At 46.0% G+C, this 144,179-nt stretch overlaps 2 protein-coding genes, 1 non-coding gene and 1 pseudogene across 4 annotated transcripts in view; 3 read left to right on the plus strand and 1 right to left on the minus strand.

The window, feature by feature from the left end:
* Positions 1 to 9,114: 9,114 nt before the first annotated feature.
* LOC120931159 (protein FAM169B-like) lies at positions 9,115 to 63,671 on the plus strand. 2 transcript variants are annotated; one of them, XM_040342348.1, is made up of 9 exons: positions 9,115 to 9,175; positions 14,817 to 14,876; positions 21,915 to 22,051; positions 31,281 to 31,380; positions 33,199 to 33,284; positions 41,745 to 41,922; positions 51,141 to 51,320; positions 60,703 to 60,827; positions 63,347 to 63,671. In XM_040342348.1, exons 2-9 carry the CDS (start codon positions 14,864 to 14,866, stop codon positions 63,626 to 63,628), a joined length of 1,101 nt encoding a protein of 366 aa, XP_040198282.1. In that variant the 5' UTR covers positions 9,115 to 9,175; positions 14,817 to 14,863; the 3' UTR covers positions 63,629 to 63,671. The 2 variants fall into 2 exon arrangements, with proteins under 2 accessions (XP_040198282.1, XP_040198283.1); XM_040342349.1 differs by having other exon boundaries at positions 9,118 to 9,185.
* On the plus strand, positions 49,550 to 49,708 carry LOC120933903. Its single transcript, XR_005748157.1, has one exon. It is a non-coding gene; the product is annotated as a U1 spliceosomal RNA (small nuclear RNA).
* A 30,727-nt stretch (positions 63,672 to 94,398) lies between the features above and the next one.
* Positions 94,399 to 144,179, minus strand: part of LOC120931160 (insulin-like growth factor 1 receptor) — a 51,968-nt gene continuing 2,187 nt past the window's right edge. Inside the window, exons 2-6 of the mRNA XM_040342351.1 lie at positions 125,047 to 125,598; positions 117,613 to 117,922; positions 108,295 to 108,434; positions 98,731 to 98,875; positions 94,399 to 94,628 (exon numbers count right to left, since the gene is read on the minus strand). Coding sequence (XP_040198285.1) covers positions 94,406 to 94,628; positions 98,731 to 98,875; positions 108,295 to 108,434; positions 117,613 to 117,922; positions 125,047 to 125,598 — 1,370 coding nt within the window. The 3' untranslated portion in view covers positions 94,399 to 94,405. The remainder of the gene's footprint in view (positions 94,629 to 98,730; positions 98,876 to 108,294; positions 108,435 to 117,612; positions 117,923 to 125,046; positions 125,599 to 144,179) is intronic.
* Positions 96,270 to 96,408, plus strand: LOC120934010 (annotated as a pseudogene).

The following is a 144,179-nucleotide window of genomic DNA, read 5'->3' on the forward strand; positions in this document are numbered from 1 at the left end:
GGTCCGGGGGTTAAGTGGTTAAATGTAACCATATTGCTACACTTGGAAGTGCCTCTCTTCTCTTTTATACTCGGGAGCAAAGTCCTTTCTTGTATTAGGAGAGGTATGGATTCCAGAGAGAGAGATATCATCGGTACAAATCATTAGTAAGACCTCATCTGGCATATGCAGTTCAGTTTTGGGCTCCAGTTCTCAAAAAGGATATCGGGGAACTGGAGAAAGTGCAGAGAAGGGCAACCAAATTGATAAGAGGCATGGAGGAGCTCAGCTATGAGGAAAGATTAGAGGAACTGAATTTATTCACTCCTGAGAAGAGGAGAATAAGGGGGGATATGATCACCATGTACAAATATATAAGAGGTCCATACAGTGAACTTGGTGTTGAGTTATTCACTTTACGGTCAACACTGAGGACAAGGGGGCACTCTTTACGTCTAGAGGAAAAGAGATTTCACCTCCAAATACGGAAAGGTTTTTTCACAGTAAGAGCTGTGAAAATGTGGAACAGACTCCCTCCAGAGGTGGTTCTGGCCAGCTCAGTAGATTGCTTTAAGAAAGGCCTGGATACTTTCCTAAATGTACATAAAATAACTGAGTACTAAGATTTGTAGGTAAAGTTGATCCAGGGTAAATCCGATTTCCTCTCGGGGGATCAGGAAGGAATTTTTTCCCCTGCTGTAGCAAATTGGATCATGCTCTGCTGGGGTTTTTTGCCTTCCTCTGGATCAACTGTGGGTATGGAGTTGGGTGTATAGGATTGTACTGTGTTTTTTATTTTGTTTGTTTATTTTTTGTGGTTGAACTGGATGGACTTGTGTCTTTTTTCAACCTGACTAACTATGTAACTATGATGACGCTACTTGTATATCAAGTCAAAATGTATGTAAAAATTTTGCTTGTCTTGCAAAACGCTTTCAAACCAAGTTACTCTCAAACCAAGGTTTTACTGTATCGCAAGCAAGTTAAATGGAACTAAAAAGTAATCAAAGTCAAAATGTGTGTCAAAAATGCACCACAATTACTCTAAAAAGAACAACATGGAGAAGATGTAAAGTGATTAATGAATACCGACCATTATAGGTAAAATACTGCATTTGTCATAATAGATATCAGACAAAGGGGGCGCCGGGGGTTGACATATCTTTTAATATTGTTTTAGACTATGTGGGTGGAAGATCTGATTTGGGCTCAAGTTGTCTCAACGCCGCTGGGATAATCTTTTGCAAAGCTTGTCCCAGTTTTTCTGTTGTTAATGTTTTGCTTAATTGGGGCACATGAATAAACACGGCTCTGCCATCTCCGTGGTACAGAGAGACGTAGTACGCATTTTCACAGAGGTATCTAAAAAAACAAAAATATAGTAATTAATATAATGATGTATAGGTTTGATGCAAATGCAGTGAGTAAACACACAAATCATAGCATTTTATTACATAAGTTTTGTTTTTTTTGTTCTTCCCACCTTTTTGTTTTCAGTTGGAATTAGGTAATCCCAAGCGGAGTCGGCTCAGAGAGTCGCATATGCCATCCTTAGCAAACATGAGGCTTAGTTCACAAAGCTTAACACAAGGATAAGGATCTTTATTTTAGCCACTTGACTGTAATTTTTTAATCCCTTTGGACTCGACTGAAAATAACTGTCACTTTTTTTTTTTTTTTTTTAAAGGCATATTAGCTTTGTGCTTTATTCATGTGCATTTTTACCCCCCACTATACAGTATAGTATTTCTAATAATAATGTATATATCTAAGGCAAATATCCTGAAATATAAGGATATAATGATTTATAATGTTTTATTTATTTTTCTTGTCAAAAATATATTTATTGATTACACAATAAGTACATACATTGGTTATTTATGCAAGGATACAGATAATGACGTTTACATAAAGTTTTTTTTTTTTTTAAATAAATAATGCATAACATAGAATATTTAAAGAGAATTAATTAGATCTTCACTAACTAGATAGCCAGTGAGTAGTATTGTGTACATGACTACCGTGCCTTAGGCCCCATACACACGAGAGGATTTATCCGCGGATACGGTCCAGCGGACCGTATCCGCGGATAAATCCTCTCAAGGATTTCAGCAGATTTCTATGCGATGGCGTGTACACACCATCGCATTGAAATCCGCGCCGAAATCCTCTGGCGATGACGTGTCGCGCCGTCGCCGCGATTATGACGAGGCGACGGGCGCGACGCTGTCATATAAGGAATTCCACGCATGCGTCAAATCATTACGACGCGTGCGGGGAATCCCTTTGGACGGATGGATCCGGTGAGTCTGTACAGACGAGCGGATCCATCCGTTGGGATGGACTTCAGCAGATGGATTTTTTCAGCATGTCAGCGAATATCCGATCTGCTGGAAATCCATCCCAGGGGAGATTTATCCGCGGAAAAAGATCCGCTGGCGTGTACACACCATAGGATCTATCCGCTGAAACCCATTTGCTGGGATTTATCTGCGGATGGATTCTATGGTGTGTACGGGGCCTTAGGCTCCATTCACACCTAGGCGTATTGTCGCCTGTAGCGCGACGCTATTGCAGCCTGCAATACGCTGAAGGGGTGATTTAGGCTCCATTCACATCTAGGCGGACGAAATCGCGGCGTTTTGTGGCCGCAAATCGCGGTACAAATAGCGGCGTTTTGTACCACGATTTGCGGCAACAAAACGCCGGTATTGTCCGCCTAGATGTGCCCCGGATTGACCCCCCTCTATGGAGATGCTTCCCATCTCCTAGCCGAACGCCGAAAGACGCCTGAAAAAAAGGTCCGGGACCTTTTTTCAGGCGGCAGGCGTCCGGCGTGGAGATGTAAACCATCTCCATAGAGGGAAATGTGTTTCCAGCCCTCTGGCGGCGGCAGCGGCGTAGCGCTACAGGTGTAAAAACGCCTAGATGTGAATGCGGGCTTAACATTGTCGGCTATGAAGATAACGCGTACGAAACGCCGTACGCCTGAAGCTCAAAACAAGTCCCGGACCTTTTTTTCAGGTGGCGTTCGGCATAGCCGACAATGTTGATCACCCGTCCGGCGTATGTTAGGCTTAAAAAACGCAGCGTTTTGTCGCGGCAAATTGCGGGACAAAACGCTGCAATTTGTCGCGGTAACATACGCCGCGTTCAGGTGTGAATGCAGCCTTAAAGTATAATTAAACTACCGTCATATTAACTACATGAGTTGTGACCTAACAACTTAAACTTACTTAGCCAGATTTAGGTAGAGTTACGCCGGCGTATCAGTAGATACGCCGTCGTAACTCTGAATCTGCGCCGTCGTACATTTAAGTGTATTCTCAAATTGAGATACACTTAAATGTAGCTAAGATACGACCGCCGGCGCCGTTGTATCTTAGCTGTCTATTTACGCCGGCCGCTAGGGGCGTGTACGCGGATTTACGCCTAGAATGCGTAAATCAGCAAGATACGCCTATTCACGAACGTACGCTTGCCCATCGCAGTAAAGATACCCCATTTACGTAAGGCGTTTTCAGGCCTAAAGATATTCCACCAAAAAGATGGCGCAGCCAATGTTAAGTATGGACGTCAGAACCGCGTCAAATGTTTAAATTTTTACGTCGTTTGCATAAGTCGTCCGTGAATGGGGCTGGGCGTAATTTACGTTCACGTCAAAACCAATGAGTCTTTGCGGCGTAATTTGGAGCATGCGCACTGGGATACGTCCATGGACGGCGCATGCGCTCAAAACGTAATTTACGTGGGGTCATGCTTTATTTACATAAAACACGCCCACCTCTTCACAATTTGAATTAGGCCGCTTACGCCAGCACATTTACGATACGCCGCCGTAACTTAGGACGCAAGTGCTTAGGACGGCGGCGTAGCGTATATGAGATACGCTACGCCTGCCTAACGTTAGGCACTTCTTCCTGAATCCAGCTAACTGTCGTTAAGAACAATGGGCCAGATTCACAGAACAGATACGCCGTCGTATCTCCTGTTCTATCTATGCAGCTGATTCATAGAATCAGTTCCGCATAGTTAGCCCTAAGATCCGACAGGTGTAATTGACTTACACCGTCGGATCTTAGGATGCAGTACCTCGGCCGCCGCTGGGTGGAGTTTGCGTCGTATTCCAGCGTCGGGTATGCAAATTAGCAGTTACGGCGATCCATGAAGGTTTTTCCCGTCGTTACGTCGGCGCAAGTCTTAGTTTCCCGTCGCAAAGTTAGGGCTGCTATTAACATGGTGTAAAATTACTCCACTATGTTAAAGTATGCCCGTCGTTCCCGTGTCGCTTTTGAATTTTTTTTTCCCGGCGTAAGTACGTTACGCACGTCGCGATTCACAAACACGTCGCACCGCCGTAATTTCGCGCAAAGCACATCGGGAAAATTGCGAACGGAGCATGCCCAGTACGTCCGGCGCGGGAGCGCGCCTAATTTAAATGGTACCCGCCCCATTTGAATTGGGCGGGCTTGCGCCGGACATGTTTACGATACACCGCCGCAAGTTTACAGGTAAGTGCTTTGTGGATCGGGCACTAACACTGAAAACTTGCGGCGGTCTTGCATACAAACGATCGTAATAAAAAATGCTGGAGCAAAGTGCGGTCACATACGACGGCACTATAAAGGGAAAGTTCTATTTGAATGGCGCCACCCTTCGGGCTGATTATGCAAATTTCCCTTCTCATGACTTGCTTCTGAGCATGCATGTTTTTTTCCCCGTCATTAAAGCCTACACACAACCGTTTTTCACAACGAGAAAAAGGACAACATGAAAAACAACGAGAAAAAATAGAGCAGGTTCTAAGGGCCAGATTCACGTAGAATCGCGGCGGCGTAACTTATCCTAGATAAGTTACACCGCCGCAATTTTTCATCGCAAGTGCCTGATTCACCAAGCACTTGCGATGAAAATCTACGCCCGCGGCCTCCGGCGCAAGGCAGGCCAATTCAAAGTGGCGGCTGGTGCTCAAAATTTTTGGGGGGGCTCAAACGAAAAAAAATAAAAAAATTGCAGCCTCACTGTACCCATCAAATGCAGCCACTGTGCCATAAATTGTCACCACTGTGCCATGCCATCAAATGCAGTCACTGTGCCATGCTATCAAACGCAGCCACTGTGCCATCATTTGTCACCACTGTTCCATGCCATCAAACACAGCCACTGTGCCATCAATTGTCACCACTGTGCCATGCTATCAAACGCAGCCACTGTGCCATCAATTGTCACCACTGTGCCATGCCATCAAACGCAGCCACTGTGCCATCAATTGTCACCACTGTGCCATGCCATCAAACGCAGCCACTGTGCCATCAATTGTCACCACTGTGCCATGCCATCAAGCGCAGCCACTGTGCCATCAATTGTCACCACTGTGCCATGCCATCAAACACAGCCACTGTGCCATCAATTGTGACCACTGTGCCATGCCATCAAACGCAGCTACTGTGCCCATCAATTGTCGCCACTGTGCCCTTTAATTGTCACCACTGTGCCCTTTAATTGTCGCCACTGTGCCAATTGATGCAACTGTGCCCTTTAATTGTTGCCACTGTGCCCATTGATGCCACTGTGCCCTTTAATTGTCGCCACTGTGCCCATTGTCGCCACTGTGCCCATTGTCGCCGCTGTGCCCTGTAAAATGCCTCTCCCCCCCCCCGCCCGGCACTTACCTTTCTGGGGGTCAGCCATCCTCCTTCCACGTCCCTCGATGTTTTTTCCCGCCCTCAATGACGCTTCAGCCAATCGGGTTACCACTAACCAAACCGGTGAACCTGATTGGCTGAGACGCCTGTCAGTCTTATCCAAGGAACGCACGGGGGATAAGCATTCGGAAGCCGACTACAGCCTGAGGGCTGTACTCGGAAAGCCTATCAGAACCGCTGGCTCTGAGGAAACCCAGTCTTCGGTAATGTCCATGGGTTCCAGACTTCAGGCAGTCATTGCCAGTAAAGGATTCTCAACAAAATATAAAAAATTAACCATTTTATTTATGATTATATTTATTTGTCCAATTACATTTGAGCCCCTGAAAATGGGAGGAGCGTGTATACAAATGGTTGCAGGTTCTAAAATGTAAACTTGATATTTATGATCCACCCCTGAATTAAAGCTGAAAGTCTGAACTTCAAATTAATTTGGATTGTTTCATTTACCGTATTTATCGTGCTATAACGCGCCCCGGTGTATAGCTCTCACCCCCGAACTTGAAGGAAAATTCCTGGAAAAAAAAAAAATACTTACAGTTCGGATGCCCCTCGCCGGTCCAGCGTCCTTCTGCGGCCATTGTGGTGTCCTCCCCGCTCGATCCCAGCTTCCCGCGCTGTGTTTGAACTACTGCACCGGCATATACCGAGCGCAGTACACTCGGGTATAGTGGGGCAGGCTCGGCTCCTCTCGCGTAAAGGACGCACAGGACGTGACCGCGAGAGGAGCCGAGCCTGCCTGACTATACCCGAGTGTACTGCGCTCGGTATATGCCGGTGCAGTAGTTTAAACACAGCGCGGGAAGCGGGTATCAGCGTATATCGCGCACCCACGATTTTGCCCTGATTCTGCCAGAGTTCTGACAGTGGTTAGGTCAGCCCTCAAAATTTACACTCGCCTGCTCACATTTTGCGAGTAAATTTTGAGGGCTGGCGAGTGTGGGCTGCCTGGGAGCAGGGGGGGCGAGCAAGGAGAGGAGAGGAGAGGAGAGTCGCCGCTGCTGTCGCCGCTACCACCACTGCCTGGTTGTTCAAAGCACGGGGAACATAACAGCTTTCAATTCAATAGCTGTGTTCCCCGCCGCGAGCCGTCATATATAGCCCCTCCCCCTTGTCTGGGCACTTTGATAGACAGATCACCCGTCCCAGGATTGGACAAGGGGGCGGGGCTATATATGACGGCTCGCGGCGGGGAACACAGCTATTGAATTGAAAGCTGTTATGTTCCCCGCGCTTTAAACAACCAGGCAGCGGCGGCTCCGGGTCATCTCCTCTCCTCTCCTCTCTCTTACCCAGCACAGGTAGGCTGCAATATAGGGACACTGGCTGCAATATAGGGACCCGTGGCTGCACTGGGGACACATGCTGCATTGGTAGACATGGGCAGGCTGCATTTTGGGCACGGATAAAGTTGTTGTTAATATTTATATTTATAACTTAATTCTGCATAAAACATTTAAGTGTCATTTCATAAGATAATTTATGAGGGCGTGTCTAGGGGCGGGATTATGGGGCGGGACATGGTAGGGGTTGGGCCGGGCAACTGGTGGCGAGTACGCATTGAGGCCTGGCTAGTAGCTCAGGACTTGAAATTTTGAGCCCTGGGTTAGGTATTTGCATAACCCGGAGCAGACACTGACATAGTGATTCAGGAGTCAGAAGTTAGTCGTAAGTGATGCAGAGTTCAGGGGTCAGCAGTATGTGACATAGAGGTCATGGGTCAGCAGTAAGTGACACAGGGTTCAGAGATCAGCAGTGATACAGAGTTAAGTTGTAAGTGACACTGAGTTCAGGGATCAGCAGTAAGTGATGTGGAGTTCAGGGGTCAGCAGTAAGTGATGTGGAGTTCAGGGGTCAGCGGTAAGTGACGCAGAGTTCAGGGGTCAGTAATACATAATGTAGAGTTCAGCATCAGTTAAAACTCAGAGGTCAGCAGTAATTGAGGTAGAGTTCAGGGGTCAGTAGTAAGTGATGTAGAGTTCCAGGGTCAGTAGTAAGCGACGTAGAGTTCAGGGGTCAGTAGCACAGAGTTCAGGAAAGACTCATAGGTCAGTAGTGACACAGAGGTCAAGTGTCATTAGTAAGTGACACAGAGGTCAGGGGTCAGTAGTAAATGATGCAGAGTTCAGGGGGCAGTAGTAAGTGACGTAGAGTTCAGGGGTCAGTAATGACTTAAAGGTCAGTAGTAAGTGACATAGAGTTCAGGGGTCAGCAGTAAGTGATGTAGAGTTCAAGGTTTAGCAGTAAGTGACACAGAGGTCAGTAGAAGATGATACAGAGGTCAAGGGTCAGTAGTAACGTAGAGTTCACAGGTCAGGAGCAAGTGATGCAGAGTTCAGGGGTCCGTAATAAATGGCATAAATTTCAGGGGTCAGTAGTAGGTGACGTAGAGTTCAGGGGTCAGTAGTAGGTGACACAGAGGTTAGTAATAAGTGGCAGAGAGTTCAGGGGTCAGTAGTAAGTGATGTCAAGTTTAGGGGTCAGTAATGATTCAGAGGTCAGCAGTAACACAGAGGGCAGTGGTCAGCAGCAAGTAATGTAGAGTTCAGGGGTCAGGAGCAAGTGATGCAGAGTTCAGGGGTCAGTAGTAAGTGATGTAGAGTTCAAGGTTTAGCAGTAAGTGACACAGAGGTCAGTAGAAGATGATACAGAGGTCAAGGGTCAGTAGTAACGTAGAGTTCACAGGTCAGGAGCAAGTGATGCAGAGTTCAGGGGTCAGTAATAAATGGCATAAATTTCAGGGGTCAGTAGTAGGTGACGTAGAGTTCAGGGGTCAGTAATAAATGGCATAAATTTCAGGGGTCAGTAGTAGGTGACGTAGAGTTCAGGGGTCAGTAGTAGGTGACGTAGAGTTCAGGGGTCAGTAGTAAGTGATGTCAAGTTTAGGGGTCAGTAATGATTCAGAGGTCAGCAGCAAGTAATGTAGAGTTCAGGGGTTAGTAGTGAGTGACGCAGAGGTCAAGGGTCAGTAGTGATGCAGAGTTCAGGGGTCAGTAGTAAGCAACGGTAAAGTTCAGCGGTCAGTAGTAAATGACGCAGAGTTCAGTAATAAGTGATGCAGAGTTCAGGGGTCAGTCATACGTGATGTAAAGTTCAGGGGTCAGTAGTAAGTGATGCAGAGGTCAAGAGTCAGTAATAAGGGACGTAGCGTTCAGCAGTAAGCAACGGTAAAGTTCAGGGGTCAGTAGTAAATGACGCAGAGTTCAGAGGTCAGTTATAACAAGTGATGTAAAGTTCAGGGGTCAGTGACCTTTGAGCAGGTGCCCCAACGAGCAATAACTGACAGAGCCCTCCCCCTCAGAGGAAGGCGGGAACACACAACCTCTTAGCCTGACCAGGGACATTTTCCACGCGTTTACCGGGGATTCGCGGCAGCCAATAGCAATTCAGGGCTGTGTACATTTAGCCAGGCTGCGGGGAGGGGCGAGGTGACAGCACGCAGTAGACTCCGCCCCCCCGGAAGTGGCGATCCCTATGGCGAGGTTCCCCAGGTACATCGAGGTATCGGAGTGAGGAGTTCCGATATCTGTGTCCGGGTGGCACTTCTTCCTGTGTGGGTGTGTGTGCCCCAGGGTCAGGCGGCCCCGTGTGACCCGGGACTTGTAGTTCCACAACAGGTGGATGAATGACGCCTGAGCTAGCTGTATGTCCCGGGTGTACACAACGCATGCGCGGCACCTGTCACTGTAGTCCTCCTGTGCTGTGTCCCCCTCCTTCCCTGACATGGGACCCCCGAGAAGGATCCTTCCCAGAATTCCACTTCACTTTAACCCTGTCACTGCCAGAGCCGGTTTCGCACACACGCAATGCACATTTTAGGCCTGAAGATTAGAGAGCCCCCCCAAGTATATATATATATATATATCTTATCTGTATATCTTCTATGAAAGCAGACCCCCGGAGATTAACATGGCGGTTGTTTCCATTTTAAATGTTTTTTCTATTTTTTATGTTGCAATATTTTCAAAGTTCATGAAATGCAAAATTTCAGTAAAAAATACCGTATAAAAGTTCTTATTAAGCCACAAACTACCCGATTTTATGGTAAATTATAAAAGACGAGGCCACGCCGAATAAATAAATACCCAACATGCCAAGGCTTAACCCCTCCTCCCCCCCCGACCTGCGGAAGATTTACCCCCTTTCATGACCAGGCCGTTTTGTGCGATACTGCACTGCTTTGCTTTAGACTGACAATTGCGCGCTCATGCAACGCTGTATACAAATACAAACAAAATTTACGTCCTTTTTTTCCCACAAATAGAGCTTTCTTTTGGTGGTATTTGATCACCTCTGCGGTTTTTATTTTTTTGCGCTATAAACAAAAAATGGCCGACAATAATGAAAAATAAAAATATATATATTTGTTACTTTCTGCTATAAAACACATCCAATAAAACATCAATTTAGACCAAAGTGTATTCTGCTACATATTTTTGGTAAAAAAAAAAAAATCACAATAAGTGTATATTGATTAGTTTACAAACTGGGATATTTTTATTTTTTAATATTAACAGCGGCGATCAGCGACTTATAGCAAAGCCTGTGAAATTGCGGCAGACAATCAGACACTAAGGGGCAGATCCACAAAGCGAGTACGCCGGCGTATCTACTGATACGCTGGCGTACTTTCAAATTTCCTGCGTCGTATCTTTAGTTTGAATCCTCAAACCAAGATACGACGGCATCTGGGTTCGATCCGACAGGCGTACGGCTTCGAACACCTTGGGATCTTAGATGCAATACTTCAGCGTCCGCTGGGTGGAGTTCTCGTCGTTTTCCGCGTCGAGTATGCAAATTAGCTATTTCTGACGATCCACGAACGTACGCGCGGCCGTCGCATTCTCTTACGTCGTCTCTAGTCGGCTTTTTCGGGCGTATAGTTAAAGCTGGTGTTTTGCGGCATATAGTTAGACTTGCCATGTTAAGTATGGCCGTCGTTCCCACGTTTATTTTGAATTTTTTTTTTGCGTAAGTCGTCCGTGAATCGGGATGGACGTAATTCACGTCTAAGTTAAAAAAAATTACGTCCTTGCGACGTCATTTAGCGCAATGCACGGCGGGAAATTTAGGTATGGCGCATGCGCAGTTCATTCGGCGCGGGGACGCGCTTCATTTAAATGAAACACGCCTCCTAATAGCCGATTTGAATTCTGCGCCTGAGATACACTACGCCGCCGTAACTTACGGCGCAAATTCTTTATGGATTCGATTTAAAGCCAGGTAAGGTACGGCGGCGTAGCGTATCTCGGATACGATGCGCCGGGGCAGATCTTTGTGGATCTGCCCCTAACTGACACTTTGTGGGAAATCGGTGACACCAATACAGTGATCAGTGCTAAAAACATGCACTGTCACTGTACTAATGACACTGGCTGGGAAAGGGTTAATCATCAAGGGTGATTAAAGGAGTTGTAAACCCTATGCATTAAGGTGAAAAACCTTCTGCGCTGAAGCAGCCCCCCTTTTTTCTTACCTGAACCCGATCCTTCCAGCGACGAGAACAAGCCCAGCAGCTCCAGACGCTGTCTCGGGTCCTCATTGGACAGAATAATAGCAGCGGGAGCCATTGGCTGCTGCTGCTGTCAATCAAACCCAGTGGGGGGGCGGGGCCAAGTCCTGCTGTCTGTGTCAATGGACGCAGCAGCAGCAGGACTCAGGAGCACGCCCGCATGAGTGCACCCAGCTAGGGGGCACCCCAGCACTGCTATAATTATACACAGCAGATGCCGATCGATGGATAACTGCCGGCACCCGCCGATCGCCAGAAAAGCACACGGGACGGAGCTCTGCCCAGGCCAGTGATGGCGAACCTTGGCACCCCAGATGTTTTGGAACTACATTTCCCATGATGCTCCACTACACTGCAGAGTGCATGAGCATCATGGGAAATGTAGTTCCAAAACATCTGGGGTGTCAAGGTTCACCATCACTGGCCTATGTAAACAAGGCAGAGCTCTGTCCTGTCAGTGGGGAAGTTTTGGATTTTCTTTCCCCGCAAAGAAGGGAATAAAATCCATACCTTCCCTTAGTAAAAGCACCGCACTGTACACAAAACCACTGGCTAGGCACACAGTCAACCCTTTGACCGCCCTTGTTGTTTGACCTCTTCCCAGCCAGTGTCGTTAGTACAGTGACAGTGCATATTTTTAGCACTGATCACTGCATTGGTGTCGCTGGTTCCCAAAAAGTGTCAGCTAGTGTCCGATCTTCTGCCGCAATGTTGCAGTCCCGCTATAAGTTGCTGATCCCCACCTTTGCTAGTAAAAAAAAAAATTCTAGTATACAGTATCTCACAAAAGTAAGTACACCCCTCACATTTTTGTGAGTATTTCCTTCTATCTTTTCATGTGACAACACTGAAGAAATGACACTTTGCTACAATGTTGTGTAGTGAGTGTACAGCTTGTATAACAGTGTACATTTTCTGCCCCCTCAAAATAGCTCAACACACAGCCATTAATGTCTAAACTACTGGCAACAAAAGTAAGTACACCCCTAAGTGAAAATGTCCAAATTGGGCCCAAAGTGTCAATATTTTGTGTGGCCACCATTATTTTCCAGCACTGCCTTGGGCATGGAGTTCACCAGAGCTTCACAGGTTGGAGTCCTCTTCCCCTCCTCCATGACGACATCACAGAGCTGATGGATGTTAGAGACCTTGCGCTCCTCCACCTCCCGTTTGAGGATGTCCCACAGATGATCAATAGGGTTTAGGTCTGGAGACATGCTTGGCCAGTCCATCACCTTTACCCTCAGCTTCTTTAGCGAGGCAGTGGTGGTCTTGGAGGTGTGTTTGGGGTCGTTATCATGTTGGAATACTGCCCTGCGGCCCAGTCTCTGAAGGGAGGGGATCATGCTCTGCTTCAGTATGTTACAGTACATGTTGGCATTCATGGTTCCCTCAATGATCTGTAGCTCCCCAGTGCCGGCAGCACTCATGCCGCCCCAGACCATGACACCCCCACCACCATGCTTGACTTTCTCCTCCTCTCCTGGTTGCCGCCACACACGCTTGTCACCATCTGACACCAAATACCTTTATCTTGGTCTCATCAGACCGCAGGACGTGGTTCCAGTAATCCATGTCCTTAGTCTGCTTGTCTTCAGCAAACTGTATGCAGGCTTTCTTGTGCATCATCTTTAGAAGAGGCTTCCTTCTGGGACGACAGCCATGCAGACCAATTTGATGCAATGTGCAGCGTATGGTCTGAGCACTGACAGGCTGAACCCCTTCAACCTCTGCAGCAATGCTGGCAGCACTCATACGTCTATTTCCCAAAGACAACCTCTGGATATGACGCTGAGCACGTGACCTCAACTTCTTTGGTTGACCATGGCGAGGCCTGTTCTGAGTGGAACCTGTCCTGTTAAACTGCTGTATTGTCTTGGCCACCGTGCTGCAGCTCAGTTTCAGGGTCTTGGAAATCTTCTTATAGCCTAGGCCAGGGATATGCAATTAGCGGACCTCCAGCTGTTGCAAAACTACAAGTTCCATCATGCCTCTGCCTGTGGGTGTCATGCTTGTGGCTGTCAGAGTCTTGCTATGCCTCATGGGACTTGTAGTTCAGCAACAGCTGGAGGTCCGCTAATTGTATATCCCTGGTCTAGGCCATCTTCATGTAGAGCATCAAAACTTTTTTTTCAGATCCTCAGAGAGTTGTTTGCCATGAGTTGCCATGTTGAACTTCCAGAGACCAGAATGAGAGAGTGAGAGCGATAACATCGAATTTTAACACACCTGCTCCCCATTCACACGTGAAACCTTGTAACACTAATGAGTCACATGACACCGGGGAGGAAAAATGGCTAATTGGGCTCAATTTGGGCATTTTCACTTAGGGGTGTACTCACTTTTGTTGCCAGCGGTTTAGACATTAATGGCTGTGTGTTGAGTTATTTTGAGGGGACAGCAAATGTACACTGTTATACAAGCTGTACACTCACTACACAACATTGTAGCAAAGTGTCATTTCTTCAGTGTTGTCACACGAAAAGATAGAAGAAAATATTTACATAAATGTGAGGGGTGTACTTACTTTTGTGAGATACTGCATATACACTATATTGTAAAGTATTGGGACGCCTGCCTTTACATGAACTTTAATGGCCTCCCAGTCTTAGTCCGTAGGGTTCAATATTGAGTTGGCCCACCCTTTGCAGCTATAACAGCTTCAACTCTTCTGGGAAGGCCGTCCACAAGGTTTAGGAGTGTGTCTATGGGAATGTTTGACCATTCTTCAGAAGCGCATTTGTGAGGTCAGGCACTGATGTTGTACAAGAAGGCCTGGCTCACAGTCTCCACTCTAATTCATCCCAGAGGTCGGGATGAAGTCAGGACTCAGGAAGTCAAGTTCCTCCACCCCAAACTCGCTCATCCATGTCTTTATGGACCTTGCTTTGTGCACTGGTGCGCAGTTATGTTGGAACAGGAAGGGGCTGTCCCCAAACTGTTCCCACAAAGTTGGGAGCATGAAATTGTCCAAACTGTCTTGGTATGCCGACGCCTTAAGAGTTCCCTTCACTGGAACTAAGGGGCCAACCCAACCCCTGAAAAACAACCCCCCACACCATAATCCCCCCTCCACCAAATGATTTGGACCAGTACACAAAGCGAAGTCAATAAAGATGGAGATGAGCAAGTTTGGGGTAGAGGAACTTGACTGGTCTGCACAGAGTCCTGACCTCAACCCAATAGAACACCTTTGGGGTGAATTAGTGCGGAGACTGTGAGCCAGGACTTCTCATCCAACATCAGTGCCTGACCTCACAAATACGCTTCTGGAAGAATGGTCAAACATTCCCATAGACACCCTCCTAAACCTTGTGGACAGCTTTCCTAGAAGAGTTGAGGCTGTTATAGCTGCAAGGGGTGGGCCAACTCAATATTGAACCCTACCGACTAAGACTGGGATTACATTAAAGTTTATGTGCGCTTAAAGGCGGGTGTCCCAATACTTTTGACAATCATGCATATTGCGGTCGGCAAGTGGTTAGCCTTCAAGCCTAATAGGTAGTAACCCTTACAATGTTCTACTATGGGAGCTTACACCCTGCATAATATTTAAATCTGCTTGTAGATCAGTACAGATCTGTGCTTTCTAAACTTTATTTTTATTTTTATTACACCAGGTGTTTTGAAGACCGTCGGCAGCATTTAATCCAATGTCCCCGTCACAATGAAGCTCGCAGGTACGTTCCGATGACATTGTTTTTTTATCAATCATTAAATAACATGCATCAAATACATTTAATGCACATATAATCTAATAGGATGAGCAGTCTGGCGACAGGTTCTCTTTAACCCTTTTGCTGCCAGAGCTGTTTTTTTTTTTTTTTTGCACATATGCTTTAAAAAAAAATTTTTTTAGGCCTGAAGATTACATAAAGCATTACTGTATATACTCAAGTATAAGCCGAGGCACCTAATTTTACCACAAAAAAAATGGGAAAACATATTGACTCGAGGATAAGCCTAGGGTGTCCATCTGCATGCCTCACTGTGCCCATGCCTCACTGTGTCCATGCCTCACTGTGCCCATGTGTATGCCTCACTGTGCCCATGCCTCACTGTGCCCATGTGTATGCATCACTGTGCCCATGCCTCACTGTGTCCATGTGTATGCATCACTGTGCCCATGCCTCACTGTGCCCATGTGTATGCATCACTGTGCCCATGCCTCACTGTGCCCATGTGTATGCATCACTGTGCCCATGCCTCACTGTGTCCATGTGCATGCCTCACTGTGCCCATGCCTCACTGTGCCCATGTGCATGCCTCACTGTGCTCATGTGTATGCCTCACTGTACCCATGCCTCACTGTGCCCATGTGTATGCCTCACTGTGCCCATGCCTCACTGTGCCCAGTGCATGCTATAAATTCTGCAGGGTGCCCAAACTTTTGCAGATGCCATTTTGTTGTTTTCTGTCATTTTGAAAGTGTAAGCCTAGGTTCACACTGCTGCGAATTCAAAATCGCGGTAAAATGCGCGATTTCGCGGCTGCGATTTTGCCGCAAAAAGTAGTACAGGAACTACTTTTTGAAATCGCAGATGTGGCGTCGCACTGATTAGGACAGTGCCGTTGCCGACAATTGCCGCCGATTTGAGATGCGATTTGACATGTCAAATCGCATCTCAAATCGTTCCAAATCGTACCCAGTGTGAACCAGGGCTAAATGATGGAAATAAAATCTGACTTTTTTTGACATATTAGAAGAATGTCTAATCTGTAATTTGATGCCTTTTGGAGATTTTTCCATCTTTCCTTGGCTTTGTTATGCACATTAATACAAATTTTTACCTGGGGTGCCCAAACTTTCGATCCCCACTGTATGTGGGCAGGGCAGCCATCACAAATTTTGGGGCCCCTTACACAGCTTTAGACAGGGCCCACCTGTAGCAGAGAACCGGGGGGGGGGGGGGGGCCTCCTCTCTCCTGCCGCGAAAGTTTCATCTCTTCTCTTCCCTCTCCTGCCACGAGATGATAGCGGGATGGGGGTGTTGGTGCTGACGAACAAAACAAAGTCGAGTCAAGTCTTCTTTTCTCTCTCCTGCCGTGAGTTGTTAAAGTCAGACGGGAAAAAAAGGGGGGGGGGGGTTGGCGTTCCCATGCCGCGAGTTGCTAAAGGTGGGGGGGTCAAATGGAAAAAAAAACGGGGGGACCATCAGGCTCCTTGCAGGTGTAATGCCTGTACCCCCCTGATGATGGCCCTGTATGTGGGGGTGGGGGGGGGGGGGGATTTTATGTGCTTGGGTGTAAATGACATTTTTTACAATTTAACCTCTTGGCGCCAAGCGCACGCAAATATGCGGCCTTCTGGTGGGCGGGTGGGCCCATCTTGGCGCAGAGCGGTTGCATTTTTGCATGCAAAAGTGGAAATAGAGCTGTGCCAAGAGTGCGCGGTCGTGCGACGTGGCTCCCAAACAAAATTGGCGTCCTTTTTTTTCCCCACAAATAGAGATTTCTTTTGGTGGTATTTGATCACCTCTGCGGTTTTTATTTTTTGCGCTATAAACAAAAATAGAGCGACAATTTTGAAAAAAAATAATATTTTTAACTTTTTGCTATAATAAATATCCCCCAAAAACATATATAAACATTTATTTTTTCCTCAGTTTAGGCCGATACGTATTCTTCTACCTATTTTTGGTAAAAAAAAAATCGCAATAATCGTTTATCGGTTGGTTTGCGCAAAATTTATAGCGTTTACAAAATAGGGGATAGTTTTATTGCATTTTTCATACATTTTTTTTCTTTTTACTACTAATGGCGGCGATCAGTGATTTTTTTTTTTTTCGTGACTGCAACATTATGGCGGACACTTCGGACAATTTTGACACATTTTTGGGACCATTGTCATTTTCACAGCAAAAAATGCATTGTTTACTGTGAAATGACAGTTGCAGTTTGGGAGTTAACCACAAGGGGGCGCTGGAGGGGTTATGTATGACCTAATACGTGTTTCTAACTGTAGGGGGGTGTGGCTGTAGGTGTGACATCATCAACTGTGTATCCCCATAAAAGGATCACACGATCGATGACGGAGCCACAGTGAAGAACTGGGAAGCTGTGTTTACACACAGCTGTCCCCGTTCTTTAGCTCCGGGGACCGATCGCGGGACTCCAGCGGCGATCGGGTCCCGGAGCTTCGGACCGTGTCGCTGGCGTGCACCTGCGAACCACGGCTGGGTACTAGCACAGGACGTACCTATACGTGCATGTGCCATTCTGCCGACGTAAATATGCAGGAGGCGGTCCTTAAGTGGTTAAAGGGGTTGTAAAGGTACATTTTTTTTCCCTAAATATCTTCCTTTCCCTTAGTGCAGTCCTCCTTCACTTACCTCATCCTTCCATTTTGCTTTTAAATGTCCTTATTTCTTCTGAGAAATCCTCACTTCCTGTTCTTCTGTCTGTAACTCCACACAGTAATGCAAGGCTTTCTCCCTGGTGTGGAGTGTCGCGCTCGCCCCCTCCCTTGGACTACAGGAGAGTCAGGGCGCTCTCTACGTTGCAGATAGAGAAAGGAGCTGTGTGTTAGTGGGTGTCCTGACTCTCCTGTAGTCCAAGGGACGGGGCGAGCACGACACTCCACACCAGGGAGAAAGCCTTGCATTACTGTGTGGAGTTACAGACAGAAGAACAGGAAGTGAGGATTTCTCAGAAGAAATAAGGACATTTAAAAGAAAAATGGAAGGATGAGGTAAGTGAAGGAGGACTGCACTAAGGTAAAGGAAGCTATTTAGGGAAAAAAAAATTACCTTTACAACCCCTTTAAGTGCCACAAACTGTTAGAAATCGCGTCTTGCTGGTGCTGCGGATCCCAGAATGGGGTAGAGAGATCTGTGGTTTGGTAAACCCAATCACCGGATCTCTATACCTCGGGGTGTTTCCTTTTTTTGAGGGATGAAATAACTTTCTGCAGTAAGAAAATGGCCCCAGCGTCTCATTAGTTTTAGGACGGATCGGCACTTTAATCTCACACTGGATTTGCTGCTTTTTTATCCAGTTTCTGGGTGTAAATACATTCCTTACGGGAGAGTCAGCTGAGAGAGATAGAAGGAATCTGATACCCAGATGAGGCACTTCGATTTCCAAGGGAACGCTCTATGAGACGCATGGGAGGGGGCTGGCGGGGGGGCCGGGGGTGGGTTGTTTACCAGTTCTCAACTGTATAAGATGGGCTCGGTAATGTCTGGAATCCCCTGACTCACAAGGCATCTAAATTTATCCTCCGTGCAGTTCTGCCGTGCCCTACATACTGATATCCTATATATACACATACTATACTCTGTTTAGCTACAGCATGCTTGCTATGGATATAAAGTAGGCGAGTAAAAACCAGCGAGACAACACTCAGCAGATTTCATTTTTAACCACTTCAGCCCCAGAAGATTTCTCCCCCTTTAAAGTGGTTTTAAACCCACTTTAACCACTTAAGACCCGGACCAAAATGCAGCTAAAGGACCTTGCCCCTTTTTGCGATTCGGCACTGCGTCGCTTTAACTGACAATTGCGCGGTCGTGCGACGTGGTTTTCCAAACAAAATTGGCAGTCTTTTTTTCCCACAAATAGAGCTTTCTTTTGGTGGTATTTGATCACCTCTGTGGTTTTTATTTTTTGCGCTATAAACAAAAATAGAGCGACAATTTTGAACAAAATATTTTTTACTTTTTTTCTATAATAAATATCCCCAAAAAATATCTAAAAAAAAATTTTTTTCCCCAGTTTAGGCCGATACGTATTCTTCTACCTATTTTCGGTAAAAAAAAACAGCAATAAGCGTTTCTCGATTGGTTTGTGCAAAATTTATAGGCCCAGATTCTGAAAGGACTTACGACGGCGCAGCGCCATGTACGCCGTCGTAAGTCCTAATCCGACCCGTCGTATCTATGCGTCTGATTCTTAGAATCAGTTACGCATAGCTATCCATTAGATCCGACAGGCGTAAGTCTCTTACGCCGTCAGATCTTAACTGCATTTTTTTTTGACCGCTAGGTGGCGCTTCCGTCGAATTCCGCGTCGAGTATGCAAATTAGCTAGATACGCGAATTCCCGAATGTACGCGCGGCCGATGCAGTAAAGTTACGACATTTACGTTAGGCTTTTCTTGGCGTATAGTTGCCCCTGCTATATGAGGCGCAGCCAATGTTAAGTATGGCTGTCGTTCCAGCGTCGAAATTTTAAAAAGTTACGTCGTTTGCGTAAGTCGTCCGTGAATGGGGCTGGACGTCATTTACGTTCACGTCGAAACCAATGACGTCCTTGCGGCGTACTTTGGAGCAATGCACACTGGGAAATTCCACGGACAGCGCATGCAATCACGTCGGGTCACAGTAGTTTTACATAAAACGCGCCCCCCTGATCCAAATTTGAATTAGGCGGGCTTACGCCGGCCGATTTACGCTACGCCGCCGCAACTTATGGAGCAAGTGCTTTGAGAATACAGCCCTTGCCCGTGTAAGTTGCGGAGGCGTAACGTAAAGCGGATACGTTACGCCCGCACAAAATTACACCGCTGGACGAGAATCTGGGCCATAGTGTTTACAAAATAGGGGATAGTTTTATTGCATTTTTATCAATATTTTTTTTTTTACTACTAATGGTGGCGATCAGCGTTTTTTTTTTTTTTTGTGACCGCGACATTATGGCGGACACATCGGACAATTTTGACACATTTTTGGGACCATTGTCATTTTCACAGCAAAAAATGCTATACAAATGCATTGTTTATTGTGAAAATGACAATTGCAGTTTACCACTAGGGGGCGCTGAAGGAGTTAAGTGTGACCTCATGTGTTTCTAACTGTAGAGGGGCGGGGCTGGCTGTGTGACGTCACTGATCGTGCTTCCCTATATCAGGGAACACACGATCAATGACAGCGCCACAGTGAAGAACGGGGAAGCTGTGTTTACACACAGCTCTCCTCGTTCTTCAGCTCCGGGGACCGATCGCGGGACTCCGGCGGCGATCGGGTCACGGAGCTTCGGACCGGGTCGCGGGCGCGCACCCGCGACCCACAGCTGGGCACTTAAAGAGGACGTACAGGTACGTGCTTGTGCCCAGCCGTGCCATTCTGCCGACGTATATGTGCAGGATTTGGTCCTTAAAGTGGAGGTTCACCCTTTAAAAAATTTCTGACATCACATGGAGTCGAACCATCCTATCGACAGAATGCCGTTTTTTTTTTTTTTTTTCTCAGCACATACCTCGTTATCACGATTTTCACCCCCCGGCTATCCCGCGGGACTGGGCGTTCCCAAGCACTGCCTGTGATTGACAGGCTTCCGAACGGCACATACTGCGCGTCACCGGTTGCCGAAAAAACCCGAACGTCGGTGCGGCTTTATAGGGCGATAACGCACCGACGTTCAAGTTCTGTCGGCAACCAGTGATGCGTAGTACGAGGTATGTGCTGAGAAAAAAAAACAAAAAACACCGGCATTCTGTCGGTAGGATGGCTCGACTCCATGTGATGTCAGAATTTTTTTTGAGGGTGAACCTCCACTTTAAGTGGTTAATCTAGGCTTACCTTTAGGTAAAAGTGGTTGTATAGGGTTTACAACCACTTTAATGAATGGGCCCTAACTGACAATTGCGCGGTCGTGAGACGTTGTACCCAAACAAAATTGACGTCCTTTTTTTCACACAAATAGAGCTTTTCTGCTGCGGTTTTTATTTTTTGCGCTATAAACAAAAAAAGGTCGACAATTTGGAAAAAAAAAACACAATATTTTTTACTTTTTGCTATAATAAATATCCCCAATAAAAACATAATAATTTCTTCCTCAGTTTAGGCCGATTACGTATTCTTCTACATATTTTTGGTAAAACAAATCGCAATAGGCGTATATTGATTGGTTTGCGCAAAAGTCATTGCTTCTACAACTTCTCCAAAATAGGGGATACATTTTATGGCATTTTTATTATTTATTTTTTACTAGTAATGGCGGCGATCTGCAATTTTATTGGGACTGCGACATTGCGGCGGACACAATAAGAAACATTTTTGGGACCAGTGACATTTTATACAACGATCAGAGCTACAAATAGCCACTGGTTACTGTATAAATGTCACTGGCAGGATAGGGGGTTAACATTAGGGGTCCTGGTCAAGAAGGGGGTAAATCCTTCCGGGGCTGAAGTGGTTAAACAAAAAAAAAATGTACGTTCAAATAAAAAAAAAAAAAAGCAGGTATAATATCCATTTTATTAATGTAGAAGTAAAGCCTGCTTTGTTATTTTTACCTATTTTTGCCTCCTCAGAAAGCACTAAACTAGTGTGAAACGCGTTGCCATCTCCCGCTCTCCCCCTCTATGTGTGGTGTCTTGTGTGTTATGTAGATCACTTTGTTGCCAATAAAGATGATTTATTGGCAACATCCGGCTGCGGCAGGCGTCAGGCAGTGGCCTGATGTCCGTCAATGCCTTGGCCCCGGCCGTTGCCCGATGTGCCCGCCGCTGCCCGATCCCTGCCGCTGCCTGATGTGCCCACCACCTAGATGGGGTAATTGCCAGTGGGCCAGCAGACAGCGAGGGGGAGGGGGGGTGGAGGTGCCCCAGTATTGGGGGGGGGGGGGGTTATTGGCTGCCACCAGTTGCCACTGCTTGTGTTGCTGAACATCATTGGTGTGAGCTGCTTGTATAAATTTGATAGGCAACAGAAATACTTTGTTCCAGTTTCTCTACAAAGCCCAATGCATCTGACGCTGTCTGTTTTATTTTGCAGAACAATGCCGCCCCATAGACTGTCTGATGTCATCAGATTTGCGGAGTCTTCTGGAGCAATCAAACCAGCACTTCTTACAGATCACCCAACAGCAAAGCGATTTTGTTGAGTTTTTCTTCTGTCCAGATGGAGAGAAGGTGGGTGGGGAAACTATAAATATCAGATGATCTTATAATAGTTTTCAAAATGGATCTGCACTGTCATTTATTAACCGGTTGCCGACCGCCGCATGTACATATACGTCCACAGAATGGCACGTACAGGCATATGGGCGTACCTGTACGTCCCCGCCTTTCCGCAGGTCGGGGGTCCGATCGGGACCCCCCCCCCCGGTACATGCGGCGGTCGGAAACCTGCGGGGAGCGATCCGGGACGAGGGCTGGGCTATTTGTTTCTAGCCGCCCCCTCGCGATCGCTCTCCGGAGCTGAAGAACGGGGAGAGCCGTATGTAAACACGGCTTCCCCGTGCTTCACTGTGGCGGCGCATCGATCGTGTCATCCCCTTTATAGGGTAGACACAATCGATGACGTCAGACCTACAGCCACACCCCCCTACAGTTGTAAACACACACTAGGTGAAGCCTAACCCCTTCAGCGCCCCCTTGTGGTTAACTACCAAACTGCAACTGTCATTTTCACAATAAACAATGCAATTTAAATGCATTTTTTTGCTGTGAAAATGACAATGGTCCCAAAAATGTGTCAAAATTGTCCGAAGTGTCCGCCATAATGTCGCAGTCACGAAAAAAAACGCTGATCGCCGCCATTAGTAGTAAAAAAAAAAAAAATAATAAAAATGCAATAAAAATATCCCCTATTTTGTAAACGCTATAAATTTTGCGCAAACGAATCGATAAACGCTTATTGCGATTTTTTTTTTTTTTACCAAAAATATGTAGAAGAATACGTATCGGCCTAAACTGAGGAAAAAAAATGTTTTATATATGTTTTTGGGGATATTTATTATAGCAAAAAGTAAAAAATATAGAATTTTTTTTCAAAATTGTCGCTCTATTTTTGTTTATAGCGCAAAAAATAAAAACCGCAGAGGTGATAAAATACCACCAAAAGAAAGCTCTATTTGTGGGGAAAAAAAAGGATGTAAATTTTGTTTGGGGGCCACGTCGCATGACCGCGCAATTGTCTGTTAAAGCGACGCAGTGCCGAATCGCAAAACCTGGCTTGGGCATTTAGCTGCCTAAAGGTCCGGGGCTTACCCGGTTAAAGTGTATATAAACTCTAACAATGTATTTCTCTGGATAGCAGCACTCCTAGGATCTTCTAAAAATCATCTTTATTGGCAACAAAGTAATCCATAGAACACCATACGTAGAGGGGGAGAGCAGGAGATGGCAACGCGTTTCTCAGTGCCTCCTCAGGAAGCACTAAACGAGTGTGAAACGCGTTACAATCTCCTATTCTCCCCCTCTACGCGTGGTGTCTTGTGTGTTTTATGTAGATGACTTTGTTGCCAATAAAGATGATTTTTAGAAGATCCTAGGATTGCCGCCATCTGGATTTCTTCCTCAATGTATACAGTGGCGAGCTGCGCCCGCGTCATTGTATTTGATTGACAACAGCACGAGCCAACGGCTGCTATCAATCTATCCAATGAAGAGCTGAAAAGCCCGGGCAAAGATCGAGCACGTTCGCGACGCGGGACTTTCCAGGGCTCAGGTAAGTAAAACAGGGGGGCCGGCAATCATCAGATGTTTTTTTACCTTAAAGCGGAGCTCCGCCGTGCAAAAAATATTAAAAGCCAGCAGCTACAAATACTGCAGTGATCCGGCGATCACTCGTCACTCTGCTGCCCCCACCGCTGAGGGAACCAGGAAGTGAAGCATTGCAACTTCACTGCCCGGTTCCCTACGGCGCATGCGCGAGTCGCGCTGCACCGTGCTCACTGGTCCCAATTGTGTTCTGGGAGACGAGTGTCCCAGTCCGAAGCTCCGTGACCGCGGACCCGATCGCTGCTGGAGACCCGCAATCGGTCCCCGGAGCTGAAGAACGGGGAGAGCTGTATGTAAACACAGCTTCCCCGTTCTTCACTGTGGCGCCGTCATAATAGGGACACACAATCGATGACGTCACACCTACAGCCACACCCCCCTACCGTTAGAAACACAGATGAGGTCACACATAACCCCTTCAGCGCCCCCTTGTGGTTAACTCCCAAACTGTAACTGTCATTTTCACAGTAAACAATGCAATTTAAATGCATTTTTTTGCTGTGAAAATGACAATGGTCCCAAAAATGTGTCAAAATTGTCCGAAGTGTCCGCCATAATGTCGCAGTCATAAAAAAAAATCGCTGATCGCCGCCATTCGTAGTAAAAAAATAAATAGATTAAAATGCAATAAAACTATCCCCTTTTTTGTAAACGCTATACATTTTGCGCAAACCAACCGATAAACGCTTATTGCGATATTTTTTTTTTTTACCAAAAATAGGTAGAAGAATACGTATCGGCCTAAACTGAGGGAAAAAAATAAAGTTTTATATATTTTTGGGGGATATTTATTATAGGAAAAAGTAAAAAATATTGCATTTTTTTCAAAATTGTCGCTCTATTTACCACCACCTACCACCAAAAGTAAAAAATTGTGTTTTTTTTTCGAAATTGTCGCTCTATTTTTGTTTATATTGCAAAAAATAAAAACCGCAGAGGTGATCAAATACCACCAAAAGAAAGCTCTATTTGTGGGGAAAAAAAGGACGCCAATTTTGTTTAGAAAACACGTCGCACGACCACGCAATTGTCAGTTAAAGCGACACAGTGCCGAATCACAAAAAGGAGCCTGGTCCCTTACCCTGCATAATGGTCCGGCTCTTAAAGGGGTTATAAAAGTAAAAAATGTTTTTCCTAAATAGCTTCCTTTTCCTTAGTGCAGTCCTCCTTCACTTACCTCATCCTTCCATTTTGCTTTTAAATGTCCTTATTTCTTCTGAGAAATCCTCACTTCCTGTTCTTCTGTCTGTAACTCCACACAGTAATGCGAGACTTTCTCCCTGGTGTGGAGTGTTGTGCTCGCCCCCTCCCTTGGACTACTGGAGAGTCAGGACGCTCTCTACGTTGCAGATAGAGAAAGGAGCTGTGTGTTAGTGGGCGTCCTGACTCTCCTGCAGTCCAAGGGAGGGGGCGAGCACGACACTCCACACCAGGGAGAAAGCCTCGCATTACTGTGTGGAGTTACAGACAGAAGAACAGGAAGTGAGGATTTCTCAGAAGAAATAAGGACATTTAAAAGCAAAATGGAAGGATGAGGTAAGTGAAGGAGGACTGCACTAAGGTAAAGGAATTTTTTTATTTTTTTTTTACCTTTACAACAATTTAAAAATAAATAAAGAAAAAAGAAAACGGTCGAGAAAAAAACAACAATAATCATATAAGATAAATATAAAAATATTTTAACTACTTGCCGACCAGCCGCCGTATAACAGTACGGTAGGTCGGCTCCCCTGCGCGAGAGCACATAGCTCTACGTCACCTCGTGAAGCGGCCACTAGGGGCGCCCCCCCCCCGCTCGTCCCTGATTCCGACGTGCGTGTGATAGCCGCCGGGCACATGTGATCGCTCGTTACAGTGCGAGAACCGGGAGCTGTGGGTGTAAACACACAGCTCCCGGTCCTGTCAGGGGAGAAATGCTGATCTTCTGTTCATACAATGTATGTACAGCTATCAGTCATTTCCCCTAGTCAGTCCCACTCCCCCCCCTACAGTTAGAACACACCCAGGGAACATACTTAACCCCTTCCCCGCCCCCTAGTGTTAACCCCTTCACTGCCAGTGGCATTTTTATAGTAATCCAATGCATTTTTATAGCACTGATCGCTATAAAAATGCCAATGGTCCCAAAAATGTGTCAAAAGTGTCCGCCATAATGTCGCAGTACCTAAAAAAAAAAAAACGCTGATCGCCGCCATTTCTATTAAAAATTTTTTTTATAAAAATGCCATAAAACTATCCCCTATTTTGTAAACGCTTTAACTTTTGCGCCAACCAATCAATAAACGTTTATTGCGATTTTTTTATTTTTTTTTTATTTTTATGAAAAATATGTAGAAGATAACGTATCGACCTAAACTGAGGAAAAAAATATTTTTTTTTTAAATATTTTTGGGGGATATTTATTATAGCAAAATGTAAAAAATATAATTTTTTTTCAAAATTGTCGCTCTATTTTTGTTTATAGCGCAAAAACTAAAAATCACAGAGGTGATCAAATACCACCAAAAGAAAGCTCTATTTGTGGGAAAAAAAGGGCGCCAATTTTGTTTGGGAGCCACGTCGCACGACCGCGCAATTGTCAGTTAAAGCGACGCAGTGCCAAATCGCAAAAAGTGCTCTGGTCTTTGACCAGCAATGTGGTCCGGGGGTTAAGTAGTTAAAGCACCACCGTCACCCGCCTCCCTCTACCTGTCATATAAAAAGTTATTTGTAGCAAAAAAAATACAGTGTGGGGAAAAAAAACTGCACGTGGTAAAACACATCTCAATCAGATTTAAATTTATTTTGATACAAAAAGTAATTTCTTCTGACGGATCTCTTATCATTGGGCCCATGTGACTCCCGGCTTGGTGGGTTCAGGTGCTCTGCTTCCCATATGGAGAGTCATTTTCTGGTTTCCATCTAAATGCAGCGGCTCTGTTTACACAGCCTGGAGTTTTGTGACTCCGTGTTTAATGGCATTTCTCAGTTGCTGATCTCCTGTACCTAACACGCAGTTGTGCAACCCTATATATGAATGTGTTTGCCAGTAAAAGGGCCCACCCAATGTGTACAGAGAGACCCCGCTTGAACCTTGGCTGGATGTTTGTAATGCACGTTTTTGAATCCCCCCCGACACCACGCCCCTCACATATTTTCAGTGCCACCTCCCTTCGCTGCGGGGCCTGAGCAGGAATTCTTACGAGGTTGTTTGGCACTTTTCTAGCAGCAGTTGTATAAAAAATTCAGCAAGTATTGTGCATAAAAAACACGTAAAATAAGGAGGGCAGTGTTTTTAATATGAAGCTAATATCAAGGACATGGGGATATATGACCTCAAACTAGCTGGAGGAAAGTTCAACACTAATGTTTTTTTTTTTTTTTTACGAAAAGAGTAGTTGATGCTTGGAAAAGACTCCCAGCAGAGGTGGGGAGTCTGTCAACAGGAAACGTGTTTGGGACAAACATAGATCTATACAGTGCCGATCCTGGCACCCTAAGCAAAATGACACATCACATTAAAAAAGTTGAAAAGCGGGGGGGGGGGGGGGGGGGGGGGGGAGGGGATGGTGGTGCTGCCGACGGTGGCATGTCACATTAAAGGGGGTGTTCTGCTGTCGGAAATGACATCTTACATTAAAGTGAGAAGCAGGGGGTGCTGACGTACTTCTTGCCTCTTCTCCCATGCAGCCAGCGAGTTGAGAAGCGGGGTGAGAGGCCGAAAATGACTTTTCACCAGGCAGGGCCTCTAGTAATTTGGGGGGCCCTCCTAAGCGACTTGCATAGTGAGCCTATAGGGCGGATCGGCCCTGGATCTATACTTTAACCACTTGCTTACTGGGCACATATACCCCCTTCCTGCCCAGGCGAAATTTCAGCTTTCAGCACTGTCACGCTTTGAATGACAATTGCGCGGTCGTGCGACGTGGCTCCCGAACAAAATTGACGTCCTTTTTTCCCCACAAATAGAGATTTCTTTTGGTGGTATTTGATCACCTCTGCTGTTTTAATTTTTTACGCTATAAACAAAAATAGAGCAACAATTTCGAAAAAAATAAAATAAAATTTTACTTTTTGCTATAATAAATATCCCCAAAAAATAAATAAATGTTTTCTCAGTTTAGGCCGATACATTGTCTTCTACATATTTTTGGTAAAAATAAAAATCGCAATAAATGTATAGTGATTGGTTTGCGCAAACGTTATAGCGCCTACAAACTAGGGGATAGAATTATGAATTTTTTTTTTTATTATTATTATTTTTTTTACTCGTAATGGCGGCGATCTGTGATTTTTGTCAGGCCTGCAATATTGCGGCGGACACTTTTGACACATTTTTGGGACCATTCACATTTATACAGTAATCAGTGCTAAAAAATATGCACTGATTACTGTATAAATGTGATTGGCAGGGAAGGGGTTAACACTAGGGGGCGAGGAAGGGGTTAATGTGTGCCCTGCATAGTGTTTCTAACTTTGGGGGGAGGGGAGTGACTGGGGGAGGTGACCTTTGGTTATCCCTATATACAAGGGACATACCATCGGTCTCCACTCCCTGACAGGACATGGATCTCTGTGTTTACACACAGAGATCCATGTCCCTGTCTCTGTGACTGCCGATCGCGGGTGCCTGGAGGGCATCGCGGCCGCCAGGCACGTGCATCGGCACCTGCGTGAGACGGCGGACGTGCGTGTGCCGCTAGCGGCGCTCGCGCGCCCCCCATGGCTGGAGGCCAGAGGTTGTATAAAGACGGCCTCCCGGCAATTAAGAGCCACGTTGTGGCCGTAAAAAGTCGTCGGGCGGGTGGGAGGCAGTTAATAAAAAAATGTGTGTGTATAAGAATACATATCGGTCTTAACTGATTGAAAAAATTTGCTTTAAAAAAAAAAAAAGGGATACTGTCAGGGGCCCCTTACACAGCTTCAGGCATGGGCCCCCTGGAGCAGAGAACTGGGGGGGGGGGGTGCCATCCAGGGCCCTGGGAACATCTGGGCCCTTTAATAAAAATAATAAATAAAAAAAAAATATATATATAAAAAAAAAGAAAAGAGACATTTATAAAAAAAAAAAAAAGGGTTTTCACCACATGGGGCCCTGGGGACCTCTGAGCCCTTTAATAATAATAAAAATATATATATATATATATAAATATATATATATATATATATATATATATATATATATATATATATATATATATATATATATATATATATATATATATATATATATATATATATATATAAAAGAAAATAATATAAAATGTTTTTTTATAAAAAAAAAGGGGGGGTTGTCATCCGGGGTCCTGGGGACCTCTGGGTCCTTTAATTATTATTATTATTATTATAATAATAATAATAACATTTATATTATATATAAAAAATAAAAAAAATATATAAAAAAAAGGGGGATGTCATCCGGGGTCCTGGGGATCTCCGGGCCCCTGGGGACCTCCGGACCTCTAAAAAAAAAAAAAAAAAAAATTGGCCCTTTAATAATAAAAAGAAAAAAAATGTATTAAATGTTTTTTTATTTAAAAATAAATAAAAAAAGGGGGGTTGGCATCTGGGGCCCTGGGGACCTCCAGGACCCTAAAAAAATATATATATTTTTTTTAAAGGTGGTTGCCATCCGGGCCCCTGGGGACCTCCGGGCCCCTTACAGGTGTACTGCCTGTACCCCCCTGATGGCGGCCCTGGATACCGTATATACTCGAGTATAAGCCGAGGCACCTAATTTTACCACAAAAAACTGGGAAAACGTATTTACTCGAGTATAAGCCAAGCGTGTCCATCTGCATGCCTCACTGTGTCCATGACTAGACTTGCGTTTAACATGGGGGTATATAGAAGGGGTGCCCGGCCGAAGGGCCCCCCTGAAAGCAAACTTTCCAGACTTGTAGAGAAGAAATGGGGCTACATGTGTGCCAAGTAGTGGGGTCCATGGGACCTACGACCGGCCGGTACCGGGTCCCCAAATTTACCGGAGATATTACCGTTTAACATGGGAGTCTATGAAAGGGGTGCCCAACTTTGAAAAATCGGTGCTCCCCGGGCCGTAGGTCCCCCAGACAACAAACTTTGCACACTTGCAGAGGAAGAGTGGGGATATAAGTGTGTCAAGTTGTGGGGTCCAGGGGACCTAAGGCCGGCCTGTACCCCAAAGGGCCAGATTCACAAATGAGATACGATGGCGTTTCTCCTGATACGCCGTCGTATCTCTGTTTCTATCTATGCGACTGATTCATAGAATCAGCTATGCATAGATATCCATAAGATCCGACAGGTGTAATTGTTTTACACTGTCGGATCTTAGGATGCAGTACCGCGGCCGCCGCTGGGGGGATTTCGCGTCAGAAAACAAGGGTCGGGTATGCAAATTCGGAGTTATGGCAGATCCACAACGGTTTTTCGCGTTTGCTACGTCGCCGCTAGTCTAGTTTCCCGTTGCAAAGTTAGTCGTTTTTTTTGGTGCCCTAACTTTAGTCAGCAAGTGTATTGCTGTCTAAAGTATGGCCGTCGTTCCCGCGGCGAAATTCAAAATTTAACGTCGTTTGCGTAAGCCGTCCGGGAATACGGAAGTACACTATGCGCGTCGCCGTTAAAAAAAAAATGACGTCACGGCGCACAAAGCACGGCGGGAGTTAAGAAACGGAGCATGCGCAGTAGGTCCGGCGCGGGAGCGCGCCTAATTTAAATGGCACACGCCCATTTGAACTGGCCCGCCTTGCGCCGGAGGCCGCCGGCGTAGTTTTCATCGCAAGTGCTTGGTGAATCAGGCACTTGCGATGAAAAATTGCGGCGGTGTAACGTATCTAGGATACGTTACGCCGCCGCGATTCTACGTGAATCTGGCCCAAAGTTCTGGGAGATTAGGTGCAAAAAGGTGACTCAGGTATAAGCCGAGGGGGGCATTTTCAGCACAAAAAAAGTGCTGAAAAACTCGGCTTATACTCGAGTATATATGGTATATATTATAGCAAAAACGTATATTTTTTTCAAATTGTTTTTGTTTATAGCGCAAAAAATAAAGACAGCAGAGGTGATCAAATACCACCAAAAGAAATCTCTATTTATGGGGGAAAAAAAAGACGTCAATTTTGTTTGGGTACAACATCACACGACAATTGTCAGTTAAAGTGATGCAGTGCAGTATCGCAAAAAAATGGCCTGGTCAGGAGGGGGGCAAATCCTTTTTGGGACTGAAGTGGTTTAATTAAAAGAGAAGCATGGGGGGTTTTGTTTTTGTCCAGAATCATACTTACCCTGCTGGATACAGCATCTGTCCCCTGCTGGCTCTAATACTGAGAACCGAGCGATCAAACACCACCGATCGCTCGGTTCTCAGAGCTGCCTGGGCAGAGAGCTGGTGACTGTCAGTCAGCAGCTCTCTGCTCTGCCCCCCCCCCCTACACCCACTGGTACGCTGGGCTGTGGAGGGGGTGGGAGAGGCTGACTCAGGCTCTCAGCGGACATAGATTTTATCTGGGTATAGTGTTGCATGGCCAAGCAATTGTCAGTTAAAGTAACGCAGTGCTGTATCGCATAAAATGGCCTAGTCATGAAGGGGGGGTAAATCCTCCAGAGGTCAATTGGTTAAGCAAGTAACCCGTTTACTGTCTAAAGTGACCCATTAATATTCTGTCTAATTTTGCAGATAAAAGTAGATGGGAACTGCGTTCTTCACATGCCACTCTACAGAGATGAAGATTCCCAGAAAATGCTGCTCTTGGTGAACCCCAAGAAAAGAAACTCGGGTAACTTTCACATAAGATGAATATATGTGTGCAAACAACCATCATGGCATCACGGCTTACACCATGCCATCCCTGGAAGTCACCAGGGTCCTCAGAACTAGTGTCCCCATTGGAAGATTTCCCATTTATGTCCTTTTATGTCCTTTTTTTTTTTATTTATTTTTTACTTTCGGTAATAATGGTCACCAGGACAAATGGAGAGGAAGAATCTCCCTAATGGGGACATAGGCAGCAATACTAACCTGACAGATGTTTTCACCCCTCTTCACTCTGTCCAAAAGTAATAAAAAAGTTTTCCCTTCAGTTATTTATATTTAAAGGGGTTGTAAAGGTAATTTTTTTTCTAAATAGCTTCCTTTACCTTAGTGCAGTCCTCCTTCACTTACCTCATCCTTCCATTTTGCTTTTAAATGTCCTTATTTCTTCTGAGAAATCCTCACTTCCTGTTCTTCTGTCTGTAACTCCACACAGTAATGCGAGGCTTTCTCCCTGGTGTGGAGTGTCGTGCTCGCCCCTCCCTTGGACTACAGGAGAGTCAGGACGCTCTCTACGTTGCAGATAGAGAAAGGAGCTGTGTGTTAGTGGGCGTCCTGACTCTCCAGTAGTCCAAGGGAGGGGGCGAGCACGACACTTCACACCTGGGAGAAAGCCTCGCATTACTGTGTGGAGTTACAGACAGAAGAACAGGAAGTGAGGATTTCTCAGAAGAAATAAGGACATTTAAAAGCAAAATGGAAGTTTGGAGACCACTGGTCTATAGGCTAGTTTGTATAGGACTTAGAATGGGGTTGGCAGCAGGTTTAATATTAGAGAGGTTTATCCTGGACTTCCACTTCAATAGCCAGATTCATAGAGCGTTACGCCGGCGTATCAGTAGATATGCCGTCGTAACTCTGAATCTACGCCGTCCTAAATTTAAGCGTATTTTGGAAACCAGATATGCTTAAATTAGGCTAAGATACGAGCGGCTTAAGTCTCCTACGCCGTCGTATCTTAGTGTGCAATTTTGCCGCTGGCCGCTAGGTGGCGCTTCCGTTGAGTTCAGCGTAGAATATGTAAATGACTAGATACGCCGATTTACGAATGCACGTGCGCCAGTCGCAGTAAAGATACGCCGTTTTCGTAAGAGATACACCGCGTAAAGATAAAGCTGCCCCCTAGGTGGCGTAGCCAATGTTAAGTATGGCCGTCGTTCCCGCGTCGAAATTTGAAAATTTTACGTCGTTTGCGTAAGTCGTCCGTGAATGGGGCTGGACGTAATTTACGTTCACGTCGAAACCAATGACGTCCTTGCGGCGTACTTTGGAGCAATGCACACTGGGATATGTACACGGACGGCGCATGCGCCGTTCGTAAAAAAACGTCAATCACGTCGGGTCACCAAACATTAACATAAAACACGCCCCCCCCTCCTCATTTGAATTAGGCGCGCTTACGCCAGCCCCATTTACGCTACGCCGCCGTAAGTTAAGAGGCAAGTGCTTTGTGAATACAATACTTGCCTCTCTGACTTATGGCGGCGTAGCGTAAATACGATACGCGGCCTTAAAGATACGCGCCCCTACCTGAATCCGGCTACAAGTCTGCATTGCAGGCATCCGGTACTGAGCACATACAGCCCTAAACATCGCTACAACTCGGTGCCCCATCCGACTGCGGACTAAGACTGGGGTGTGCCATTAAAGTTTGTGCGTGTAAAGGCAGGTGTCCCAATACTTTTGACATTATAGTGTATGTCAGGGTGCTAGCTTTGCCTTTCTCTGCAAATTATTGGTACAGTCTTACTGTGTGAGCTGTTGTTTTTTTCTTTTGTTCCAGTTGTGGCGGTGTCTTTGAATGGCAGGTGGTGGGGTGTAGATGACATCTTGCAGTCATGTGTTCCCATCCAGGAGGGTCTTCATCAGGTGAGTGCTGTGTAGTATTAAAATGGAATCCCAGCCAATAGGAGATGTCCTTTCACTTCCTTAACTGTTGACACTCAAGGCTACGGGATGAGCTAAATTTCCTGCTTCTTTCTCTGGAGAGTCTCCCCCATATACAGTATTCTGTTGGAGGATCTGCTGCAGAGCCAGAGAAATTGTCATCAGCATCGAGTGTATATACAAGGGGGTAGATTCAGGTACGTGCGCTTCTTCTTACGGCGGCGCAGCCTATCGTATTTACGCTACGCCGCCGTAACTTACAGGAGCAAGTGCAGTATTCACAAAGCACTTGCTCCGTAAGCATGCGCCGTCCGTGTACATATCCCAGTGTGCATTGCTTCCAAGTACGGCGCAACGACGTATTGGTTTCGACGTGAACGTAAATTACGTCCAGCCCTATTCGCGAACGACGTAAAAAATTCAAATTTCGAAGCGGGAACGACGTCCATACTTTGGCTGCGCCTCCTAATAGCAGGAGCAACCTTACGCAGAAAAAGCTTTTACGCAAACGACGTAAAAAACTACCGCCGGGCGCACGTACGTTTGTGAATCGGCGTATCTAGGTAATTTGCATATTCTACGCCGAAAACAAGGGAAGCGCCCCTAGCGGCCAACGTAATATTGCACACAATTCTACGCCTTTGCATTCAAGTTACGTCGGCGGAGGAAGCCTATTTTTTTCGCGTACTTGCCTTTGAGAATCGGCGCAATGATACGCCGACGCAGATTTCAAATTACGGCGGCGTATTTGGAGATACGCCGCCGTAAATGCTATGTGAATCTACCCCAAGGGGTTTTACCGAAAGCAATGCAAAAGTGGGCATACTTTTTTTTTTTTTTTAACAACTTAAGACCCGGACCATTATGCAGGTAAAGGACCTGGCCCCTTTTTTGCGATTCAGCACTGCGTCGCTTTAACTGACAATTGCACGGTCGTGGGACGTGGCTCCCAAACAAAATTGGCGTCCTTTTTTTCCCACAAATAGAGCTTTCTTTTGGTGGTATTTGATGACCTCTGCGGTTTTTATTTTTTGCGCTATAAACAAAAATAGAGCGACAATTTTGAAAAAAATTCAATATTTTTTACTTTTTGCTATAATAAATATCCCCCAAAAAATATGTAAAAAATGTTTTTCCCTCAGTTTAGGCCGATACGTATTTTTCTACTTCTTCTTGGTAACAAATCCGCAATAAGCGTTTATTGATTGGTTTGCGCAAAAGTTATAGCGTTTACAAAATAGGGGATAGTTTTATGGCATTTTTATTAATATTTTTTTTTTTACTAGTAATGGCGGCGATCAGTGATTTTTTTTTCGTGACTGCAACATTATGGCGGACACTTTTGACACATTTTTGGGACCATTGTCATTTTCACAGCGAAAAGTGCTATAAAAATGCACTGATGACTGTGAAAATGACAATGGCAGTGAAGAGGTTAACAACTAGGTGGCGCTAAGATGTTAAGTGTGCCCTAAGGGAGTGATTCTTACTGTACGGGGGTGTGACTGTAGGCGTGACGTCACTGATCGTCATTCCCTATATCAGGGAACAGACGATCAGTGTCACTGCCACAGAGAAGAACGGGGAAGGTTTGTTTACACTCGCCTCTCCTCGTTCTTCAGTTCCTGTGACCGTTTGCGGGACACCGGCGGCGATCGGGTCCCGCGGCCACGGAGCTTCGGACCTGGTCGCGGGTGCGTGCACGCGGCCCACGGCTGGGCACTTAAAGGGGACGTACAGGTACGTGCCTGTGCCCAGCTGTGCCATTTTGCCAATGTAAATGTGCAGGAGTCATGCTTGTTTAACTGACTGCCTTGCAATGCCTCATGGGACTAGAAGTTCCGCAACAGCTGGAGGGCCACAGGTTGAGCACCCAAGCTATAGAGGAAGGGTTACTCAACCAACATGGGAAATTAGAACAACCTATGTAAGTTAATAAAAACGTTTTATGTCCACTTTTGCATCACTTTCAGTACTGCCCTCAAATATATGAAGGAAATTCAGCTCAAATTTGTGTCCTGGGTGCTACTTCCCACGTTGACAGCATAAAAAAAAAAAGCGTTTTAAATGATTAGGCCCAGATTCTCAAAGGAGATACGACGGTGTATCTCTGAGTCTGAGCGGTCGTATCTATGCTCCTGATTCTTAGAATCAGTTACGCATAGATTTGTATTAGATCCGACCAGCGTAAGTCTCTTACGCCGTCGGATCTTAACTGCATATTTACGCTGGCCGCTAGGGGCGTGTACGCTGATTTACGCCTAGAAATATGTAAATCAGCTAGATGCGCGAATTCACGAACGTACGCCCGGCCGACGCAGTACAGTTACGCCGTTTACGTTAGGCTTTTCCCGGCGTAAAGTTACCCCTGCTATATGAGGCGTACATGCGGCGTACCAATGTTAAGTATGGACGTCGTTCCCGCGTCGAATTTTGAATATTTTACGTTGTTTGCTTAAGTCGTCCGTGAATGGGGCTGGACGTAATTTACGTTCATGTCGAAACCAATACGTCCTTGCGGCGTACTTTGAAGCAATGCACACTGGGATATCCCACGGACGCGCCATTCGTGAAAACGTCAATCACGTCGGGTCACAAGTTATTTACATAAAACACACCCCCCTGTTCCACAATTGAATTAGGCGGGCTTACGCCGGCCTATTTACGCTACGCCGCCGCAACTTACGGAGCAAGTGCTTTGAGAATACTGCACTTGCCCGTCTAAGTTGCGGAGGCGTAGCGTAAATAGGATACGCTACGCCGGAACAAAGATACGCTCTTCTACGAGAATCTGGCCCCTAGCGTGTGCGACTCTCTGAATTCTAAACTGACATTTAAAAGTCAGACTTCCCTTACTAACTTCTGGGTATAAAAATAAATGACATCTATCCCTAATGAAATCACAGCCTTCTCTAGACCTGTGCGGATTGGTTATTTACTGACCCCATGTACACTGGGTGGTTTAGCCCTGTTGCTTGAGACTTCAGCATTTAGGTGCAGTCGACGGGTACAGGTGCACCATCCAGCCACGCTGCAGACAGCCTGTCAAGCTCTATGGGAGGCTGACAGCTGCTGCAGCCGCTCTTATTTTAATGCCCTCCTTGCCCGGTCCGTGAGATTTGGTGTGCGGCCGTCTCTTGGCAGGTTCGCTGTTGTGCCATGTTCTTTCCATTTGGTTATGATAGATTGGATGGAGCTTCTAGGGATCATCAAAGATTTGGATATTTTTGTATAAACTAACCCTGATTTGTACTTCTCAACAACATTGCCCCTTCCTCAGGGCCGGATTTGCTCTCCCTGCCGCCCCAAGGCCAGGTTCCACAATGCACCCCCTCCCCCTTTTTATTTTATTAATTTAATTATTATTTCTTATTATTTATTTATTTTTTATCAATTTTTTTCACTTAACTTTTTTTGCTATCACACAGGAGAAAACAATTCCCTGTGTGATAGCAATTGGAGGTGACATGTTCTCTTTATTGACCCTGTCACCTCCAAAACAGGATTCCCCCATAACTTAACGCCCTTAACTGTATGTTCCGGGCGTCGGGGGACTCCATGCCACTGCCGCCCCAAGGCCTGGCCTCAGTGGCCTTGTGGGAAATCCGGGCCTGCCCTTCCTTGTTTGGAGAGTTCCTTGGCCTTCATGGCAGTGTTTGGTTAGTGGTGCCTCTTGATTAGGTGTTGCAGCCTCTGGGGCCTTTCATAAAGGTGTGTCTATGTAATGACAGATCATGTGACACTTAGATTGCACACAGGTGGACATCATTTCACTAATCATGTGACTTCTGAAGGTAATTGGTTGCACCGGAGCTTTTTATGGGCTTCATAACAAAGGGGGTGAATACATACGCACATGCCAATGAACAGTTTTTTATTTCTGAAAAATTGTTTTATGTATTTTTTTTTCTAATTTGACGTCACAACTTAGACTATTGTGTTCTGATCCGTCACATATAATTCACATGGAAAAAAAATGAACTAAAGGCTGTAATGTAACAAAATAGGTAAAAAGCCAGGGGGGGGGGGGTGGTGAATACCTTTGCAAGGCACTGTAACTGAGGGGGGGAATCTATAAGGGGGGATGATCTCAACTAGGTTAGATCTGTACTCTGGCAAATCTGTACTAGAGGAGATCTGTACTGGAGAAGATCTGTACTAGAGACAGATCTGTGCTGGGGAGGTCTGTACTGGGAGGGGGGGATTTGTACTTGGGAGATCTGTACTAGGGGGATATCTTTAAAATGGGAATCTGTACTGGAGCAGAGGTGTACTGTGGAAGTGCTGTACTAAGGGATAGATCTGTACTAAGGGATAGATCTGTACTAAGGGATAGATCTGTACTGGGGGAGATATCTGTACTGGGGGAGATCTGTACAAGGAGAGAGATCTGTGCTGGAGGTGATCTGTGTTAGGGGGAGATCAATGCTATGGAGGCGATCTGTACCGGGGTAGATCTTTACTAGTGGGGAGATCTGTACTGGAGGAGATCTGTATTATGATGAAACCTGTACTGGGGGAGATCTGTACTGGAGGCGATCTCTATTATGGTGAAACCTGTTATGGGGGAGATCTCTATTATGGTGAAACCTGTACTGGGGGAGATCTCTATTATGGTGAAACCTGTACTGGGGGAGATCTCTATTATGGTGAAACCTGTACTGGGGGAGATCTGTACTGGGCAAAAGTGTACTGGGGGAGATCTGTACTAGAGGGGCAATCTGTACTAGGGGAGATCTCTATTATGGTGAAACCTGTACTGAGGGAGATCTCTTTTATGGTGAAACCTGTACTGGGGCAAAAGTGTACTGGGGGGAGATCTCTACTAGTGACTCGGCTGAGTGTAAGCAAACTCCATTCTCTGAGCCACCACCCTCCATGAAGCCACACACCAGGCAGTTCTGTCCTGGGGGGAGATATGTACTAGAGGGGCAATCTGTACTAGGGGAGATCTGTGCTTGGACACATCTGTACTGGGGGGGAGATCTCTAGTAGATGTGAGATTTGTACTAGGGGTATCTATATTGAAGATGTTCTGCACTGGGGGAGTTCTGTACTGGAGGAGATCTGTATTATGGTGAAACCTGTACTGGGGGAGATCTGTACTGGGGCAAAAGTGTACTGGGGGAGATCTTTACTAGTGATGGCGATCTGTACTGGAGGAGATCTGTATTATGGTGAAACCTGTACTGGGGGAGATCTGTATTATGGTAAAACCTGTACTGGGGGAGATCTGTACTGGGCAAAAGTGTACTGAGGGAGATCTTTACTAGTGAGGGCGATCTGTACTGGAGGAGATCTGTATTATGGTGAAACCTGTACTGGGGAGATCTGTACTGGAGGAGATCTCTATTATGGTGAAACCTGTTCTGGGGAGATCTGTACTGGAGGAGATCTCTATTATGGTGAAACCTGTACTGAGGGAGATCTCTTTTATGGTGAAACCTGTACTGCGGCAAAAGTGTACTGGGGGGGGACCTCTACTAGTGACTCGACTGAGTGTAAGCAGACTCCATTCTCTGAGCCACCACCCTCCATGACGCCACACACCAGGCAGTTCTGTCCTGGGGGGGGGGGAGATCTGTACTAGAGGGGCAATCTGTACTAGGGGAGATCTGTGCTTGGACACATCTGTACTGGGGGGGGGGGGGGGATCTCTAGTAGATGCAAGATTTGTACTAGGGGTATCTATACTGAAGATATTCTGCACTGGGGTAGTTCTGTACTGGAGGAGATCTGTATTATGGTGAAACCTGTACTGGGGGAGATGTGTACTGGGGGAGATCTTTACTAGTGGGGGCGATCTGTACTGGAGGAGATCTGTATTATGGTGAAACCTGTACTGGGGGAGATCTGTACTGAGCAAAAGTGTACTGAGGGAGATCTTTACTAGTGAGGGTGCTCTGTACTGGAGGAGCTCTCTATTATGGTGAAACCTGTACTGAGGGAGATCTCTTTTATGGTGAAACCTGTACTGGGGCAAAAGTGTACTGGGGAGATCTCTACTAGTGACTCGGCTGAGTGTAAGCAGATTCCATTCTCTGAGCCACCACCCTCCATGAAGCCACACACCAGGCAGTTCTGTCCTGGGGGGAGATCTGTACTAGAGGGGCAATCTGTACTAGGGGAGATCTGTGCTTGGACACATCTGTACTGGGGGGAAGATCTCTAGTAAATGCGAGATTTGTGCTAGGGGTTTCTATACTGAAGATGTTCTGCACTGGGGGAGTTCAGTACTAGAGGAGATCTGTATTATGGTGAAACCTGTACTGGGGAGATCTGTACTGGTGAAAAAGTGTACTGGGGGAGATCTTTACTAGTGGGGGCGATCTGTACTGGAGGAGATCTGTATTATGGTGAAACCTGTACTGGGGGAGATCTGTATTATGGTGAAACCTGTACTGGGGGAGATCTGTACTGGGCAAAAGTGTACTGAGGGAGATCTTTACTAGTGAGGGTGATCTGTACTGGAGGAAATCTCTATTATGGTGAAACCTGTACTGAGGGAGATTTCTTTTATGGTGAAACCTGTACTGGGGCAAAAGTGTACTGGGGGAGATCTCTACTAGTGACTCGGCTGAGTGTAAGCAGACTCCATTCTCTGAGCCACCACCCTCCATGAAGCCACACACCGGGGAGATCTGCACTAGAGGGGCAATCTGTACTAGGGGAGATCTGTGCTTGGACACATCTGTACTGGGGGGGAGATCTCTAGTAGATGCAAGATTTGTACTAGGGGTATCTATACTGAAGATGTTCTGCACTGGGGGAGTTCTGTACTGGAGGAGATCTGTATTCTGGTGAAACCTGTACTGGGGGAGATCTGTACTGGGCAAAAGTGTACTGAGGGAGATCTTTACTAGTGAGGGCGATCTGTACTGGAGGAGATCTCTATTATGGTGACACCTGTACTGGGGCAAAAGTGTACTGGGGGAGATCTCTACTAGTGATTCGGCTGAGTGTAAGCAGATTCCATTCTCTGAGCCACCACCCTCCATGAAGCCACACACCAGGCAGTTCTGTCCTGGGGGGAGATCTGTACTAGAGGGGCAATCTGTACTAGGGGAGATCTGTGCTCGGACACATCTGTACTGGGGGGGGGGGGGGTCTCTAGTAGATGCAAGATTTGTACTAGGGGTATCTATACTGAAGATGTTCTGCACTGGGGGAGTTCTGTACTGGAGGAGATCTGTATTATGGTGAAACCTGTACTGGGGCAAAAGTGTACTGGGGGAGATCTTTACTAGTGAGGGCGATCTGTACTGGAGGAGGTCTCTATTATGGTGAAACCTGTACTGGGGAGATCTGTACTGGAGGAGATCTCTATTATGGTGAAACCTGTACTGGGGGCGATCTGTACTGGAGGAGATCTCTATTATGGTGAAACCTGTACTGAGGGAGATCTCTTTTATGGTGAAACCTGTACTGGGGCAAAAGTGTACTGGGGGAGATCTCTACTAGTGACTCGGCTGAGTGTAAGCAAACTCCATTCTCTGAGCCACCGCCCTCCATGAAGCCACACACCAGGCAGTTCTGTCCTGGGGGGAGATCTGTGCTTGGACAGATCTGTACTGGGGGGAGATCTCTAGTAGATGCGAGATTTGTACTAGGGGTATCTATACTGAAGATGATCTGCACTGGGGGAGTTCTGTACTGGAGGGGAGCTCTGTACTGGAGGGGAGGGGAGATCTGTACTGGTGAAAAGCCATACTGGGAGAGATCTTTCCTTGGAATAGATCCATACTAGAGGGGGAGCTGTACTGAGGAGGAGCTCTGTACTGGGGGAGAACCTTTTTTATGGTTGTCTGTGTGCAGAAAGACATCTGTAAAGGGGGAGTTTCCTTCTTTACAAACGATTGTGCTGAGGTTTGTGTGTGTATTTTTGGGCACAAGTACTGTGGCATATGTACATAGTGAATGGACTCGGGTTACTGTACAATTTTTCTGCGGTGTACACCTATTTATTGTACACATGCCCAAGACTGACCACCTTCAGTCCCCCCCCCCCCCCCAAAGAAAAAAATAGGAACCATGCCCCTTCTTCCAGGTGCCACAACAACAGTTTACTATTGGATGTTACTCTCTGCAGTCAAGACTGTTGTCCCTGGACAATATAACCTGATAGGCTTCCCATCCCTCTTGGTGTTGTTCCCCATAATGAACACTTTATAAACGTTGATAGCGGCAATTTTAGAAGCACATTAGATCTTCAAAAGTGTGATAACTTTTTATGTCTATTTAGTTGGTGCCTGACTCGCTGTAGCCGATTAGACTGTTGTAATGTTATTTCCGTTTTGTATTATCTCACAATTTTCTAGAGGTACCCCCAGGCACAGATCGATCTTTCTATTAGAGAAGGACACTGAGAAGCGTTCTTGTCAGCAGTTTGTGATAATTTGGCAATTGGTACTTCCTTTGACAATGAACTTTGTCATTCTCCAGGTCCAGACATGTGGAGAAAGGATTGTCCTCTTTGTGCTGAACTGCCTAGTGTGTGGCTTCATGGAGGATGGCGGCTCGGAGAATGGAGTCTGCTTCCTTCCCCACTCTGCAGGGGAGCTGGCCAAGATCCTTTGGCACCGCGGAGAGGCTGTGGCATTTTACACGTACAAAAACAAAGGTAAAAAACAAAAAGTTAAGTGTCATTTAAAGCTAATGGGGCACTCTGATGCCAGGCATCACTTTATTACAGTAAGTAAAAAAAAACAAAGAAAGGCTTGTGCTTAGATTGGGCCATATTAATATGGTTTAGTGTACATCAGCTGTGAATCGCTTTTCAGAGAGCATTTGACCTGCAGTGAGAAAGAGGTATATTGCCCCCTTACTGTCTGATTTAACCCCTAACTACCTTCACCCTGCACTGCATTGGTGGTTGTCGGACAGCCTCGATCAGTGGAATGGGTTGTGTTTGGTGGGCAAGTGCTGTGATGGAAAGCATCCCGGCGGCGGCGGCATTTGTGTGCACCCCCATCCGCTGCCTTTGCAGCTTTTGTCCCATTTGCTGCCTTTTCCTGTCCGTCACCTCCTTCTAACCCCTGCACTCTATGCATTACCCATTCCTGTCCCCTGAACTATTTATATTACCCATTTCTGATCCTCTGCACTATGTGCATTACACATTCCTGACCCCTGCACTTAATGCGTTACCCGCTGATGACCCCTGAACTATGTACATTACCCACTCATGATCCCTGAACTATGTATATAACCTACTTCTGACCCTCTGCACTATGTGCGTTTCATACTCCTGACTCATGCATGTCATACTCATGACCTTTGACCTCTGAACTGTGTACATTACCCACTCTTGATCCCTGCACATGGTATGGGTTACCTCCTCCTTTCCTCTGAACTATGTACATATTACCCACCTGAACTATGTACATATTACCCACTCCTGTCCCCTGTTCTCTGTACATTACATACTCCTGACCTCTGAACTGTGAACATTACCCACTCTTGATCCCTGCACACAATACAGTACATACTCCTGACCCCTGAAATATTTACATTACCCACCCCTGACCCCTGTTCTCTGTACATTACATACTCCTGACCTCTGAACTGTGTACATTACCCACTCTTGATCCCTGCACACGATACAGTACATACTCCTGACCCCTGAACTATTTACATTACCCACTCCCGACCCCTGCACTCTGTACATTACATACTCCTAACCCCTGAACTATGTACATCACCCACTCATGACCTCTAAACTATGTATGTTACCCACTCCTGACCCCTGCACACTGTACATTAAATACTCCCAACACCTGTACATTACCCACTCCTGACCCCTGCACTAATGTATGTATATTACATATTCCTGACACCTGCATTTTGAAGTATGAACGTTACCCACTCCTGACCCCTGAACTATGTATGTTACCCACTCCTGACCCCTGCACACTATACATTACATACTACTCTGTACATTACCCACTTCTGAACTCTGTACATTACCCACGCCTGACTCCTGCACTATGTACATTATCCACTCCTGCCCCTGAACTCTGTACATTACACACGGCTGAACCCTAAACGATGTACATTACTAGAGGGTGACCGATATGGGTTTTTCTCTGGCCCATGCCGATATTTAGAAATCGGGGTGGCAGATGGCTGATATTTGATGCTGATTTTTCTTTTTTTGGCAGGTGGCACTGGTTGCCACTGATTGGCACTGGCAGGTGCCGATGGTTGGCACTGGCTGGTGGCACAGGCAGGTGGCACTGATTGGCACTGGCATGTTTCACACTGAGCTGATTTGTCAGTTTTAGAATTACATTATATGTAACTGAATGCAGAGAGACCAGCTGTCAGAATTCAGCGGTGATGTCGGGGGTAGGCGGGAACCCTGGGGTGGGTGGGGGCAGGTATATAACACCAGACAATTATTGGGCTGCTGAAGGAAGGGGGCAGGGCCGCATAGACGTTGCGGCCCGCCCAGATCCCATCCCATTGGCTGGTATTTGATAGTTGCTGGGTCCCGCCCACCCCCGACATCACTGCTGAATTCTGACAGCTCCTCTCTCTCTCTGCATTCAGTTACAAATGTCAGTTTCACACATTGAGCGGCACTGGCAAGCTTCAAGCGCCGTTCTACCAGTGGAGTGTGGGGAAGGGAGGAGTGCGGTCAGTGATTGGCTGAATTTACACAATAATCGGCCGATTTCGTAAAACAGGCCAAATATCGGCAGGCCGAAATATCGGTCGACCTCTATACATTACCCACCCCTGACTCCTAGGAGCACACTGTAGGGTACATACTCCTGAAATCTGCACTATGTACATTACATACTTCTAACCCTTGCATTCTGTACACAACCCACTTATGACCCCTGAACTATGTACATTACCCACCCCAGACACCTGCGAACTGTAGGGTACATATTCCTGAAACCTGCTCTGTGTACATTACCCACTCCTGACCCCTGCACACTGTACATTACACATTGCTGACCCCTGAACTATGTACATTACCCACTCCTGACACTGTAGGGTACATACTCCTGAAACCTGCTCTGTGTACATTACACACTTCTAACCTCTGCGCTCTGTACATTACTGTGCATTGTGTACTTTATGTACACCTGATACCTGCACTCTTTATGTTACATACTTCAAATACCAACACTCTTTGTTCCATACTTTAGGCTCATAGGGAGGTGTTTTTCAAAGTGATTTCTCATCAAACTAAAGCATAGAGACACAGATGGATGGGGAAAGTTTGCTTTGAATAATGAAAATGTATTACCTGTATTTTCCGGCGTATAAGACGACCTTTTGGATGCAAAAAAATGCATCCAAAGTCGGGGGACGTCTTATACGCCGGATCTGTCTCCGTCAGGCTGCGGACATCCATGTTTCAGGCTGCGGGCATCCATGATGTAAAAGCCGCGCCTCCTCCTCAGACTGTTCCGTGATAGGCGGAACACTCATTTTCCCAGCAGGGCCTCTGTTCAGTGTTCCGCCTATCACGGATGCCTTCTCATCCATGGACGAGAGGACGTCCGTGATAGGCGGAACACTGAACAGAGGCCCCTCTGGGAAAATGAGTGTTCCGCCTATCACGGAATAGTCTGAGAAGGAGGCGCAGCTTTCGAATCATGGATGCCCGCAGCCTGAAACATGGATGTCCGCAGCAAAAAAATTAGGTAGGGAGATCGCCTTGGCCGGCACAGTAGAGGCATGGAATGACACAGTGGGGGCATGGAATGACACAGTGGGGGCATGGAATGGCACAGTGGGGGCATGGAATGGCACAGTGGGGCATGTAATGCCATGGCACAGTGGGGCATGTAATGGCATGGCACAGTGGGGCATGTAATGGAATGGTGGAGCATGTAATGGCATGGCATGGCACGGCACAGTGGGGCATGTAATGTAATGGCACAGTGAGATTTGAAAAAAGCCTGTTTGTATCAGCGGGTTGTTCCTGTCAGTGGTTGTTCCTGCTACCCCTCAGCTTCCAGACAGACTAGTAGGAAGGGGGTAGTCTTATACGGCGAGTATATCCCAAAACCAACATTTTACCTGGAAAAATAGGGGGTCGCATTATACGCCGGCAAATACGGTAAATAGCCCAGTACCGCTTTTAAGTAAATTAAATTCTAGTTGAGTATCATATTTTGGATATTGGTGCGGTGTAATGCAAACAAGATTATAGGGGAACCCAAAAAAACGACACAAAAACCTGTGGGCCAGATTCACATAGAAATGCCTTACGCTGCGGCGGCGTAACGTATCCCATTTACGTTACACCGCCGCAAGTTTACAGCGTAAGTGCTTGATTCACAAAGCACTTACCTGTAAACTTGCGGCGGCGTAAAGTAAATCCACCCGGCGCAAGCCCACCCAATTCAAATGGGGCGGGGACCATTTAAATTAGGCGCGTTCCCGCGCCGAACGTACTGCGCATGCTCCGTCCGTCCAATTACCTGACGTGCATTGCGCTAAATGACGTCGCAAGGACGTCATTGGTTTCGACGTTAACGTAAATGGCGTCCAGCGCCATTCACGGGCGACTTACGCAAACAACGTGAAATTTAAAAATTTGACGCGGGAACGACGGCCATACTTAACATTGGTTAGACCACCTAGAGGGCATGCTTAGTTTTACGCGACGCATCTCTACGAAAACGACGTAAATTTAGATCGACGGGCAAAGCGGACGTTCGTGAATCGGTGTAACTAGTCATTTGCATATTCTACGCCGACCGCAATGGAATCGCCACCTAGCGGCCGGCCTAGATTTGCAGCCTAAGATCCGACGGTGTAACACAGTTACACCTGTCGGATCTTAGGGCTATCTATGCGTAACCTGATTCTATGAATCAGGCGCATAGATACGACAATCGTATCTCAGAGATACAACGGCGTATCAGGAGATACGCTGTCGTATCTCTTTTGTGAATCTGGCCCTGTGGGTTCTCGGTTATTGCCAAGCTTTAAATATTTCAGGTTCTGGCGTTATGTAAAGGAACCAGCTTCCCTTTCTGGCCAGTGGAAGCCTTTTCCCGTTGAACTGTGCCAGTACTTGATGAAGTTTAAGTGACCCCTGTTGTCTAATAACATGTTTACCCCGAGTCTGCAGCGAGATTTTTAGCTTGCAAAACATTGTTTGTGAGCGGCTGGGGCTACATTCTTGCTCGGTGGTGTCAGTGTTTTTTAACAAACAAGGTCATTTTTTGGCAGCGAGGTCTCCTCTGGCCTCTCCGGTGCCAAGGCCGGCATTAAAGCAGCAGAAATAATTACCTCCTGTTGACTGTCTCATCAGGCCGAGGCGACAACATCCACTGTGTGTTTTGACAATAAACTGAGTCTGCTGACTTGCTCCATCATCCTGAATGTGATCTGCTAGCCAGCCAGCCCACAAGTCTTAACCCTTTACATGGTTGGGGACATTTTAGATGCGTAGCAAGGTCTCCAACCTTCTCCAGTCTGATGAGATCCTCCAGGGCCAGAGAACGCTGACATCCTTCAGTATGTGGTGGGTTGTGAGGCATAGTGGGTGCAAGGTGGAAGTTATTGGGCGCCGGACACTTCTTGAATGCAAAAGAGATGTTTATTTCTCTTACAAACTTTTATGAAGGAAAGAGGGTCAGGGCCAGGACACTCTAGAGCAAGGGTGTCAAACTCAATTTCATTGTGGGCTGCATCAGCATTATGAATGCTCTCAAAAGGGCCGCTTGTATCTGTAAGATTAGATGTCCAGCGCATCCCCTCCCCTTACATTAGATGTCAAGACAGAGTCACCCCACCATCAGAAGTTGAGTCCCCCACTCTCCCTTACATCACAGTGCACTCCCCTTTCCTTATGCTGCTGCTGGGAAGAAGCTGGATGCATTGCTTGAAGGCAGGAAGTAAGGGTCTGGAGTAAGACCAGGCGAGGGCTGGAGCTCTCCTGCAGCTGCACGAGAGGTGTGAGGGCCACATGAAATGGCCTGGAGGGCCGGATTCGGCCTGCGGGCCTTGTGTTTGCCACCTATGCTCTAGAGTAGTTGCAAGTTCAATTAGTAGACTCCGAGACTTCAATAAGAGGGCAGCCGTGCAGGGAAAGGCCTCCAGCAAGAAGCCACATCTGCACGTGCAGGAATGCTGTCTCCTATGGCAACAGTCTTTAAAGGGGTTGTAAAGGTAAAACATTTTTTCCCTAAATAGCTTCCTTTACCTTAGTTCAGTCCTCCTTCACTTACCTCATCCTTCCATTTTGCTTTTAAATGTCCTTATTTCTTCTGAGAAATCCTCACTTCTTGTTCTTCTGTCTGTAACTCCACACAGTAATGCAAGGCTTTCTCCCTGGTGTGGAGAAAGCCTCTTGAGGGGGGAGGGGGCGAGCAGGAGTGTCAGGACGCCGACTAACACACAGCTCCTTTCTCTATCTGCAAAGTAGAGAGTGTCCTGACACTCCTGCTCGCCCCCTCAAGAGGCTTTCTCCACACCAGGAGAAAAAAAATAATAAAATATAAAAATAAATAATAATAAATAGAAAAGGGGAAAAAAAGGAGAAATAAAAAATAATAATAAAGGATAAAAATGAAAGAACACGAAGAGTAAGAAACCGTAAAGAGGAAAAAAATATAAATGGGAAAACCTAAAATATTACAGGTGAAAAAGGAAGAGAACAAAGCCGGGGTGCGGAAGGACCTAATCAATGGTAATGCAGGTTCAATAAAGCGGCAGTCCTTTCATATCAACAAGCAGGTAATCGCCCGTTTGTTAATATGATCCTACGCCCCCTACCCTGCTGACAGGATGACATCGTTGGAAGGGTGGGAGAGACAGTAGAGGACACAGGCTGAATCCTGCCTCTTCCCTGCCAAAGGTAGGACTGTGCAGGGGAGGCAGAGAGTAAAAGGGGCCACTGTGATTACGGAGAAAAAAGAGGGGGCATGACTGCAAGGGGCACTGTAATGGGGAGCTGTGATTGGTAGGGGCACTGTGATGAAAAGGGAACTGCACTGTAAAGGGGGACTGTAATCCTTACAGCTTCATTTACAGTGCAGTCTCCTTTATATCACAGTGCCCCCATTACATTACAGTGCGGAGGACGGACTCCGTGATTATCCCGTCACCAATCGCCCTTTGCGAATGGGCGGTTGCTGAAAAATTGGCTGCTCAGTCTAAATTGCCCGGGCCTATTTTTTGTCCCAGTCCGGGCCTGGTTGCTAATGTGACAGAACACCTCTGATTTTCACATTTACCATGTAAACAGTCCGTCGGATTTACAAATACTGGGCCGGATTCAGAAAGGAGATACGACGACGTATCTCCGGATACGCCGTCGTAACTCTGAGTAGTGTTGTAGTATCAATGCGACTGATTCATAAAATCAGTTACGCATAGATTTCCTTAAGACCTGACCGGCGTAAGTGTCTCGTATCTTAGGCTGCATATTTACGCTGGCCGCTAGGTGGCGCTTCCGTATATTTACACAAGGAATATGCTAATTAGGTATTTACGCCGATTCAGAAACATACGTCCGCCGGGCACATTTTTTTTTTACGTCGTTTACGTTCAGCTTTTTTCGGCGTTTAGTTACCCCTGCTATATGAGGGGTATCCTATGTTAAGTATGGACGTCGTTCCCGCGTCGAGTTTTGAAAATTTTACGTCGTTTGCGTATAGGGCTGTACGTAAGTTACGTTCACGTCTAAAGCAATGACGATTTGAAAATGTAAAAAACGTAAAATACGCGGGGTCACATGAAATTTGAATACAACACGCCCACATCATCCAGATTTGAATTAGGTGGGCTTACGCCGGACCACATACGTTACGCCGCCGTAACTTAGGGCGCAAGTTCTTTCTGAATACGGAGCTTGCGCCCTAATTTACGGCGGCGTAACGTATCTGCGATACGTTACGCCCGCCGATAGATAGACTATTCTATCTGAATGTAACCCACTGTATTTAAGCATATAAGCTCCGTTTTGTGTGTGAAAATAACTGTGAAATCTAAAACTCCGGTGGGTGTAACAAGATGTCCGCTTGCCCCCTTCTCACTCTATCGATACTGTGCAATGGTGTGGGGTGTAGAAAGCTGGCGGCGATGGAATGTCACTTTCCGGAGAAATCTATGATGGGGGAGCCGAATGTGACACTACAGCGCCTATCAGTTTGAATCTGTGCTGCCCATCAGTGCCCATCGGTGCTGCCAATCAGTGCTGCCAATTAGTGCCACCTATCAGTGACAATCAAGGTCCATCAGTGCTGCCTATCGGTGCCCATCAGTGCCACCTATTACTTACCTGGCAGGGGAGACACCATGATCATGAAGGCGGTTCTCCCAGGGCAAGGCACGGCTATTGCACACTCTAGGCCGTGCTGATCGTGGTTGTCTTCCCTGCCGCTTCTCGGCCTTTTGGCTGGGACTGGGTGTGGTATCTGTCCTTATCAGTTGTCAGCGGAGCGCTGAAGCACCTCCTACATGGGGAGGGTGGATGCAATCCAATGACGTCATTGCACCTGGAAGGATGGTTTCAGCAGGGACTACGCTGTGCTGCCCGACAGAATACTGGGGGCCGGCCCATGGTTGAGTCTGAGCCATCTGGAAGGGTGCTTCTGGTGAGGATGGGTACTGCGCTTGGTCTTGGTCTTTTTGCCGAGTTCTAGTCTGGCCTTCTGGCTGGCTGGTGTAAGTGCTATCTCTGTCAGCGATCCGGTTGGAGGAGCTGGTAATGCCCTGGGATAAGACGGGGTAGAGCCATGCAAATCCGCTGGGTTGACGGAGGGTCTGGAGGGGCTAGTATTGGTGGAGGCTGTTACCTGAGCGGCAGTTCTCCCCAAGAAAACCTTGAAGGGCTCTCTAGCTGGCAGGGGTGGAGGGCTGCACTGGCCGGTCGGGGGGTCGGATATGGAACGAAAAGCCTATGGTGCATGTGCCCCTGGAGTGGCAGTCCAGGGGTATCTGAAGATCACTGTGTGTGAGGGACACATTGATTGAAGGATACCACGGTCACTGCACCAGATACACGCTTTTTTTAGCACCTGCCTCCTGGGCCGGGCCTTTTGGCTAGGACCGGAGGAATTTTTTATTCCTGGCCGGAGGGCCTGGTCATTGTTTCACCACAATGGCCACTTCTTTCACTCTCCTCTCCACTATCCCTTCCCCCACTTTATTTTATTTAAGCCTGTGTTTGTCACTTTTTTGTCTTTTTTTGTTGTGCACGTTTTGTCACTGTGTGATTAGTAGGGTGCGGGTCCTCGGGCCAGCCCTGAACGTCTTGGGAGTGGGTGGACATGGCCTTCTGGCTTAGTTCGCCTGCTCTCATGGGGTCTCCCTTCGGGGGAGCCCCACCTAGTACTGGGAGGGTTCTGTTCCGGCAGTCCCTCCGAGGAAGTTGGGTCCGTGTCGGCTTCGGTTGCTCGGACCACAGTACCTCAGTCCCCGTCTGGAGCCTAACGCCCCGGGGGATCAGGGTTTGGGTCCCTCTTCACAGGAGGACCACTTGACGTTGCACCCGTCTGCACGTTTTTGTGAACACTCTTTATGTGTGTGCACATTTTTTCTGCACCGGGTGGAGTTTTTTGGGTGTGTTCACACGCCATAGGCTTTTCAAAAAAAAATAAAAAATCAGTGCCACCTATTGGTGCCACATGTACCTAGTGCCCATTTCTCCTGTAGGCAGCATAACCCTACGTTGCGTATCATCAAGCGGTAGCCCTCAATTTGCTCCCAGGATATAATTTGATGGTAATTACAGAAATCCTGTTTTTGATTTGGCCATCTGAAGGACGACATTGGTAGCCTATGAAGCAATTTTGTGTTGAGGAAGAGCTTTACAATGCAGATGTGTCCTTTCCTCTTAGAATCAATATTTTCTTTCCCCAGGAAGTCTGTGTGATCGGGGCAGTCAGTGTTACATGTTACCCGTGCTGGACACAATCTATGTGCAGAAAAAATGGCGGAAACGCGGTTTTGGAACGACTATGCTACAAGACTTCTGTCAGATGTTTGCCAAGGAAGTTGCTTTGGGTATCAGCTTTCCCATTTCTTCCGACATGTATCATGGTAAGAAGACCTGATATCGAAACCTAACATATGTTCCTTTTTCATGCTTCAAAACGTGCGACTTCATTGTAAAAATAACACCAGTGTATTAATGCTTGGAGGTGAGAAAGATCCTTCTATCCTGTGTGCCTTGGTACATTAAAGACGTAGATTGGTAGCCTTGGCATGAGGCTCTGGTGCATAAAAAAGCTTTTAGCATATCTTGTGTCTGAGTCGGAGCAAAACTTTGCAACTGCATAGTAGCCAAAGGGTGGCAGATTTTGCCCTATACTAGACACGTGCGATGTGTTTTGTAACAAATCGAAATTTGGACAAATTTTTCGTTATTCAGAGATTTGGGTGTATTCGAATTTCCGAATCGCAATAGTTACGAATTTAAACTAATCCAAAATAAATTAAAATGAAACGAACTATATGAATTTGAAATCGAAACATATTGCAATAAATACAGTAAGGTGTAAAAGTGAAATAAGATGAGGATTCCCACTTGGGCTGCTTTATAGAATATAATAGAATAAAATTGAAAATAATGGAATAGAATGGAACATTAAATAATATAAACTAATATTTAATAGAATAGAACATAATGAAAACAAAATAATGGAATAAAAAAAATAATAGAATAAAATAAAATACAAAATAAAATAGAATAGAATAAAACAAAATACAGTGCTTTAAAGTATTCATACCCCTTGAAATGTTCCACATTTTAATATACCGTATTTATCGGGGTATTGCGCGCTCCGGCGTATAGCGCGCACCCCTAAAGTGGACCCGCATTCCTGTGGAAAAAAGATTTTTGTACTTACAGTTTTGGTGTCTTGCGCGGCGTCCATCGGCGGCCTTGTCGGGTCCGGCGTCCGTCTGCGGCTTCGGGTGTCCTCTTCGTCGGGTGCGGCGTCCTCCCCGCTCGTTTCCGGCTTTCCCGCGCCGAGTTTGAATACTGCGCTGGCATATACCGAGCGCAGTACACTTGTGTATAGTCGGGCAGGCTCGGCTACTCTCGCGCTCACGTCCGCTCACGTCCTGTACGCAGTATTCAAACTCGGCGCGGGAAACGAGCGGGGAGGACACCGCACCCGACGAAGAGGACACCCGAAGCCGCAGAAGGACACCGCCCCCGACGAAGAGGACACCCGAAGCCGCAGACGGACGCCGGACCCGACAAGGTCGCCGATGGACGCCGCGCAAGACACCAAAACTGTAAGTACAAAAATCTTTTCTTTATCGTACATCACGGGACACAGAGCTGCATATTCATTACTATGTGGGTTATAGAGTCTACCTTCAGGTGATGGACACTGGTGTAATCAATTAAACAGGAAGTTCCCTCCCTATATAACCCCTCCCCTACTGGGAGTTCCTCAGTTTTTTCATCAGTGTCTAAGGTGTTGGTCACGAGTTAACATGTGCTCTTAGGAGCTCCACTGGAGGGATCTATGCTGGATGTAAAAAGCCTCCATAAATCCGGATCCGTCCAAGGTGCTTCATAGCCAAAGTGGACGGTACCCGGGCCTCGGTACGAAGAACGAGGTTTAGCCTATAATGCCTCTCTGCGGAGGGCTGGATCCTGGGTTCCAGAACTTTGTGCCTTCTAGGGACCAAATGTTTTTTCTGCTGCCAGGGTGCTATATAGGTCCAGGGGTGTGGTGTTCCTGCCATGGACCCCGGTCCCTGAAGGTCTAGGACTATACCCACGGTGAAGGGGGAAGATTGGGCCTCTTGCTTGGCAATACCCTGCAGCGTGGAAAGGTAAGAGAGGGACCTACGGGACTTGGTTCGACAGTAGGTCTTCTGTAGGGGACTATGGGTCTCGCCTATATTATGTTTTTATGCATGGGCAATGTAAACCACAATGTCTTTTGAGACGGGATGGCTCAGGGCACCCATATACCTCCCCTAGCCGGCATGTAGCCTGGGCCACTATGTCTGTTCAGACAGGATGGCTGTAGTACCCATATATCTCCCCTTGAAGGGGCTGGTACATAAAAAAAAAAAAAAAAAAAATGCCCTTAATCCTATGCAAAGCATTGTCTTCCATGAGTAGCTGCAAGTCTTATCTGTTTTTCCACTACTATGGGCAGTAAAAGACATGCCTGATGTTTTCGCTTACCATGCTTTCCAAAGACGGAAGCTTAAGTGTTAGCTGCTCTATTGTGCGTCCCACTTCCTCAGCTTCAGGCTCTACCATGTCGCACGTGCTCACCGGCTCAGTGCAGTCGCAGAGAGGGCTCTTCAAAAAGGCCCAGACGTCAGAGCTCTGTAAAGCTAGGGGGACACAAACGCAAGCACCTTGTGTGAGTTGGATACAGATTCATCTAAGACACCTACTCCGCATCTAGCTGTGCAGATTAGCAGGCATTGTTGCTGCCAGACTATGTTCAGCTGTTGATGCACCTGGGTTAAGCTCCTCTGCTTTTAGCTTAGGACTTTGGTCTCCCCATTGAATAAGGTCAGGGGTAGGAATATAAAAAGGAATCGCCACCTGAACCTGGTGGCCCCTTATTCTCCCCTGTAGAGACAGCTCACAGATTGAGCCATCAGACCTGTCAGGCAATCAATGCAGCCTCCCCCAACATTGCAGCCACTCTGCATGTGTTTTGTTTTTTGCATCACATTTGTTGTTCTACAAGAGGTTAACTGCTATGTTCGCAGCATCCTCACAAGAAGCAAAAAAAAAAAAAAAAAAAAAAAAAAGCAGGGTGTGTCCCTTTTCCTGCTTTAATCCTTAAACAAAGGGATTAGAAGAGCTGGGGATGAAGGTTCACTGTCAGAGGACAGGAGACAGGAGCTGCAGCCTAACGAGGAGAAGCTATCAATAGCCCTACAGGTTCTGATTGCACCTGCAGTCTTTTCAGAGATTCATGCTGCATATAATTTCCCTCTGCCTACTCGGCCAAAGCCTCTATCTTCTCCTTAGGTGTAAAGAGAGGTTTTCCTATAGGTGGCTAGTAAGACCTCCATATGGTCCTCAGCCTGGTGTCGGCTTCAGGCTAACCAAATGCACATCTGAGGGATGCACAGTTGCTGGTACACATTGCTAACGTCTCTTAATTGAGGAAACGCACATCTACAGAGGATAACTTCCTTTTTACCAGTCCGCATGTTGCATAAGATACATGAGTTTGGAATGCATGTGGGATAAAAACAAGTAACAAAGCATGTTTTATTGTGGATCGCATAAGGATACATGTTTCTGTCTGTATGGTGTTGCATGTTTGTTAGAGTTGCATAGAAATACTTGAGTGCATAAAGATGCTAGTTACCTGATCACTCAAGTCCTGGATTACCCAAGGATATTGGGTCACACAGAGAGACTTGTTTCCACAGAAAGGCCTAAAATCGCATAAAGACGTTTGTATGTATAAAAATGCTGGATCACACACACATGGTTACCTGATCACCCAAATCCTTGATTACCCAAGGATGTTTGGTCACACAGAAGTGGTTTGTTTCCACAGAAATGCCTAAAATCGCATAAAGTTGCTTGGATGCAAAAAAGATGCTGCATCACACATGGTTACCTGATCATCTGCGTCTTGGATTACCCAAGGATATTTGGTCACACAGAGAGGCTTGTTTCCACAGAAGTGCCTAAGTTCGCATAAAGATGCTTGTATGCATAAAAATGCTGGAATCACACATGATTACCTGATCACCCAAGTCCTTGATTCCCCAAGGATATTTGGTCACACAAAGAGGCTTGTTTCCACAGAAATGCCTAGAATCGCATAAAGAGGCTCGAAGGCATAAAAATGCTGGAATCACACATGATTACCTGATCACCCAAGCCCTTGATTCCCCAAGGATATTTGGTCACACAAAGAGGCTTGTTTCCACAGAAATGCCTAGAATCGCATAAAGAGGCTTGAAGGCATAAAAATGCTGAATCACACATGATTACCCGATCACCCAAGTCCTTGATTACTCGAGGATATTTTGGTCGCACAGAGAGGCTTGTTTCTACAAGAATGCCTAAAGATCGCTTAAAGATGCTTGAATGCAAAAATAAGCTGGATCACACATGGTTGTCGGATCAACAGCGTCCTGGATTACCCAAGGATACTTGATCACATAGAGAGGCTTGTTTCACAGAAATGCCTAAAGTCGCATTAAGATGCTTGAGTGCATAAGGATGCTGGATCGCACAGGGGTGCTTGGTCACACAAGAGTCCTTGGTCACACAAGGGTTCTTGTCCGCACAGTAGTGCTTAAAATGCATAAGATGTTGATCGCATGGGAGATGCTGAATCGCATAAGGATGCATGATTACTTTAAAGTTGTACATGGCGGCCTAATTAAGCAATACAGGATTCCTTGTGTTTGCATAGAAATACGTGTCTGCATGGGTTCATGTTGCACATTGTTGCATAACACGTTTATATCGCATGCTTGCTTGCAAGATGCTTGTTCCAGAGCACACATGCTATATGCATGTTTTTCTTAAAACATATTTATATGAATTCATGCTTCCAGGAACACACGCTGCCATGTACACACACTTCCATTGAGGCATATGGCTTTAACACTTGCCACATACACACATGGGGAGCCAGTTGCATATGTGTTTATTTACTTGGGTCTGCAGAGGTTGTCTGCGTTTCGCAGGGGAACAGCACTATCTCCAGTTGGTGGTCTTGCCCTTTTGGGTTAGCCTCCATGCCTGGGTTGTCAGGGTGCTAGGGCCCGCCTCTAGCAGGTCTGTAGGCCCAGGGTATAGCAGTAATGGCATACCGAAGCAAACTCCTGCTGATGGGTCAGTCAGTAGCATGGCTGGACCTAAGGGTGTCCAGCATGGTCAAGTATCTGGAACTCTAAAGATACATTCTTTCATTTGACAAGAAGCTGGGTATGTTTGGCACAGTCCAAAAAGGAGAGTTTTTTTTTTTTTTTTTTTTTTTTTTTTTGGCCTCAGACAAGACCATCGCTATAAGAAAACTGGTCTATATGGTCACGGCAAGGAACAGTTCCTTACTTTTGGCCTTTTGATTAAGGCACTAGGGAAGATGCTGGCTTCATTCAAGACAGTTCCCTATACTAACTTTTATTCAGGGCTGTTATAAACAGTATTTTGTCGGCCTAGAAAGAGTGGATCTTGACCTAGCATTATCCAAAGAACCCGGTCCCAGAGATATGCTGGAATTCCTCTTGGTGATTCTTAACTAAAAGGGTTTGCCAGGTCAGGAAGAGACCATGGCCCAGGGGAAGTAGTCAAGCTCCAAGGGAGCCTTATCTGTCAGCTAGAGCTACCGATGGAGCATCTGGCTTGGGGGCCTGAACGTTCAGGTGGCAGGTTGGTTCTGTCAGAGTACAATCAGACTATGCCATACTAGTGATTTACTTAATTTACCAAGGAGGAGCTTGTGCCTTGCCTATTGGCATTCGTCATGAAATGCAGAATTGGCAGGCGATTCGCTGGAGCCGTCAACAAGTGTCTCCGGGAGAATGACCTCTACACCCCGACTGTTTTCCTGACCAAATGTCACAGAAATAGTACCCTGTACATAAGATGTATTGGCGTCCAGGCTCAACAAGAGATTGAACAGCTTGGGGTCAAGGATAAAGGATCCACCCGCATGCGGGGCAGATGTGTTTTTAATCCGAGGGGGGGGACCAGTTGTCACTGGTTGTGTCTCTCCCCCCAGTGCCGCGACTTTTGTGGCTTCTATGCAACATTTAGAGGAGAACGGAAGCTGGCCTGATTACTCCGGCATAACCCTGACGACCTCTCGGTGCAGGAACAGTAAGGGTGGTAGTAGAGGACCCACAGTCCCTTACATCTTGTCCAGGCCTACTTTGCAGGGGGTATTACATTCTGCCTTGCAACAGGTGAATTAATGGTCTGGCTATTATAGACCACATTCTCGAGGATCGGGGCTTTCAGAATCAGCGGCAATTCCCTTGATTCATACAAGAGAGCTGGCCTCCAGGACCAGATAGCCTACGGTCTGGAAGGCCCATGTTCCTGGTGTGAAACCAGATGGTGGCATCCGTGGAAGTTTGTCAAAGGTAAAATTCCTGCCTTCCTACATTTGGAAAGGAGACGGAGCTAGCCTTAAGTTATATCAAGGATCCGATCTCGGCCTTGCTTCCAAAGGTCGATTACTTCACACTCTTTGGTCCGGGCTGTTATGCACGTCACCCCTTGTATAAGTCCACCAGTTAGGTCGCCCTTGTGCTCGGAGGATTGGCTCTAGTTTTGTCGGCTTACAGGGTCAGCTCCTTGGGCCGATGCACCATATTTCCCTTCATCCTTTAACAAGGGAATTGGTGTTCTTGGTTGTGGTAGCCTCCAAGAGTTTCAGTATTGGCAACTTTCTTGGTATAGAGCCATACTCAATTATTCTTACAAGTAGAGTGATTTTCATCCTCACACAACCGTATTTACTAGAAGGATCTAGTATTCATTTAAATCTAGATATTCTTACCTTCCCTTTTTTCAAAACCTTGTTTCACGGAAGGAAAGGTTATTGCTTTTCTCTCAATTGAGATGAGAGCAGTTAAATACCTATCTGAAGGTTTCAGATATAGAAAGCTGACGTTTTTATTGGGCTGCCAGAAGACCCTAGATGGGCAGGCAGTGTTCAGGTCAGCTATTAAAATGGTTACACTCTCTCTCTCATTGGAGTAAGAAGGGTCTAGGCCTATCTGAAGCGGCTGCTCGGATACGGAAAACTGATGTTGTTGCGCTACCAGGAGGCCCCAGGAAAGGGCAGGCAGCGTCTAAAATCAACTGTTTTTAAGGTTGATTCATCAGGTTATTATTCAGGCTTGTGGTTAGAGTAGGATTCCCCCTGTTTTTTTGTGGGGGTGCTCCCTACCAGGATGGTAAGCGCTTTATGCGCAATGCATTTCCAAGCCTTTATGACGCAGATTTTCAAGGCCGCAACTTGGTCATCTGTGCTTACGTTCACTAACTCCTATCAGGTGAACATAAGACGGCAAGAGGATGCAGCTTTTTGGCGCAGTATGCTGCAGGCAGCATTATAGGTCCTCACGTCTGATGGCGGTCTGCGTTGTTGGTGTCTCCCTCCCCTCAGTAAGCATTGCTTTGGGACATCCCACATAGTAATGAATATGCAGCTCTGTGTCCCGTGATGTACGATAAAGAAAATAGGATTTTTATAACAGCTTACCTGTAAAATCCTTTTCTTGGAGTACATCACGGGACACAGAGCTCCCACCCCTCTTGTTTGGGGATATTGGGACACTTATTGCTTTGCTACAAAAACTGAGGAACTCCCAGTAGGGGAGGGGTTATATAGGGAGGGAACTTCCTGTTTAATTGATTACACCAGTGTCCATCACCTGAAGGTAGACTCTATAACCCACATAGTAATGAATATGCAGCTCTGTGTCCCGTGATGTACTCCAAGAAAATGATTTTACAGGTAAGCTGTTATAAAAATCCTATTTTTTCCACAGGAATGCGGGTCCACTTTAGGGGTGCGCGCTATACGCTGGAGCGCGCAATACCCCGATAAATACGGTATATTAAAATGTGGAACATTTCAAGGGGTATGAATACTTTTTCGAAGCACTGTAGAATAGGAAAAAAAATGAATAAAATAGAAACGAATATGAAAGAATAGAATAACATAGAATAGAAAAAAATAGATTACAATAGAATTATAATAAAATAGACTAAAAATAGCTTCTGAATTTCAAATAAATTTGAATTTTGAATCAAAATGTTAACGTTTTATATTGAAAATAATGTATATACGAAATGAATCCGAATATAAAAAACGGATTCGAATTCATGCCCTGAAGGGGTCCGGACGCATGATTAGGGGGTGGCTGCGACGGCCATGGATAGCATGAAATCTATCCATTATGTACTGTATATAGGGGGTGGCCTGGAGAGAGGGGGCGGAGCCCCTAATGGACGGGCCGCTCCTGAGTGCTGTATTAACTAGCGATTTCCCAAAATCCAGAGTTGGAGCTGCAGCCTGACTTCCAGTACAATAGCTTTCCTGGAGTAGAATAAAAGGAGGCCTAAAGATGTCCTGGCAACATGAGTGAGTAGACGAGTACCGTATTTTCCGGCGTATAAGACGACTTTCTAACCCCTTAAAATCTTCTTAAAAGTCGGGGGTCGTCTTATACGCCGGTAACCTAACATCTTACCTTTCCAGAATCACGGCCGTACGATTTTTCAAAAGCCGCGCCTCCGACGTCTTCTGTTCCGTGATAGGCGGAAACAATCAGCTTCCCAGGAGGCACTGTGTTCAGTGTCCGCCTATCACGGAGGGCCTCTCATCCTGTGTTTGGTGTCCACCTATCACGGAGGCCCTCTCGTCCTCGGACGAGAGGGCCTCCGTGATAGGCGAACACTGAACACAGTGCCTCTTGGGAAGCTGAATGTTCCGCCTATCACGGAACAGAAGACGTCGGAGGCACGGCTTTTGAAAAATAGTACGGCCGCGATTCTGGTAAGGTAAGATGTTAGGTTACATGGCCGCGATTCGCATCGGATAAGGTAAGGGCACGGTCTGGTCATGTAATGGGGCAGGTCTGGCCATGTAATGGGGCACGGTCTGGCCATGTAATGGGGCACGGTCTGGTCATGTAATGGGGCAGGTCTGGTCATGTAATGGGGCACGGTCTGGTCATGTAATGGTGCACGGTCTGGTCATGTAATGGGGCAGGTCTGGTCATGTAATGGGGCAGGTCTGGTCATGTAATGGGGCAGGTCTGGTCATGTAATGGGGCACAGTCTGGTCATGTAATGGGGCACAGTCTGGTCATGTAATGGGGCAGGTCTGGTCATGTAATGGGGCAGGTCTGGTCATGTAATGGGGCACAGTCTGGTCATGTAATGGGGCAGGTCTGGCATGTAATGGGGCACAGTCTGGTCATGTAATGGGGCAGGTCTGGTCATGTAATGAGGCACAGTCTGGTCATGTAATGGGGCAGGTCTGGTCATGTAATGAGGCACAGTCTGGTCATGTAATGGGGCACAGTCTGGTCATGTAATGGGGCACAGTCTGGTCATTTAATGGGGCACAGTCTGGCATGTAATGGGGCACAGTCTGGCATGTAATGGGGCACAGTCTGGCATGTAATGGTGGCACCGTGAGGCGAGGCATGACTAGTAGGAAAGGGGGTAGTCTTAAACGGTGAGTATATCCCAAAACCAACATTTGGCTGGAAAATTAGGGGGTCGTCTTATACGCCGAGTCGTCTTATACGCCGGAAAATACAGTAGATCTATTTAAAGGGACTTGGATGGTGGTCAGCGTTCTACTAAAATGTGCAAGATCGGACCAAAATAGTTTTATGGTGGGATCTACACTAATGCACATCATTGCTCTTGCCATGCGTTACTAGAGACTGAATTTGTTGGCATAGGAAAGCTGATCAGATGTTTCTATAACAGTGTGTGGAAGATTTCTTATGGATAATCCTAAGGAACAGGAACGCCTGTGGGAAGTAAATCCTCCTGGCGACTGGAGCCAAAGATTGAATATATGGTTACAAATCCAGCTTGGAGAGACGCCTGTGGTAAGTGCTTTTTACTTTCTTTCTTTTTTTTTAACTAATGTACAGAAGTAAACTGGGGGAGGGGGGTATTTACTAAAGGCAAATCCACTGTGCGCTACAAGTGCACTTAGAAGTTCACTGCAAGGGCACTTGTAAATTAACCACTTAAGGACCCGCTCACTGTATATACGTCATTTTTTAAAAGATGGATATCTTGGTAACGGCAGCAGCCGCTGCCACAACCGGCATATCCATCTTTCCTGTGAGCGGTCCTTTAAACCAGCGGTCGTCAACCCCCGGTCCGCGGCCCACTACCGGGGCGCGGCACTGCTGCAGCCGGGCCGCGGGTGCGAGCAGGTGGCATGAGAGAGCCCCACATGTGGCCCGCGGCACTCTGCCATTCGGACCGCGATGTAGGAGACTTTTCTTCCTCCTGCCGTCGCTCTGTAATCCTCACAGAGCCGACAGCGGGAGGCGGAACAATTCTGGGTGGAGGGCGGAGCTGCCTGAGGTTATCAAACTGGCGATTGGCTGCTAGGACTGTCCTTCATCCTAGCAGCCAATCACCTGTTTGTTACCTTGGCCCTCCATCCAGAACTGTCCTGCCTCCCTCCCTGCAACTCCCTATACCTTCATCTGTGGAGGGGGGCACTGCCTTCATCTGTTGGGGCCTTACTACATCTGGTGGCAGGCAGCGTGGCAAGTGACATTCCGCATCTGGTGGCAGGCAGCGTGGCAAGTGACATTCCGAATATAGTGGCAGTCAGCGTGGCAAGTGACACGCTCAAAGCTCCCACTGATTCTGCATTATGGTGGGTTTAACTTTCTTATTTATTTTTAACTACAATGTAATAATAGAAATAATGCGCTGACAAATTGCCCGCGAAAAATCGCTTACCCCCCGCATGCCAACCCCAACCTCCCCCCAACCGGGCCTTTCCAAAATTTTCTTCCACGCAGCCGGTCTCCGGTACCAAAAAGGTTGGGGACCACTGCTTTAAACAATAGCAGTGGTCTCCCGCGGTGGATTCGCCGCAAGATCACCGTTCTCGGCGGTGGGAGAGGGCCCTCCCGCCGCTCTCCCGCGCCCTCCACCGCTTAACGGAGCCGTCGGCAGCGATCGTGTTCTGTGTCCTGCTCGGGTGGGATACAAGTGAGGGCAAGATGGCCCCCACCCGTCTCCATAGCATAGCAGGGCGGAAGCAACGTCAAAACGTCAGAAGATATCAAAATAGACAATAGCACAGCTACATAAACAGTCAATGATGTGTATAGTGCTTTCACACTGGGGCGGCGCACTTTCAGAACGGAAAAAAAAAAACCTGCAAGCAGCGTCTTTGCAAGAGCGCTGTATACACCGCTCCTCCACCGCCCCTGCCATGGATTTCAATGGGCAGGGCTACCGAAGTGCCTGTAAAGCGCTTCAGCAGTGGCACTTTTAACCCCATGTTAACCCCTTTTTTGGGGTTGAAGGCGCCCCGCTCCTGCACATACAGCGCCAACTAGTGGCACTTTACCGCTAACACTCAGGCGGTCAGAATTTAAAAGGGGTCTAATAGGTAAGTTCACCTTTACAAAAAATCTAGAGCGTGGCGATCTCCCGTTATGAGCCCTGCTAGAACCGTGTGACGGGACCGGAGCTTTTGAAATTTCTGTGGCTTAATCTCCAAAGCGTACCCCGTCAGGAGCAGCATTCTAATTAGTCGGCGCCGACCAGTCAGAACCTGCGTAGCCTGTCCTGTCAGCGGGGAAGAAGAAGAGTGAAAGCCGAGGGGGGATTTCTAAGCCCCGGACCCGTGACGTGGCTATAGCAGGACTCAGAACGAGAGATCGCCACGCCAGATCAGTGGGATGGGGGAGGCGTCCTGTGTAAGTTCACTGTACAGATTCTTCTTCTTACCCTTTAAATGTTGGGTGATAACCAGAGGCGACTCTCCAATTAGGCGGTCGCCTAAGGCCTCGCACTCACAGGGGCCTGGCGCCCGAGTAATATTCCTGTGATCAATACTAATGTCGGCATCATTGGATCTCTATATTGCCCCTCTCTCTCTTTCTCACCTCCCCCTCTCTCCCCCCTCTTGCATTGGCTGAATATGTCTGATGGGTGAGGAGGGTGCCCTGGAAGTGGTGCTGATCACCTCGATCAGTAATGGCGAACCTTGGCACCCCAGATGTTTTGGAACTACATTTCCCATGATGCTCAGCTACTCTGAAGAGTGCATGAGCATAATGGGAAATGTAGTTCCAAAACATCTGGGGTGCCAAGGTTCGCCATCACTGACCTAGATCCATGCATTTTCTGCTGCCATTTTTCTTGCTTGAATTATTTTTCCCCATTATGGGCGTGAGTGGGGCCTCATGTCTAAGTTTGGCCTAAGGCCTCACAAAGCCTAGAGCCGCCTCTGATAACTACAAGTGAGACCTCTTGTAGAAGACTCCTTGCAGGAGGGACATCACTATGCTGTCATACTGTGCATGTTAAGAAAAATCACCGATACTGTATTTATTTTGCCACCATGATTGGTTTGTGTTTGTCGTAGAAGACGGATCATCCGGCGGAGGAAATGCTGGAAGTCGCAGAAAAGGAAACTGCGATGCTGGAGGAGCAGACGATGCATCTTACAGGCAAAGAAAGCTTGGTCTTCTCTGCTGAGGACAACATTGACCGCTTGATTCAACCGCTCTACCACCAGAGGAAAGAGCAGAACAAAGGGAAACGGGTGAAGAAGGGAGGGAAGGTGAGGAAGAGAAAACCTCTGGGAAAGACGGCGCACAGCAAGAAAGCAAGCGCAGAAAAAGAGTTTAAGAGTAACTTGGTTTGAGAGCATTTTGATTTGTGAGCAACTATTTTTTTTAACCACTTAAGACCCGGACCAAAATGCAGCTAAAGAACCTTGCCCCTTTTTGCGATTCGGCACTGCGTCGCTTTAACTGACGATTGCGCGGTCGTGCGACGTGGCTCCCAAACAAAATTGGCGCCTTTTTCCCCCCACAAATAGAGCTTTCTTTTGGTGGTATTTGATCACCTCTGCGGTTTTTATTTTAGGCCGATACGTATTCTTCTACATATTTTTGGTAAAAAAAAAATCGCAATAAGTGTTTATCGGTTGGTTTGAGCAAAATTTATAGCGTTCACAAAATAGGGGATAGTTTTATTGCATTTTTATTAAATTTTTTTTTTTTACTACTAATGGCGGCGATCAGCGATTCACTTCTCAACCGATGTAACTTGATTACGGCGGCGTAGAATTGTGTGCAATAACACTTTAGCCGCTAGGGGGGCGCTTCCGTTGTTGTCGGCGTAGAATATGCTAATTTCCTAGATACGCCGATTCACAAACGTACGTGCACCCGGCGTTCGTTTTTTACGTCGTTTGCGTTAAGGCTTTTTCGGCGTAAGGCTGCTCCTGCTATTAGGAGGCGCAGCCAATGTTAAGTATGGACGTCGTTCCCGCTTCGAAATTTGAATTATTTACGTCGTTTGCGTTAAGTCGTTTGCGAATAGGGCTGGACGTAATTTATGTTCACGTCGAAACCAATACGTCGTTACGCCGTACTTGGAAGCAATGCACACTGGGATATGTACACGGACGGCGCATACAGCACTTTCTCTTGTATGTTACGGTGGCGTAGCATAAATACGATACGCCACGCCGCCGTATCATTGCGCGCCCCTACCTGAATCCACCCCAATGTCATTTTCACAGCAAAAAATGCATTGTTTATTGTGAAAATGACAATTGCAGTTTGGGAGTTAACCACAGGGGGCGCTGAAGGGGTTATGTGTGACCTGAAGTATGTTTACAACTGTAGGGGGGTGTGGCTGTAGGTGTGACGTCATTGATTGTGTATCGATTGTGTATCGAGTGTGAGGGGACCACCCTGTCATCCGCCGGCTCAGCGGGGATCAACGGAGCGATCCCCGCTGAGCAAGCGGAGGTTCACGGGCGGATCATTACTGATCCGCCCCGTGTGAAAGGGGCTTAAAGCTCATACACATACATTTTATTCATAGGAAAAAAATCTAACAGGTTCCTCCATCCACGCTATATAGCGCAGATGGGTGAACCTCCTGCCGCGGTTATTGTATTTTGACAGCTGACCCTCCATCAGTTTTAAAAAAGTGCCTGCATCTGATTGGATGTGGTCGCTGTTCTGCAGACTTCTATTTTATTTTGAAATGTTGGGTGGGAGCTTCCTCACCAGAAACAAGCTGACATTTATACCGCGTATGACCAGCCTATGGGGCTGAGGGAGGGCATCGGGGCTACACAGAGACGGAATATTCTACTATAAATTAGCCCCTCCTACCCAAGCCATGTTTTCTGCCTGTTGGGTCTGGTGACCGCTGATGGTGATCTAGGTGACTACTAATTATCTAAAATACAATTAAAGGGGCCCTGAAATGGGGGCTCGCCACTTCCATGTGTTCTGCATATGACTCAGGGGATTGCTGCTTTAAATATTATCTTGGTGGCGTAATTTATTCTAATAACTCTAATTTAATACAAAAGTAATATATTTTAATTGTAATAAATTATTTCAATTAAATGCTGTGATATATTTTACCAATCGCTGGTGTCATTTTCTTCGCTGTTCACATTATCTGACTACTAACTCATGTAATTGGGTGGTACAGAAAATATGTGTATATAGGTTCCAATGCAAAAAAGCTTTTTTTTTAAATAAATCAAGACGAGTTTTGTTTCATTTATTTTACACACACACTTATATTTAGCAAAAAGTGAACTATGTTTATGTTTTTTTTTTCTCACATAAATAGGCTGCACTAAAATAAGTAAACACATGTTATCTATAACACTAAAATAAATCCCCCCCCTTTTTTTTTCTTTACATAAATAGGCTTGGAATAGGAAGCCTTCCTAAAGTGACTAAAAGGGGGGGGGGGGTTTATTTCAGTGTTATAGATATTTTGTGTTACGTTAAACCTATTTATGTGAGGAAAAAAAAAAAGGGGGAGATTTTATTTTAGTGTTCTAAAATAAACCCCCCCCCCTTCTTTTTTTTTTTCTTTCTTTTGTTTTTTTTCTCACACAAATAGGTTTAACGTACACAAAATGGGCCAGATTCTCAAAAGAGATACGACGGTGTATCTCAACCTACACCGTCGTATCTCTGTTTTTAGCCCCGGGTATCTATGCGTATGATTCCTAGAATCCGACAGGTGTAAGTCACTTACACCGTCGGATCTTAGATGTAATTATATGTTGGCCGCTAGGTGGCGTTTATGTTGATTTCTCATTTAACTATGCAAATGAGCCTGATACGCCGATTCCCGAACGATTTTGCGCCGCCTTGTCGTCGTTTCTGTAAGCGTAAGGTTACCCCTGCTATATGAGGGGTAACCTTACATCAGTCCGCCGTATGCCATGTTAAGTATGGCGTCGGGTCAGCGTCGTCTTTTTACGTCGTTCGCGAATAGGACTTTACGTCAATGACGCTCACGTCGGCTTCATTGACGTTTTCCGTCGTGAGCTGGAGCATGCACACTGGGCTATTTTAATGGCCGGCGCATCCGCAGTTCAATCGGCGCGGAGGCGCGCTTAATTTAAATACAAGCCACCCCCTTTGAATTACGCGGCCATACGCCGGGCCATTTACACTACGCCGCCGCAAATTACGGAGCAAGTGCTTGGAGAATACGGCACTTGCTCCACTAAGTTGTGGCAGCGTAGTGTAAATGGCTTACACTACGCCGCCGCGGATTCTATGTGAATCTGCCCCAATATCTATAACACTAAAATAAACCCCACCCCTTTTTTTTTTTTTTACATAAATAGACTTGGAAAAGGAAGCCTTCCTAAAGTGACTTATACATTTTATAACACTAAAATCCCCCCCCCCTTTTTTTTTCTTTTCTTTCTTTTATCTATTTTGTGTTACGTTAAACCTATTTATGTGAGGGAAAAAAAAAAGAAGAAAAAAAAGGGGGAGATTTTATTTTAGTGTTATAAAATAAAATCCCCCTTTTTTCTGTATTTTTTCTCACACATAAATAGGTTTAACGTACACAAAATATCTATAACACTAAAATAAACCCCCCTCCCTTTATTTTTTATTTTTTTTCCACATACATAGGCTTAGAAGAGGAAGCCTTCCTAAAGTGACTTATACATTTTATAACACTTTTTTTTCTTTTCTTTCTTTTATCTTTTTTTCCCTCACATAAATAGGTTTAAAGTAACACAAACTATCTATAACACTAAAATAAACCCCCCCCTTTTTTTCTTTTATCTTTTTTTTCTCACATAAATAGGTTTAAAGTAAAACAAAATACAGGCATACCCCGCTTTAAGTACACTCACTTTACATACACTCGCGAGTAAGGACATACCTGCAAGTGTATGTAAAGTGCCTTACAAGTACTGTACAGACATTTTGCAGCTGCAGTAGATGGAGCTGAAGCTCCGAGAACATAGCCCGCCCTGTTCCAGTGTGCCCCTGACACCCCCACTACAGCCCCTGAGACCTCAACTACAGCTCCTGACACCCCCCACTATAGCCCTTTACCCCCCACTATACCCTAGAAGTGAAAAAAGGTATTGTTTCACTTTAAGTACATTTTCGTTTTACATACATGCTCTGGTCCCCATTGTGTACTTAAAAGTGGGGTATGCCTGTATCTATAACACTAAAATAAATCCCCCCCCCTTTTTCTTTTTCTCCCTTCACATAAATAGGCTTGGAGTGAGAAGCCTTCCTATAGTGACCTATAAATTATATATAATGCTAAAACACTTTTTTTTTTTTTTTTGTGTTAGAACTTAGATTTGTATGTTTTATTGAAAAAAAAATTTTTTTTTTGAGAGGTGTCTCCGGTGTCTCTCTCCTCTCCTCTTCTATATTTTCTGTTATCTCTTTGCCATTATAGCTCTCTTTCAACATATCCTTATCCTTATCCCCTTAAATAGCTGGATTAAAAATATAGGTTTGGGCATATTCTGCGAGGGGTTAGTGGATCTCACGGAAATAAATTGTTATAAATATTAATCAGATTTTATGATGGGGTTATATTGAGACCGTACGTGTTTGTTTGTCTATGTTTTGTTTTAAGTATCTATGTATTGTGTTTTTTGTCATGAAAAAGTTTAATAAAGAGACATTAAAAAATAAAATAAAAGGTATACTACGGTAAAAAAAAAAAAAAGTGAACTATGCCTTTAACCACTTCAGCCCCGGAAGAATTTACCCCCCTTCCTGACCAGAGCACTTTTTGCGATTCGGCACTGCGTCGCTTTAACTGATAATTGCGCGACATGACTCCCAAACAAAATTGACGTCCTTTTTTTCCCACAAATAGAGCTTTCTTTTGGTGGTATTTGATCACCTCTGTGGTTTTTATTTTTTGCGCTATAAATAAAAAAAAGAGCAAAATTTTTTGAAAAAAAAAAAACAATATTTTTTACTTTTTACTATAATAAATATCCCCAAAAATATATAAAAACAATTTTTGTTCCTCGGTTTAGGCCGATACGTATTCTTCTACATATTTTTGGTTAAAAAAATCGCAATAAGCGTTTATTGATTGGTTTGCTCAAAAGTTATAGCGTTTACAAAATAGGGGATAGTTTTATGGCATTTTTTTTTTTTTTTTTTACTAGTAATGGCGGCGATCAGCGATTTTTTTTTTTTTTTTTTTTTTTTTTTATCGTGATATTATGGCGGACACTATTTTGGGACCATTGTCATTTATACAGCGAACAGTGCTATAAAAATGCACTGATTACTGTAAAAATTACACTGGCAGGGAAGGGGTTAACCACTAGGGGGCGAGGAAGGGGTTAAGTGTGTCCTAGGGAGTGATTCTAATTGTGGGGGGGATGGACGTGTAGTCCATCCCCCCCACAATTAGAATCACTCCCTAGGACACACTTAACCCCTTCCTCGTGACATGACACTAGTGACATGACACTGATCACTGCTCCCGATGAGAGGGAGCAGACGATCAGTGTCCTGTCACTAGGCAGAACAGGGAAATGCTTGTTTACACAGGCATCCCCCCATTCTGCAGCTCCGTGACACGATCGCGGGACACCAGCGGACATCGAGTCCGGGAGACCCGCAGGCACGGTCAAGGAGCTCGTGGCAGGGTGCACCCGCACGGCAGCAAATTTAAAGCAACGTACCTTTACGTTGCTTTGCGCAGCCATTCTACCGACATAAATATACAGGAGGCGGTCGGCAAACGGTTAACCGCTTCAGCTCCAGAAGATTTATCCCCCTTCATGGCCAGACCATTTTTTGCTAGATGGCAACTGCGTTACTTTTAACTGACAATTGCGCGGTCATGCGACACTGTACATGGATGAAATGTATGTAATGTTTTTCCACAAATAGAGCTTTCTTTTGGTGGTATTTGATCACCTCTGCATTTTTTATAAACAAAAAAAAAATATTTTTTTTTTACTATAAAACATGTACAATGTAAAAAATCAAATTTCTTCACTAATTTAGGGCAATATTTATTCTTCTACATATTTTTGGTAAAAAAAATCCCACCAAGCATATATAGATTGGTTTTCCCAAAAGTTATAGGGCCAGATTCAGGTACAATTGCGCCCGTGTAACGTAATCCGTTTACGTTACACCGCCGCAAGTTTTCAGTTTTAGTGCCCGATCCACAAAGCACTTACCTGGATACTTGCGGCGGTGTATCGTAACTACGTCCGGCGCAAGGCGGTCCAAATCGAATGGGCGGGTACAATTTAAATTAGGCGCGCTCCCGCGCTGGACCTACTGCGCATGCTCCGTTTCGAAATTCCCGCCGTGCTTTGCGCAAACTGACGTCATTTTTGCGATCAGCGACGTGCGTAGCGTACTTCCGTATTCCCGGACGTGTTACGCAAATGACGTGAAATTTTAAATTTCGACGCGGGAACGACGGCCATACTTTAGACAGCAATACGTTTGCTGTCTAAAGTTAAGGCACCCAAAACGACGACTAACTTTGCGACGGGAAACTAGACTAGCGGCGACGTAGCGAACGCGAAAAAACGGCATGGATCACCATAACTCCTAATTTGCATACCCGACGCTGGTTTACGACGCGAACTCCCCCCAGCGACTGCATCCTGCATCCTAAGATCCGACAGTGTAAAACAATTACACCTGTCGGATCTTAGGGATATCTATGCGTAACTGATTCTAAGCCGCATAGATACTCTGAGAGCTTCGACGGAGTATCTGAGATGCTCCGTCGTATCTCCTTCGTGAATCTGGGCCATAGCGTCTACAAACTATTATATACAGTTTATACTGGAATTTTTATTTATTTATTTTTATGCTAGTAATGGTCAGTGACTTATAGCAGGGCTGCGATATTACGGTGGACCATTTGACACTAACTGACACTTTTCGGGGAGGAGTGACACTAATACAGTGATCAGTGCTAAACATATGCACTGTCACTGTACTAATGACACTGGCTGGGAAGGGGTTAAACAGGGCAATCAAAGGGTTAAATGTGTGCCTAGCCAGTGTTTATGTGCACACTGTGTGCTGCTTCCACTAAGAGATGTGATGAATTTTATCCCCAGCTTTACAGAGAAACAAAATCTGGCACATTCCCGCTGACAGGACAGAGCTCTGCCTTGTTTACATATACAGAGCTCCATCCAGCCTCTCTCCTTGCCGATCAGTAAGTGTCGGTGGACATCTATTGGGTGACCCCCGCTGATTGGCTTCTGCTGTGACTAATCATAGCAGAAGCGGAGGAAGTGCAGAAACTACCTGGATGTGCAGAATCGTATATACAGTATCTCACAAAAGTAAGTACACCCCTCACATTTGTGTAACTATTTTCTTCTATCTTTTCATGTGACAACACTGAAGAAATGACACTTTGCTACAATGTTGTGTAGTGAGTGTACAGCTTGTATAACAGTGTACATTTGCTGTCCTCTCAAAATAACTCAACACACAGCCACTAATGTCTAAACCTGATATTGGTGTCAGTGGGAGGAACAGTGTCCCATCATTGGTGTCAGTGGGAGGAATAGTGTCCCATCATTGGTGTCAGTGGGAGGAATAGTGTCCCATCATTGGTGTCAATGGGGAGAATAGTGTCTCATCATTGGTGTCAGTGGGGGGAATAGTGTCCCATCGTTGGTGTCAGTGGGGGGGGAATAGTGTCCCATCATTGGTGTCAGTGGGAGGAATACTGTCCCATCATTGGTGTCAGTGGGGGGAATAGTGTCCCATCATTGGAGTCAATGGGGAGAATAGTGTCCCATCATTGGAGTCAATGGGGAGAATAGTGTCCCATCATTGGAGTCTATGGGGAGAATAGTGTCCCATCATTGGTGTCAGTGGGGGGAATAGTGTCCCATCATTGGTGTCAGTGGAAGGAATAGTGTCCCATCATTGGTGTCAGTGGGAGGAATAGTGTCCCATCATTGGTGTCAGTGGGAGGAATAGTGTCCCATCATTGGTGTCAGTGGGAGGAATAGTGTCCCATCATTGGTGTCAGTGGGGGGAATAGTGTCCCATCATTGGTGTTAGTGGGAGGAATAGTGTCCCATCATTAGTGGCAGTGGGGGGAATAGTGTCACATCATTGGTGTCAGTGGGAGGAAAAGTGTCCCATCATTGGTGTCAGTGGGAGGAATAGTGTCCCATCATTGGTCTCAGTGGGAGGAATAGTGTCCCATCATTGATGTCAGTGGGAGGAAGAGTGTCCCATCATTGGATTCAGTGGGTAGAATAGTCCTCCATAGTTGGTGTCAGTGGGAGGAATAGTGTCCCATTGTTGGTGTCAGTGGGAGGAATAGTGTCCCATCATTGGTGTCAGTGGGAGGAAGAGTGTCCCATCATTAGTGGCAGTGGGGGGAATAGTGTCACGTCAGTGGGAGGAAAAGTGTCCCATCATTGGTGTCAGTGGGAGGAAAAGTGTCCCATCATTGGTGTCAGTGGGAGGAAAAGTGTCCCATCATTGGTGTCAGTGGGAGGAAGAGTGTCCCATCATTAGTGGCAGTGGGGGGAATAGTGTCACATCATTGGTGTCAGTGGGAGGAATACTGTCCCATCATTGGTGTCAGTGGGGCGAATAGTGTCCCATCATTGGAGTCAATGGGGAGAATAGTGTCCCATCATTGGAGTCAATGGGGAGAATAGTGTCCCATCATTGGAGTCTATGGGGAGAATAGTGTCCCATCATTGGTGTCAGTGGGGGGAATAGTGTCCCATCATTGGTGTCAGTGGAAGGAATAGTGTCCCATCATTGGTGTCAGTGGGAGGAATAGTGTCCCATCATTGGTGTCAGTGGGAGGAATAGTGTCCCATCATTGGTGTCAGTGGGAGGAATAGTGTCCCATCATTGGTGTCAGTGGGGGGAATAGTGTCCCATCATTGGTGTTAGTGGGAGGAATAGTGTCCCATCATTAGTGGCAGTGGGGGGAATAGTGTCACATCATTGGTGTCAGTGGGAGGAAAAGTGTCCCATCATTGGTGTCAGTGGGAGGAATAGTGTCCCATCATTGGTCTCAGTGGGAGGAATAGTGTCCCATCATTGATGTCAGTGGGAGGAAGAGTGTCCCATCATTGGATTCAGTGGGTAGAATAGTCCTCCATAGTTGGTGTCAGTGGGAGGAATAGTGTCCCATCATTGGTGTCAGTGGGAGGAAGAGTGTCCCATCATTAGTGGCAGTGGGGGGAATAGTGTCACATCATTGGTGTCAGTGGGAGGAAAAGTGTCCCATCATTGGTGTCAGTGGGAGGAAAAGTGTCCCATCATTGGTGTCAGTGGGAGGAATAGTGTCCCATCATTGGTGTCAGTGGGAGGAATAGTGTCCCATCATTGGTGTCAGTGGGTAGAATAGTCCTCCATAGTCGGTGTCAGTGGGTAGAATAGTCCTCCATAGTTGATGTCAGTAGGGGTAATAGTGCCCTAAGGGCTGGATAAAGGCAAGTAAAGGGTCTCATCTGGCCCCTGGCCCGCAGTTTGGAGACCACTATCTTAGAAGTTTGACTGTAGTCATATGGTAGCTCTGTTTAAAGTCTAAAGGTCAAGTTAGCTGACTTCAGGAGTCACCTTCCTATTACTGAAACAGTTATTGATCCTTTAAAGTAAAAGGTACCCCATAGACAATTGATCAGCATTTCTTTTATATATAGATACCATTCGACCGAACCAAATACCCCCCACCAGTGGAACTCAAGGAAGGTAGCAATTAGCTATGTTGGATATTGAGTGATCATTATTTGGATAATTTCATATTATTATTATTGTAAAGCATTTATTTAGCGCCAACAGTTTGCGCAGCACTTTACAACACGAGGGCAGACAGTACAGTTACAATACAATTCAGTACAGGAGGAATGGAGGACCCTGCTCGTTAGAGCTTACAATCGAAAATATACGATCACTTTTTATTGTAAGGAGCCGGCACTTGGTCAGCTGAACATGCAAGTTTATAAAAAGATGTTTTGGCCGATTAATCAAGAGAATACCTAAAATTCCGACAACAGAAATGTTATTGTTCCCATATGAAATGTGGTTACATACTGACCTCTAGTGGTTTGGTGGTAGAAAACATCCTGTTAAATAATGTGATGAGTCTAGGGTTGTGGGATTTCAGGCATTGCAAAAAATAAAAATAATCAACCTACACAAACTGAATACCCACTTCAGCTCTCACGCCTGCTCACCCCATATGGACCAGAGCAATTTTCTAATTTATGCTATGAGCCTGTTTATTCAGCGATTTAAATGTTGTCATTGCTTAAAGCGGTATTCTAGCCGCAATTTTTTTTTTTTTTTTTTTTAAGTCAGCAGCTACAAACACTGTAGCTGCTGACTTTTAATAAGGACACTTACCGGTCCTGGGCGCCCATGATGTTGCCCCCCCCCCCCCCCCGAGGCCGGTCCATCCTTCGGATCGTGCTCCGGCGCCGGCATCCTCACTAAGGGAAACAGGCAGTTACCTACCGTGCATCGCTTTGTGAATGGGCAGCTGCCTTCTGGGACACACACAGGTCCCAGACGACAGCGTGCCCAAATTTCCCAGAAGACAACACGAGGAGGAGAAGAATGAAGAGCCCCGCGGTATAGGAAGGGGCAGATTAGGATGATCTGCCTAGCAACTGCCATTTCTGGTAAGTAAAAACATTTTTTTTTTTTCAAATGTTTTTTACATTTTTTAAAAGAGTGTGTTTATGTCAAAAAAAAATTAGGGTGGACCTCCGCTTTAAGATAACAACGTAATACATACATTGGGCTAGATTCAGATAGCCCTGCGTAATGTTGTGCGGGCGTAACGTATCTCCGATACGTTACGCTGCCGTAAATTAGGGCGCAAGTTCCTTATTCAGAAAGAACTTGCGCCCTAAGTTACGGCGGCGTAACGTATGTGCTCCGGCGTAAGCCCGCCTAATTCAAATTTGGATCATGTGGGCGTGTTTTATTAAAATTTAGTGTGACCCCACGTATTTGACGTTTTTTATGAACGGCGCATGCGCCGTTCGCGAAAGAATCCCAGTGCGCATGCTCGAAATTACGCCGCAAATCGTCAATGCTTTAGACGTGAACGTATGTTACGTACAGCCCTATTCGCGAACGACTTACGCAAACGACGTAAAAATTCGACACAGGAACGACGTCCATACTTAACATTGCGTATGCCTCATATAGCAGGGGTAACTTTACGGCGGAAAAAGCCTAACGTAAACGACGTAAAAAAATGCGCCGGGCGTACGTACGTTTGTGAATCGGCGTATCTACCTAATTAGCATATTCCTTGCGTAAATCGATGGAAGCGCCACCTAGCGGCCAGCAACTAAGCAACTAAGATACGACGGCGTAAGAGACTTACGCCGGTCGGATCTTAGTCAAATCTATGCTTAACTGATTCTAAGAATCAGGCGCATAGATACGACGCCGCAACTCAGAGATACGACGGCGTATCTCATACCTGAATCTAGCCCATTGTTTATTTGAGGACAACCAAGGCTTTCCTTTTGTGAATATTTACCTGCAACAATGATTTTTTTTCACAATCTTGAGACAACTAAATGTAATAAAACTAAACAAAAGGTCCTTTTTTTTGATAATTGTTAGTTTAAAAATAAACAGTGTTACTGCACTCAACAAGTGTGCATTTTGTTCTGTAATTTGTCCTGTTTAACCGATTGCCGACCAGCCGCCGTCATTGTACTGTGGCAGGTTGGCACAGCTGCACGAATCGCCGTACGTGTACGTCGGCCACTAAAAATGATAGGGGGCCACCAATAAATCGTTGAACCTTTTAAAACGCCTGCACTATGGAATTCTTTTTTTGTTTCTTTTCCATTGCGGCATATTTATTCCCACTTTGAGTGTGTATCTCATTACCACACACATACACCTGTGGCACTCCTGAAAACACCAGTGAGCTGTGGTTTGGAGCCATTGAAGGCATGGGAGACGGAGGATCCTTTCAGCTGACCTGCAGGATAACCTCATCTCATATTATAAGCTTGTTTTAGGCTGGGTTCACACTACTACACTACTTTCATCCTACTTTGCTCTGCTACATTGGTCCTACATTTATCCTACATCGGTCCTACATCAATCCTACTTTCATGAACAGGATACTACTTTGGTCCGACTTCAATGATATTCAATGGGCTGAAGTAGGATCAATGTAGGACCAAAAGTAGTACAGGGAGCATTTTCAAAGTCGGATCGACTTGTGTCGGACCAGTTAAGACAGCTCTCATAGGGAAACATTGATTTTCACACGTCATGCTACATGAGGCTCCCAATGTAGGACCGTTTGTAGGACAAGTGTGAACCCAGCCTAAGGCTGGGTTCACACTACTACACTACTTTCATCCTACTTTGCTCTGCTACATTGGTCCTACATTGATCCTACATTGGTCCTACATCCATCCTACTTTCATGAACAGGCTCCTACTTTGGTCCGACTTCAATGATATTCAATGGGCCTGAAGTAGGATCAATGTAGGACCAAAAGTAGTACAGGGAGCATTTTCAAAGTCGGACCGACTTGTGTAGGATGCTACAAGACGCTCTCATAGGGAAACATTGAACACAGAGCAAAGTAGGATGAAAGTAGTGTAGTAGTGTGAACCCAGCCTAACCCCCTGAGAAGGATGGTCACAGGCTTTTCGGTAAGCCTTTAATTTTACTACTAGGTGATGGGCTGACTTCACGTTTTGTTTGGAATCATTTAACCTACACTGGATGCTCAGTTTTCCTCTGAATCCTTTTCTTTGGACTTTCATCTGCTGATTCATTGGACTTATTGTTGTTTGTTTTTTTTCACTGAATATTCACCATTATATTTAATATATGCCCTCAGCATATATCTTATGATCCTCACATTATTGCTTTTGATTGTCATAATGTATGACTATTGATTTATTCACTTTGATTTATTTCCAGCGCTACACTGTTTGTATATATATATATTTAATTTATGACTGCCTATCTTATTTCTTGAGGTGCTAAAATGGCAGAGCAGTACACACCCCCCCTCCCCAAAATTGGGGGGATAATCTGGAAAAAGTAGACCCTTCCACTGAATGGGACGCGTTTAAGACAACACTGAGGGGCACTTTCATGTCCATCACAGGGGTCTTGCGCAAAAATAACCGGATGCTTACAGAAGAACTTGAGACTGTTATGGTACGTACTGAGTCTGCTTATGCCTCTAACCCTGCCTCCGACATGAGGGAGGCATGGTTACAGAGCCATAGGCAATATGAATTCCGTCTGTTAGATCTCACACAAAAACACATGTTGCATGCCACACAAAAATCATTTGAACATGGTAATAAAGCCGGACGTCTCTTGGCATATCTGACTAGACCTGACCATTCTCCCATTTCCATCCCACGTATCCTTACTGCTCAAGGCCCCATCAGTGACAACCCAGGGGATATCCTAGACTCCTTTTTATGCTTTACAAAGACCTGTATACCTCTAGGGTTGACTATGATGACTCCCAATTGAGTGACTACTTGGCTGACATATCTCTCCCCTCCTTATAAATGGAGGGGCGTGATGGGCTGGATGGCGGAGCTTTCTTGCCGAGAAATCGGTTGAGGAAATTGCTGCAGCCATTTCACAAATGCCTGCACATAAGACTCCGCACTTAGACGGTTTCCCGACTGAATGGTACTCACAATTTAAAGACCCTTTGTGCCCCTTTCTTTTGCGAACTTATAACAAAGCTCTAGATCCTCCCCCCAACGATGCGAGAGGCTTTTATTTTACTTCTAATAAAACCCTGTAAGGACCCACTTAAATGCGAACCTTACCGTCTGATTTATCTTATTAATGTGGACGTTAAGATTCTGGCCAAAATATTGGCAAACCGTTTGAACACTGTAGTCACGTCCTTGGTCAATAGTGACCAAGGGGGCTTTATCCCTGGCAGGTCCACCAGAATGAATATCCACAGGCTGTTTCACAACTTGCAATATCCACATGACTGTCCTCCCACTCGTGCTATTGTGTCTTTGGACATTTGCAAGGCATTCGACAGTGTGGAATGGTGTTTCGGGTGTTACAGATATATGGCTTTGGCCCCCGTGTTGTAGCATGGATAAAACTCCTTTACACCTCCCCAGTAGCTCGGGTGCGGGTCAATTCCTCTATCACTGGCCCCTTTCCGATTACTAGGGGCACGCGACAGGGATGCCCGTTGTCACCCCTCTTGTTTGCCCTGGCCATGGAGCCGCTTGCATTCGCTCCTCCCCCTCGATTAAAGGACTCCCAATTGCTAATATAGAGGAGTGCATTTCACTTTATGCGGATGACACATTGGTGTATCTAGCTAATACTAATGAATCACTTCAGGCCCTGTTGGTGGAGATTAATACCTTTTGTAGACTATTCTGGCTTCCGGGTGAATTGGGATAAGTCTAGTCTTTTCCTCCTAGACGTGGCTGAGCCTCCCCTGATTCACCCGGATTCCAAGCTTCAAGTGGTATCCTCTTTTAGGTACCTTGGGGTTCTGGTGCAGACCCCTTTATCTTTATATGTCGCCAATAACTTAGATCCTCTATTGGTCCGCCTTCAGGAGCAGACCAAGCGGTGGATGGATCTGCCTCTGGATCTTATGGGGAGGGCCAACGTCCTCAAAATGATCTACCTACCGAGATTACTCTATATCCTTGCCAATTCCCCTTGCAAAATACCTAAATCTATTTTTAAACGCATAGATTCAATATGTACTACTTTCCTGCGGAAGGGTGGCTCCCCCAAGGTAGCACTTGAAACACTACGGTTGCCAGCGCACTTGGCAAGCCTGGCATTTCCCAACTTCTTTCTATATTATTTGGCATCCCAGTTGGTGCACATCCATGATTGGCTGTGCCCGGTTCCGGCCAATGCCTGTACCTCCACGGAGGGAGCCATCACATGTTCTCTGGAAACCCTACATAATATTATCTACAGAAGCCGGGTCCCTGATCGCCCCAGAACCTCACTACTTGCCACTTTCCGTTATATTGTCACAAAAGTATCTAGGCACACCTGTGGTTTAACCCTAATCTGCAGGAACTATACTCCCTTCCTGATCCCAATCGCTGGTACTCCAAGGGTGTTAAATATTTATGCCACCTGTACAATGCTCAGGGCTTTGAATCTTTTTCTCAGCTACGTTTAGACTTTGATCTACCAAGATCGTACCTATTTTTTTTACTACCAGCTCAGACAGGCTATCCGTGCCCAGTTTGGCTCCCTGGATGATCCCACTGACCTGCCCCCGTTGGAAAAACTGCTCAGACAGCCAGATCCCACTAAACTTGTCTCCACCTAATATGTAGCTCTAATGACTGACTTTAACCCCAGGTTTCACAAAGCTTAGGTAAAATGGACCTCTCTGGACATCTCCCTGGTAGACGAGGACTGGTCAGAATTTAGTGATACGTATAAAACCTCTGTTATTGCTTGACCACATCATACAGGTCAAAATTTTTCATCAAACCCACCTCACTCCGGCTAGGTTACACAAGATGGGTCTCCTGCCCTCGGCTGCCTGTTTTCGCGGCTGTGGCCAAGAGGCCGATTTCTTACACTTCTTCTGGTCATGCCCGGTAGTCCTGAACTTCTGGGAAGAAGTGGGTGCTTTCATCTCATCGGCGCTAGGCCTCCCAAACATAATCCACCCCAGGAACTGCCTATTAGGCATTTTTGGCGAATTACACCTATCATCACATGCCAAGAGACTGCTCCGTATACTCTTCTTCTATGTTAAAAAAGCTATTTTACTGTCCTGGAAGGGCGCACAGACCTCTCTAAAATGCCTCCGGTTAAAACGTATTAATGACGCTATACCACTGTATAAACATACTTTTAAACTCCGGAAACGGAACAAAACCTTCCACAAAATTTGGGGGAAGATGGTTGGCTAGTCTGCTAACCCTCTCCCAGCACTGATTGTACTACGCTTGCTTGACCATTGATGGGCCGTGCCTCACAAATCTCTAATGTCTGGACCTCCGCTTTTGCTATATCCCGGTATTATACCTGATCCTTTTACCACTGTGCCTACTTTATATTTTGCACTGATGTCAGTTTATTTTTCTATATTTGAGTGTATTGCCTAAAGTTTATGACCAGGTTGTCAGGTGGTATTGTTGTTTTTTTTGTATGTTTCTTTCTGTTTGTTGGTTAGTCTTAAACCTAATAAAAATATCTTTAAAAAAAAAAAGGTAATTTATTCAAAATGGTTAAGCCTACTGGCCCAGATTCACGTAGAATCGCGGCGGCGTAACGTATCGTAGATACGTTACACCGCTGCAAGTTTTAATCGCAAGTGCCTGATTCTCAAAGCACTTGCATGAAAACTTACGCTGGCGGCCTCCGGCGTAAGCCCGCATAATTCAAAGGGGCGTGTGCCATTTAAATTAGGCGCGCTCCCGCGCCGGACCTACTGCGCATGCTCCGTTTTGAAATTCCCGCCGTGCTTTGCGCGAAGTGACGTCATTTTTCGAACGGCGACATGCGTAGCGTACTTTCGTATTCCCGGACGTCTTACGCAAGGACAAAAAATGTTCACGTTTCGACGCGGGAACGACGGCCATACTTTATACAGCACATACGTGGGCTGTGTAAAGTTAGGGCAGCAAAAACGACGACTAACTTTGCGACGGGAAACTAGACTAGCAGCGACGTAGCGAACGCGAAAAACCGTCGTGGATCGCTGTAACTACTAATTTGCATACCCGACGCTGGTTTACGACGCAAACTCCCCCCAGCGGCGGCCGAGGTATTGCATCCTAAGATCCGACAGTGTAATTCCATTACACCTGTTGGATCTTAGGGCTAACTATGCGTAACTGATTCTACGAATCAGTCGCATAGTTAGGAAGACCCTAAAAACAGAGATACGTATCAGGAGATACACCGTCGTATCTCTTTTGTGAATCTGGGCCACTATCTCTATATTCTTCTTTTTTTTTTTTTATATATGGGGTTAGTTGAAACAAAAGATACAGCAAGTTAATACAACATGTGCTCGGTAGCCATCTTAAAAATCAGTCTCATCTCTGTTTAATAGACACACAACAAACATTTAAAAATTTTCTAACATTCCCTCCTCTTGTGTGGCTATTTTATCTCAACACATTTTGATGATAGTCCCTGTGTTATGCACTTTCGGACTGTATGTCATTAAGTTAACCTCCACATAGGTCTCCAAGAGGTAGGAAGGGCTTGATACATTGTTCTTGAAACTGCGGTTTCAACAAATTTTTGTGAAAGTCCTTGAATACAGGGAATGCAGCAGCATACACAAGTGACGAGACTGGCCAAAGCCACAGCAATTGAGATCAAACGTGATGTGATAAGTCCAGTCCACTTACCGAACCATCTTTCAAGCCAATTTGTGAACGGATCGTTGATACCAGAGTTTTCCACTAATTAATTGGATAGAGCAGTCAGTCCTTCCAGGACTCTGGTCACGGTCCCTCCAGGAGCTGTATTATTAAGGATAAAGGTACAACACATGCTACCAAACATTTTGTATAACCCTCCTCTTTGGGCTAGGACCATGTCTAAGGCCATTCGGTTCTGCCATGCCATTAGAGATGTGGGGGCCAGCTGTTCTGCTACAGCATCCCTAGTATAATTTACAAATCATTGTTGGTTATAGTACAGTAAATATAGTTAATCCAGTCAACATTTTAATGTATAGTCACCCACTAGAGAAGAGACTCAAACCCAGCTGTCACCTGATTCCTGGCCTTAAACTCATCTGGCACCCTGCAAGGAACTCCAATCTCATCTATGTAGATCTGTCCATGCTAACTTTTGGGCATCATGGGTAAATGAAAAAAGGTGCCAGCAATCTGGGTGCAGGGGCACAGAAAAGAAAGCATTTGCAAGATCAATCACTGTAAAGCAGGTGCTGAAGGCAGGTATTCCACTTAGTAAAGTGCAGGGGTTGGACACAATTATATTGTTAATTGCTCTTAAATCATGCACCAAGTATGTTTTTTTTTTTTGATCCAACAAAATTTTATTTAGTTTGCAGAGGTACAAATTATACAAGGTCCCCTTAACATTGCGGGGACAAGATAACAACATAGGTTAGGACATCCCGTACTCAGTGAGTATTTATAGGTAGGAGGTATAGCCCCCTCCCCCCAAACCGTTTCAAACAACACCATCCCGCAAAGTATCACCGTCCCCATCTCACCCCACATTGATGCCCAGAAGTCTATCCATCACAAGGTCTACCGGGGCTAGACCTGGTACATCCAACCACTTTGCCCACAATTTCTCAAATTTGTGGGTACTACCCCTGTGTTGATACACCACTTTCTCCATCCTCAGCACCAGCCCAATATTATTAATCCATTCAGCCAGAGTCGGAGGGGCCTCAGCCCTCCAGTGAACCATAATGAGTTTCCTTGCTTGGAACAGAACCCTGTGTATCGCCTCTCTGTCCGCTTCCTCCCATTCGTACTCCTCCAGAGCCCCCAAGAGACAAGCCCTCGGGTCCTGTGGAAGAGCCACGCCAAAAGTCGAATTTACTGTACTCACAACTCCCGCCCAATACGTGTGGAGCTTTGGGCATCTCCACAGCATATGGATCAGATCACCATGGTCTCTTTTGCACCTGGTACAGGTTGGATCAAGCTGAGGATTCATCTTATGGAGCCTGTGTGGGGTATAATAAGTGCGCAGCAAAATATACAGTTGTGTGAGCCTCTGTGAAACATTCAGCGAGCATTTACCCACTGCCTGAAAGATTTCCTCCCATTGTTCCCCATCCAGTTCGCCCGCATCCGCCTCCCACCTTTCCCGTATCCTCAGGGGATGCTGCTTCATCACGTACTGTAGCAGAATGGCGTAGCACTGGGAAATAAAGCCTTTTGACGTCCCAGCATCCCCCAGAAGATCAAAAGCAGGGGTCGGCGACAGGCACCACTCAGAGGAGCGACCCTGTGCCGCCACTGCGTGCCTCAACTGCAGATAGGAGAAGTGCATAGTCTGGGGCAAGCCAAACGCCCCCTGCAGTGCAGAGAACGAGCGGAGCACCCCGTTACTGAATATGTGTGTGAGGTGCGTGATCCCATACTGTTTCCACCTGGCCCCGGACTGTAACTTGGCCAATTCAGTGTATGTGTCGTTCTGCCATATAGGGCTGTATTTCGTGTAACCCTCCGCATTTTGCACGTATTTGACCTTATTCCATACCTTCTGAATTAAGCTAAAAGTGGGGAGCTTCTTGTGCGGTTTAGCAAAGGCTTGCGCCTCCAATGCCTCAGGGATCGGCCTTCCGCCCACGGTGTGCTCCATAAGCTTCTGAGCCGAGGATCTCACCGCCGGCCGAAACATGCCAACCAGTTGCTGCATCTGAGCCGCCAAATAGTACAGCCAGGGGTTTGGCAGCGCCAATCCCCCGCCATCTTTAGGTCTCTGCAGGTGTTCCAGTTTAATCCTAGGCGTCCTATCTTTCCATATGAGATCTCGGAAAATACTATTTACGGTATGAAAAACCTTCAGGGGTATAACCATAGGGGTGTTGTGTAGAAAGTACAACAGTTGCGGCATGAGTATCATCTTAATAAGATTCACCCTGCCGGCAACCGACAAGAATAGGGCCTTCCAAGTCTTAACTTTGTCTCTAAATTTCAGAAGTAAGGGAGAGATATTTAGATGTATGAAATCCCGTGGTTTAGCCGTGATCTGTACTCCCAGGTACTTAAAGGACGAAGTAACGGGTATGGGGCATACGGGGTTGATTATCTGCGTATCGTCGCCATCTAGTAAAAGTAGTGATGATTTTGCCCAGTTTATAAGCAAACCAGAGAACTGTCCAAACTCTGTAATTGCCACCATAGCTTCCCTGAGGGAGGGATCCGTGTCGCCCAACAGAAGGAGAGTGTCATCAGCATATAGCATCACTTTTTCCTGCATGTCACCATAGCAGAATCCAGTGATGCGGGGGTTAGCTCTGATGCCAATGGCCAGCGGCTCGATAGCCAAGGCAAAGAGCAGGGGGGACAGGGGACATCCCTGTCGCGTCCCCCTCCTCAGTGCAAAGCTCCCCGACAAAGAGCCAAATGTCCGTATCGCCGCCTGCGGCTGACTGTACAGCAGCCGCACCCAGGAGATATAAACAGGGCCAAATCCAAATTTGTGCAACACGGTCCAGAGATAGTTCCAATCTATGCTATCAAAGGCCTTTGTAGCATCTAGGGACAGCAGTGCCCTACTACCCATATTATCTGCCCGTGCTTGCATGTTAAGGAACAGCCTTCTCAGATTAACCGCCGTGGACTTATTGGGCATGAACCCAGCCTGATCCCCATGAACCAAGGAAGTCACCACCCCATTCAGTCAAATGGCGAGCACCTTGGCCAATATCTTAATGTCACTCTGTAATAGGGAGATGGGGCGATAAGCCCCCGGGTCCACGGGATCCTTACCTGGCTTGAGTAACAGTACTATATTTGCTTTGGACATTGAAGGGGGCAAAGTCCCCCCCTCCCTGGCGCTGTTAAAGACTTTTAGAAGCTGTGGCAATAACACCTCGGGATATTGTTTGTACACCTCCATGGGCAACCCGTCCTCTCCCGGGGCTTTACAGTTAGGGAAAGCACTGACTGCCACCTGTAGCTCCTCGACAGTGATTGGTTTTTCTAACATGGTACGTTGGCTATCGGACAGCTCCGGGAAGACCATTTGGGCCAAATACCTCTCTAGATCCCCCTGGGTGTACATCGTGCCAGAACTGTACAGGGTCTCATAGAAACCCGCCAGTTCCTGCATAATCTGGTCTGGCTGAGAGACTACCCTTCCTGACCCCGATCTTATAGCCCCTATCGCAGGCGAGCGTTGGTGTGAGTTTGCAATCCGCGCCAATATACGGCCGGTTTTCTCACCCTCCTCAAAGAACGCCTGCTTAGCAAAGAACCTCTTCTTCTCAGCCGACGAGGAGAGCAATTGCTGGTAGGCAGACTGAGCAGCCTGCCAGGCCTCTCTGGTCAGGCCAGAAGGATCAGCGACGTATACCCGCTCCATTTCCTGGACCCTGTTTTCCACTTCTATCAGTAGTGCAGCCGAGGCCCTCTTCACCTCATTCACTCCCCTTATAAGCAGGCCCCGAAAATACGCCTTGAAAGCATCCCAGTTTAACACATTCCGCTCCATTCCTTCCCCATCAGCAAAATACCTTCGTATGTCCTCCTCTATTTCCACATGGGAACTTATCAGCTTCAGCCAAAAGGCATTCAGCTTCCATGGTGCCTTAACCAAGCTCCCCTGCGGTGCCACGCAAAGCTGTACCACCAGGGCAGAGTGGTCCGACACACTGCGGGGTCTGTGTGATAGGTCCGCTATCAATGGAAGCATGCTCGAATTTCCCACCCCTAGGTCTATTCTTGATAGGCATCCATGCGTCTTCGAAAAGCACGTGAACTGCCTGACCCCGGGATTACGGTGTCTCCAGATATCCACCCAGCCCACCTCTTGCAACAACCGCGCCAGGGGAGTACTCCTAGCGAGGGCAGAGGGACCGGGGCCCGGGTGTCTATCCGCCACCTGGTCTAGACAACAGTTAAAGTCGCCAATCACGAGCAACGGGACATCCGGCCTACCATCCAAAAAGGAGAGGAGGAGCCGGAGCACCGCTGCCGTGAACGGCGGTGGGATATAAACACATGCTAAGACACATACCAAATTACCCATTTTGCAATGAATAAACACATAGCGACCTTCCGAGTCTATCATACTGTCAATTTCCTGAAAATCCAGAGCATTGTGCACTAATACACTCACCCCCCTAGAAAAGGAGGTGTGTGTAGAGTGATATGCCTTACCCACCCACCTGTATTTCAAAAAGCACACAGTTTCCGCTGTCAGGTGTGTTTCCTGAAAACAGATCACCCCTGGTAAAAATTTCCTCAAACACATAAATAACATCGTGCGTTTCAGTGGAGAGTGCATACCCCTCACATTCCAGGATACGATAGACACCTTAGCCATGTGTATCTTCCACTATCATCAAAAAACAGTATACTAGCGAGCAAACATATGTAGGCTGGCCCCTCTCTCGGGGGACAGGGCACCCCCCCATACCTGTTCTGTCCTGCACAGTTTCTCGCACAAGGGCTGAAGGCCCAAGTCTGGTGTGTTGTACCTCTTTCTTTGTATGGTGGCTGAAAAGATTAAAGTTAGTAAAACTTATGGACCGAACGGGTCCTAAAACTTCTTGGACCGCCAACAGGGCGGATTCAACACTTTGTGCGACTAATCGTCGACTTACTCCAGTCACATCAACCATCAGCACAGTACACTTTACATTTAGGTCAGCTTTTCTCGCTTTGTGTCGCCAATCATTGAGTCCCCCGGCCAAAGGGAAAAATAAAAAGATTCATATAGGTAAAAAGTAGGAGATCCCCCCTAAACAGAAAAAGGGCCAACCGTTGAAGTATAATAGCTCTTCCAACATGTGCATACTAGGTGCCTGGAGGCAAAACAAAAGATATAGCCTGGGACAAACTTGCTCATGTCTCACTCCCCTTCCTCCTGCACTCGGCGTTGCAAAGATTGCTCGTTCCGATCCAGCCATGACATGGCCTCCTTGGCAGATTCAAAGAACTGGGCTTGACCCCGCACCACCACCCGGAGCTTCGCAGGGTAAAGCATGGCATATGGGAGTTGCAGAGCTCGCAGCCGCCGTTTTACATCAAAGAATTTGGCCCTGCGCCTCTGTACTTCTTGTGAGAAGTCCGGGTAGAAGGACACCCGGACACCGTTATGTTGTATATTCGCTCGCTCCCGAGCCTGGCGCAGCACCGCCTCCCTGTCAAGGTAGTGAAGTAGTTTCGCCAGGATGGATCTAGGGGGGCCCCCCTGTTGCGGTGGGCGAGAGGGTACTCGGTGGGCCCTTTCCACTGCAAAAAATGGCGACAGTGCATTTTTGCCAAAAAGTTCAATCAGCCAGTTCTCCACAAACATGGTGGGGTCCTTGCCTTCCACCCTCTCCGGCAGACCCACTATACGAACGTTGTTTCGTCTGAGACGGTTCTCCATATCTTCCACCCTGTCATATGCGTCTCTAGCCATCTGCAAAGCAGCTCTGGTGTCTTGGGTCATGGGCTGCATCTGGTCCTCCACCTCACTGACTCTGCTTTCCACGGCAGTAGTACGTTCGCGGATTTTCTGCATATCCTGCCTCAGCAGTCCAAAATGTTCTTTCAGTGTGTCCACAGAAGCTGTACACTTATTTACTGCTTTGAGTATATCAGCCAGAGTGGGTTGCGCAGCATTCGCAGCCTGTGCGTCTGCGGCCTGCTCATCCTCAGGCCTGAGGCCTGCTTGATCTCTGTCCTCCTCCTCCCCCCAGTAAAGTGGGACACTGTCCTCCTGTGCTGCGGGCCTAGTGTGGGGCGCATCACCCGAGCGGGACGGTTGTTTTTCCGGCCCCCCCGTCCCATTCATCTTCTGGGCATAATAAAGCATGTCCCTGGGGGGGTCCTTACCCTGGGTTTTAGCAGTCTTGCTGTGTTTGGGCCCCGTTTTGTCCGCTCCACGAGGCGTCCCTTTCCCAGCCAGCGTGGCGGCGCCATCTTGGATTTCCATCCCCGCTGCCTCCGATTGTCCTTTGCGGGTCATCCCCCTGGTGCAGAGCGCCGGTGGTGGTACCGCTACGATCCTGGGAGCACGGGCGTTCAGCATATGGTGGTGGTGAACCGGAATCGTGGCCGGGGGAGGATCGATACCGGATGAGCGCCGGGAGCTATGAGAGATGCGTCCTCTCACATGCCTGTCCTGGCCACGCCCCCATGCACCAAGTATGTTACTTGTCCACCCTTCTTGTCTAGCTTCTTTGCAATTGGGAACAGGGGTGTATTGGCTTGGGACTTAATTGGTACAACAACCCGTGCTGCTGGTGGAAATGGCGGAAGGGAAGTCTTAGATTAAAAATACTCCACAGGCAGAATTTAAAACTTCTCCTGATAGACTACTGACCACTTGGAGTGTAGTCTGTTTGCTAAAATTTGGTTCAAAATGTCAGCTCCCAAAAGATTGGTAGGAACTGTGTCTGAAACGAACACTTTAGTGACAATTTCTGTTTGCTGTCCTAGCCTGAGTTTAAGTGGCTTGGACTCAACTAAATCAGTAGAGGTCCCGGTTAGGCCAACACCAGAAAAAACATTTGTAGATAATAATCCTGGAGGTAAGTCCTCTATATTAAAAACACTTTGGCTTGCACCAGTATCTATTAAACAGGTTAATTCTGTTTCTCCTCCAGGATAGGGGAGTTCTTGTATGAATACTTTTACTCTGGCCTCTGGACCATTGCCTCCCCTATTTAACATGATTGATACTGGCATGCCATTTTCCTATGCCTGATCCACGGCTTTTGGCAGAGAACTGGGATCAGCATGAGGTGCCTCTAAGCTCCTTTCCAGTCTACAGTCAGGAAGATGGCAGAATTTGGCTATGTGTCCTTCCCCATTACAATTCCAGCATATGATTGGTCCCCGGTTGCCATGATTTCTTAAATTGCCTTTGCCTCTTCCTCTTCCTCTTTGCTTCCCCATGTATATAACCTTGGGTTTGCTGTCTTTTTGGTTAATCCTGTTTTCTATGGATAACAGAATAGGCAGGAGGTCTCGAATAGACATATTGCCTGCCTCAGGCCTTGATGTGACCAATTTTTCTTTCAACTGGGGTATTAAACCATCAAGAAACCTTTGTTTCACCAGTTGTGTAGATGGACTTGCAGTTTCTCCCGCCTTCTCTTCCTCTATTTTAAGACCTGCTTGCTCAGCCATATCGCTTAACTACCTCCAATAAGCACCTGCTGCTTCCTCTTTCCCTTGCTTAGCATTCATACATTCAGCATGTCTGGTTTGTCCATATATTTGGGGCAATTTTTCCTTAATTTTTTCACACTAGCCATCTTATTTAGATTTTTGACGTCTACATTACATTCTTTAAGTATATAGCCAGACATGTTGCTTCCCACTGCTTTAATAAAAAGCTGATAAATGTCAGTAGCAGAAGCCTCATATGCTTCCTGTGCAGCACTGAGTTTGTTTGCAAACCCAATTGTATTCTTTCTAGTGTCTTCCAATCTCTCTAAAATGGCTCCAATTTCTTGGGGACTAAAAGGTACATGCAATTTAATTTGAGACTTACTGTCAACAGCATTAACTTCAAAAACGAATTGAGTGTTGACATGATAAACTGCAACAGATTGCTCTGTGACAGGGGCAGAAGGGGTGACGTCTCCCTTCCTACTCTCTTCATCATGCTGCCACAATTTGTAAATTATGGTTTGCTCCGGAAGTTTCTTTCTCTGGCCAAAGCCTTATTTTTTAAGAAATTTAGTTTTGCATATGAGCCTTTTGATTTATGCCAATCATCTGTTTCTAGGATATGAGCCAAATCTCTCTTTGTAGGTATATATGGGGCTGTTAATCCTCTGCTCTCCACTATATTGCCCAACTCATCTTTTGTGTGTTACTTGTGCTTTTGTTGATGGACCCCTTAAAGCCAAATTGGCAGCCGCATAAGGTGGGGGGTCCTCCTCTACAGAGTCTTCTGGCCAAACGTAGTAAATTTGGGCAGTACTTTTATTAAACATCTCCGTCAAGCCAGTTGGATTTGCAACTTCAGCTTCTGTCTCCCATGTGCAAGCTATTCTGCACGTTCCGTCATTGCACAGTAGTGGGCCATAATCGTACAGAAAAGTTTGCCATACTAACTCCCTTCAGATTTTAAAGGTTAAGCTGTTCCCTTTGTCCATTCTACCCATTTATCTAGGGGCTCAGTATAGGCGGAACCGTTCCTTCGGTTCATATATTCTCTATCGCTCATCTTGTGCTGGGCATTATCTGAAGGCCTCTCACCCTTGAATGAATGAATGAATGAATGACTTGTATAGCGCAACGCATGCGAACTGAATCGCCTCTGGGCGCTTTTTCCAGCCAGTATCTGCTTGGTTGGTGCGGTCATTTTACCCCGTAGGATCATGACACGCTAGGGACACACAGTCATACACACATATATACATATATACTGGGCCAATTTGGACGAGATCCAATTTACCTACCAGCATGTCTTTGGATTCTTTCCATTATTTAATTTAATGCCCATAATGACTGCCCAGTCTTCTCTACTTGTGCCTATACCCTCTTGCCTCTAAAACAAATAGTACAGCAAAACTGCAGATTTACAAGAATAGTCTCCACTTTTCTATGTGGATAGAAAGGGTTTATGACAATGGACAAAACACTCATTCAAGCCCTGCACACACGGCCGGTTTTCCCCTCGGGAAAAAAAAACGTCGGTTTTCCCGACGTGGTTCCTGCCAAGCTTGACGGGATTGCTGCCAAGCTTGTCTTGCGTACAGACTGTCATACAAAATCCCAGCAGTCAAAAGCCCGGTGACGTATAACACGTACGACGGCACTATAAAAGGGGAAGTTCCATTCCAATGGTGCCACCCTTTGGGCTGCTTTCGCTGATCTCGTGTTATCGCGTGTTAGTAAAAGTTTGGTGAGAGACGATTCGTGCTTAATAAAAATTTGCAGTGTGAGGAATGTGCTATCTCCATTATGAACGCTAGTTTTACCAGAAGGAGCGCTCCCGTCTCATACTTGATTCTGAGCACGCGCTTTTTTTTACCCTTGGAAAAGCATACACTCAACCGGTTTTCTCGACGGTAAAAAGTCAGACGGGAATCCCAACGGGAAAATAGAGAGCAGGTTCTCTATTTTTTTTGCCAGTTTTCCTATCGGGAAAACTGCCTTGAAGCATACACAAGACCGGTTTTACCAGCCAAACGCTCTCATGGCAGCTTTAATGCCGGAAAAAAAGGTTGTGTGTACGAGGCTTAAGAGACCCTCCTCGTCTCTTCTCTTCTCTGGGTTTTATCTGACCCTACCATGTGCCTCTGACCCAGGTCTTCCACAAGGAGTCAACGCAGGGAACTGCAGAGAATTCTCCCTGTCCACACACAGTCCAACCCATGAAGGGGGACACAAACACATTCACACACACACGTTACCCAAACGGAAAGGTCAGAGAGTGGCCTGGTTTTCTTGAGAACTGACAGATAGGATACATAGGAAAGGCAGAAATATAGCAAGCTTAAGGACAGCTTACCTAGCTGGCATTTAGAGGTCTGCATTCCTGATGATCCCGATCAAATCGCGGTTCCTTCTGAAGACTCTGCCAAACTCTTGGCTGGCTCGTCAAAAAACTGTTAGGCCCCGTACACACGACCGGATCTGTCCGCTGAAACTGGTCCGACGGACCAGTTTCAGCAGACATGTTCGGTCGTGGGTAGGCCCGACCGGACAATTGTAGCATGCTAAGAAATCTGTCCGCTGAAAACCTGTCCGTCGGACGTGTTCGGTCGTCTGTACAGACTCACCGGACACGTCTGATCGGCCGCCGTCCCTCGCATGCTTCGTACTGATTCGACGCATGCGTGGAAGCTTTGAACTTCCAGGGCTGCCCACGTCGCTGCGTCATCGTCGCGGCGACGGCGCGGCCACGTCCCCACGTATTGTTTACGCGCGGATTTCTGTCTGATGGTGTGTACAACCATCAGACAGAAATCTCCGGGCGGACAAGTCCGCTGAAAACGGTCCGGCGGACCGTTTTCAGCGGACTGTCCGTCCATGTGTACGAGGCCTTATAGAAATATTTCTGATTGGGACTCCAAAAACAGAAGTTACTACTGCAGCTGCAGGAACAGATACACAGGACGCAATCACTGTGTGTAAAATGTCAGTTCAGTGACAAACTTTATTATTACATGTTATTTTATACATAGATAAGAAAGGGGTGGTGTGAGATGTTATTAAAAACTAACAAATAGAAATATGTTATTAAAAACTAACAAATGGGAATATATTATTAAAAGCTAGCGAATAGAACAATTGCAAAAGTAAAACCTTGAGAGGGGAGGGGTGTTAGGTGAAGGTTACAGAACACATTTCAACAGCGTGAACAAAATGGAGTCTCTTGTGCTTAAATGAACAGCACAGTGAATGTCCGTGTCAGAATCAAACAGAAAAAAGAGAAGAGACTTAGGCCCCATACACACGGGAGGATTTATCCGCGGATACGGTCCAGCGGACCGTTTCCACGGATAAATCCTCTCGAGGATTTCCGCGGATTTCTATGCGATGGAATGTACTCACCATCGCATTGAAATCCGCGCCAAAATCCTCTGGCGATGACGTGTCGCGCCGTCGCCGCGATTATGACGCGGCGACGTGCGCGACGCTGTCATATAAGGAATTCCACGCATGCGTCGAATCATTACGACACATGCGGGGGATCCCTTCGGACGGATGGATCCGGTGAGTCTATACAGACCAGCGGATCCATCCGTTGGGATGGATTCCAGCAGATAGATTTGTTTGGCATGTCAGCAAATATTCGATCTGCTGGAATCCATCCCAGGGGAGAAATATCCGCGGAAACAGATCTGCTGGAGTGTACACACCATAGGATCTATCCGCTGAAACCCATTTGCTGGGATTTTTCAGCGGATGGATTCTATCGTGTGTATGGGGCCTTAGAAAATAATAAACAGTAATTTAGATTATCTTACCTTTCAAACACCCAGGAGGACTAGATCAAGCAGGTTCAGAACCAGGCGGTGGATCTGGGTCACTGGCCAACTAGCCCCTGTTTTTCCACCAACGTTGGTTCGCAGTGAGCTTTTGGAGGTCCAATACTCACTGAATTCTGTCGAGACTGTTCGACACAAAATCCATGCATTGGTTTCCGGCTCGAAGGACCAAAAATGTTAGGATTCTTCTTCCCCTGTGATCAAACTCCAGGGGCTAGATTCAGATAGCCCTGCGTAATTTTGTGCGGGCGTAACGTATCTCCATATAGGGCGCAAGTTCCGTATTCATAAAGAACTTGCGCCCTGAGTTACGGCGGCGTAACGTATGTGGGCCCGCGTAAGCCCGCCTAATTCAAATGGGGATGATGTGGGCGTGTTTTATCTAAATTAATGGTGACCCCGCGCATGCGCCGTTCGTGAAAGAATCCCAGTGCGCATGCTCGAAATTCCGCCGCAAATCGTCATTGCTTTCGACGTGAACGTAAATTACGTCCAACCCTATTCGCGAACGACTTACGCAAACGACGTAAAAAATTCAAAATTCGACACGGGAACGACGTCCATACTTAACATTGGTTGCTCCTCATATAGCAGGAGCAACGTTACGCCGGAAAAAGCCTTACGCAAACGACGTAAAAAATTCCGTTGGGCGCACGTACGTTTGTGAATCGGCGTATCTAGGTTATTCGCATATTCTACACCGAAAACGACAGAAGTGCCACCTAGCGACGAGGGTAAATATGCACCCTGAGATACGACGGCATAAGAGACTTACGCCAGTCGGATCTTGGCCTAATTTCGGCGTATCTTGCTTTCTGAATACAGAAAGAAGAAGCTTTGAATTTACGCGGCGTATCTATAGATACGCCGGCGTAAATTCTTGCTGAATCTAGCCCCAGGTGTTTTAAAGTGAAGGTAATTTATTCAAAATGTACCAGTACCCTTTGGATGCATGCTTACAAGGCAAAGGATTCAGCATAAGAGAGACTGAGGGAGGGATAGCCCCCCTCCTCATACTTACAATAAAACAGTTATAATGCTTCTTATTGGCTAAGGAAAATACTGAAGTTCTTGGTACAGCATGGTACTTTATTGCTTATCAGCATGTTCCCTTACATTCTGTTAACAATATATGGTTAAGCCTAATATCTCTATATTCTACTTATGGGGTTAGTTGAAAAAAAAAATACAGCAAGTTAATACAACATGTGCTCGGAAGCCATCTTAAAAATCAGTCTCAGCTCTGTTTAACCACTTAAGGACCCATTCACGCCGATATACGCCGGCAGAATGGCATGGCTGGGCACAATCACGTACCTGTACGTGTCTCTTTAAGCCCAGCCGTGGGGTTGCGCGGACGCTGCTGGCACGCGCACGTGACCCGGTCCCAAGCTTTGTGTCCCGCGATCGGTCTCCGGAGCTGAAGAACGGGGAGAGGTGTGTGTAAACACACCTTCCCCGTTCTTCACAGTGGCGCTGTCATTGATCGTCTGTTTCCTGATATAGGGACAGACGATCAATGATGTCACACGTCCAGCCCCGCCCCCTACAGTTAGAAACACATATGAGGTCACACTTAACCCCTTCAGCGCCCCCCTAGTGGTTAACTCCCAAACTGCAATTGTCATTTTCACAGTAAACAATGCATTTTTATAGCACTTGTTGCTGTGAAAATGACAATGGTCCCAAAAATGTGTCAAAATTGTCCGATGTGTCCGCCATAATGTCGCAGTCACGAAAAAAATTGCTGATCGCCGCCATTAGTAGTAAAAAAATTTTTTTTTTATAAAAATGCAATAAAACTATCCCCTATTTTGTAAACGCTATAAATTTTGCGCAAACCAATCGATAAACGCTTATTGCAATTTTTTTTTTTACCAAAAATAGGTAGAAGAATACGTATCGGCCTAAACTGAGGAAAAAAAATGTTTTTATATATTTTTGGGGGATATTTATTATAGCAAAAAGTAAAAAATATTGAATTTTTTTCACAATTGTCGCTCTATTTTTGTTTATAGCGCAACAAATAAAAACCGCAGAGGTGATCAAATACCACCAAAAGAAAGCTCTATTTGTGGGAAAGATTTTCAGAAAGAGGCAGAGGAATCACAGCATCTATGTTCTTCTGAGTACACATTTCTTAGTGGTTAGCACTTGTGCCTTGCAGCTCTAGGGTCCTCGGTTCATATCCTAACCAGGACACTACCTTCATGGACTTTGCATGTTTTCCCTGTGCTTGCGTGTGTTTCCTCTGGGCATTCTGGTTTCCTCCCACACTCCAAAGACATGCAGGTACGTTAACTGGCTCCTGTCTAAATTTGCCCCAAGTATGCTTATGTCTGCATGTAAGATAGGGATCTTATGTTGCAAGCTCCTTGAGAGCAGGGACTGGTGTGAATGCGCAATATGTAAAGCACTGTGTAAACAGTCAATGCAAAGTAAATACTTGTAATAAAAGAAAAATGCTTACTGAAATCACTATATATATATATATACTGTATATATATATGGCCTTTTACCCACAGGATGCTCGGTCTCCATTATTTGTAGGATTTATGTCCTGGTCTGTCTGCCGTCCTGTGGTTCCTGTCGCATTTTCCATGTCATTGATCTCTTTTAAGCATAACCTTGGGTTTGATGCAAAATACATCTTGCCGGTTTTGATGGTGAGGCTGTGTTTCGTAAAATCCCACAGTTGCTGTAGATTTTTGTTGCCCAGAACATAAAAGGCGTAATTCCTGCACAAAATGTATGTAAAAAGATACTTTTAATCAACAAAGTTGACTTCACTACTACAATTTCTGTTCACACAAGGTAGTATGGTGTATTTACAGCTTTTGTCACAACATTTTACCAGCTGCATATAGACAATTGACATGGCTTATATTGTTTTCACTTCTTTATGCCCACAGTGAATCTCTAGATTACCGAATTGATGTGTAAAGGTCGAGTTGGCCAAAAGCTAGCCACTGTGCTCTTCTCTATCCAGTTACTGTAGGTCTTCTGACCACAGTTTGGTGCATAGCTACACAAAAAGACTGATTATCTAAACAGCTCTTTTGACCACAGTGAAAGACCATGGCTACACAAAAAAAAAAAAAATCTCTAACCAGGTCTTCTGACCAAATTGAAGGAGCATGACTACACAAGAAGACCGATATTCCAACCAGGTCTTCTGAATACAGTGAATGAGTATGGCTACACAATAATACTAATTGTCCAAGTCCTCTGACCACATTGAAGGAGCATGGCTACACAACAAGACCACTTCTCCAACTAAATCTTATAACCACAGTGAAAGACAATGGCTACACAACAAGACCATTTCTCCAACCAAGTCTTCCAGCCATGGTGAAGGAAAATGGCTACACAACAAGACCGATTCCCCAACCAAGTCTTCTGGTCACAGTGAAGGAACATGGCTACTCAAAAAGACCAATTCTCCAACCAAGTCTTCTTACCACAGTGAAGGAGCATGGCTACACAAGACCAATTCGCCAACCAAGTCTTCTGACCACAGTGAGGGAGCATGGCTACACAACAAGACCAATTCTCCAACCAAGTCTTCTGACCACAGTGAGGGAGCATGGCTACACAACAAGACCAATTCTCCAACCAAGTCTTCTGACCACAGTGAGGGAGCATGGCTACACAACAAGACCGATTTTCCAACCAAGTCTTCTGACCACAGTGCAAAAGCATGGCTACACAACAAGACCAATTCTCTAACCAAGTCTTCCAGCCATGGTGAAGGAAAATGGCTACACAACAAGACCGATTCCCCAACCAAGTCTTCTGGCCACAGTGAAGGAACATGGCTACACAAGACCAATTCGCTAACCAAGTCTTCTGACCACAGTGAGGGAGCATGGCTACACAACAAGACCGATTTTTCAACCAAGTCTTCTGACCACAGTGAAAAAGCATGGCTACACAACAAGACCAATTCTCTAACCAAGTCTTCCAGCCATGGTGAAGGAAAATGGCTACACAACAAGACCGATTCCCCAACCAAGTCTTCTGGCCACAGTGAAGGAACATGGCTACACAAGACCAATTCGTTAACCAAGTCTTCTGACCACAGTGAGGGAGCATGGCTACACAACAAGAACAATTCTCCAACCAAGTCTTCTGACCACAGTGAGGGAGCATGGCTACACAACAAGACCAATTCTCCAACCAAGTCTTATGACCACTATGAAAAAGCATGGCTACACAACAAGACCAATTCTCTAACCAAGTCTTCCAGCCATGGTGAAGGAAAATGGCTACACAACAAGACCGATTCCCCAACCAAGTCTTCTGGCCACAGTGAAGAAGCATGGCTATACAAAACTAGACCTTTTCTTCAAATAAAAAAATTTCACACTCTGTTAATTAGGACTATACTTTCAGGGATCATTTCTGTAGGATGAAAAGGGAGAAATGTGCTTGAAAGTGTCCAAACTCACCTTCCACGATGATGAATTTTAGGGTTCTTGTCTTGATCCAGGGTAAATCCGATTGCCTCTCGGGGGATCAGGAAGGAATTTTTTCCCCTGCTGTAGCAAATTGGATCATGCTCTGCTGGGGTTTTTTGCCTTCCTCTGGATCAACTGCGGGTATGGAGTTGGGTGTATGGGATTGTACTGTGTTTTTTATTTTGTTTGTTTATTTTTTGTGGTTGAACTGGATGGACTTGTGTCTTTTTTCAACCTGACTAACTATGTAACTATGTAATTAGCCATTGTACTTCGGCTACAGTGGTCAAAGAGCTGGGAAGTAGAGTTTGCTTTGGCTGAGGTATGTGTGAGAAAACAACTGCGATGAACTCTGTCTCATCCGTCTCCATCCTAGCCCTCCGTATGAAGTACATGTAACAAATACTGCCACGTACACACGGTCGTGTTTCGGCATGAAAAAAAACGACGTTTTTAAAAACTTCATTTAAAATGATCGTGTGTGGGCTTCACATCGTTTTTCGGCTTCTGAAAAGTTTTTTATAATGTCGTTTTTTGGGTTGTAAAAAATGGTCGTGTGTGGGCTAAAAGACATTTTAAACCTGCGCATGCCCAGAAGCGAGTTATGAGACGGGAGCGCTCGTTCTGGTAAAACTACCATTCATAATGGAGTAAGCACATTCATCACGCTGTAACAGACAGAAAAGCGCGAATCGTCTTTTACTAACAAGGAATCAGCTAAAAGCAGCCCAGAGGCGAATAGAACTTCCCCTTCAGAGTGCCGTCGTACGTGTTGTACGTCACCGCGCTTTGTTTATCATTTTTCAAAAATGATGGTGTGTGGGCAACATTGTTTTTAATGATGCCGAAAAACAACCGTGTGCACGCGGCATAAGGCTGGGAAATCTATTAACAGAACGTAAAATGGTCACACATGTTTTCTTTGAGAAAGCAAGCTTTTTTTAACCAAGGGAGCACGGTTTGGAGGAAAAACAATTATTGTAAAACGCAGATTTATTTTTTTCAAATGGGGCGTGTACCTATTTTCAAGTCTGAATGGAAGAGGGGAGGTCATATGAAAGATTGGATTATATTGGCAGCAATAGTTGAAGGAAAATTCCACATTTTGTAAATAGGGGTGTAACATGAAACATGTTGAGGAAAATGGACTTCACTTTGAAGCTTGTGACTGCAGCGCACATAATACAGTCAACAAGGAGGCTTCTTTTTTCGCTTCCAGTGCAAACTCTGGTGGAGATGTAGCTTAAAGTGATACTAAAGGCAAGGATATTGTACAGAGTGGCCCCCTTACCTCCTCTTCTAATGTCCCCTGCTGGTGCTGTCCGCTTCTCCTCTCCTGCATGTGCCCACATAGCAAGTCATGTGGTATGGGTGGGGAAACAGGTGCAAGCACGCTCCAGAGCCAAGCTGTGTTGTGCGTCCATAGACACACAGTACGGTTTGGGGCTGGGCCACACCCTTCCCACCCCCCTCACCTCATTTGCATATTCAACGCGGAAATATACGGAAGCGACCCTAGCGGCCAGCGTAAATATGCACCCAAGATACGAAGGCGTAAGAGACTTACGTCAGTCGTATCTAGGACAAATTCGGGCGTATCTGATTCTTTGAATCAGGCGCCAAGATACGACGCCTCACATTCAGACTTACGACGGCGTATCTGGAGATACGCCGTCGTAAGTTGTTTCTGAATCCGGGCCAAAGTGTATATCATTTATAGTTAAACTTACACATTTATCATGATTTAAGACTGAATATTCAGATTCTTGGATAAGTCTAATACTGAACATTGAAGCCATCCACACGATTACATTTGACACGTTGGAAAAAGAAAATATGGACAGCCGCACTCCAAAAAACCTTGATGGTTGTCTTAATTTAAAAAAGGAAAAATGCACTACAAGTCACAGCACACAACACGGGAGTAAAACAGCTGACGTGTTTCGCACGATAAATTATCGCTATGATATTCATAGCTATGATTAAGCACTAATTTATAGTGCAAAACGCGTCAGCTGTTTTACTCCCGTGTTGTGTGCTGTGACTTGTAGTGCATTTTTCCTTTTTAAAATAAAGACAACCATCAAGGTTTTTTGGAGTGCGGCTGTCCATATTTTCTTTTTCCATTTGTTGCCTTGTGCATTGCCAGCACCCTTGATCTCCTGAGACTACACTGATCATCCCAACACAATCCACCTGGAGCGGTAACTTTCTTTCTTACATTTGACACTTTATTATGGTTTTCTTATTATAGGTAACTATGATAAAATGCATGATGAAAACTTTTCCCTAAATACACAAACTACTACAAAATGTTACTCATCTGCACATCTGGTTCCCAACAAAAAAATTATGGTAACAGACAAGACTGTAGACTGACCCATCGGTGAGGTTCTCTCCATTGATGTAACGCAGACTTTTCAGGAAGGACAGCGAAACCAGAGCGTGGGAGTGGCGGATTTTCACGTATCCGGTCACCGTCTCTATGAGACCCATAAAGTTCTCCAGCTCTGCGGCAATATTTTCTGCAAGAAGACAAGACCAGGGTGAGACACAAACAACATTATTCCAATTACACCCAAACAATTGTGTAATAGCTCCAGGACAAGCTTTCAGGGTGTTCCCTTCTTGGTCCAAGCACTACTCTCCACGTTTTTTTTTTTTTTTATGCAGCAGTTTACTACTGATTTTATCTTATTTTTTTTTACACTTCAGCTGCTTCCTGGTTTCTGGTCTAGGCCAAAATGATGTCAAATACCAGACATTTTCAAGGTGCTTCCTGGTTTCTGGTCTAGGCCAAAATTATGTCATAAATACCAGACATTTTCAAGGTGCTTCCTGGTTTCAGGTCTAAGCCACAATGATGGCCTACATCCCAGAAGTCTTCATGGTGCTTCCTGGTTTCTGACGTAGGCCAAAATGATGTCATACATCCCAGGAGTCTTTAGGCCAGTGATGGCGAACCTTGGCACCCCAGATGTTTTGGAACTACATTTCCCATGATGCTCAGCTACTCTTCAGAGTGCATGAGCATCATGGGAAATGTAGTTCCAAAACATCTGGGGTGCCAAGGTTCGCCATCACTGCTTTAGGCGATTCCTGGTTGCAGGCCTAAGCCACAATGATGTCATATATCCCAGGAGGCTTCATGGCGGTTCCTGGTTTCAGGCCTAGGCCACAATGACGTCATACATTCCAGGAGAGTTCATGGTTTTAGGCCTAGGGCACAATTATGTCATACTTCCCAGGAGACTTCATGGTGCTTTCTGGATTCAGGCTAGGCCACAATTATGTAATATATTCTAGGAGACTTCATGGTCCGTCCTGGTTTCTGGTCTAGGCCACAATGTCATCATACATCCCAGGAGACTTTACGGGGGTTCCTGGTTTCTGGCCTAGGCCACAATTAAGTCATACATCCAAGCAAAGCCGGGACAAGGTGTGGGCAGTTGGGGCAGCTGCCCTTGGCATAGTGGGGATATTATTATAAGGGGGGGGGTTTAGAGGGGCGACTTTGTACTAGGAGGATGGATTTGTGTTAGGCAGGGGGTTGGATTTGTGCTAGTAGGGATGATTGGGGGATTTGTGTTAGGTGTAGAAATTTGAGGGGGAGTTCGGATTAGTGCTAGGAGAGGGTATTTGTGCTGGGAGAGGGGAATTTGTGGGGGTTGGGAGATTTATGCTAGGAGGGAGAGGATTTGGAGAGGAAGAGAATTTGAGCTAGGAGGGGGGGGGGATTTGTACATGAAGAGGGGAATTTTTTTGTTTGGGGATAATTTTGAGGGATAGATCAGGGTTCCTACAGAGTCCTGTATCAGCAATCCTGGTCGGATGAAAGACTCCCTCGCTGTGAGGGAGGGACAAGTGTATCAGATGCCTATATCCATCTGCTGTTACCGGGTAACGTGTGTGAATATCAGCCTCTACAGATACGCTTGGGTTTATACTAGGGTTGTCCCGATACCGATACTAGTATCGGTACCGATACCGAGCATTTGCCAGAGTACACGTACCGATCACCGCTGACTGTCCTTGTATGCTCCTCCAGTCCCCCTCCGTTCTGCTGCAGTCCCCTATGTTCTGCTGCAGTCCCCCTCCGTTATGCTTCGTGTCCCCCCTCCATTCTGCTCCGTGCACCCCCCCACCTTCTTTTTCCAAATGAACAGAGTCAGTGATCACCGACTCTGTCCATTCACAGAACTGAAACATTGTAACCTGTGATTACGATGCTTCAGTTTATGAATGGAGAGGAGCCGCTGTCTCCTCTCCATTCATTTTCAGTGCTGCTGAGAAAGGGACTGGGAAATCTCTATCCTCAGTCCCTTTCTCTGTCTCAAAGGGGAGATGTCAGCGGTCTGTTAAAGCAGGGGTTCCGCGGGCAAACTTTTTTTCCCGCATTTAATGGGGTTTACCAATACTAAGGTACTCACTTGTTTAGTCCCTGCAAGTATCCGCTTTCCGTTTTTCTCGCCATTGTGCTTGTGGGCATCGTGAAGCCCACAAGCAATCATTTCCTGGATGCGGTGAATGCTCAGCTCCCAGCATTCACCGCTTATTCTCGCGCCTGCGCAGTGCTTACGGTGAGTAGCGCCGTAAACTAAAAGGTTGCCATCACTACGGGCGGTGTCATTGAAAGTTCACGCCCCGTTGTGATGGCATGCACAATCTAAATAAACATGACACGGCTCAGTACGGGGATAGAGCTGCAGCACTGTGCTCCCAGAAAACACTGCAGCCAAGTCCCACATTGCATTGCGGCGCTGGGGAAAGACTTGGAAACGCCTACTCCCGCGGGAGGGGAATCCCGGAAGTCGCTTTATGAAAGGCAAATACAGTTGTATTCAAAATTATTCAACCCCCACTGAAATTGATTGTTTTGGCCAGTTTGACATTGATTTTGATCATTCAGTCATCCTGCTTACAACTAAATCAAAGAGGCACGTGTAGGTCAGACAAATATAACATAACATTTATAATAAAATAACCACAAATGTCTTTTCTGTGTTCACATCATTATCAGTTTTATTCAACCCCCAAGTGACATTCAATCTTAGGACTTAGTACAACATCCTTTTCCAGTTATAACAGCTTTTAAACTTGAAGCATAGCTTGACACAAGTGTCTTGCAGCGATCTACGGGTATCTACGCCCATTCGTCATGGGCAAAAGCCTCCAGTTCAGTCACATTCTTAGGCTTGCGCACTGCAACTGCTTTCTTTAAGTCCCACCAGAGGTTCTCAATCGGATTTAAGTCTGGTGACTGCGATGGCCACTCCAAAATGTTCCAGCCTTTAATCTGCAACCATGCTCTAGTGTAGTTGGAGGTATGCTTGGGATCATTGTCCTGTTGAAAGGTCCAACCTCTCCCAAGCCTCAGGTTTGTGACGGACTGCATCACATTGTCATCCAATATCTCCTGGTACTGAAGAGAATTCATGGTACCTTGCACACGCTGAAGCTTCCCTGTACCTGCAGAAGCAAAACAGCCCCAAAGCATGATTGACTCCCCGCCATGCTTCACAGTAGGCAAGGTGTTCTTTTCATCATAGGCCTTGTTCTTCCTCCTCCAAACATAGCTTTGATCCATGGGCCCAAACAGTTTCATCAGTCCACAGAACACAATCCCAAAACTTCTGTGGTTTGTCCACATGACTTTTGGCATACTGCAGTTGACTCTTCTTATTCTTTAGAGACAGCAAGGGGGTGCGCCTGGGAGTTCTGGCATGGAGGCCTTCATTACGCAGTGTGCGCCGTATTGTCTGAGCAGAAACTTCAGTACCCACATCTGAGAAATATTTTCTCAGTTCCTCAGCAGTCACACAGGGACTTTTCTCCACTCTACGCTTCAGGTAGCGCACAGCAGTCGAAGTCAGCATCTTCTTTCTGCCACGACCAGCTAGCGTTTCAACAGTGCCCTTTGCCTTGAATTTGCGAATGATGCTTCCTATGGTGTCTTTTGGTATGTTTAACATCTTTGCAATCTTCTTATAGCCATTGCCCTTCCTGTGAAGAGTAATCACCTCTTCTCTTGTCTTCCTAGACCATTCTCTTGACCTCACCATGTTTGTAACCACACCAGTAAATGTCTAGAAGGAGCTGAGTATCACAGTCATTTTAAAGCTGCCTGATTGGTGCTTATTAGGCTTTATTACTGCTCCTTGACATCCACAGATGTTTTCAATACCTGATTGAATACACTTCAATGAACCTCTGTTCTTCAGAGTGGTAATCTTTAAGGGGTTGAATAATTGTGTAAATGAAGAATTCACAAAATAAATATTTACTACTGTATTACAAAACCGATTGATGTCATTTTAGTTGCATATGGTTCTTTAAGAAGTCCTTGTAGGATTTCATTCTGAATACAATTACAAATGTACACTAAATTCCCTAAAATCCTTTACAGCATTGGGGGGTTGAATAATTTTGAACACAACTGTACAAGGGCCCGGATTCACAAAGCACTTGCGCCGACGTATCTCAAGATACGCCCCGTAAGTGCAAATGTGCGCCGTCGTATCTGTGCGCCGGACCCACAAACTAAGATACGCCTAAAAACTGGCTTCATCCCGCCGACGTAACTTGCCTACGCCGGCATAGCGTGGGCGCATATTTAGGCTGGACGCATGTGGCGCTCCCATTGATTTTCTTTTCAAATATGCAAATGAGGGAAATATAGCGATTTTACGAACGTACGTGTGCCCAACGCAGGCTACGCGATGTGCGCGTAAGTTGTATGTCCGGCGTAAAGTTAAGCCCCATAAAGGAGGTGTAACCCAGCAGCAGACATGTAAAGGTCTGGCCGTAGGCAGTGATCCGGCGTATTTTAGCCAGTTGTTCTGACGTAGTTATGAGCATGCGCAGAGGGATGCGTCCTCGTCTCGGCGCATGCGCAGTTAGTGATACGTATCTGTCTGGCGCTCGGCCCATCATTTGCATGGGGTCACACCTCATTTGCATGGCTCACGCCCACTTCCACCTACGCCGACTTACGCCTTCGAAACCCAGCGCAGTTTTGGCATCACTGGCTTAGTGAATTCCATGCTTGCCTCTCTGCGCTGCGTCGGCGTAGCGTATATTATTTGCGCTATGGCGGCGTAATGTGCGCCAGCTGTCTGTGAATCTGGGCCATGGTATTTACATATGTAAAAAAAAAAATGTTGTGCCTTTTGATGATGTACATATTGCAGCGGTTGTGTTACATTATAGTTGTGATTTTGGGTGAACCTCTGCTTTAAGGCCCCTGATATCTCACCAAAGCCCCCCAACAGGGCTGATAAAAAAAACAAAAAAAAATGAATTGGAAAAAAATAATAAAAATTTTAATAAAAAACACACTGACACGTCCACCCCTACTAAAAAGAAAGCATTGTAAAAAAAACAAACAAAAAATGGTAAAAAATTATTAAAAAATGAATTGTAAAAAAACTGACACATGTGCCACTGTCACATGACATTAAAAAAAGTATCGGTAATCGGTATCGGCGAGTACTTGAAAAAAAGTATCAGTACTTGTACTCGGTCTTAAAAAAAAAAGTGGTATTGGGACAACCCTAGTTTATACTGTGCCAGTCAGTGGGAAGTGCCTATAGTGCTGACTGTGAAGGACTTTTATGCAATTGCCTATATGCTTCAGTTTAATTCTCTCCCTGCTATTTTAATGTGTGTGTGTTATGTGTAGAAGGTGATTTCATTTGGACCCGAGTGACTCATTCCTCTGCATAACAGACTGTTGAAATGCGCATCACCAGCCAGCTCTCTATTCTAAAGGGTAATTGATCTATTGTGTGTGTGAAGAAGACCTGTGTTTACCCTTAAGAGATGTGTATTGTATCGTCAGGCTAAATGATTAGATAATTGGCTCATGTTAATTATTCTGATTGCTTCGTTGTAGTAATTACCTCTTCTATATGAGGAGCCAAGCTGTCTAGATAACGTATTCTGTTACAATTAGTAATTAACTTCACTGATGTCATTATCTAAAGAAATGTGTCTTGTCAGGGTCGGCACCAGAGTGTCTACCTATAATCTGTATGGGAGCCCCAGTGTGTGAAAAGGGGGTGGAGATTTCATTGTTCTTTGATTCAAGATTAGCTTGAAAACTGTATATAACTAGCAGAATGTTGCCATTAAAGTGTCTCTTGTTCCAGCATTAAGCTTTGGCTCATGTATGGATTCTTCAGCGATTCCAGGGATATTCCTACTCGTGGAATATTGTGTGATTTTCTTTTATGGGAAGAAGGGAATGCTTGACGGGGATATTTTCTACTACCGTCACAACTGGTTGGCAGCAGCGGGATTTTCCCTTCTACTTTCCTTTACACCAGGATTCCAAGCAGACACGGGGAACAGTGAATGGAAGACTGGTACACCCGGCTTAAAAGAAATACACTGAAAGAACTACTGGAAGTTTGTGGAAGGATTGCTAGCAACAAAACCAAGCGGGTCATCATAGCAGAATTAATGGAGCTAGACCAGGAGAACTTGGTTGCAGCAACGCCAGCAGTACAAGAGATAGAGACACCAGTGATTCAGGAGGAGGAATCACCAGCCAACAAGGTAATGAGAGAGAAGCTAGCATGGTTCGGTCCGAACCCAATGGCAGTTGTGGTGCTGAAAGTGATGGACCTGTTAGCGAAGGAGGCTAAACAAATAAGAGACGCAGAGCTACAGTTAAAACTGGCAGCAGTCCAACAAGCAGCCGCACATTCTCCAAACAGTGAGTACAGCACAGCAGACACAAGGAAGATTCCGTTTAGCGCTTTTAAAGCTTTTGATGAAAAAGACTGTGAAATTGATAACTACCTGGCAGATTTTGAGCGACAATGTAACCTGCACCGAATAGCTAGAGGGGAGTGGGTTTCAATATTGTCAGGCAAACTGTCGGGCAAAGCTTCTGATGCTTTCCGGACCGTGCCAGAGCAGGAGATCCATAGCTACGCCAGGGTTAAAGAAGTGCTCCTGGCTCGTTATGCAGTAACCCCAGAGTCCTACCGACAGAAGTTCAGGGACTCACGCAAAACCACGAAAGACTCTTACGTGGAATGGGCATGCCAGTTATCCCTGTCGGCCTCTAACTGGGTTAACAGCAGCCAGGCCACCACCGCAGAGGACATTTTGCAACTAATGCTCCTGGAGCAATTTTACAATCACATCCAGACGGATGTCAAAGACTGGGTGAGAGATCGCAGGCCCATGACTCTACCAGAGGCCGCTAAGTTGGCGGATGAATATGCGGATACTCGCAAGACGAACCAGGTCACACCACGGGTACAACCTCCATGACCAACCGTGCCCTCACACCCACCAGCCGCTAGATACCAACCTCCTAACAGACCGGTGACATCTAGCCCTCGCTATCCACGCCAGGAGGACAACGAACAACGCTGCTTCCGGTGCAAACAGCTGGGTCACTTCAAGCAGAATTGCCCCATGGACGACAACACCAGGTCAAATTGGTCTCGACCTGGGTACCGCCCACCAGCAGCAGCCCATTGTGTAGACTTGGCTTGGGATCCCCAGGAGCTGGGTCAGGAAGTACCATTGGGCACCCTTTACGAAGCCCTCATGGTACAATCTGTTATTACGGACAACAGAAAACACCATTGTCAGCTGGTCATGGTTAACGGAAAAAACGCCCGGGGATTAAGAGACAGCCGGGTGGGCGACAGCCATGAGCCGGAGGGGCCCTGGAGGGAGCTGGGCAGAAAGAGGCACCGCCGGCTACCCTCCAAGAAGAAGAGGTCCTGGAAGCCGTATAACAAGCTGACCTGGGAGGAGAAGAAGCGACTGGAGGAGAGGGTGTGGCAGCGGGCGTCCAAGATGCGGGCCGAGATGTTTGCCAAGGGCCAACCGGTGGCCCCTTACAACACCACCAAGTTCCTGCAGAAGGACTTTTCCGAGACCTACGAGAAGTACCACGTGGAGAGCCTGCAGGACATGAGCAAGCAGGAGCTGATCCGTGAGTACATGGAGCTGGAGAAGTGCATAAGCCGCATGGAGGAGGAGAACAACCGCCTGAGGTCACAGCAGGCCGACCCCCCCAGGCTCCATGAACTGGAGATGGAGCTGGAGAAGCTCAAAGAGGAGAACCGGCGGCTGCGGAGGGAGCAGGTGGTGGCTGACCCTATGGGGCACTGATCCAACCCCCCCGGACTCTGAGCACCAGTGCTACAGCATTTCAACAAATATCAATTTTTCTTTTTATGAATCTCCTGTGATTGTCACTTCAGAGCCATAACCTGCCCCCTCCCATAGCGGGACACCTAGACGGCGGCGCACAGACCCATCCGCCGTCTTCACACGGACTTCTGGTGACTCTGCAGATCGCACAAAGACTTGGGGACTGACCGGCGTGTGATCTGACGACCCGGTGGCATACCTGAGTCGGGAAGCTGTTGCCAAGGGAGGTCAGTTACGCCACCATTGAAAAAGAGTGTTTGGCCTTGGTATGGGCACTCAAAAAGCTCACACCTTACCTTTATGGCCGGGCTTTCACTCTCATCACCGATCACAACCCCTTGGTGTGGCTTAACCGGGTTTCAGGGGACAACGCCGTTTGCTACGCTGGAGCTTGGCCTTACAGCCCTATGACTTTACGATTCATTATCGCCCAGGCAAGCAAAACGGGAATGCCGATGGATTGTCACGCCAAACGGAGTTAACCTCGGACTAAAAGCTCTGAACCCGTCAACCCTACTGGACCAGGAAAGGTCCAACCGAGTTGCCGGAGCAGGGAGAAAAAGGGGGGCCATTGTGAAGGACTTTTATGCAATTGCCTATATGCTTCAGTTTAATTCTCTCCCTGCTATTTTAATGTGTGTGTGTTATGTGTAGAAGGTGATTTCATGTGGACCCGAGTGACTCATTCCTCTGCATAACAGACTGTTGAAATGCGAATGTCCCATCACCAGCCAGCTCTCTATTCTAAAGGGTAATTGATCTATTGTGTGTGTGAAGAAGACCTGTGTTTACCCTTAAGAGATGTGTATTGTATCGTCAGGCTAAATGATTAGATAATTGGCTCATGTTAATTATTCTGATTGCTTCGTTGTAGTAATTACCTCTTCTATATGAGGAGCCAAGCTGTCTAGATAACGTATTCTGTTACAATTAGTAATTAACTTCACTGATTTCATTATCTAAAGAAATGTGTCTTGTCGGGGTCGGCACCAGAGTGTCTACCTATAATCTGTATTGGAGCCCCAGTGTGTGAAAAGGGGGTGGAGATTTCATTGTTCTTTGATTCATGATTAGCTTGTAAACTGTATATAACTAGCAGAATGTTGCCATTAAAGTGTCTCTTGTTCCAGCATTAAGCTTTGGCTCATGTATGGATTATTCAGCGATTCCAGGGATATTCCTACTCGTGGAATATTGTGTGATTTTCTTTTATGGGAAGAAGGGAATGCTTGACAGGGATATTTTCTACTACCGTCACACTGACGAATAAAACTACTGCTTACATCAGAAGTGACTGTGTATCTGTGCCTCCATGCTTGGGGTGAAACTACTTGCATTACTGCTGTAAATACTCTTTCTACTACCGTCTCTCCGGTAATAAACGTTGCCTGGTTTATAAAGTCAGTACGTGTGATTCCCTCTATGAAGCCGCTACACCCTACACCCCGCTTACATACCTCAACCTCCGAAAAGTCAAGGTAAGATCCACCTGAACAGAAGAACAAGATCTGATCATGAAAAACACTAAAAGAAATGAACCAACGTAATGAGAAAACCATCGTTGGATGGAAACCACAACTGCAGGATACAGAAGTAGTATTGTAAATGAGAGCAATGTCTGTCCAGGGCCCAGAAAATGATTCACCACTTGGCCGGGACCCGCTCATCTTCTCCCCAATGGTCTGATGTGGTCATTACTACCCCATAGAAATCATTGTCCATCAACCACGCCATTGTCTTTTTTTTTTTTTTTTCTACTTACGGCCTCTGCGGATGTTGAGCACAAGGTTTCCTTGCAGCACTGTACATCCTTCCAACATCTGGGCGGAGGTGACGGAATCAATGGTCTTCTCCTCGATGCAGACTTTAGGACAATGGCCCTCACATGGAATGCAGAACATACTGCAAGAGAGAAGCATAACGTCATCATCAAGATTACAGAGAGCAAGTGACACACATTTTATGATGGCTCTTCTTCAGTGGGTGGTGCGCATGCTCAGAATCACGTCGGAACCACTCCCTAAGATACAACAGATCACTGCCTACGACGTGAACGTAACCTACGCCAAGCCCTATTCACGTACTACGTAAACGACGTAAAATACGACGGCTGTGTTCCCTGGTCCATACCTTAGCATGAGTTGCGCCTCATATATGAGGAATAACTTTACGCCGGACGTACGACTTACGCAAACCGCGTATATTATGCGCCGGGCGCAAGTACGTTCGTGAATCGACGTATCTCCCTCATTTCCATATTTGAATAGGAAATCAATGGGAGCGCGACTTGCGGCCAGCGTAACTATGCGCCCACGATACGCCGACGTAGGAAAGTTACGTCGGTCGGATGAAGCCTATTTTCAGGCGTATCTCAGTTTATGGGCACGGCGCATAGATATGACGGCGCATATTTACACTTAAGCGGCGTATCTCGAGATACGTCAGTGTAAGTGCTTTGTGAATCCGGGCCTTTGTGTCCCCGATTACAGGGTCAGTTAGACATGTCTCTTTCTTTCCTTTCCCTTCTGAGATCAGGATAGAAATAGAGACCTTAGACCCTTTTCCATCCTCCCTCAGCCTATTTATCATTATACGCCCTTTTTCCAGTCGTCAACTAGGTCAGGTATTTTTTTTACTGCCTGATAATGGAAGATATTTCTTTATGTTTGAAACATTATATGAATGTTATGGCCCCCCCTCCCCAAAGGGGACTGTGGTTGGATAACATCAGGGGGTGTTTAGGTCTGGGACCCCCCCTTTTGTTTTGTTTGGAACTCATGCAAGGTTTCTCTCCCCTTTTTATTTTTATTTTTCGGGATGTCTTCCTATTTTGCCCTTATTTTGATAATAACTTTTCCCTTTGTCAAAATGGCCGCTGTGTTGTTTCCGGTTGGAAACGACTTGGGTAGAGATCCATGGAGTGCCCGGCTTCATCGCTTGCCGCGTACCTATGACACGGCACGTTTATCATGCCTGCGCCTGTAGTGACGCGGCTGTATGATTCAATGGGTTTTGGGATTCCAATTGCGGAAGTGACCCTTCCATGTGATGCGGCACGCCAGCGTCGCCGCTGACTGTGTGTCGCGTCTGAATGACGCGGCACGCATGTGACGCGGGACGTATGCGTTGCCGCTCACTGTGTGTCGCGTTTGAATGACGCAGCGCCCATGGCGGGGACATGGGATGACATGGCAGTTTTGGGTCTGTTCGTTGACCCACCTGCTTCTTTTCCCCTTATCTGCCAATCAGGCACAATTAGGGGAGGTCTTTACCACCTGGATCGGGGACAAAAGTAAGTACTTAAGGACGCCAAGGGGGCCCTTTGGCATTCATTCCTCTCTCAGTTCCTGAAGGAGTGGGAGCATTTGTGTGTGAAGGAAATTTTATCCCTCCCCATTTCATATGAAGGGATAGTTGAGGCTTTCCATTCTGGTTGGACAGAAATGTATTTTCAATCAAATAGGGATAGGGAAGGAAAGGGAAGGAAACACAAAAACACGGGAAGGGAGGGCAAAAGGCAGGGAAAGGGAAGGGAAGGACAAGATACACAGGGAAAAGCACTCACATCCGTATATAGTAGAAACAAGGAAAAAACACAATCACTAGAGTGAATGATGGTCGGACTTTGAGGCAAGACCAAATTATTTATTACAAAAGTAGAAAAATTACAACATTGATGAAAAATAAGTAAAACCATCTAAATCTTTAGATGGTTTTACTTATTTTTCATCAATGTTGTAATTTTTCTATTTTTCTACTTTTGTAATAAATAATGGCCCAGATTCAAGAAGCAATTGCGCCCGTGTAACCATAGGTTACACGGCGCAATTGCTTACTTGCTCCGGTGTAACGAGTGCTCCTGATTCAGGAACCTCGTTACACCGACTGCAGCCTAAAATCTGCGCGGCATAAGGCTCTTATGCCACGCAGATTTTAGGCTGCATTCTTGCGTGGGCCGCTAGGGGGCGCTCCCATTGTGATCAGCGTGTAGTATGCAAATTGCATACTTCCACTGATTCACAAACTTGCGCGGGCCCTGCGCAAGCCAGGTACGGAGTTTCCGTACGGCAACTTTAGCGCAAGGCTGCCCCTTCTAATAGTAGGGGCAGCCAATGCTAAAGTATAGCCGCCGCTCCCGCGACGTGAAATTTGAATTTCACGTAGTTTGCGTAAGTGATTCGTGAATGGCGCTGGATGCCATTCACGTTCACTTTGAAGCAAATGACGTCCTTGCGACGTCATTTGCCGCAATGCACGTCGGGAAAGTTTCCCGACGGAGCATGCGCTGTACGCTCCGTGCGGGAGCGCGCCTAATTTAAATGATTCCCGCCCCCGCTCCGTGAATCGAGGGCAGCGCAAAATATTTGCGGGGGCGCAGGGCAAAATCGTTGCCCTGCTCCCCCGCAGATATCGCGCAAATGTACCTGAATCTGGGCCAATATATTTTATACATACTTCCGTCTTGCCTCAAAGTCCGACCATCATTCACTCTAGTGATTGTGTTTTTTCCTTGTTTCCAGAAATTTATTTTCCTTCTTTGTTCTTTCTGAGGCTGGTGAGTAATTTGAAAACTTTACCTCCCTTTTTCCTTTGGGGAATTTCTTACATACAGATACCCCCATTGATCCTTTCAATGTAAGAATAATTTCTTAGTTGAATTTTTGGGATACTTATACATATACATACGTCCTTCCTCCTCCAGTTACACAGCAGGAGAGGAGCTGCTTTTGGATGCCGGCCAAAAGGAATTATTTTTAATTCCGCCCCCTATGGATTTGAGGATTGGGGAACACCAACTTTCTATCTTTGGTACCCTTCACAACGTCTTTGTTTGGGTTCTTGAGAGCACACATTCCGGATGCTTGGGCGCATGTCTCTTCTGAAGCGAGGGTGAGTCATGATTTCTGTCAACTGATGTTGGGGGGATTTTGTTGATGACGGCCCTCTCTCTATGCCTAATATGTCTTTGGTTGTCTTTGATTATTTATTTATTCTGTTTTTATTTTTTGTAGAAATTGATACTGTACAACTTTTCCCTGAGGAAGAATGTATATAATTTGAAACGCGTTGGAAAAATTGTCCTGCACGCTCACAGCTCGCTGTTATTGGGCATGCGGTGACTTACAGTATTTTCTTGAAAAGTTTTTACCATTATTCTTGACATTATTTTTGTTTGTTCTTTTTTTGATATATATTTATGTATTGTAATAAATCTATAACTTTTTATGACCTGGTTGTCGCACACATTTTGTTGCCTTAAAAATCCCATTCCCATTGAGGTTTTTCAGTTCTTTAACCGCTTAACGACCGACGCATGTACATATACGTCGGCAGAATGGCACGAACAGGCAGAACGACGTGCCCGCATGTCGCTGCCTAGACGTGGGCTGGGGATCCGATCGGGACCCCTCCCCAGGTACATACGGCGGTCGTTATTCGTGTGGGAGCGATCCGGGATGAAGAACGGGGAGAGCTGTATGTAAACACGGCTTCCCCATGCTTCACTGTGGCGGCTGCATCGATCGAGTGATCCCTTTTATAGGGAGACACAATCGATGACGTCAGACCTACAGCCACACCCCCCTACAGTTGTAAACACACACTAGGTGAAACATAACTTCTTCAGCGCCCCCTGTGGTTAACTACCAAATTGCAACTGTAATTTTCACAATAAACAATGCAATTTAAATGCATTTTTTGCTGTGAAAATGGTCCCAAAAATGTGTCAAAATTGTCCGAAGTGTCCGCCATAATGTCGCAGTCACGAAAAAAATCGCTGATCGCCGCCATTAGTAGTAAAAAAAAAATAATTAATAAAAATGCAATAAAAGTATCCCCTATTTTGTAAACGCTATAAATTTTGCGCAAACCAACCGATAAACGCTTATTGCGATTTTTTTTACCAAAAATATGTAGAAGAATACGTATCGGCCTAAACTGAGGAAAACATTTTTTTTAATATATATTTGGGGGATATTTATTATAGAAAAAAAGTAAAAAATATTGCATTTTTTTCAAAATTGTCGCTCTATTTTTGTTTATAGCACAAAAAATAAAAACCGCAGAGGTGATTAAATACCACCAAAAGAAAGCTCTATTTGTGCGAAGAAAAAGACGCAAATTTTGTTTCGGTACAACATTGCATGACCGCGCAATTACCAGTTAAAGCAGCGCAGTGCCAAATTGTAAAAACACCTCTGGGCATTTAGCTGCATATTGGTCCGGGGCTTAAGTGGTTAAAGCGGTGGTTCACCCAATAAAAAATTTCTAACACTACATCCAGCCCAGCCCTGCAAATAAAATTACACTGACCTTTTTTTTTTGTCGCCGTAGATAGCGTTTATCGTTAGAATTCACGCGGCTTCCGGGTAGGGAATCCCGCGGGAGCTCTATTCGGCGCCGGTGCGCAGGCGCCGAATAGAGCCGAGCCGACCCGAGCTTCTTTCGGGAAGTCGTGACGCGCTGTATGCGCCGTCGTTTAGCATGTCAATCAATTGGCATGTCAATAGGAATGCCCACTCCCGTGGGATTCCCTACCCGGAAGCCGCGGTGAATTCTAACGATACACGCTATCTACCGCGACAAAAAAAATTATTTGCAGAACTGGGCTGGATGTAGTGTTAGAAATTTTTTATAGGGTGAACCACCGCTTTAAGGGAACCCCTGCCCTAGACTGTCAGAAGTGACTCCTGCAGATAGCAGAAGAAGGATACAGCAGCAATAAATCATACCAGGTGCTTTGGATTGAGACAAGTACACATTCTAAGCATTAAATCGATAGCTAAAGGTTTGTTTTAACCACTTAAGCCCCGGACCATTTCGCTGGCCAAAGACCAGAGCACTTTTTGCGATTCGGCACTGCGTCGCTTTAACGGACAATTGTGCGGTCATGCGACGTGGCTCCAAAACAAAATTGACGTCCTTTTTTTCCCACAAATAGAGCTTTCTTTTGGTGGTATTTGATCACCCATGCAATTTTTTTTTTTGCGCTATAAACAAAAATAGAGCGACAATTTTGAAAAAAAAACAATATTTTTTACTTTTTGCTATAATAAATATCCCCCCAAAAATATATAAAACAAAAACAAAAATTTTCCACAGTTTAGGCCGATACGTATACTTCTACATATTTTTGGTAAAAAGAAAAACGCAATAAGCGTTTGATTGGTTTGCGCAAAAGTTATAGCATCTACAAAATAGGGGATAGATTTATGGCATTTTTATTATTGATTTCTTTTTTTTACTCGTAATGGCGGCGATCTGCGATTTTTATCGTGACTGCGACTTTATGGCAGACAAATCGGACAATTTTTGGGACCATTGTCATTTTTACAGCGATCAGTGCTATAAAAATGCACTGATTACTGTGAAAATGCCACTGGCAGTGAAGGGGTTAACCACTAGGTGGCGTTGAAGGGGTTAAGTGTGTCCTAGGGAGTGATTCTAACTGTAGGGAGGATGGGCTGTGTGTTACACGTCACTGATCACCGCTTTGGATTCTAGGAAGCTGTGATCAGTTTCCTGTCACTAGGAAGAATGGGGAAATGCTTGTTTACATCAGCATTTGCCCGTTCTTCCTCTCCGTGAGACGATCGCGGGTATCCCCGCGGACATCGAGTTCGCGGGATCTGCGGTCGGAGTCACGGAGCTTGCAATGATGCTTCTTAAAGGGGACGTATATATACGTCCATCTGCCTGCCCATGCCATGTATATCGTTGTGTGATGGTCGGCAAGCAGTTAAAAAAAAAAAAACATGTCATACTTGTGTAGCGGGGTCATCCTGTCAGAACTTTACGACAGGTCATCCCCATTGCAAGTAGCAGGAGATATGGACTCCACTGACTCGTAGGAGAAACAGACTACACTTCCCACAATGCCCTGTATTATTGGAACATGTGACACCTCTGCACGGACTTATGGGGGAGGTTATTTAAGGAAAGGGAGTGGCTGCTCTTTTTCTCTCGGGACCTGCACTTCTCTCCTCTGCGGACCCGCTAACAGAGCACAGCCGTGCCGTTAGGCCAGAAGCCTGGGCCTATCCACTGAGAAGCCAGCCATCCAGACGGAAGCAAGACCCCAGCATCCGACCCGTGTTCATGAAGATGAGGAGACTGCCCAGCTGACACTGAAACAGTGGAGTACCTCCATCCGGGATCCTGTGTGCCGTGGAGCAGTGCTTGTCAGCGCGCCCTTTCTGAGGAGAACTCAGGCGGATCGGCCTGTTGGGTGAGAGAGCACATGCTCAACTTCAGACTCTCGGTTTAACACAGACACCTAGTGCCATTTCACAGGCCACAGACATTTGTTCGGCCCCTAGCCGGGACTTAGAGGCCCATTTAACTGTTCCAGTGTTACACAGAAGTGGTTGACGCTGACGAGCAGTCAATCCACCAACATTCAACTACCCTAGACATTTTGTTGCTTAGGCTTCCTTTTCCCCAATTGCCACCGGTGGATTACAAACTTTAACGTGCACCGACCGGCCGCAACGGGGATATTAACTGTTCTGTAGGACTGCCCGTTAGAGGGCGCTCGCGAGCATGGACTGCCTGCTATTAGATTAAACGAATGGTACCATTCATAGGTTAACTTTCTTTTGCTTACATAAATTGCAGATCCTTGCAAGGGCCCTTGCGGATCATATTAAGTCCTTACTTGCTAGTTGTGTTTATGCTTGAACTTATGCTTGCCTGTTAAGTTCTGTACAGTAAACTTATCTCTCTTTACATTCAAATATATTCACTGTGTGGAGTGTATTCTTTTCTTTTCTTTGTCTGGAGGGACCGTCTACAACCGCAGGTAATTCAATTGCTATATTGTCACTGTATATTGCATGCTTGCTATTGTGACTCCAGCTCAGCAGGGGTCACAATATCTCATTCTCCAGACTTCTGATGTGTCAAGGGAGGGTTTGAGTTAGTTAAATAGGGGTGAGCAAAACCAAAAGAGAGTAGATCCCAAATCAAACCAGTGCCTCCTTCGGGGGTAGCGCTACACTTACCTCCTCTGTGCAGTTGGTTTTACACAGAGTGGCACTGATCCTCCTCTTCTGGGGTCCTTCAGTGGCACTCCTGGCTCCTCCTCTTTTCGAGTGCCCCATTGGAGAGCCGCTCCCCCTTTGGGAACTTGTGCGGGCGCGCTTCCGTGTCCTGCTGCGTCCATTGACACAGACAGCAGGACTCAGCCCCGCCCCCGCATCATTGGATTTGATTGACAGCAGCAGGAGCCAATGACTGCGCTGCTATAAATCTCTCCAATCAGAACACGAGACACTGGCTGGAGCTGCTAAGCTTGTCCCCGTCGCTGAAAAGATCGGGTTCAGGTAAGTAAAAGGGGGGCTCTGGGGGGGCACCTGCATCACAAAAGGTTTTTCACCTTAATGCATAGAGTGAAAAACCTTGAGGATTTACAACCCCTTTAGTGCTGCTGCCCCCAAGAGCCCCCCCCCCCCTTTCTTACCTGAACCCAATCTTTCCAGCAACTGGGACAAGCACAACAGCTCCAGCAGCTGTCTCGGGCCCTCATTGGGTAGATTGATAGCATCAGGAGCCATTAGATCCCGCTGCTCTCAATCAAATCCGATGACACAAGAGCTGGGAGGGCGGGGCCGAGTCCCACTGTCTGTGTTCACGGACGCAGCAGCAGGACTAGTGAGTGTGCCCGCACGAGTGCTCCTATGGAAAGTGTCTCTCCGTAGGGGTACCCAATGAAGAGGAGGGGCCAGGAGCACCGCTGGGGCACCCCAGAAGAGGTGGATTGAGGCTGCTCTGTGGAAAAACCTTGCACATGGGAGGAAAGTATAACATGTTTGTTATTAAAAAGAAAAAAGAGCCTTTACAATCACTTTAATAACAAGAAAAGCAATGAAATTCCCTGCAGCTAGCAATTTACCTCCCCAGCAACCACAGATCCTGCAGCCACAAAATACCCCCTAGCAAATATAGACCCACCCCAGCAACAACAGCCCCCCTGCCAGCAATAATATATCTCTCAGGAGCAGGGCAGCCATCAGGAATTATGGGGCCCCTTACACAGCTTCAGGCATGGGCCCCCTGGAGCAGAGAACCAGGGGGGGGGGGGGGGGTGCTGCTGCCTGAAATTGAGAGGGGGGGCCCATTACAAAAAAAAATATATATAAACAAGGGGGGTAGCCATCCGGAGCCCTGGGGACCTAATATTAAAAAAAAGAAACCTCTGGGCCCTTTAATAAAAAAAAAATATATATATATATATATATATATATATATATATATATATATATATATATATATATATATATATATATATATATAAAAATAAATAAACATTTATAAAAAAATAAAAAAAGGGGGGTTGCCATCCAGAGCCCTGGGGACCTCTGGGCCCTTTAATAAAAAAATTAATATATATAAACAAAAATAAAAAAATAAACATTTATAACAAATAAATAAAAGGGGGTTTGCCACATGGGGCCCTGGGGACCTCTAAGCCCTTTAATAATAAAAAAAAAATATATATATAAAAATATATTTTCTTTTAATAAAAAAAAGGGGGTTGCCATCCGTGGCCATGGGGACCTCTGGGCCCTTTAATAATAATAATAATAGTAATAAATATATATACAAAAAAAATGGCTCTTTAATAAAAAATAAAATAAAAATATATTGAAAAAAAATATTTTTTTTTATAAAAAAAAATATATATTTTTTATAAAAAATGAAATAAAAAAAAAGGGGGGTTGCCATATGGGGCTCTGTGGGCCTCCGGGCCCCTGGGGACCTCCGGACCCCTTTTTTTAAGAGGGTTGCCATCCGGCCCCTGGGGACCTCCGGGCCCCTTACAGGTGTACTGCCTGTACCCCCCTGATGGCGGCCCTGCTCAGGAGCTGGCATCAGTAGACCCATCCCTCAGCAGTAGACCCGTCAGGTAACATAAAACCCTTCCAGCAACAAAAGACCCCCTTCCCCCAGTGACAATAGATCCCCATAGACCCTCCAGCACACCCCAGTCATTACAATGCTAGGAGGTACTGGAACGGCATTCCCTCACATTCCTGCTGAAAAAAAGCCCTGGTCATTACAAAGAAATGGACACGGTTACCTTTGACTGTCATTGGCTCGATATCCTAATGGACATTCGTACACACACTCCCCGTTATGGAGGATGTAATGGTCTGTGACATTATATATGGTGTGCATGTTGGCACATTCTTCCAAGGTGATGCAGCGCCACCCCTGAAAGCTGTAGGTGTTCTCTGGACAGCTGGGGACACATCTGTCTTCGTAGAAGAAGTGTTGACAAGCCACGCAGGCGCTGTCGTTGTTTGCAGCGGTACAGCTTCCCAGGCACTCCGGATGGCAGCACTCGCCCTTGTCTGTACAGGAGAGTCTCTCACACTTGCCGGGGCACACTGCAGGGACAAAAAAACGCATAAAATATGACAAAAATTTCAAAACAAGTCCTAATGCCGCGTACACACGATCATTTTTCAGCATGAAAAAAACGTTGTTTTTAAAAAAACATCATTTAAAATGATCGTGTGTGGGCTGCACATCGTTTTTCAGTTTCAATTTTTTTTCGAACATGCTGCATTTTTTAACGCTGTTTTAAAAAGGTGTTTTTTCGGGTTGTAAAAAATGATCGTGTGTGGGCTAAAACGACGTTTTAAACCCGCGCATGCTCAGAAGCAAGTAATGAGACGGGAGCGCTCGTTCTGGTAAAACTAGCGTTCAGAATGGGGTAAGCACATTCATCACGCTGTAACAGACGGAAAAGCGCAAATCGTCTTTTACTAACACGGAATCAGCTAAAGCAGCCAAAAGGCGAATAAAACTTCCCCTTTAGGCCGAGTACTCACGGCAGGACATGTCCGATGAAAACGGTCTGCAGACCTTTTCCATCGGACATGTCTGGCCGGGGCCTGCCCGGGGACTTCTGTTCGATGGCTATACACACCATCGAACAGAAGACCGCGCGTAAACAATACGCGGGGCGTGTCCGCGGTGTCGACGCGTCGATGACGCGGTGTCGCCGCGACAATGACGCGCCGGCGTGGGCAGCCTGCCTTGAAAATGCTTCCACGCATGCGTCGAAGTTATTCGACGCATGCGAGGGATGGCGGGCGGCAGGACATGTACGGTAGGTCTGTACAGACGACCGTACATGTCCGGGCGGACAGGTTTCCAGCGGACTGTTTTAAAGCAAGTCCGGGAAACGGTTGTCTGCTCAGAAACGGTCTGTCAGACAATTGTTTGCTGGAATCCTGTCCGCGCGGCTGTACACACGACGGAACATGTCTGCTGAAATTGGTCTGCCGACCAGTTTCAGCAGACATGTTTGGTCGTGAGTACGGGGCCTTAGAGTGGCGTTGTACGTGTTGTACGTCACCGCGCTTTGTTCATCATTTTTTTAAAACGATGGTGTGTGGGCAACGTCGTTTTTAATGATAAAGTTGGAAAAATTTCGTTTTTTGGACATGCTGAAAAAGGAAGTTTTCTATCATGCTGAAAAATTATCGTGTGTACGCGGCATAAGAGACATAACTCTCTCATTAGAAGCCGGAGTATAAAACGGAAGTATTCAGTTCAAGATTTAACCACAAAAATGTCCTTATTAAGTCGCGTCTACTGCAGGGAAATGTTTATACCAGATACAGTATTAGATTTTTATCTCTGTACGGATTTCAAGCAAATTGTAATGCCCCTTTAAGACCCTCCTACTGTTTTCGTGAAATTTTACTGACCACGCCCACTATTTGATGTGATTTGGAGGGTGTGTGTAGGGGGAGGGGTTTTGTGGGGCCGTGGTTAAGTTCTAGCACCTATTGTTTGAGAAAAAAGCCCTGGGCTGGATTCAGGTATCTGCGCCCCTACTTACGGCGGCGCAGCGTATCGTATTTATTTAAATTAGGTTGACCCCGCGGATTTTACGCTTTTTACGAACGGCGCATGCGCCGTTCGTGAAAAAATCCCCGCTGCGCATGCTCGAAATTCCAACGCAAATCGTCATTGCTTTCGACGTGAACGTAAATTCCAGCCCTATTCGCGAACGACTTACGCAAACAACGTAATAAATTCACATTTCGAAGCGGGAACGACGCCCATACTTAACATTGGCTGCGCCACCTAAAAGCAGGAGCAACCTTACGCCGAAAAAGCCTAACGTAAACGACGTAAATAAATTGCGCCGGTCGTACGTACGTTTGTGAATCGGCGTATCTAGTTAATTTGCATATTCTACGTCGAAAACAACGGAAGCGCCCCCTAGCGGCCAACGTAATATTGCACACAATTATACGCCGCCACCGCATTCAAGTTACGTCGGCGGAGGAAGCCTATTTTTGTAGCGTATTTGCCTTTGAGAATCGGCGTAACGATACGCCGGCGCAGATTTCAAATTACGGCGGCGTATCTGGAGATAGGCCGCCGTAAAAGCTACCTGAATCTACCCCCCTGTGTATATATATATATATATATATATTCATGGATGCAAAAACTTGCTGACAAAACCTGTATTTGGCATCTATGGGGTATGTTAAGAGCTGCAGTGGTTATGGTACTGCAGCCTTCTTTCCATCCCTCAATCGCCGAGCATAAGGGATTATCGCTACCCTAGGAGGTAGAGGGATAGTGGAGATGAATGCAATTTCCAGGATGATTCTTCCCAATGGTTAGAATATTCCCCCAAACATGAGCCAAGACTTTGTGTACCAGGCATAGAACAATCTTTATTGAGAAGGCAGGCTCTTGTATACACCAAAAAGAATACTTGCAGTAATCAAATGGACAATGACACACTCCACCTACAACATCATACAATGGGTACTAACGAGCCTCCAATACACATCTTTTAGGAGACAGACAGTCTGTCTCCGAGAGAATCTACATGAGCTAATTACTAATCATTTACCCAGACAAGGTGACTCCCTGCTCCAACGTTGTCTGTATTCAGCGACGGGTGATCTCCTCTCCGGTCCAGCGATGAGAAGATCTTCTGGCATCCAGAGCTCCAGAGCACAGCATCGGAGGCCGCCTCTCTCCGCCGGACACAGCCCAGCGGAATGACGTGGCTGGAGCTTTGACATTTCTTATATAGGGGAGGCGACCCCGCACACTCTCTCTTTCTGTCTCTTTCTGTAAACCACTGCAACACACTACACAAGGCCGACTTCCAGGCAACCTTATATAGTGTGGGGCGTGTACTAAACCCCCTGAGCCATAATTGGTCAAAGCCACCCTGGCTTTGGCCAATTATGGCTCTCCGTTTTTTGCAAGCTGTGATTGGCCAAGCATGCGGGTCGTAGTGCATGCTTGGCCAATTATCAGCCAGCAATGCACTGCGATGCTGCAGTGAATTATGAGCCGTGACATGCCACTCGAATTTGGGGGCGAACGGCCCATAATGTTCGTAATTCGACGAACGATCGAACTAACGATGTTCGAGTCGAACGCGAGTTCGACTCGAACACAAAGCTCATCCCTACGTCTTAGGAGCATTCACATCAAACATAACCAAAAGCAACAGAAAAGCCATGTACTCCAATTTAGTTTCATATGATGGGTGAATTAAAAGCTAAACTTGTTGACAAGTTGATTTGTAAACTTTACATTGGGCCTGTGCGTTCCCTCAAATAATTGTAACATCTAGAGGGCTGCTGGGAGGCACAATGTGGTAGTCCATGCCACTTCCAGCCTAAGCTGTGGTCTTCCAAGTGGTGTTGCAGTGACTTACAAGAAGATTTTTGAATAGAAGACGTGTCAGTCAAGTGACCCATTACACTCACTCACCCTAAGGGCACTTTCACTGTGGCGGCAGTGCCCGCTGCCCTCTGAGAAGCAGCCTGCAAATGAATGCTTTTCAGGGGCAATAAAGCAGCAGATACCAGGCATTTAGGAGGCAATCATGGGTGTGGGGCAGTAAAAATAGGGGGCTGATCCTTGTTTTTACCACCACCCACCTAAATCCTAATATTGCAGCTGGAAGGTAGTACACATGCTGCAGGCGCGATGCTTCATGGCTGCAGAAATTTAAATTCTTCACTGCCTGTAAAATGCACCCATTACAGCCAAATGGGAAGCCACACGCCAGCCACTTGCAATCCATATGAAGAGGTCCTCAAGGAAAGGGAAGTCACTGCAGCACAACCTGGAAGATCACAACTCAGGACTGTATGTGGCACGGTGTACCAATGGCAATTTGAGCTTTGCCAGCAACCCTCCGGATTTTAAATAGCAATCATTAGAGGTCACAAGGTAGGTCCAATTGATTTTTCTTTGAGTTGAGCTTTAAAGACACCTATTATGAAAAAATGGTCTAAACCGACTTGTTAGAACTGCAAGCTCCTTAATCTTGCTTCGCCATTAGGAAAATCAAACACCAAAAACAAGCATGCAGCCAGTGTTGGACTCCTGACCTTATTTGCCTCCTTTAATGCAATTCCTACATAGTCACTGTAACGGAATGACCCGGGACAAATGGAGACTTTGTAAGGATGACCGGCGTCACCAAGGAGTCTTATGTCTAGGGTCACCTTATGTCCGATAGGGCCATAGGGTGACTGAGAAATGATATCCTAAATTACAGGACAGGGGACATCACTGATAGTTCATATTGCAGGATCTTGAGATATTGCAAGTTGTTGGTTCATTGTGACCCAACCAGTCAATAGTGACTCATTTCTATGATTAGCCCTGGCTAGTGACATGCTAATTGAGTCTGCTTCTGAAAGACCTTTCATTGTGTGATAACACTGCTTTAAGCCTATTGATGCTCAGAGGTGTGAATACCTTTCTGTCAAGCTGTATGCAGAGACAGAACGTCTGTCTATGGATGTGGATTGAGAAGAGATCATTGTGTGATGGTGTTTTGTTTGAGTTCTGTTAATGAAGGAATGTGCAGTGATTAGATCATGATAATTATAGGCCGGCGCCGACATGTCTAGAATGTTTAGCAATTAGCCATCTGAAGGTGTATTAAAGCCCCCCCAGGGTGTGGGTGGAGAGTTTGATTGTTCCTGTGCCTTGAAAACTGTATAAAATCTGAGAGTGAACCATTAAAGTTGTCTTACATTTGAAACCAGAGAACACGGACCAAGTCTCGTTATTCTGGGAAATGGGATGCCTGCTGGTTTGTCTGTGTGTCAGATGAGCTGTCGTAGTTGATGGAAGGTCGTAAACGGTGGTGACCATTACAGTCACCATAAAGAAATGTGAATGGTCACTGTTATTTCTCAACACACAAGTTACAACCATTCTATAGGGTTGTCTAAAGCATGGAAAAAAGAAAAGACACAGTGGCACTTCCATAAAGTCCCACCATAAAGTTTAATCAAAGCAGTTGGCTTCTGAAATAGTCCCCCTCCCAAACCATGATGAACTGGCGCATTTCACCTCAACTGGGCTCATCTGAAGAGGTTACCTCTACGAATAAGCCCAATTAGGGTGAAACACGTCAGGCATAGTCTAGCAGTTTGTTTCCATCATAGTCCGCCTTCTACAAATAAGAATAGTCTAGAGGATGGCTGTCAACTGGGCTTATCTGAAGAGGTGACCTCTACAAATAAGCCCAATTAGCGTGAAACACATCAGGCCTAGTCTAGAAGTTGGCTTCTAACATAGTCCGCATCCTAAGCCAGACGTCTTGATGCATTTTACCACGACTGGGCTTATCTGAAGAGGTGACCTCTATGAATAGGCCCAATAAGGGTGAAACACGGCAGCCATAGTCTAGCAGTTGGTTTCTGTGACAGACTTGGACCCTCTTATGTCTAAAATCATCCTATGTCCACTAGGGGCATAGGATGACTGAGAAATTATATCTTGGACTACCTAAGAGGGGATTATTATGTCATTATTATCCACAATATATTCCAGGATATCTGTGAGAACTATTTGCTGGTTGTTGATTCTGAACTCAAAGGGTTGGTTGTAAGAATGACTCATTCATAGATGCTAATGTCCTCGCCTCCAGCCATCCCTGTTCTCTGTGCTAATTGACCCTGCTATTGTGTGAAGATGTCCTGTGTTTACACTTATGATAATGTGTATTGTATAGCAGGTAAGAGGAGACGGGATGTCTACCTTGAAAGGTCATATCTCGGAGTCACCTCGTCTGGGTAAATGATTAGTTAATTAGCTCATGTTTATGTTCTGGTTACCTGCTCTAACTGTATATAAGGCTGTATTCTTGGTTCTATTAAACACTCCGGCCTAGATTCAGGTAGAATTAGGCGAGCGTAGCGTATCTCAGATACACTACTCGGCCGTAAGATTGAGCAGCAAGTACTGTATTCACATAGAACTTGCGCTGAAACTTACGGCGGCCCAGTGTAACTGGGCCGGCGTAATCCCGCCTAATTCAAAATAGGCTGGTTGGGGGCGTGTTCTATGTAAAATACTAGTGACCCCACGTATTTGACGTTTATAATGAACGGCGCATGCGCCGTCCATGGACCTATCCCAGTGCGCATGCTTCAAATGACGTCGGCAAATCGTCATGCTTTCGACGCGAACGTAAATTACGGGCCAGCCCCATTTACGGACGAGTTATGCAAACAACGTAAAATTTTAAAATTTTGACGCGGGAACGACGGCCATACTTAACATTGGCTGCGCCATGTATTTGGTGGAATAACTTTACGCCTGAAAACCCCTTACGTAAATGGCGTATCTTTACTGCGACGGCCGGGCGTATGTTCGTGAATCGGCGTATATAGCTGATTTACATATTCTAGGCGTAAATCAGCGTACACGCCCCTAGCGGCCAGCGTAAATATGCAGTTAAGATACGACGGCGTAGGAGACTTACGCCGGTCGTATCTTAGCAACATTTAAGCGTATCTCAGTTTGAGCATACAGTTACGATGGCGAGGATTCGGACTTACGACGGCGTATCTACTGATACACCCGTCGTAAGTCTATCTGAATCCACCCCTCCATGTTTAGCACACAAACAAGTCTTGTCTCATTGTGTGTTGAGGGCAGCTGGAATATCTGATATCTATATCCAGACTGATAGGAAGCGGTATATGACGGAAGCACTCCAGCGGAGTGTGGGACGTTCCGTTACATTCTGAGTCTGTCACAGTTTCCATCATAGTCCGCCTTCTACAAATAAAAATAGTCTAGAGGATGGCTGTGAACATAATCCGCGCCCTAGGCCATGTACCTTGATGCATTTCACTGTGACTGGGCTTATCTGAAGAGGTGACCTCTACGAATAAACCCGATTAGTGTGAAACACTTCACCCATAGTCTAGCAGTTGGCTTCCAACATTTTCCGTACCCCAAGCCAGGCGCCTTGATGCATTTCACCCTGACTGGACTTATCTAAAGAGGTGACCTCTACGAATAAGCCCAATTAGGGTGAAATGCATCATGGTTTAAGATGTTGGAAGCCATCTGTGACAAGCAGGATGAGCTCCTAAAGCCAGCAATCAGTGTGGAGGGGGACCCAGGGAATATACTCGGGACTTGGACTGGCGCAGTCTTTTCTTTGTGCCCACACCTAAAGCATATCACATTTGCATGATCTTACCTTTCTGGCAATGTTCGGCTGACCAGCAGTGGTATGAAAATTCATTGTCAATCACGGTTTTCTGGCAAATTGGCTTATCTTCCATAGTGCCAGGACACATATCTCCACAGTCCTTTGGTGGTTTATTCCCGACAATGTAATTGTTGTAGACCGCTTCCAAGACCAGTGACCAATCCACAGTAGAAAGGTAGCACAATTTGGGGTTCTTTTCGATCCTTATAGCACCCCGTTTAATATTCCGCAAGCTGTAAAGCCCAATCTCCTTTAGGTCCGTCATCTCGAAGATAACCAAGGCGTAGTTGTAGTACAGAACGCGGCCACGGATGACGGTGAGGTTGGGAAAGAGGTCACTCAGACTCTCCAGGCCCGACACCCCGAAAAGCAGTAAATAATCTGTAATCACTGTGAGCTTGGGAAAACGCAAGTTCCGGAAATCTTCAACCTTTGCGGTGAAGATTAATGAAATCTGGAGGTAGCCTTCAATCACGACACAGTCTTCCAGCTCCTTAAATTCACTTACATTGTTACGTATGTCAATGCTGTTGCTGCATACTGTGGGCAACATAAAAATTATAAAATTAGATCTACAATGTGTTTTGCAAACAATTCAAATGCAGATTTCACCGTTACATCGTTAGAAGATTATCAGTTGCCAAAAGAGGCTGAAAGTAGAACTGAAGTTTTGAAAAGAGCGGAGAGGGATAAGAACATCTGCTGGGACTTTATTGCTGTCTGTGTCCCCAATAAGGGAGATTCACCCTCTCTTTGTCCTGTTTACTGTTATCAGTAAACAGGACATATAACCTTCACTTAATACAAAATTAAAAATACAACATAATACAACATAATAATACAACATAAAAAATACAACATAAAAAAAAAGTGGCTCAACCCCCTGGTCTTATCGCCCGCCAATTGCAAGTGTAAGCTTTGTTCAGACATGCAGCCAGGGAGCTGTGAAAGCAGGTGGAGCCCTGGATTTACCACTCCCACCAACCACCCACTGAAACAAAGACATGCAGCCGCTTAGGGCTGTCCACATACTGTGGAGCATGGCAAAACTTGAACTCATTGGCACTCGGTGTGCAGTACGGTCACCGAGCATGACCCATTAGTTACTGGGGCAGCGTCGCAACTGCCCAACCACCACATTTGGTTGAGCCTTTTTGGGTAGGGTGACCAGACATCCCCAGTTTCAGGGGACAGTCCCCTGATTGAGGACACTGTCCCCGGACCAAGTCTGTCCCTGGTTTTGTCCCCAGATTGGATTTAATAGGGGGCAGGGGCAATTTCAAAGACAATAAGTGCAGAATTAAAATAAAAAAATTAGAATTACACACCCCCGCTCCGCCGTGCCTACTAGCATAGGGGGGTCGTATTTTTCCCATTATCTGTCCCCCTTTCTGATGATCATGTGCTGGTCGGAGCGGAGGGAATATTTCTTCAGTTTCGGGCGCATGCCCATTCAGCTTCGCTCGCATGTTCTTCTGCCTTGGCTCTGGTCAGCCACCTGCCTATCTCCTTGCCTTCCCTGGCGGAGTGATCTTCCTCCGCTCCTCATCCAGTAGTAGCCGGGGCCCGAAGAGTAAGACTTGAGAGGCTGTGAGGCAGGCAGCGACGAGCAGAGAGTTGCTGATTGTTGCCATTACTAGGAAAGAAAAAAATATGTCCCCGGAATTTATTTTAAAAATCTGGTCACCTTTTTTTGGGGTTGAAACAGCCAGCAAGGAGGTGGCATATCGCCTTCCAGCCACCTGTCAACCGTTCTCTTCAGAGGGGCAGCAAGGGCTACCACACCTAAGAACAAACCCTAATGGCCCTGATACCTGCTTTTCTGCTACAAGCCATTACTATAGCTCTTCGGTGCTGGGAAAACCAAAAGAAAAGTACAGCCATACCCAACCAGATTACGGCCTGGACCAGCTCAGTTTAGGAATCATGGTGTCCTTACTTTTGAGGAATATTTAATGGGACCCCAATGGGACACAGATGGCAAAAATAAACCTTACCAGGGTTATGACCCTCCCTTACTCTATCCAAAATGAAAAAAAGTTTTGCCTTTAGTTCCAAGTAACTCTGCGTGCTACCGGGACCTGCTGCAACCTTCTCCCCAAAGGACATACATCGTACACACTTGAAGGTTGTGTTCTTCTGAATAGTTGTGAATAAGTGCACATAGTTACCAACTGTCCCGAATTTCCCAGGACATTCCCGGGATTTAGACACTTTTCCCGATTTTATTTTGTCCAGGGAAATGTCCAGGGAAATCAGTTTTTTCGGAATTTTCTCCGCGGCTGGCGGAGACAATGTCTCCGCCGGCCGCCAATTTTAAGAAGATCAGAAGAACACTGGCGGCTAGTACAATAGAGATTAAGCTGCTACTGCGGTGCCTGATGTAAGAAGGGACTCTGCTGGGCTGGGGACACATGATATAAGGAGGGACTCTGCTGGGGACGCCTGATATAAGGAGGGACTCTGCTGGGGACGCCTGATGTAAGGAGGGACTCTGCTGGGGACGCCTGATGTAAAGAGGGACTCTGCTGGGGACACCTGATGTAAGAAGGGACTCTGCTGGGGACACATGATATAAGGAGGGACTCTGCTGGGGACACCTGATGTAAGAAGGGACTCTGCTGAGAACACTTGATGTAAGTATGGACTCTGTTGGGGGCACCTGATGCAAGGACTGACTCTGCTGGAGGCACCTGATGTAAGGACGGACTCTGCATCTCCATCGGAAAGTCTGATTGTGTGTACGCGGCATTAGACGTCTGCAACAACAGTGTGTCATCTGCTTACATTACTGCTGATTTCTTTTGTATGGACTCTTAAGTTATTTTAAGTTAGAAATATTATTATTTCTCTTTCACTAGATACTGGATTTTTTATTGCACTTGGCGGTTCTCTGTTGTGATACCTGGACCACATTTCATGCATATATATCATTGTTGTCATTTCAGAGATTTGATGCATAATCAGTGATTACACAGTTGTGGATTTTATTTGTTCACTCAGTGGTGTTAATGATCACTTTGTTTAAATACAGTGGAACCTCGGTTTAAGAGTAACTTGGTTTGAGAGAGTTTTGATTTGCGAGCAACTTTTTTTTAAAATTCTGACTCGGTTTGCGAGTGTTGACTCCCAAGACGAGCAGAATTCAAGCTAAATATGCATGCAGTACCTCATTTGGCCTGAGGTTTGGGGGCGCAGGAGCTGAGCAGAGCCAAAAATAGGCCTGCAGTACCTCATTTGACCTGAGGTACAGGGGCACAGAACCCGAGCCGAAGTGCCCTCGGTTCTTTTCGGCTGTTTTCGGCTCTCTCTGGCACCCCCCCACCTCTGGCCGCATTCGGTATTGCATCCCATTGAAGTCAATGCAGAACACATTATTTTCGTTTCCATTGACTTCAGTGGGAAAACTTGCTTTGATATGCGAGTACTTTGGATTACGAGCATTCTCTTGGAACGGATTATGCTCGTAATCCAAGGCTCAACTGTACTTATTTTTGTTATTCTCTGTCAGTGATTTTCTTGCAATACTATACCGCAAGGGATTTTTTACATGCACTTTAGGGTGTTATTCAGGATAGGTCTTTCCACTATCTTACGGTTTTACAAACTTTTTTTTTTTAATCCAACAAAATGTTTTTATTTCGTTTTCAGAGACGGTTTTACAAATTTTAGGTTGGGTCATCCACCTAATACACTCTTTATCGCTACACTTTATATTTACACGTGTTCACAATTAGTCTGATTGTTGTGTTGGCTGCTCACATTTCCTTAGGTTGGTGCAGTATATTATTACAGTTGCAATTAAAAGTATGTGAACCCATTTGGAGTGATATGGATTTCTGCACAAATTGGTCATAAAATGTGATCTGATTATCTAAGTCACAACAATAGACAATCACAGTCTGCTTAAACTAATAACACACAAAGAATTAAATGTTACCATGTTTTTATTGAACACACCATGTAAACATTCACAGTGCAGGTGGGAAAAGTATGTGAACCCCTAGACTAATGACATCTCCAAGAGCTAATTGGAGTGAGGCGTCAGCCAACTGGAGTCCAATCAATGAGATGAGATTAGAGGTGTTGGTTACAGCCTCCCTGTCCTATAAAAGACACACACCAGTTCTGGGTTTGCTTTTCACAAGAAGCATTGCCTGATGGGAATGATGCCTCGCACAAAAGAGCTCTCAGAGGACCTACAATTAAGAATTGTTGATTGGCATAAAGCTAGAAAGGGTTATAAAAGTATCTCCAAAAGCCTTGCTGTTTATCAGTCCACGGTAAGACAAATTGTCTATAAATGGAGAAAGTTCAGCACTGCTGCTACTCTCCCTAGGAGTGGCCGTCCTGTAAAGATGACTGCAAGAGCACAGCGCAGACTGCTCAATGAGGTGAAGAAGAATCCTAGAGTGTCAGCTAAAGACTTACAAAAGTCTCTGGCATATGCTAACATCCCTGTTAGCGAATCTACGATACGTAAAACACTAAACAAGAATGGATTTCTTGGGAGGATACCACAGAGGAAGCCACTGCTGTCCAAAAAAAACATTGCTGCACGTTCACAGTTTGCACAAGAGCACCTAGATGTTCCACAGCAGTACTGGCAAAATATTCTGTGGACAGATGAAACCAAAGTTGAGTTGTTTGGAAGAAACACACAACATTATGGGCTAGATTCAGGTAGCCGGCGCATTGTTACGGCGGCGTAGCGTAAATACGATATGCTACGCCGCCGTAACAATGCGCCGTTAATCAGAGAGGCAAGTGCTGTATTCACAAAGCACTTGCCTCCTAAGTTACGGCGGCGTATCATAAATCGGGCCAACGTAAGCGCGCCTAATTCAAATGAGGGGGGCGTGTTTTATGTAAATGGGTGGTGACCCGACGTCCGTGTACATATCCCAGTGTGCATTGCTCCAAAGTACGCCGCAAGGACGTATTGGTTTTGACGTGAACGTAAATTACGTCCAGCTCTATTTGCGAACGACTTACGCAAACAACGTAAAAAATTAAAAATTTGACGCGGGAACGACGTCCATACTTAACATTGCGTATGCCTCATAGAAGCAGGTGCAACGTTACACCCGAAAAGCCTTACGCAAACGACATAAAAAAATTCCGACGGGCGCACGTACGTTTGTGAATCGGCGTATCCAGCGCATTTGCATATTCTACACTGAAATCTACGGAAGCGCCCCTAGCGGCCAGCGTAAAATTGCACGCAATTATACGCCGGCGTATTCAAGTTACGTCAGCGGAGGAAGACTATTTTTTGAACGTATCTGCCTTTGAGAATCGGCGTAAAGGTACGACGGAGCAGATTTTAAATTACGGTGGCGTATCTGGAGATACGCCGCTGTATGTTGTTGCTGAATCTAGCCCTAAGTGTGGAGAAAAAGAGGCACAGCACACCAACATCAAAACCTCATCCCAACTGTGAAGTATGGTGGTGGGGGCATCATGGTTTGGGGCTGCTTTGCTGCGTCAGGGCCTGGACGGATTGCTATCATCGAAGGAAAAATTAATTCCCAAGTTTATCAAGACATTTTGCAGGAGAACTTAAGGCCATCTGTCCACCAGCTGAAGCTCAACAGAAGATGGGTGTTGCAACAGAACAACGACCCAAAGCATAGAAGTAAATCAACAACAGAATGGCTTAAATAGAAGAAAATACAACTTCTGGAGTGGCCCAGTCAGAGTCCTGACCTCAACCCAATTGAGATGCTGTGGCATGACCTCAAGAAAGCGATTCACACCAGACATCCCAAAAATATTGCTGAACTGAAACAATTCTGTAAAGAGAAATGGTCAAGAATTACTCCTGACCGTTGTGCACGTCTGATCTGCAACTACAGGAAACCTTTGGTTGAAGTTATTGCTGCCAAAGGAGGTTCAACCAGTTATTAAATCCAAGGGTTCACATACTTTTTCCACCTGCACTGTGAATGCTTACACGGTGTGTTCAATAAAAACATGGTAACATTTAATTCTTTGTGTGTTATTAGTTTAAGCGAACTGTGATTGTCTATTGTTGTGACTTAGATGAAGATCAGATAACATTTTATGACCAATTTGTGCAGAAATCCATATCATTCCAAAGGGGTTCACATACTTTTTATTGCAACTGTATATATGTGTTGCCAAAGTTCTACTAAGTATCCCTTTCTATACACAGACAATGAAGGGGTTAATACAACACACTAGACTGGCCTTCCTACCAAAACACTTTTTTTCCCCCTGCGCAGTTTATAAAAGCAGCTTTATCCAGATTGCACTCGCAGCAGACAGAGCGGATTACACAACAACCGGCCATTTTAGCCCCCCAATGCCAAGTTTTTTTTTTTTCTGTGAATGCAGCCGCTTTAAATTCTCCGTTTAACAATTTTATTTTTAATTCACCAATACAACTGATTTTTGTTCAGTACTTTTAGTAATAAATATGCCATAAAGAGAAACATATGGTGCCTTTCCAGTGAGAGAGGATTTTGAATTATTACTGCAGTGCTCACCATTAGTGTTGCTCACGAATATTCGCATTGCGAATATTCGACTCGAATATAGCATATTCAAGAAATCGCGCTATATTTCGAATTTCGCGGTGAATATTCGCAATTCCGAATATTCGATTTTTTACAATTTTTTTTTAAAAACAGATCACATCCTAGATATCTCCATCGACGTCTAAAAGCATTGCTGGTATCATTAGAGACCCTGGGCCGAGTAGCTGAAGCGTTCATTGAATTTTCCCGAAAAATCGCAATGCGATTATTCGGCAAACGCAATATCGCGCGATTATTTTCCTCGCCCCGATCTTCCGCATCAGAGCGATTTTTACAGTTTCATTTTTAAAACAGATCACATCCTAGTGATCTCCATAGACGTCTAAAAGCATTGCTGGTATGATTAGAGACCTTGGGCCGAGTAGCTGAAGCGATCATTTTATATTGCCGAATATTCGCAATGCGAATATTCGGCAATAGGAATATTGCGCGATTATTTGCTCCGCCCTTTTGCATCAGAGCCAATCAGAGTTCTCCTTCCACACTCGTCAGAGGTTAGCAACCAATAGGAACCTGCCTGCATGGACATTATATAAGCTCACTCCCAGCACCATTTCATTGCAGATTCAGAAGCTGGCTAGAGAGTGTGGAGGCTGTTTCTGTGTTCCTGTGTCTTTGTTCCTGATTGATTTATATCATCACCAGCATTGCTATTTAGTGATTCCAGTGGATCTTTTCCAGTATATCAACTGCTTTTTTCAAAGCAATAGACCCAAGAGCTTTTTTCAAAGCTACGTTTTGTGCTGTTTTGTGCTGTTTTGTTCATTTGTGTTACTGTTTGATCCTGCATCTTCGCTGTTCAGTGATATTTGCTAGAGATTTCAGTGCACATTTTGCTGAGCTTTCTAAAAGAGCTTTTCTAAAAGCTAAGTTTTGTTCATCTTGTGTTACTGTTAGATCTTGCAGGTTCGCTGTTCAGTGATATTTGCTAGTCATTTCAGTGCACATTTTGCTTAGTTTTTCCTAAAGAGCTTTTCTAAAAGCTAAGTTTTGTGTTCAGTTTAGTTAAATTTTGTGTAGTAAGTGTACACACTGTTAGTGTACATTTATTTCATCTAGCTTAGCTTAGTGTGTGTTTAGTGTCTGTGTTTTGTGTTTAAAAAAAAAAAAAAAAAAAAAAAAAAGTTAGTGTTTGTTTAGTGCTTTTTTTTTTCTTTAATTTTGTAGTCCTTGTCTTTGGTGTACTACTTTTCTTATAGTTTAGTAGCTGTCTGTGTACGTCTTTGTCTGCGTGCCTGTCTTGTAAAAAAAACACAAAAACACATTTTGTTCACATTTCCCCCCCCCCAATAAAGTTTACCCCCCCCACACACATATCAGCAATAATGAGCGGCATCCGTGGCCGTGGCAGCAGGGGTAGGGGAGTTACTCCCAGTGCTGGATCGCTGCCAGCACGGGGTACCTCTCGTGCCCCTACTAGTGGTAGAGGATCGGGTGCAAGGGGAGTACGCCTGATCCAGGAGTTCTTCCCATCGGGCAGCCGCCCGATATTGCCATCTCAGGCTGAAGTAGTGGTGGACTACATGGGGCACAGCAGTGCCACTGAGTCGTCGGTCCCGACTCACAGTAGTACCACCATTACACCGGTGCCTGTAGTACCCCCCCCCAGCCCCCAAGAGTCCAGCATCTTACTGTTCGACAGCGACAGTGAGAGGGATATCTTGGGGGAGGCCATGCATCAGGCAGACCTTCAGCTCTGTCCTGATGGTCAGGACCTTTTTGAAGGGATGGATGAGGAGGATGGGATACCTGCTGGCAGTATCCCAGAGACATCCCTTCAAACTGGTGCTGCTGTTTTGGTGCAGGAAACAGCAGCACCTAGTCAGACCCAGGCGTGGGTGAGGGGACAGCGGAGCCAGGCTAGAGGCTCCATGTCAGTTGGTTCCCTCAGACCAACACATTTCAGCCCTTGGTCTGACATCTCTGGGGGCGAAGAGGGTGACCCATCATGGTTGCCATCTGACGCGTCGGCTCACTACGTCAGTGACGACGGGGAAGGTAGGCACCCTGCTGAAACGGTGCGCCAGGTCACCACCAGGGAGACCGTCGTCAGGGTCTCCACTGGTGATGGCAGCAGGAGGTGTCAGGAGGAGGAGCAGCAGCAGCAGCAGCAGCAGGCAGCTCCACCTGTGCGCACCGAGTCCCAGCAGGTGCAAGTAAGCGTCACCCCATCTGACAGGAGGGCGGTGCTGAAGTCACCTGTCTGGAATTACTTTACCCTGGTGGCAGACAACCCTACCGTGGCCATCTGCCGGATTTGTAAAGTGAGGGTGAAGAGAGGGAAGTGTTTGGCTCGGGTGGGTACCACAGCCCTGAACCAGCACCTGAGGATAAACCACTGGGCGGTGTTTGACGAGATGAAGCGTGGTGGTGGTAGCAGCGCCACCACCACAAGTGAGCAGGGTACAGCAGCCCCTGCCACATCTTCATCTCTTTCCAGCAGGTCATGCCCCCCCGCTCCCTCGAGTAGAGGTACTGGTACCGGCAGCCAGACCTCTACTTCCACAGCACCCTCCGCGTCTGTGTCCCGCACTGCCGTCCGGCGCCAGGCGTCGATTTCAGACGCCTTTGACCGCACCACTCCCTTCCCCCCTGGAGACCGACGTGTGCGTTCCCTCAATGGGCTCCTGGCAAGGGTTATTGCCCAACATCTGCTGCCCTTCAACATAGTTGACAGCAACCCCTTCAGGCAGATGTTGGAGCAGGCCCAACCCCAATGGCGTGTCCCCAGCTGCCATTTCTTTGCCAGGACTGGTGTCCCTGCCCTACACCAGCACATTGTGCAGAATGTAACCCTGTCGCTGGATCACGCTGTCAGCGACAGGGTTCATCTGACAATGGATGGCTGGACCAGCAGGCATGGGCAGGGGCGCTACATCAGCTTCACGGCCCATTGGGTTTCCCTCCGAGGCGTCGGTGAGGGATCGGCGGCAACCGATCTTGTGGTGCCGCCCCGGGGTGTCCAGGGGAGAACTGCTGGTCTCCCTCAAGCCACTGTCTCCGCAGCTGCTGAGCCTCCCAGCAAGCGCCCCCGTAGCTACTCAAGTGTGGGGCACGTGCGCTGTCAGGCCGTGCTCCAGCTTGTTAGTTTAGGGGACCGGAGACACACTGGAGAAGAAGTGCTGAAAGCACTTCAGGCTCAGGTCCAGAAGTGGCTGACACCCCGAAGGCTCCAGGCAGGTATGGTTGTCTGCGATAACGGCAGCAACCTACTCGCCGCCCTCAGTGCTGGCAGTCTGACCCACGTGCCCTGTCTGGCACATGTCCTCAACCTGGTGGTGCAGAAGTTCCTGCGCACTTATCCAGGGTTGAGTGACATTGTGGCAAAGGCGCGTAGGATTGCCAGCCACTTCAGGCGCTCCCCAACCGCTACCGCGTCCCTGTCCAAGTTGCAGCGGAAGTACAGTCTGCCCCTTCACAGGCTGATTGTGGACAGTGTGACGCGGTGGAACTCCACCCTCCATATGCTGCAGAGGTTGTGGGAGCAGCAAAGGGCGGTGAGGGAGTACCTGATGGAACTAGGCACTGAGAGGGCTTCACCACAACTCCCTTTCATCGCCTGTGCGGAGTGGGGGCAGATAAAGCAGGTCTGCCAAGTGTTGTCCTCCTTCGAGCAGGCGACCAAGATGGTCAGCAGTGAGCACGTCGGCCTCAATGGCGTGCTGCCAATAGTGTTCATGCTGGAGAGGACACTAGATCGCCTGCTCGAAGCTGGGGAGAGTGCCTTGGTGGAGCAGGAGGAGTCAGCAATGCTCGACCGAGACCAGGGCCAGGACGAGGAGGAGGAGGAGGATGATGATGATGAGGAGGAGGTGGTTGCTGGTGTCGTCCCGGAGTCAGGGCCTGGTCAGGAGGGAGAGCCGGTGTTGGGGGCACCGATAGTCCGGGGGTTGGGCATCTCTGAGTTTGACCAGCAGCGCCTCAGGGATGAAGAGTCCCACCTCATTCACCTGGCCAGCATTGAGGAGTCACAGCGGGCTGTGCTCTTCCCCATGGCTGCCCACATGCTGAGATGCCTCAGGAGGGACCCCCGGGTTAAGACCATCAAGGCGAGGGATGATTTCTGGATGGCCACCCTTTTGGATCCCAGGTGCAAGGGGAAACTGGAGCAGTTCATCCCAGCCAGCCGGAGGCAGCACCGGATGGAGGAACTGCAGGCAGGCATTGTCAGACGGTTGGAGCAGGCAACTCCCCGGCCTCCAGTTGTCCCCCCTCATCTCACCCAGCAGGTGGCTGCACCCAGCAGCAGCCGAGCAGGGGACCTAATGGAAGAGATGAGGATGTTCTTCCAAACCGAGCGACCCAGTACCAGCACCAGCAGCAGTCACCACCAGCGGCTGGCCCACATGGTGGCAGACTACATGGCGTCCGTCGGTGCTTCTGACAGTATGAGCACCAACGACCACATGGAGTACTGGGTTGCCAGATTGGACACCTGCCGCGAGCTCGCTCAGTATGCGCTGGAGTTATTGTCTTGCCCCCCCTCCAGCGTACTATCTGAGCGGACATTCAGCGCGGCAGGTGGGGTGGTCACGGACAAGAGGACCCGTCTGTCCACAGACTCCGTGGACAGACTCACATTCATAAAGATGAATGAGTCCTGGATCGGCGGTGACTTTCTGGCACCCGTCGTCGGTTCAGGGCGCTGAAGGGTCCCTTGTCATGCATTCCCTGATGGAGCCCCGGACCTGATGTATTTACAGTGCTGAATATAACTATTTTAACACCTGAGAAAATCAATGTTAATATTTGGTACAGTAGGCTTTCTTTGCAATTACAGCGGTCAAACCTTTCTTGTAGTTTTACACCAGCTTTGCGCACACTGGAGGAGGGATTTTGGCCCACTCCTCCACACAGATCTTCTCTACATCAGTCAGGTTTCTGGGCTCTCGCTGAGAAACACGGAGTTTGAGCTCCCTCCAAAGATTCTCTATTGGGTTTAGGTCTGGAGACTGGCTAGGCCACGCCAGAACCTTGATATGCTCCTTACAGAGCCAATCCTTGGTTATCCTGGCTGTGTGCTTTGGGTCATTGTCATGTTGGAAGACCCAGCCTCGACCCATCTTCAAAGCTCTAACTCAGGGAAGGAGGTTGTTGCCCAAAATCTCGCAATACATGGCCACGGTCATCCTCTCCTTACTACAGTGCAGTCACCCTGTCCCATGTGCAGAAAACCACCACCAAAGCATGATGCTACCACCACCATGCTTCACATTAGGGATGGCGTTCTTGGCATTGTAGTCATCATTATTCTTCCTCCGAACACGGTTAGTGAAATTATGATCAAAAAGTTATATTATGGTCTCATCTGACCACATGATTTTCTCCCATGACTCCTCTGGATCAGTCAAGACACCTATGTCAGCAGTTATTTCACACCCTATATACTCTTATTAACACTGCTGTTCATCATGGCACCTCCTGCCCAAGTGATATGACTCTGTGTCAACTACTACTGTTAATACTACTACTGCTGCTTCTGCTGCTGCTGCCGCCCAGTCAATACACCTATGTCAGCAGTTATTTCACACTCTATATACTCCTATTCCTACTGCTGTTCATCATGGCACCTCCTGCCCATGTGATATGACTCTGTATCAACTACTACTGTTAATACTACTACTGCTGCTTCTGCTGCTGCTGCCGCCCAGTCAATACACCTATGTCAGCAGTTATTTCACACTCTATATACTCCTATTCCTACTGCTGTTCATCATGGCACCTCCTGCCCATGTGATATGACTCTGTATCAACTACTACTGTTAATACTACTACTGCTGCTTCTGCTGCTGCTGCCGCCCAGTCAATACACCTATGTCAGCAGTTATTTCACACTCTATATACTCCTATTCCTACTGCTGTTCATCATGGCACCTCCTGCCCATGTGATATGACTCTGTATCAACTACTACTGTTAATACTACTACTGCTGCTTCTGCTGCTGCTGCCGCCCAGTCAATACACCTATGTCAGCAGTTATTTCACACTCTATATACTCTTATTAAGACTGCTGTACATCATGGCAACTCCTGCCCAAGTGATATGACTCTGTGTCAACTACTACTGTTAATACTACTTCTGCTGCTGCTGCCGCCCAGTCAATACACCTATGTCAGCAGTTATTTCACACTCTATATACTCCTATTCCTACTGCTGTTCATCATGGCACCTCCTGCCCATGTGATATGACTCTGTATCAACTACTACTGTTAATACTACTACTACTGCTGCTTCTGCTGCTGCTGCCGCCCAGTCAATACACCTATGTCAGCAGTTATTTCACACTCTATATACTCTTATTAAGACTGCTGTACATCATGGCAACTCCTGCCCAAGTGATATGACTCTGTGTCAACTACTACTGTTAATACTACTACTGCTGCTTCTGCTGCTGCTGCCGCCCAGTCAATACACCTATGTCAGCAGTTATTTCACACTCTATATACTCTTATTAAGACTGCTGTACATCATGGCAACTCCTGCCCAAGTGATATGACTCTGTGTCAACTACTACTGTTAATACTACTACTGCTGCTTCTGCTGCTGCTGCCGCCCAGTCAATACACCTATGTCAGCAGTTATTTCACACTCTATATACTCCTATTCCTACTGCTGTTCATCATGGCACCTCCTGCCCATGTGATATGACTCTGTATCAACTACTACTGTTAATACTACTACTGCTGCTTCTGCTGCTGCTGCCGCCCAGTCAATACACCTATGTCAGCAGTTATTTCACACTCTATATACTCCTATTCCTACTGCTGTTCATCATGGCACCTCCTGCCCATGTGATATGACTCTGTATCAACTACTACTGTTAATACTACTACTGCTGCTTCTGCTGCTGCTGCCGCCCAGTCAATACACCTATGTCAGCAGTTATTTCACACTCTATATACTCTTATTAAGACTGCTGTACATCATGGCAACTCCTGCCCAAGTGATATGACTCTGTGTCAACTACTACTGCTAATACTACTACTGCTGCTGCTGCTGCTGCTGCTGCTCAGTCAAGACAACTATGTCAAAAGTAATTTCCCACTCTATATACTCCTATTACCACTGCTGTTCATCATGGCACCTCCTGCCCAAGTGATATGACTCTGTATCTACTACTACTGCTGCTGCTGCTCAGTCAAGACACCTATGTAAAAAGTTAATTCCCACTCTATATACTCCTATTACCACTGCTGTTCACTGATACCACTGATAGTTAATTTATCCCTTAACTACCCCCATTTGTGAGGGTCGGGGTTTTTCTTTAAAGTCCCATGCAAATCAATGGAAAATGTATGTTCCCACATAACTTCTGTACGCCTAGAGATATTTCAATAATACCCGCTATACATATTACTTATATGCCAAATAAAAATATATAACAGTTAAATTAACCCTTACCAACACCCTTATATAAAAGATGGGTATATTTATATTACTATGATTTTCCTCCCCAAAAGGTTAAGATAGGAAGACCGGGCAACGCCGGGTATTCAGCTAGTAATAGTATAAAATGTTTTCGGTTATTATTAAGCTAGATGTGTTGATGTTGATGTTGATGTGTTAGATGTGAAGTTAGATGTGTTTAAAAAACTAACAATTTCAATAAGAAATGAAACCTTTGCAAAATATAACATTTTTTATTAAAAAAAAAAAAAAAAAAAATTAAGACATTAACTTCTGAAGCTCTGTCACCTCATCCATGTTTTTCGCCAGTTGTTGCACCAGCTGCTGATTTTGGCGCGTCAAAAAAAGTATCTGCTGCTCATTTGCCAGTACTCTCTGCGTCATGTTTTTCATGGCAGCTTGTTTCCCCTTGAGCTTTTTTATAACTGTTAGGATATAAGAAAAAAACATTTGGATTTCAAAGACCGTTACGAAAGATTATTTTCAGCCATAAAAATAATAAAGTCGGACTTAAGAGACTCTATGAAAGAGGATCTGGCAGAGGCAATTCTCTTCCTTAGAACTCTACATTGCATTTATTTGCATTTGCTAAGCCTAGAACTACATTTCAAGATTAATATAAACCATTTCTAGGTTTTTCATATTTTTTTTTTGGTTCATTATAGATAAGCTTTGTTTTTGTTCTAAAACAGCCAAATAATGTGGTCTGTATTTTTGAACTGTTAAAGATCATGTTCCTGATGTTTAAGCCTGCTGCTACTATCCAGTCACTTGATTGTTTTCATTGTGTTTGTCTTTTGCTTAAACTGTGCAATACAGTAGACTGTTGGCTTCCCAGCCAGTAGTCCTGTGGTAGGTTGCGTTTCTTTCCCTCAAGGAATCTATAAAATACATTCGCATATTAATACAGAGGAGTCGGAGTCGGGGAGTCGGGGAGTCGGAGTCTGAAGTACATAAAACTGAGGAGTCGGAGTCGAAAAATTTATCTACCGACTCCACAGCCCTGCTTTAAATGCTGTCCATTTTTAGAGCTACATTTTATTGTTGAAATTTTATTAATCTCTGTGCACATATTTACCCTCCTGATTGATGGTAAAATTAACCGTCTCATCCTGCTCCTCTTCCTCGTCACCCACTACTCCACCAGAAGTTTCGGGGGGGGGGGGGTGCAGCTCCTCCTCTTGCTCCTCCACAGGAGCTGGGGGTGGTGATGTGGATGGCCCTGGCTGCTCCTCCTCATCCCTCTCCTCCTCTTCCACATCCTCCTCCTGCTCCTCCTCTGCGGCCTGTCGCCTTGTGCGCTTGGGGCGCACAGTTGGTAGCGGAGCTCCTATAATAACACAATGTTCATATATTATAAAAATGTTTTCTAATGACGTATGCAAATTCTGTGTACTCTGCTGTATTGTATATGAATACAAATTAATTTATATAGACAGTTAACCAATGGGACAATGTTATATTAAAGGGTCTTGTGGGCACTACAGGGGACTGAGCGTGAGCTGGGCTGCCACCATGGTAAAATGAGCTGTTTTTGTCTCCTTTGTTTTGTTCAGACGATCTCATGTTAAAAAAAGGACTTGATGGAGTACACGGGATTACTATAACAACCCCACGCCTAACACAGGAATTTAGTGGGAATCTATATATATAAAACTCAACGTGTGTGTGCATGTATGTATGTATGTTCCACCATCACGTCCAAACGGCTAAAGATATTTACATGAAACTTGGCACACAGGTTACTTATATGTCAGCCACAAATATAGGATTGGTGGTTTAACCCTTACCCACCCCCATTTGCCTTGGTCAGGGTTTTTCTTTAAAGTCCCATTCAACTCTATGGGAAATACATGTTACTTCATAACAGCTGTAGATATTTCGATAACACTTGGTCACATGTTATCTATACGTCCACTTAAAGTATAGGATCGTTAATTTATCCCTTAACTAACCCCATTGGTGAGGGTCGGGCTTTTTGTTTAAAGTCCCATGCAAAGCAATGGGAAAAGTATGTTCCCACATAACTTCTGTGTTCCTGTCTGCTGTCCCATGTTTTTTTCCAACAGTACTATGAATACCTTGGCTGGTGGTGATATATGTTACAACAACATGGCGTCTTGGTTAACAACATCTGACCTTACATTAATTACATATGACCTTACATAACTGTCCCCAAGGGACCCGGGCTGGCTCAACGCGATTGCCACTGCGCTGACAAGCCATTCACCTCTGCAGCTAGGGGTTCGGATCCCGCTCTCGGCTACATGTGAATTGAGTTTGGTGGTCTCAGCTCGGCCCCCGGTGGGTGTGCTATGCGAGGTAAGCCTGCGCTTAGTATGCCCACCTCCCTCCCACAAAAACCACCACACTTACACACGCACTCGCAATTGGGTTAACATGCACGCACTCTGACCATGCGGTCTCTAAAAAGAGAGGCGAAGGACTAACGGGGCTGGTTGAGCGGGCAAATCCTCTCACTCCCTTATAGGGAGTCCCTCTGCCCCGTTGGGCTTCGAAGCGGAGCAGGTAGGACGGTCTGTGTGGGAGGACCCCCTCACACCCGCCATTGCCACCCGGGGCATGGAGAAAGGTGGCAGATTACCTCTGGGGGAGGCCTGCCTACTCCCAACTCCTGCAGTCCGGCTCCTCTCTCGAGTACACGCACAAAATACACTTTAGGGGAAAAAAAACATAACTGTGACCAATAACTTACCAGGATGATATTTATTCCGGATACGCCTGACCCGGTTCATCTGGCGCCTCTTCAGGTCGGACCACTTTTTGAGGATCGCCATGCGAGTGTGTTCTTCGCCGTTTTGGGCGCGTAGTTCCTCAATCAGGGAGCTTATAACTCCCTGTTTTTCTTGCTGCCTCCGCAGCTCATCGTATCCTGTTTCCAGGAACTTCTGCAAGATGAAGAACAAAGTATATTGTAATACTTTTGTTGACAGCCTTATGGATATATGACGTAAATGTATGCTATTCAACAATTGGAAGCATTCTCGCCTTATTAATCAATGACAGGGGTAACATGACAGATTTTATATCCTGCCATTTCGGTCGCCACCTTTTTTACATAAATATAGCAGCCATTATCATTTGCATAATTATGAATATATTATTAACAACACAGGATACACGTATAGGGGAGATATGCGTTGCTAACTCTTTTCCCTGTCAGGAGCCTAACGCCCCGGGGGGTCAGAGACGGGACCTTTTCGGAGGACCACTGACGTATGCAACCGTCGCAGTTTTTTGTGATGTCACTCTTTAGGTGTGTGCAAATTTTTCCTTGCACCGGGTGGAGTTTTTGGGTTGTGTTTTGCACGCCACAGGCTTTTCAACAGAAAATAACCAGCTGGAGGCAGAATGGTTGCAAAACACTACGGGTTTGTTACCTAACTCTGGGTTTCAAGACCAGTCCACCTCCAGCTGTTGCAAAACTACTACTCCCATCAGCCACGGTCTGTCAGTGCATGCTAAGAATTTTACTTTTGCTGCATCTAGGGTGCCACAGTTTAGAGACCCGTGCATAAAGGCCTGAAAAATGGGGGCCTGCAGAACTTACAATACTAGAAGTGCCAGCATTCCCAGGCATGCTGGAAGTTGTAGTTCTGCAACATCTAAAGGGCAATATGTATTCGAACGTCCTTGGGCCTTGAGGACACTGAAGTCAGGACGTTCGCATACGTCCTATGTCCAAAAAAATGTTAAATTCATTATGCTAAATAACAAGGAAAAGTGCCTAAATACACATTTGCCAACCAGGGTGTCTGCAGCTGTCCAGGCATGCTGGGACTTGTAGTTTTGTAAAAGCAGGAGACACATTTTTTGTGAAATACTAATATCTGATCATATATACTAACTTTTAAACTAGACTAAAATGCAGTTGAAGATGATGAAATAACAGTGGTCAAAATACTTACACAAATCAGCAACTTTTCCTCAGACTTAGTGAAATTGCTTCCAACCATGTTGCTGTGTGATTGCGCTGCGATCATAAGTTGGAAACTGGCAAGGCTCCAGGAAATGGTCGCGTGTTGTTCGCGCAATTGCGCATGCGCGATCGAAAAATCGCAATCGCAATATGTTTTTTGGTTAAAATATCATAAATATTCGATTTCAGAGTGCTGCTACAGCAGTTTTCGAAATATCTGCAATCAATTTCGCATTCGCATTTTGTGAAATTGCGTTAAAATATCTCGAATATTCGATTTCAGAGTGAGCCAATCAGAGCGCTCCTCCAGCATTTCTCGAAATTGCGCAATAAATATCGCATTCGCATGTTGCGATATTTCGATAAAATATCAGGAATATTCTGAGCCAATCAGAGCGCTCCTCCAGCATATCTCGAAATTGCGCAATAAATATCACATTCGCATGTTGCGATATTTCAATAAAATATCACGAATATTCTGAGCCAATCAGAGCGCTCCTCCAGCATATCTCGAAATTGCGCAATAAATATCGCATTCGCATGTTGCGATATTTCGATAAAATATCACGAATATTCTGAGCCAATCAGAGCGCTCCTCCAGCATATCTCGAAATTCCGCAATAAATATCGCATTCGCATGTTGCGATATTTCGATAAAATATCACGAATATTCTGAGCCAATCAGAGCGCTCCTCCAGCATATCTCGAAATTGCGCAATAAATATCGCATTCGCATGTTGCGATATTTCGATAAAATATCACGAATATTCTGAGCCAATCAGAGCGCTCCTACCGCAGTTATAAAAAAATCGCAATTATTTTCGCATTCGCAATAGCGAAAAATCGCAATCAATTAATTTCGATAAAATATCACGAATATTTGAATTTAGCGAATATATATCTCGAATATTCGAATATATATTCGAGATATATCGCGAAATCGAATATGGCATATTCTGCTCAACACTACTCACCATAACGACTTAACCCCTGGACCATATTGCTGGTCAAAGACCAGAGCACTTTTTGCGATTCGGCACTGCGTTGCTTTAACTGACAATTGCGCGGTCGTGTGACGTGGCTCCCAAACAAAAATGGCATCCTTTTTTCACCACAAATAGAGCTTTCTTTTGGTGGTATTTGATCACCTCTGCTGTTTTTAGTTTTTGCAACAAAAATAGAGTGACAATTTTGAAAAAAAAATTATATTT

The sequence above is a fragment of the Rana temporaria genome, chromosome 3 (genome assembly GCF_905171775.1).
Source record: "Rana temporaria chromosome 3, aRanTem1.1, whole genome shotgun sequence".
Classification (NCBI taxonomy): domain Eukaryota; kingdom Metazoa; phylum Chordata; class Amphibia; order Anura; family Ranidae; genus Rana; species Rana temporaria.

Excerpts from the sequence above, each read along its gene's own strand:
- LOC120931159 (XM_040342348.1), top strand. Across the intron at positions 31,381-33,198 it reads CCCCAAGAAAAGAAACTCGG|TTGTGGCGGTGTCTTTGAAT; the intron begins GTAACTTTCACA and ends CTTTTGTTCCAG. Across the intron at positions 41,923-51,140 it reads TTACACGTACAAAAACAAAG|GAAGTCTGTGTGATCGGGGC; the intron begins GTAAAAAACAAA and ends TTCTTTCCCCAG.